The sequence below is a fragment of the Paramormyrops kingsleyae genome, chromosome 25, assembly GCF_048594095.1.
Source record: "Paramormyrops kingsleyae isolate MSU_618 chromosome 25, PKINGS_0.4, whole genome shotgun sequence".
In the NCBI taxonomy this organism is placed as follows: Eukaryota; Metazoa; Chordata; class Actinopteri; order Osteoglossiformes; family Mormyridae; genus Paramormyrops; species Paramormyrops kingsleyae.
In genome coordinates this window covers 25,536,889-25,670,592 of record NC_132821.1, presented here as the reverse complement: position 1 = coordinate 25,670,592, position 133,704 = coordinate 25,536,889, and the positions used below count along the sequence as shown (strand labels likewise).

Sequence of the window (133,704 nt, the reverse complement as noted above, 5' to 3'; positions counted from 1 at the left end):
TTATACGTATTATTTTATTCTCTCTCAGTTGGTTACAAATAGGCACTAACACATATCTGACTGGAACAATGCTACTAAAAGTGTAAAAACAATAATGCCCTTTAAATCAGAGGTCCTCCGGGGAAGTACATTCTAGAAATATCCATTCTGCTGCCTGTCAGACTTCAATGTCACACACACATGGCATTTTTTTTGCATTTGTCAATCATACACGCATGTTTTCGAAAGCGAATGTGTAATTACCTTTTTTCGGTTTTGCAATGACTAGCCAGTTTATGTCTGTTTTTTTTTCTGAATTGGTGCCAGCATGGTAGCAATTTACTCAAAAAAAGATAAAAGGAGTAAAAAAAAAATAAAAAAGAAGCCACAAAGGCTAACGACAAAATGGGAAGACGGTAGATTTCTGTGCATAAGCAAATGTATTCAGAGCGATTTTGTTCACTGAACTGAAAAGGAATCATTCAGAGTACAAAGCAAACAATTAACCTTATTATGTAAAAGAGGCAAAATTGAAGAGGACGCAAATAGTTTAAAGGAGTAGACACGGTGAGTTTAATCAAATACCACATTCAAAACAATGCATAAGTAAGAAAATAATACAGATATATAGAATAATATAGATATATTGTTTTCAGGTGATATACATTAAGCTATTAAAGAGCTAGTCTTTCATGGCTTGATAGTAGCCATCAATGAATTTCAATGATTAAATAACCAAAAAATCCACCAACATCTACAGATAGGAGATTCCATCCTGAGTAACAGACGTGTCTTAATGGACTATTGACATCTATTAAGTGTCTCCTTGATTCTTATCAGCAGTCAGGTCGCTGGGAGGATATTAGGGCAGAAACAGCTGGTCTGTCCTGACAGAAAGGGGGCAGCGGCAGATGGCTGGGGCAGGAGAGGGATTGGGGCCGGGGCGTGGGCCGGGGTGTAGTGAGTGCAGTTCTGCTGGGGCCGGGTTCTGGTTGTGTTCCAGTGCTGGGCCGAGACCAGGACCACACAGCAGATCGAAAGCCAGTGGAGGTAGCTCTAAAGCAGTGTGTCAAAAATGTTTTAGCGGTGTTGCTATGGTGAAATATATTTTCAGCAGGTAACAGAAAATTTGGTAACACTTTACTCACGGCCGTGTTTTTAGTAATTTATAAACACATTCATGATGCATTATAATGCATTCATAAAGCATTATAAGCATGGCGATAAATATTTATAAAAAGACATAACACATTATAGCCACCTTTATAATGCATTATTATTGCCTTATGAAGCTCTGTTCTATAATGCACTATAGATACCTTGATAATGCAGTACAAAGTGGTTATACCAACCATTATAATGCGTTTTTATAAGCTAGAGAGAGAGAGACTATGTCTCTCGGCTGGCCTGGGAACGCCTCGGGATTCCCCCGGAGGAACTGGACGAAGTGGCTGGGGAGAGGGAAGTCTGGGTAGTCTGGGTTTCCCTGCTTAGACTGCTGGCCCTGTGACCTGACCCGGAAAAGCGGTAGGAGATGGATGGATGGATGGATGGATTATAAACTATCAATAGTGCACTATAGATGAGAACTTCATAAAGCATTCATAATGCATAATAAACATGGCAATAATGTGTGATGCCTTTTTGTAAATATTTATAGCCATGTTCATAATGCTTTACGAATGTATTATTTGTTATGAATACATTTATAAATCACTAAAAACAGTTAATGCGGATAAAGCAGTGTGTCATTTAAAGAGGCAGCTTTCAGCTCCACGGGACCGGAGATCCGTCCATCCTGGACACGGAGAAGAACGTTCGACAAGACAAAACATCACATCTGCCAAATGATACAAGTTCAGGGACACGAAAAACAACAGAGCGCTGGTCTGTGTGCGTGGCCCCCGCCCCTTTGATGAAGGGAAGCAGCTGTGACATCAAAGCGGAGCTTCTCCCACCCCCCCCCCCCCCCCCCATCTAGCTCCTGTCTCCTCCCTCCATGTGGTGACAGATGATAGGTCAGTGCCCCACCCAGCCAAGTCCGGCCAACGCCAAGCAGGTGGTACGTTCTGCACGTCTGCATTACAGTGCAAAAATCTTAGATTGCCAAAGAAAATCATGTTTAAATGATCTACATATTGGTGTCAAACTATGATTTCATGTCTGCCAGAATGTGTTAGCTTAACTTTTCATAAAGTCACCCCAGAGTTTGCAGTGACCATCCAATATATCACTGCTTTTGTTGGCTCGACCACCAGCATATCCTGTTTGACTAATCAATACCGGATTAAGCTATTTAAGCAATTAACTCTATGAATTAAGTGAGTAGGTGGTGATTTCGAATACATGGAATGGCTGAGGTGTCCCCAAGCAGAAGTTTGGGAACCAAAGTGTTTATCTAGCTATCTAATAAGATGTGGCTGACTTTTAGGCAAGTGTGCTGACAGAGATTTTGGGCCCCCAACCCTGAACAATCCAATTACGTTACAAATAGGGCCCCTGTTGTTCAGCGCTCCTGCTTTTTAATAAGAAAGTCTTATTATTTTTAACATTGCGTTACTGTTAATAATCATATGTTCTATTGTTAAATTTTTTTTTTTTCCTTCTGAGCAAACAGATACTTGCTACCCATGTAAAACGCTCTAAACATTTACAGTACTATTTATGTGAATAAAATGTCTGTAGCTGTAATTCAAAAAACAAGGACTATGAAATAAAGTTAGCTCTTAAGCTAACTGCACGCCAGTGTTCTGATATGCGTTTGGGGGATGAGCAGTGACAGCTACAGTCATTTCAGTGAAGTTGAAAGCATACAGTAGCCTTTGGGATGAACTTTCAAAGTCAAAGGCGACGAAGATCAGGTCGCCTTTTATCACTGGCATGATTCCAGCTGCCTAGTGCCTGTCGAAGGGTAGCTGGGGAGACAGCAGGAAAGCCGGAACATTTAATGAATATAACGATGACACAAAAGAGACAAAAGGCAACCCTGCAGAAAACAAAACAGCCAACGAATTAAAGGCCCCAAAAGCAAACAATTCAATCCCAAATAAGAGGCTAATTATGACTTCAGCGGTGCTTTAAGATTCCGTTTGAATTGTATCTACTAGTGTGAGTCATTGTTTAAAAAATATGTTTGTGCTTTCAGTTGTTTGTGTACCCTTAATAATCTCATTAGGTGAAGAGAGTTGCCTGATACACATGAAACACAGGGGCAATTCTGGGGGGGGGGGGGATGGGTCACTGCCGCCGTGACAACAAGCATGACCCCCTCCTTGTGGCCCCCTTAAATATGCATGCTACTTGGGTCTGAAATAAATGTATTATTATTATTATTTACATCTATATATGTGGGCTAATATTTTGTGTGCTGGGAACAGGCAAAACAAACATAAGCATGTTTTCCCCACAGTCTCTTAACTGGGGGGGGCACTGGGTGACTGAGACGATTCAGTTGGTGAAAAGCAAAATTAACAGCAGAAAAAAATGATCAAGCTTGGAATCAAGACATTCTAAACAAGAAATCAGAGTGAGTTATTTATTTGCAAAATCTGTAAAATATGACTGCAAAGCATTGTATATATAACATTGGTTTTCAGAATTGTCTCTTGCTTCTTAATGCTGGCAATATAATGTAAATAAATACATAACCGTTAAAATATATAAACACCAGGCCACGTGGCAACAAATGGCTTTGATTTACACACACCCCCCACTCCCCCCCCCCCTCCATTTCTGCCCTTCTCTATTTTTTGCTACTGTAGCTAGTGTTTTTAAATATAACAGCTATCTTCAGCCCTGTAAAAAAAATAAACACGGGAGACGAGACTCAAGACAAGTAGGTGCACTGGGATTTTTGTGCAGCTTTGACGAGTCTGTGTGCCCTTGATCTGCGGCACGCAAAGGTGCCCAAAACATGATATTGAGGACAGTGCCAAAGGCTCCGAGATCCAGCTTCATGCTTGATATCTTTCAGCACAAAGGCAGCTGAAAAACACTAAATAACAGCCTCTCAAGTGTTGAAAAGACTTTAGGAAAGAACAACCGACTCCTATACCTACAGAAGTTATCCATATAGGAGGATTTTTAAGTAGGTTAGGGAGATGCATTAAAAAAATAACATTTAAATCCTTGCAAAACTTTACTGAACTAAAATTTTACTGGAATGTCTGTGCAACTGTATAATGTTTGATCTTAACGATTGGGCTTTTTGGAAAAGGGTGTGGGGACTGAGTGGCTATGAGAAAATTGTCACAGAAAGTGATGTCACCACGGGGAATATTAGGAGAAACATTCTGGCAGCTCGTCAGATGAAGGTCAAGCCGCAGGCCTTTATTGTAGAGAAATTGTGGGGGGGGGGGGGTAAAAACAAAAAATGGGTCAAGGCCTATTTAGAACTAGCAAAGTGAAGCCAAGGAAGGCAGGGAATTTGAATATGCTACATTTATGGAGACCTTGTCAATAGGGAAATATACTAGGGCGGAGCTACAGGGGCACTGGCTCCAGCTGAAAGCTGATTGGCCCCTGGTGCCCCTTCTCCCCTGTCACTCTCTGAGTCGAAAAATACCATTGGCCAATCATATGGTTGGACCCTTTGTATGAATTGTGGCCCGTCTTACAACCCTACTATAATACATCCTAGAATCACTGCTGGTCGTCCATCCATGCTTCCCTGCATTCTCCCCCAGCGCTCCTCTTCCTCAGTCCATCGGGGTGACCCTGTATAACCACCATCACCATAGTAACACGACAACAACCCTTGCCCCATCACTTTACCTCATGTGTGCTCGAAGTTTTTCTGCAAAAGTGGGTAAATGTATGTCTGCAGTGATTTTGGCCATGCATACAGTTAGATGTTTCAGAGAAGTTTATGTTAAACACCTCGCTCGACTGCACCATAGAAGAACCGCCCCCCCCATGACTTAAACCAACAACCTTCAGAGTAGAGTAGTCACTGTCAATACTGCGATACCCACTTCTTAACTACTATAAACTATGACGCCTGGCCACTTACATCGGAAACTCCAGCACAAAACTTCATCGAATCATCATCGCTACAGTCCACAGGGTGATTGCTGCACACAAACCACTGGCATATTTGCAATGTCTGATTCCAACCACCGGGTGTCAAGGAGGACAGGGAATGAATGAGTCATCTTCTACTGCCTTTTTTTATATCTGTAATAAACTTGTACTCTTACCACAATAACAGCAGTCAGCAAACATCTCTGTATCAATGTCGTATACCTATAGAACAGGTTTTACTCTGTGCTGCTCTAGTACCCATATATCTATATCACCCTGACTGCACAGTGCAGCCTAACAGTCACTAGAGTGTAGCTCATCTGTGCTTGTCCACTTCCCACTATGTTTTTCTCACAAAAAAATTACCATCCACCACAGCCAGATCAACGCTGTGAGATACAGCCAGCTCCCCCAGTGGCTTCCTGGAACTGAACACATCAAGGCAACTTGAAGTGCTTCATTATCACAAATCAGCTGTTGTCTTTCATGGGGTGAACATTATGCAAATGAATGGATGCTGCTGATTGGTCTGCGCTATATTTATGTATTTCATTTAAATACACAGCAAAAACATTTGTAGCATTGTTTCATTGCGGAACCAGTGAGTCATTTATTCCCACTGAAGGTCCCAACCGCAGAGCAATCCAGTAGAGAACTGGTTTATGAAACAAATTTAGCAGCATATTTGCATTTTATGTCTCCATATAGAATTCCTTCGGAAGCCTGGATTGGAATTATCGTTTCGTTAACGCTTTGTACCTGAATATCTTACCCAATGATAATTTTATGTTTCCATTTAGAATCACTTTGAAAGCTTATACTGGTGTTGTCATTCGGGCAACATTTCGCATCTGTATATTTTATCCAATGATAATTTTATGTTTCCGTATAAAATCCCTTCGGAAGCCTGGAGTAGTATTTTCATTTGGAGCAACACTTTTTATTTGTTGTTATGCTTACAGGATTCTGGTCTGGCCTTAGCAAAAATACAGTGTTTGTGTCTTTCAGCATAACAGAAATCCACATTGCAAAAACATTGCTGGGTTCTTATTTATTTTTTATGTTTGCTAATTGCTTTTTAATGAACTGTTAATCAAATACAGAGGGTAATACAACGCTAACAAGTATTACTTTTGCACATTTTGCTTTATAATTATCCCATAGTTCACCTACTGTTGTCATTACAGGGTCTATGATTAAGGGTTAATCATAGAGTCCTTCACTCAGGCAGAGTAAGTTCGCACATTCTGATTTTGCTGGGTTTGACTTGTCCCTGGGTCAACAAGGGAGGGGCTTGCGTTTCACTACTTTAACCAATCACAGTCTTTATTGTATGACATCACCACTAATTAATTAAATTAAACCAGTGTTCTTTGTTAAGCGACAAGGTGCACAGATTTCTGAAGTAACTGTTTCATTGTTTTTGCCTTTTGTTAAGATACATGACATGATAATTATAATAATAACAACAAAAAATAATAATAAAATATTAATAATAATAAGGCTTGAACCAGCAATCTCCTGATCATAAGCACAGAGGCCTAGGCAGCTGAGCCACACACCCCCCAGGCCAAAAGCTTGCATGGCTGGGAGTCTCGAGTTTGAAAATGAGAGAAAAATGGACTAATGCAGTGATGTCATACAATGAAGACTGTGATTGGTTAAAGAACTGAAATACAAGCTCCTCCCTTTTCCTTTTCCTTCTCAAGCTTGCCCAAATGGCATTACCGTATTTCACTGTTATTCCTCTGTGGGACAGTGTGTCCCTGGTATACAGTACCGCGGAACCTTCCAGGCACCATAACTGCCCAACTGGGGTGCCGTTTTCTGAGGGGTCGCCAACTTAGCCAGCCAATTTCACTTCATCTCAGCCAGAATACTCTGCAGGGGCTTCAACCGGCGCTGCACGTGTGATATTTTTATATAACATGCATACGCAGCCTTTTACTAATCCACAAGGGAGTTTAGTCTTACTTCATACATAAAGTGACAATACAAATTCCTCTGAGCTGGGCTATAAATGAGGAGAATATGGAATAATTTGTATGCAGCTGGAAGAAGCCGCTGCTTCTTTCCTCGCAAAGGAGTCTTGCAGGTAAACAACAGGGGTTTAATACGCTTCTGTAATTCACCTCACGTCGGGCGAATGACTGGCGGTGCCCCCCGGGGGTCGTGTGGAAATGCGGCAGGTTAATTCCTAGCATCTTACTCCCTGTATTTTTTTTCCCAAAGAAAAAGCATGAGTCACTCCTTTAGAGGTTTGAGGTGACCTACATAGCAGAGAATAGAAAATGTGCACATGTGCAAGTCTAATGCCTGTTTAACAACAGTAACAACTGAATAGCCCGAGGGTTTTATTTCATTTTGTGGTAAAAGGCTGCATGCACCCAGAGGGAATTGCCAACTATGGCAGCATTAAAATACGCTCTTGTTATTTCAAGCAATACACTCCTGGATTCGTCACTGTCTGGTTCGGAGACAAGCAAGACTAAGAAATTTGAAGGTAACTGTATAAAACCCTTAGACCTTTCTACAAGCATTCATGGCCAACAATTAGATGGAGGCCTGCAGACAGAATCCATGTGATGGTGGTCACAATGAAAATATGTATATGTCATCAAATGCAAACACTTCTAACACTAGTAATATGACAAAACTTGATTAAAAGGGCATGAAAGTTCATGTATTCCATTCAGGCACTATACTAGTTAACAGTTAACTGATTAGTTAATAATGGTAAGACTTCATTTTAGGGGGCAAAAATTACTTAACTCATTTACTATTCAAGAACAAATCATGAACTAATTTAGGTTTCCCCATGAAATACATAAACTGTCATGGTTGATTAATGAGTAATGAACATGGGATTAGTACTTAACAAATGCTTAGTTACTGGTTAATTAATGCATTAGTACTTAATGTGTACTACTACATTATTCATGTCCCCTCAAGTAAAATGTCCATTTTGTGCACAACATTACCCATTTACATTTTAAATTGCTGAAAAAAATAATTAAATATAGTCAATTAGCAGAAATGTTTATCCAAAACTTATTTGAGAATGTAGGGTCATTTAATCCCTAGAGCAACTGTGGATCAAAGGCCTTGCTCAAGGACCCAATGGTGAATTCACTTTGCTGATGCTGTGATTTGAACCAGCAACCTTCTGATTACACACAGTATCCTAATCTACTTAGCCACATACAACAGGAGCAAAATGCACTGAATCTAATAGTGAGATTGTCTGTCGTATTAAACCCAGATTCACCAAGATTCGCCCATGTTGATGCTCTGCTTCCTGAAACAATGATGAGAGAAGTCATTGCTGTCTATCCCAAGAGACCCAGTCTTTAAATAAAGCAACCAATTGGATTACCAGTTACAGGAACGTGTGTTACTGTACTTTTCGCTACCCATTTAGACTCCCCAGTCTAAATAGCACATTCATATTTCCCTTTCATTTTCTCAACTGCTCTTGGGGCAACATACTGTACACAATGCTATGCACATCCTACATTGCTCGCAGCCAATCAGTGCCACTGCCATCTGTTACATGACTAATCAGCAGTAACTATAACGTCACACTTCCCTCATTCAGAAAACTAGCCGTATCTGCAGTGATGTCACCCAAACGGACGAAGCGAACACACTCGCCTGCCATTTGTTAATTAGATTCTGGAAGCCTTTGATGACTTGTCACTTTCAATCAAATATACAGTTCATGAATGAAAGGGCCACTTTTCATTTTCCTTTTTGCCCTGTAAATATTACTCAAAACCAACAAACTGAACCAATATTTTAAATTATATATTAATATACTGAAATGATAAATAAAAACATTAAACCTATGTATTTGGATGAAGGTTAAATAACCATATAAATGACCTCAAGGGGACCAGCTGAATCAATAACTATGCATTTCTCTATTTGAAAGAATTGAAGAATGTAATATATCATATTGATTCTTATAGTCAATTCTATTGCTCTTTTCTGATTTGTTTGCATTATTTTTATAAGTAAAGTTCATAATAGTTTAAGCTCATTGTAGATTTCCAGTATATCCCACATTACTCCCTTCTTTGGGTTTAGGGACGTTAAAGTGAATCTCCCACTTTTATTCATTTAAATTGCAGACCAATTTACAAAACACCGGTCAGGCTCTTTTCTTACTAACATGGCTGTGTGTTGGATATGCCGACTTCGAGGTGCCGCTCACTGCGATCTGCCGAGCCGTCGTTTGCTAAACTGGCTCACCCGTGGAGATAGCCGCACTCCCCTCTCCAGGCCAACAGATGAAGGACAAAACAATTTGCTGCCATGTCAGAAGACAAAAGCAGATTTTTTTTTTACATCCTTTCTCATAGGTTGCCAGATCTCTATGAAGCCGGGTTGCCAGATTATGCAATTTTTACCATCTGTCAACCAACCAATAACTATTCTTCCCTGATCTTGACTGGCACACAGCACCTTCCAAACTGGCTGCCATGGTCCTCTGTAGTCATATTTATTAGTGAAAACGAGTAGATTCCTTCTGACTCCATCTGTGTGGCTGATACAACAGGAAGACTGAGATTATCTCCCCCAATCTCATGTAACATACAGGGTTGTTTTTTTTCAATTCTGTCCTCTCCTTTTTCCTAGTTCCTTTCATCCACCTCTGCTCACCTTCCCGTTTCCCTGGCAGCCACCTTCCCACACGTATATCATCGTATTGCCGGGCAAATTTATAAAAAGTGGCACAGAGTTTGTTTTTGCAAAGGAAAAGCGAGTGAGTGTCTGGCCCTCGCACGCCTCCCTAGCATGACGGCGGAGTTCAGCCTCCGCACTGCCGCTGCCAGAGCCGCTGCAGTGGCTTGAGTCGCAGCCAAGCAGGCATCTCAGCAGACGACCTACACAAGCCCCCCATTAGCATCATAATGCTAAAGGCATGCTAATGCCCATGAGTGACAGTGTGTGGCCATTTTCTTTTAAAGCCATGCAGTGGCAGCTCCATATTTATTTTTTTTTTATTTTTGGGGGGGGCATCTGAACAGAAAAGATCAAGGTTGCCACCAGCATCTTTCTACTAAGTGCTCAAAATCTAAAAACACCACATTTTCTTGAATTCTGCAATAATATTTTGTTGTTCATGTGAAATACATTATTCTGCTAATTTCTTCTAATCCTTGCCTTTACACATCAGATATTTATGACCTCTTAGTTTTGCTTTATATCTTTATTTTTTCACTGGCTTAGTGTGGGCTGCTAAACTGTTTTAATGAACTCTTCCAAATACCTGCATACAAGAAATGACAAAGGAAGAATCTTGAACTTTGCACCATGAATCAAATTGAAATTCAGATTGATGTAATTTATTCCACAAAACTAACAAGAGTCACCATCATCGTGCAAAGTTTACTTGACTTTAAGATTTAGTTTAAATATATCTTTCATTAACCAGTTTTAAAATTCTGTTAAATCATCAAAATCACATACATGCATTTATAAACAGTGTTGCACATGCTCTGATTGACATCACTCTGAGCCAATGAAAATGTGGGGATACCCTGTGGGCCAATCCAATTTCAGAAGGGGAGGGGTCGGCTCCCCGATTTGCTCCTCCACTTACCGTACACAACATGTTGCTTCACTGGAAAGTCAGACGTGTCACTACAGAGGCAGGTGTTGTGAATCTCCACAGAGAGGCAGGAACCGTACCCACTGTCTCTGTCTCTAACCAGTCAACTGCTGCCTCACTCCCACGCCTCAGTCACTTTACTTTTCATGTCCTTGAGAGATCAGTTTGAAAAGATGTATCATTTTTTAACTTTAAGCAAACAAAAGTTTGCAGAAGCCATGCATCTCGTTCAGACACAAATCACAAACAAACTAGGTCAGACATGGTCCCTTGTTAAGTACCAGCAAATCCTCTTCTGCAAAAAACGGGAAGTTAGACATCTGTCTAACATGCAGGCCTGGTGTGGTTTAGAACTGAGTTCTGGGGTAGAATTTAAATCTGGGAATGTTGCTCCAGTATCCAGTTTATGTAGGAAGAATTTACCTTTTTGGCCAGAAGAAGAGATATTACACATCAGAGGTGACGGGTGAAGAAATTTCTCATGGGAAAATATTTGTTACATTTTATTTTAACATGTAACAGCTAAAGATAAAGATCACTAAAGATTATTAAAAATGTTAGTGTCAAGGGATCTTTTTATGAACGTTAAAAACATTTATTGAAGAAAATTTGTAATTCCTTTGATTTATGTTTCCTGTTCTGTGAACAATAATCAAGCCAATCAGCCTTTAGTATGACTCGCAGATGATATTTCCAGTGATTCTGAGCATCATAATACCATATGTGCGTATCTTGACATCGCAAAAAACATGGAGACACACCTTCTAAAGTAACATCGTCACAATACAGATGGACTGATCTCCCAAGACTGACTAACAAAGAAAAAACTCAGAACATGGTGATCAGATTTTTTTTATGTGATATAAGTGTAAGATAATCTTTGCTTACGTCAACTTTGTTTATAATTCAGCTTTAATGACAGGTTGCATATATATGTTTTTGCATTAGTCTTGGCTAGCAGTCTCTCCTTTGAACATCTGCTTGAGACTGGGAGTGGCCCAGTTTGGGAGAACTGCTGTCTATCATGCATACTGGACCAGACTTTTAATCTCAGAGAAGCTACAGAGTCACGTGTAAGACCAAATCATCAGCACCCAATGAAAAAGACGTACCTCCAAAAATCCATTATTTCAGAAGTGTGAAAAAACACATTTTACATGTACAAAGTAATCCAGATTAATGACCATCGTCATTACATCGTATAATAATGTTAACTACAGCAAACATAAATACTAGCTAAATAGACACCTTCATAAAACATTGTTTCATTGTTCAATTAGGGGTCATTACACAGGAAAATGGGCATATTCCATCTTTAGTAAAAATTCACAATCGTCAAAAGTTGGACATATGTGGTTTTTACTGACAGAGCACTAAAGAAAATCGGCCCGTTACTTAAGTGTTTCCCAACCCAGTTCTCGAGGAACCCCAGACAATCCACGTTTTTGGTCCCTCCCAGCTCTCAGGCAATGAGGAACACCTAATACCTGGTACAGGTGCACTGGGAGCTGAGAGGAAGCAAAAACGTGGACTGTCCAGGGTTCCCCGTGGACTGGGTTGGGAAACACTGCTTTACTCGATGGGACATTAATAATGTAATAGTACATGCTTAGTTAATGCATGAATTAACTAGTAACTAAGGGTTTGTTAAGGAAGATCTCATGTTCATTCATCATTAATTAATCATGACAGTTCATGTATTTCATGGGGAAACCTAAATTAGTTCATGATTTGTTCTTGAATAGTAAACAGTAATTTTTGCCCCAAAGTGAAGTCTTACCATTATTAACTAATCAGTTAACTAATATAGTACCTGAATGGAGTACATGAACTGTCATGCTTGATTAATGAAATTGAATTAATGCATTATGTAAACATGTACTACTACATTATTCATGTCCTGTCAAGTAAAGGGAATAGAAAATCTACCTCTGCTGAAATGAACATCACATCTTCAATACAAGTGACTCCTTACATCAAAACTGATTCAAATCAAGTCCCATACCAAACAGATAATTGATAATGAGTTCAGATGCAATTCACAAGCGTTAAAAACAATTCACATAATTCAAACAATATTCCTTTAACATGATACCATGAAAAAATGAGGTCCCGGTGATCTAAATACATTCATGGTAATTCTTTTATATGGAGCGATGAAAAAACATAATCTATGACTAAATAATGATTAGAGATTGTCCACTTTATGGACAGGAGGGGTGTAGCCAAAAAAAGCTAATAATCATCATTTACTGATGTAATGACAGTCCCGAATGAGTAATCACTTGTGTAAATAAAAAATAATACTCCCTGAAAAGTTTGTAATTATGAGCATCTCTCATTTTTTGTGTCATGGCTAAATTGTGAAATATACTTTCATGAGTAACATTTGCCCTGAGGCTACTTGGCGTCTATTTGAGTGCTAGAAATTTCTGTGTGCCGTTCTGGACAACGCTTTTCCTCTGGCTATGTAGCACAGATCCAATTACAGCTGTTAGCCTCTCTGCTGTACCATGGAGTTGTATCTTTGATGTTTCTGCTCTGATCTACAAGATCAAAAGCCAGAGTTTATGAAGTAAAGGAGTTACAAAATACATTCAGGTTCAGAGCTTAAGTACCATATCATTCTGCATCTGCATGTCAAGTCTGTGATCATTCCGGATGTTCTTGATGCAGTCTGTGTATGAAGTGAATGCTATGTGTCCCCTGATTGATTTATTGATGGTGGTACTTCACTGTTTTGAAGGCTTTTGTTTGAATGTTGCAGTTTCATATTATTTAGCTATGCAGGGCATAGCTAATGGCATGATACATGGTACCAGTTCCTGACTTTACGAAACTCCCTTTACATTTCAGACAGTTTCATGAAAAAGTTATATTATTGAGATTATCAGTAGAACTTTTAATACAGGGGGGAAAAAAAGTGGATAGCAAAATAAACCCTATAAAATTGCTATATTTTGCTATTATTTTGTATTATAAAAGCAATGGAATGTATTAAAGAGGCAGATAGCAGAGTTGCAAAAACATATCATTTTTAAATAATTCCCAGAGGGTTACTTTGTGAAATCCAGCAAAAAAAAAAAGCCCAACGGTAAACTAATGCATTTATTTCCATGCTCATACAATGTATCCTTTGGGAACCAAATATCTGAATATTTTTGTTCATTTTTTAATTCTTAATCATAGAAACCATTTGTCACCCATATTAAGGCTAATTGTTTGCTCTGCATGTGAAACAATCCACCAAACTGTGTCCCCAGAGAGAGTCTTTTGTGTGCCCACACACTAAGAAGCGTGGCCTGTTATCCAAGGCTTTAGGACAGCATCTGTTTCAGGGATGGGTGGGGCGAGAATCCGTCGGGGTCCACTTGACCCTAGGGCACGTGTCTCCGCCTTGACCCAGACCCGTGGGCGGCTCTCGTGCGCCAGCTCGCCGGCCACATCCTAGCACAATCTGGCAGGGATTCCTCCGCTTTCCATGCCAGATGCTTCTCGCACGGTCTGGACCACCTCTGCTTCTACAGAGAAGTCCATCTGAGGTCACACCAGCCGGCGGGTAATACATCCTTCTACAGCAAGATACATGTAAATGAAAGTCATCAGGAGCACAAGATGTGAAAAGACAAAACCGTACAGAGAATAAATGGCAGAAGGTTGTGTGAAATCCACCCCTTTTCTGTACCTGCCTCTCCTAAACCCCCAGAACCTAAACTAGAGGCTACAGACACAAGGCGCGGAATAACCAGGGATGGGGTACCATCCTATCGCATGGTACTCGAACACACACACACTGCTCAGGACAACTTAGTAACTCCAATTAACCCCAGCATGTTTTTGGACTGTGGGGGGAAACCTGGAGTACCCGGAGGAAACCCCACGATGACACGGGGAGAACATGCAAACTCACAGATTATCAGCATGGGGGCAGAGGTGTGAGGTAACAGTGCTGATGAATGTGCCACCATGCGGCCAAGCCTTGTGGAATTACTGATCATTTATATTTCATATCAAACAATATTTGTGGCGTCAACAGGAAGCCAAATTGTGGAATATTCATTAAACGTTTAGCTAAATGTTATAGTCAGAAAACACAAAACGTCAAGAATGAATATTGTTATGAATGCAGCCCCCTGGTCATTTGAGTGATGGCCTCACTGATATTGATCATTCAAGTGTCTTTGCTTATCGATTGTCGCCTTTCAATTCCGTCAGTCAGTCAGTTCAACTGTGTCATAATCCAGACCCAGCAAGACACAGTGACAGTTAAGTAAACAACCTTGCCTGAACCAAATCCTCCAGAGATATAGTCATTTAAGGATTCAAACCAAGTCACATTCTGCATGAAATTATCGTTAGACCGTGAATGAAGAGCCTGTCTCTAGATTAATATTCTCACTAATAAAGCATGAATATTTTTATTTTATAGCGTTATTTTTAGTGTTTGTAGTAATCAGAGGTCATATTGGCATCTTAAATGTACTATAATACTACACTCCTGACATTTCTTTCAACTTGAAGAATGCCAGGGCTGCCTTATAAACAATTTAACTAAACATACACAGTAGTTTCCTTAGATTTCTTACTCTTCATTAATAAAAAAACTCAGTAATCACCCACAGACCGGACTAATTCCACATATGTTTTAAATCCATACAAATCGTGTGTGGGACAGAATAAAACATATGAAGCCATTTATTTAACATTCCCCAACCAAGTGGAAATACAGAAGGCAAAGAAAGCCGCACATTCCACGTAAATTTATCATCTTAAAGAATCTCCTTAAAATGAGAATGCCCAGACTATGTTGTCAAGAACAGTTAATATATCTCGGCCTTTTTATTTACATGGCGTGAATTGATACAGGGGTTTTATATAGTTACTTTTCATGCATCTATTAAGTTGTAAATATCTCTGAATAGCTACACTGATCATTTCATTACTCAGAATGTATCTTTTTCCATTTACCTTAACACTCATGTCAACATTAAGAAACTGATTTCCGATTTTAAAAAAGCACAGTTGAACACAAGTTGAATTCATATTGCACTTTTAAATTCATTTATCAAACATTACATATCGTTTTTTAATAGAAAACAATAGGAAACACTGCAAGGGTATTGAGAGCCTCAGTGGTAAATTAATTATATTCAAAGCAAATGTGTCTTGACATAAACTGAAGTTAAAAATAAGCTAAATAAATTTCATAAGTACTTATGTTGTAAAGTATACTTTGGATAATATTTAGAATAGAAAATCAAAAAAAGGAACTTCGGTTTGAGAAAATATGGGCCATGTATTTCAATCCCCTGCTTTCCGCACCTTGGTGTCCTTTGCACTACCGGCGAATTTCAGCTGTCTCGGCTTATTATTTTCATGCACACTCCCGAAAAAAAATAAATAATAAGGATCGAGGATAAAAGAAGTGGACGACCGCAAGCCAGTCAGTAAACCTCCCAGCCACGTTTGTTTGAATCACTGTAATTCTGCCTGTTTCTTGTGCACCTTTGATGTTTTGTATTTACAAACCCAGGGGGAAGCAGGAGAGAATAAGACTGAAGCTCATAGAGAAACGCTCTGTAACAGATTAAAGAAACGGGTGTACGTAATCACCGACTCCTGGCATCAGAACCGATATAAAACCTGATCCGAAAGCCACTGCGCTCTTATATAAATATAGCAATGGGCTGTAACTGAAGCTATTTTAAAAATCTATGAGTTGCATTAAATATTTTCCCAAAGTGGAGCAATACTGTAGGTTTTCAACTTAAACTTCCATTACTGCAAAGGAGAGACTTGACATGGCTCTACCAAATGAGCAAAGAACATTACATTCACATTGAGGGATATTTCACCGGTTGTAGTCAGGTAAATGAGCAGTGTTGGGGAAGTTACTCACAAAAGTAATCCATTACAGAGAGAAGTGGAAAGTTCAGGTCCAGAGAGCACAAATCCAGACCAAGGTTTTGTTTCAACCACCCAGTTGAGTATAAAGAGTCACAGGCCAAGAGTACTCAACTGGTTGGTGGAAACAAAACATTGGTCTGGATTTGTTCTTTCTGGACCTGAACTCTCCACCTCTCTTTGTAATGGATTACTTTTGTGAGTAACTTTCCTAACACTGTAAATAAGGTAGCTGGTTCTGAATCTTATTTAGCCAATCAGTGTGCATTGCCCAGGGCTCAGCTCTCGTCATTGCTCTTCGAGCACAAGCTCAGCACTTGATTTGTTTCAGAGACTAGCTACTGGATTTGTGAGTCGAGTTAAGTTTGTGTTATGTTTCTGGGGTTTGGTCGCGGTCACAGAGGTTGTAACCGGCTTTGTGGCTCTGTATCCTGGCATCTTGTTACAGCGTTTGCGGTCTTGGTTTTGCTGGAGCTCTGCGGCTGGTATGCTGTGCAGCTAGTGTCATGTTTTAGAATCGCTGCGGTCTTGCTTTTGTGTCTCCTCCCCTTTTCCTGGTTCCCTCATTCCTTTCGTTGGTTTTCAAATGCTCTGAACTTGAGTCTTGAGTTTTTTTTGTGCATCATGTCCTGGAGCCACCCCTCCAATCAGAAGTCCCACTGGTTTCCAGTTTCCTGAGATGTGCTGTACAATGGTCTCAGGCTGTAGATGAGCAGTGCTCTGTCTTGGACTTTCGGATATGAAAGCCAATAGATGTGTTCAAAGCAAGCACTCAAAGTCCTGGTTGTGGTAGCAACAGTCACAGTAAACTGTAATCAAAGCCCGAACTTCTCACTTCGGCAAGTGTTGATTGTACTGTACATGATGCAGAAAAACAAATGAAACGGCATATCTTGGAGAATCTAAACTGAATAGAATAACACAGAAAGGATGAAAAAAAAGCAAAACAGAATAATAGTCTTCAGTCTTCAGTGTCACTGGAGTTGAACAATTGTGCTTTTATAGGGGAGAGAATTAGCTAATCCAATCTCATGGCTTCTTCTGCAATGCAGATTATTCATGTGACATTTGACAGAAGGTTAGCTAATGTACTTGGTTGCCTGGCCTCCGTTTATAACGCGTTTCGCATTTTGCAAGATAATCAACAGAGTTTCCAGTTTAGATGTCTCAGGATCGCTCTCTTTTTTTTTTAGTAATGTACCTGTAAAGACTGCACTGGTTAGCAGTTGGATCAGGTATCAAGTTCAAGATCTTGGTCCTGAGACACGCATGCCTGCCAAGAGAACAACTATGCCAGATCTACAAGATCAATAAAAATAACATAAAAATAAAAATCTCAATAAAAATCCTACACCTCTTAAAGGTCAATACTTCCTCTTCATCAGATCATTTAACAGATCAGGGTCTAAAGGGGCTGGAATCCAAATGGCACCCATGTCCTTGTGTGGGTGGATTTGGTTCCACCTGAGCCTTAAGGCTTCCACTTTTCAAGAAGGAGCTCAAAGTTCAACTCTTCAGATTGCCTGAATTCACATGCACACATAACTCTATGTTCAACACTACACTATACAATACTACACTACGGTCAACACTACACTATACAATACTACACTACGGTCAACACTACACTATACAATACTACACTATGGTCAACACTACACTATACAATAATACACTATGGTCAAAAATATGCTATACAATACTACACTATAGTCAACACTTTATTTTACAATACTACACTACAGGCAACATGAATGCCAAATAGCAACCTCAATGCATGTCTTTATAATACAATAAATTGCCCTCACAGCTAAACAGGTAACTTTGTAATACAACCAGTGCCAATAAACTAAAGACGCAAATACACCCATACAGGAAATGTTACAGGATCCTCAATAATGTGTCTGTGTTTCCTACTTAAGTACATTGTGTCAAAACAATTCAAATGCTTGAATGGTGTAATTACTGACATAATCCTTCATTGCTATTACTTTGCTATTATACAAACTCCTGTCATTCAAGAAGGGCATTGTTTTGGCAGAGTCAACGTTACACGTATCACAGAGCATAGACATCCATAGCCAGTTGCATGTCAATGTCATTGAAACAGGTATTTGTGTCTCTAGATTTTCAGCTCTGGCTATATTACAAGGTTACCTGTATAGCTGTGAGGAAAATGCAGTTACGTCGCTGTATAGTGTAGTGTTGACCCTAGTTAGTGTGTGTGTGTGTGTGTGTGTGTGCGTGCGTGTGCGTGTGTGAGCAGGTATACCTTACCTTATGGGCACACAATGTCCCCACAACGTGATGCATACCTTATGGGGACCAGCTAAAACTCAATGTAATAAAAATCTGTGGCTGCAATGAAAAAACTAAAAAAGCAAAAACTCTTGCATTTTGCTTGGTTACTTATGATTATGGTTAGGGCTGGGTAGGGGTTAAGGAATCAATATGTAAGTAACACTTTCTTTTTAATTAAAATGTCATCCATTTTCTGATAACTTAAATAGGAAGGCCTTAAATTAGTCATTGCGGGTTTAAATACAGGTATACATTATTGGTAACTCTCACATTTCTATAGGACAACTTCAATAAGAGGTGGAACTATGTGAAGGTCTATACAAAATTCATACTGGTTTCTCAAGGTGGATGGTGAAATGCAGCACCACCAGATGAAGATGATTCCAAAGAGGCACAGGAATGATTCACGAGTGACTGGGGATAGTTGTTGACATCGAAGTAACCGAAAAGGACGAGACTGAAGGAAGGAAGTACGGCAGAGAGCAGATCTATGTTTAGACAACATTCTCGTCCGTCGCTTATCTGGAACATTGTGTTCTCTAAAAAAGGAGATTCAGGTGAGGGAACCGTGGTCGCCAGGGATACATTTAATTTAAGCATCCAAACCCAAAGTGGTTACACACATTTAGCGACTAAATGATGGCCACCTGCTTTAGGCCAAAGTTGACTGGTGTAGCAAGGCAACTGGTCTTAAAAAGTGTTATATTAATTCTAGGGTCATTCATATCTATAATTATTACAATTTTTAGTTCAGGCAATGACCATGATGCAGTTTAAGTTGAATTTATTCTTAATGCATGTATTCAGTCATACATTCATATGTGTATTAATGCACCAGTTATTGACCAATGGAGATGGTGCACTCTTATCATAGAACATTTCATATCAATAATGTAAGAGGAACATTTATGAATGATAACACTTCAAGCTTAAACTACAACTGGAATTTCAACAGGTCACTTACATTAATGACATTCTCACATGTACTTGAGGGCTTCCTGTATTACGTAAGTAACGGATAATTATAGACACTAAACGACCTGATTTTTATATTGTTGGAACTAGAAATGACCGGCGACTAGCACATATATATCATGGCAGCAGAGTGTGGGCATGACATGTGTGTTTGGCACCTGCTTGGTGGCCTCACTTCTACAGGTTTGGGGGACTGATTACCCCCCTACCCCCCCCCGCCCCAGTTTTATGTGTTGGCACTTTCCATGTTTTCTCCATGCATGTGTCTCCCCTGGAGATTGTGTTGGTACGGTCCAAAAACAGGCAGTTATATTGCCCATAGTATGTAGTTATGCATGTGTGTCCTATGATGATCTGGCATCCTGCCCAGACTGCCGCCTGCTCCACACTTCCTGGGATGGACCTTCGGCCCTCACCCATTCTGTACCAGATAATCAGTTATGGAAAATGGATGGATGTATTGCTGATCAACCTTCTTGTAGGACCCCAACTGGCAATGCAGAAACAGCAATGGTGCTTTTGAAAATTTCACGCTTGGATCGGCAGATGGGCAAGAAACCGTCGAAATAAATATACCCCAAAGCCCAAGCAGGCTGAGGCACGGCCGCACACACATGCAACGTCCTGGTAACATCTGCAGATGTTGCGGCCACCCACCTCAACCGCAAGAGGTGAAACCTATGTCGAATCGCAACATACTCAGCTCGTGGATGAAGGAAACCAAGCCGCACCCTGGAGCGGCAGCAGCACGTTACCAGACTCGAATTCCACTGCACTCTCCCAGCCATAATGAGTCCTGACAAGGAGATTCCCAAACAGCCTGGCGGCCGAGTCGTCCTCTCAGTACAGGGCGTGCAGCCATTGTCGATACTCTGCGCTTGTGGCACGATCACAACTTCCCTACGCGGCGGTTCTCAGGAACTGAATCGTGCCGAATCAACTGAGATCTTTCAGTATACAATAAAAAAAAATGTATCAGCTTGCTGGGAAACAGAAAAAAAACACTCCTTTTTTCCCAAATAAATTTTAAATAAATTTTATACGGGTCTGTCCATTTTTGAATGCAAGGGTGCAAGTATTTGCCATAACTGTCAAAATCTATCCATCAAGCTTCCAAATGCTTATCCTGGTCATGAGTATGACTGGGTCAGGGGTCTAGGATGCCAGTCAGCAGTTACACATATACATGCACTCACTCATACTGTATATCATGGGCGATTTAGAGTCACTCATCAGCTGAACTGCTTTTCTTTGACTGTAGGAGGAAATTACGGTATTGTCATGTGACATGGGGAGAACATGGAAGCTCCATGTTTACATTTAAATCACAGTGTCCCTCGCTTTTCCGGATAAGGACTTTCCCCCTTTGATTCGTGACCAAGAGCAGCTTTCCTTCTTAGCCGCCCTGCTTGTGTAACTTCGCGGCTATGCTGCGCACGCTCTCAGGGAACAGAGAGAGCGGTTTCTGAAGCATGCCTTTGAGGGCAGTGAAAGCGCACACCGCCGTTAAGCGACAAACCGACCTGAACGAAGAACGCGGCTGAAAAGGGCTTTTAACGGGAACAGCGGCCAGGGGACGAAAATGTGTCCGTCGTAGCTATTCGCAGAGAATAAAAAGCATGCAATAAAGGCGATTCGAATGATCTGAAAGGACACTTGCTCACCCACGGTCAACACTATGGCGAATTTGGACGGAGATTTCGATCAAAGTGCAATTTTTTTTACCTCAAGCATGGTGTTTAAAATTGTGGTTTTTCTCAGTCAAAACATTTTTGGGATGCTGCCTTTTGGGCTGGTTATTACGTACAGTACATTGCTGGGTCTTGACCTACACCTACAGATAATATTCAAGGCTTGATGTTCTACTTAATTAAGCTGTGGGTTATGTGTGCATTGCGAATTTTTGAGTATAATTTTATAGTGTGTTGTATGTTCTCTACTTTTGGTTGATTTTTATTTATTTTTTTGGGGGGGGGCGGGGGGCTCTCCATGTGACACTATTTGGTCCAGACGGTACCATTGCAGCTCTCATTCTCTTCCCAGTTGTTGAGTATTGGGGGCCCAGATTTGAGTCATTCTTTTGTTTTTTTGTTATGTTCGTTATTGGTCTTTCTTCTCAGAGGAGATATAAGCGCAAATATTTCTTGTATGTAACAAGGAGATAAATGAATATCTCTCCTGCAAACCAGCCTTGACCCTTGTTCACTCGATTGAATAGACTTAGCGGAGAGATATGCGCTCAAGTAATTTAACACCATCCCCCCCCAGATGCACATACCAATAAGAAAAAATACATTATTAAATTATTTTAAAATGCCAGTTCAATTAAGCTGTATTATTATCAGTGGGTTTACACAGTTTAATCTAGTTAGAGAAGTTAACCTGTGAAGCAGATTATGATGTCATAAATTTCATAATCCATTACAGTTGATGGTTGGGTCTGCGGCTAAATGTTGAAAACTGGACCTTGTGTGTGAATATTATTCTGCAGCGATGAAACGCCACGAAAAAAAGGTTCATTCCCAAGCTTCGAGCTGCCTTTGTTAGCTATATTTCATTTGTGGTTTTTTTGAAAGCCCCGTTGATGTTATTTCAGCGGCACGATTGGGCACCGGAGAAGCCAGCTGCGGTCCTTTATGTGGATAGACCGTAGCAGTACCTCCAACTGGAAGAACGGCCCATTTGGAACTCTGTCTCAACCTCTTGTCTGGATGAGAATTTTTCCAGGGATGAAAGAAACGACTTCATACCTCGAACGACAAACAAGGTACCAAAAAAGGTAAGTTAAAATAGCTTTCTTTTGTGAGGCAAATGAACAAAGAGCAAGTCATGTGGAATGATCACCATGTCATTACCCCCGCTTCTTGTCTTTATTTATACCCTGTGTCAAGAAGTAAAATTCACCGAGTGCATTCCTTGCAGAATAAGCCCCTTATAACTCATAAAGCGTCGCGGAATTGCCAGAGTAATGCGAGCCATTTTCCTGAAAGCGGAGGCTTAGTGTGTCAAGCGTCGCGCCGCATGATCCAGTGAGTCACAGGAAACAGACGGAGCCGGTAAACTGTTGCATGCGGTAAGAGGTTTGCGGCACTCTTTGCCGGTTATGAGCCACCGAACGCGGCTTTCCAGCGCCGGAGCTTGTTGTGTCTGGGAGACGGCGTGAGCTGCGTTTTATTCTGTTGGATCACAGCCGTCGGCCTGCAAGGAGATCCAGACCCATGATGCAATATTTCTCCCACTTACCCCCAGAAATAAAAAGCATGCTGGTTAGCTACCAGTACAGCCATTGCTCAGCTACTCTGATGCACACATGCTCTTTTAGTAGCATGAATTATAGCAACTCTGCCAGACCCATAGTACTACTAAACTTTCTCTAGCTAACTTTATCTGAATTGGGCTTGTCCAAGCGTGACAGTCAGTACTGGCCCTCTCTGACCTAACAGTGTTTGACTGGGACAAACAAGTCACTGGAGTGTACCAGATGCAAGATACTAAAACCAAATATATCACACCTAATAATACCCAACAGTATTGAATTGTAACAAAGTGAGACTCGTCTCCACTAATGTCTGACTGGCGTATCTCTGTCTAATCTTTACCAACTGTGTGCCAATAAACTGTGATACTGATCCCTGTAGCCATGTTGGGAATAAATGTTTTGGACCTTGTAATACATTTTCGTTTTGGACGGGCTACAGAATGTAACTGGAATGGAAACTTATAGAGACTGTGTTGTAAATCAGTTGACTTTAGTTCATCATTTACCTCTTAGCAACAAAAATGATCAAATAAACAGGATCACCTGCGTGTTCCCTGCGGGATAAAGACTTAGTATTTTTTATTTTGCTTAAGACTGAAACAGAGGCTAGGCCATTAAATGTTGATTGCACATAATTACCGATCCTAAATGCAGTTTAATTTTTGGAATGCTAATTTTTTTTAATTACTTATTTCCCTCATATATTTTAAGACACACAATCAAACAGATCATTATTTCTTGGGAAACAGCGGTGTTCTAAATTTGATGTCACAAGTTTGGCTCCCTTTATTAAAAACCTGTGAACAATTATAAGTCATTATGGGCCAATTAAGCTCTGATATGTAACACATCATTTTCCTCCCCTAAAAACACGCTCCTCATTCTAGCCAATCAAATGATTACGTGCCAGAAAAGACATGATTGGTGCAGAGGAACGATAAGCTACTTGGCAACAAAACCCATCCTTCCTGTTTAATTCCTAAATATAACATCTACAGGGAGTCATGGATTTGCCATCATATCTCTTACAGGTATTACAATAAAAAATCACTTAAGTTCATAAAGGAAAGCAGGTTTATCTGTTCAGGCCAGTCTTACCAGAGGAAGCTGTTCCTTTTGGTATTAAGGATCTCGCATAGTAACTAAATAAGATATGGTCTACTGTCTTCTGCCTTTGCGTAGCTCTCTCCTGTGATGCATAAATAACTAACCTAGCAGTTGCTATGTTTTAAACGTTAGTTTAGCAATCCACTCCAAAAATATCAACGTGTTTTACCCAACCTGGTCTTCCCCCATTGCCGGCCAGGAGTTTTATTTTTCCTGAAAGCCCACATCTTGTCTAAATGTTTGTTTGTCTGTTTGTTATTTTTAGGGTATGTATGGTTTATGTCACATTTTAAGGGAAAAATTAAGTTACACTAAAGATGTACGGAAATATACTATGGTACTAAAATCAGCATTTGTTTCCACTTTTAAAAGTACAGGGCAGAATAAGTTCTGTCTCTGGCTGCTGAAGTTGGATGAGAAGTCTTTTAAGATGACGGCACATGTGCCGTTGATCAGATATCCTAAATGTCTCTCAATGCTACATTTTCTCAAGAATTTCCTTGATAACATTGATATTTATCTCAGTAAAAAATATTATGCAGTATGGTAATGCGTCAGACCAGTCAAGTCAATCATTCCTCCAAAATTTGCTCATTCATTCATTCATTTATTCATTCACTGCAGTGATGGTTGGTAGCTATCAGTGAAAAAGATCTTCAGTCACATCCATCCATTTAAGCTGCTCTCCAAGTCCACAGGCTCCCTTCCTCAGTCTCTGAGGACAAAGCGGCCGCCTGGCTTTAAACACATGTGCCTGTCAATCAGGTAGCTTTAAAATGCTCCACTCTGGGCTCCAAAAAAGCCGGGAGCCCATTAGCGGGGGGGCAAAGCCACGCTAACGTGACAATGTCTGGCTGAAGCTCTGATTAAAACAGCTTCAAAGTTAAATGCACCTCTCTAAAAATACGTGGAGCACGTAACCTTCGATCACGTCACGGGAACAAGAGGTTCGTTCTGCTGGATCTCACAGAGGATTATTATTGTAGCACCGGTGGGGCACATATCCCAGCATGCCCCGCATGCACTTGTAAATAGCCCTTGTTGTATTGTTGTTGTTAATGGTATTGGATATATTTCCTTATTGTTGCGTGTGTGTTTGCCCGTGTCTTGTGTGTTTACATGGTCCGATCCAAGTGTGTAATTAGCGTACATAAATCTCCCACCGTGTATGTGTCTTACAGTTCGGTGTCTGACAGCCTTGTGTTTCCATTGTGTAACCGGTTCGGTGCTCGTTGGGTGCCTGATGTAGTTCTTTTCAGGATTGCTAATAAAGAGCATGTTCTCCCCGACAAGCGAGTCTCCATGTCTTTCTCTGCTCCCGCGATGCCTCAGTCCGCCTGACGCTACATTATATAAGTGCCATGCTCATTTTAGCAAAATGGATGCTGGTATTAGCAATGCTGTTTAGCCGCAATATGCGATATTTCGACCTACTTGTTTAAAATCCAGGTCTCTGGCCCTGCCTCCGACTTTTACTCTTCCTCAGAAAACGGTGACGCGCTCCATATTACTTTGCACTGTTCTGTGAGAACCATTAATTCTCTTTAAGCTCTGTAACCCAAACCACAAGGGAGGAAATGAGGATTTTAGCGTAAAAACCACAAAAACGCTAAGCTCCTTCTTACTGCTTAGCATCCTACCACTACATCGCACTTGTCTGCCGTGGATACACTTCCCATTTTAGCCCTAACTCGTGGTGAATTATCAGTGCTCTGTGTTTGCACTCACACCTATAATTTTATACAAAGTGCACATATTATACAAGCATATCATTATCTTCATTTATGCGTCTATAGACTTCTTGGGCAATTAAGTTATCCCCGCTTTACAGAGCTGAGATATGACGTCCGTATTCACGCAGTTTGCAGTTTCAATTACCCACGACGACATTCAATGAATTAACGACCACCGCTTATTTTAGCTGTCCTTTTAAAAGGTTGGTTTTATCATTGTTATGTGAGAAAGATCAATCATTAAAATTTCACTGAATATCTTCAGGCTATATATAACTCTTGATGATATGCATGCATGTCTTTGTGTGTATGAATATGTCTGTGACACGGGCACACACACACACAAACACACACATATTTTGGTGCTTTAGAGGCGCCAATTAGCCTAACTGCGTGACTTTGTGCTGTGGGGGGACATCGGAGTACCAGGGCAGAGCGTGAGAGACTGTGAGCTGCAGATACTGTGAGCTGCAGATACTGTGAGCTGCAGATACTGTGAGCGGAGGCGCGAGGCCACAGTGCTACCTGCCGGGCCACTGTGAGCCCACTCCTGAATTTACGCTTCCTGTACATGTGCTGTCATCCTACCGGAGAACCCTCAGGTACCTCGGAGCTTCAGACTCGCGTCCAAAAACTTGCAGATGTATCCCCCTCAGCCATGACCCAAATACATTTAAAAGTAAAATGCAGACCAGAATTCTACAAAAAATCAGGTACTAGGAGATGGTATGTTGACTATAGTCAACCTTGTGTTAATAATATACATTATTTAATAATATATGATCTTTTCCAAATGTACCATTGTAGGCTGCATTTAATGGGGAGGGGGGTTTTTTCCATATAATTTGCATTCTTCCTGGTTAAAAACAGTTGCCTTTCATTGATAAAGCAACCCATTGTCCTTAGGTTTGCGGACAAAGGCGTCTTGAATTTCCACATTTTAACTAGCGGTCGATGTCACATTGCCAAGGGTCAATTTCTGTCCTGTTCAGATCTTTCAAAATTGTACATTTAACACACTGACGTTGAGCACACACATGAACAATGCAGAAAATACCATCGCCTGCTTAATGACCGTTTCTTTTTTCTCCCACAGTGGATTAATCACAATTATTTGCACACTGAAGCGAGACTCAGATATTTAGCATTGTTCCTTGGTGGGTTGAGGCAGGTCGTGGTCAGTGCTGTTAGTCCTGTTGTAGATGTTTAATACAATGAGGCAAGTTCCCTGGCAACCAAACACTGGGCCTTCTCATCCCATGCATTGTTTTGAATACCAAAAGCTGCACTGCAAATCTTCACTTAAACTTGGGCCGTGAACCGATGCACTCAATAGAGAATAACCTTGGGCTTGGATCTCCCAGATAACTAAGGATTTGTTAATCTGTCTTTTCCAGTTCACAAATAAAAGCTGAGAAATGTAAAATTCATTATTTCTGAGAAACTATCAACAACAACAAGTCAACACGAATGAGGAGATTTAGAGCCTTATCTCTGAAATTACTAACTGCAAAATATCTCCAAAAAAACAACAGCAATTTATTTGATCATTTAGCAGCCATTTCTAATTCACTTTTGAGCTGATAGTGAATAGAAAATCTTTGCGAATCATAAATTCCACGATTGCCGAGCTAAGATGGATATTGGCAATATTTTAAATGTCTCTTTGGAATCAGTGTATACTTTTGTCAGCAGACGTAAATAAATACCAAGTCTAAAAATAAGAATTTTAAATGATCAATCTTAACTCCACCACTTCCCATTAATATGTATATTATGTATAATAAAAAATAAACTACAGTACATTCTTAAAGACAGATAATGGTGGTGCTTCCATCCTACAGTAATATGTAACTATGTTATTATTTTTGTGTATATGACCTCAGAACATTTTCTTTAAAAAAAACGTGAAAATAATATTGGAACATTACAATTTCAGGGGAATCGTTTGATTTCCCTGAACGGGTCTGAGACCATTTTGGGTCTCCACTTGCTTTGGCTAGCTGACTTCATTGGGGTTTTTTTTAGCATTCTAAAGGTTGTTTCCTAAGAGACAAGGTCAGTCCAGATAACAGTCTGCCAAGGACATGTTTGTCTGACTCTGTTTTGAACTGCACTTGAGGCCAAAGCCCTGAATGTCTAACCATAGTATCTAGTGAATCTAATGGCTGTGGACGACTGCCAGAGACTTAACCGACAGCACAACTCGTCATGTTAATGAATCAGTTTGGCGCTTTCAAAGTCAAAGAAATCAACGGTCTGGTTGCGCTGCACTAATGAGGAGACCATTTACGAGCGAACTCCTCTTTGACCTGGGCTGTATCGAAGTCGCAGGCGCAGTCCAGCCACACGTAGTCACAGACTTAACCTCTGGAAGGAGATTTACAACAGACCTCCATGAAGCATGCTGAGTTGTGACAGGAACCTTAATCCACGTATTGAGCTTCCATACCAGGCAGATCATGAACTCTTAATATTATTGTAATGAACATTTCTGCTCGATTAGAGGATCGTTTTAGTTGGTGCATGTTTCTCCTCTATGGTTGCAAAAGCTTGCAGAACTTTTATGTCATTTTATTATTGGAATTTTTTATTCATAAGCAGAAGAATAAGGTGTTATCCCACTTTTTTTGTAATAAATCCAACTGTGACCCATGTCAGGTTCTGAAGTTCTTAAATTAACATTCACCTTTCCATTATTATTTTAGGTGCAGGGGGCATAACATGATTAACGAAAATAAAAACAATAAAACAACAAAAATAATAAAAATCCATTAATGGCTTAATAAACTGGCGCTGCATTCAGGCCGATGGGTATGACCATGAAGCAGGACATACCGTTGTTGGGGATAAGGGTCCCACGACAGGTTAATCAGGGAGAAATGAAAAGCTTCTCACTGCTGGGTAACTTCTGCTGGTTCAGCTGAAAGGGCACCCCAGCACTGACAGCGAGGATAATTAACAGAATGAGCTGTTTCCATGGGGGGGGGGGTCACCAGAAGTGGTCAATTATCCAATTACATCATCGCATATTCCCAACCTTTTCCTTACACAGAGTATGGTCAAGGGCGTGACCCATGGATGGCTGGTCCAACGAAAGGTCAATGGGATATACAGGGAATCGATACGTACATGGTCAGAATTTAAGCCCCAATCCAGCGCATGGGTCAGGACATGCATGCATACCTTGCAGCTTACTGAGGAAGCAAATTAAATCCTTGATGTATTGGCTGAAATGTAATCTGGAAGGTGAGCTATTAAAACATGCTGATAGCAGCAAGAAAAGCGAGGAATTCCACTGGAAATTTCTCCTTTGTGTCGCAAGAAACTTGTTATGATGGACAATTGTATTGCATTATATTGCATTGCAATTGCATTGCATTGTATACCTAAAGGGATGCCTTGGCTTTCACATTGTCACATTTCACATTTAGTGTTTCCCAACCCAGTCTTTGGGGACCCACAGACAGCCCATGTTTTTGCTCCCCCCCAGTAAGAATGTGGAGTGACTGTCTTGCAGGGAGCCGGGAGGGAGCAAAAACGTGGACCGGCTGTGGGTCCCTGAGGACCGGGTTGGGAAACACCGACCAATTCTTTCTAGTTAGGCCAGAGTCATTTCTCCTCTGAGTCTGTGTGAGAGTCAAAGCATCTTAGAGTGTCACCAAATGCACCACCACCAAAAATACTTGAGGGCTAAGGTCACTTTTCATGCATTTGTGGCCAACCTGAAAACGCAAACTTTTATATCTCTGGTCATTTTGTCAGGTGAAGGGTAAAAGCTGCATATGTAATTCGTTCGACAGTAAACTACCAAGGACTCCTTTGTACAGTCTTGACCTGGGAGCCATGATTTACATTAATTATCCTTCCTGGTTATTGCATTTATATGATCATAGGCGTGTGAGATAATTGCTTTTAAATGCTCAAGGACCCTCCGTGTAAATGTTACCACCTCCCTGGCACTCATTATAAGTCCTTGTAAAGTCTCTGCCCACTTTCATTGTTACACTAAACAACAGCGTTGCTCTGGGTAACTCCCTTACATAATGCTAGCAAAAAAAAAAAACGACAACACAATTATACAAAAAGCCGAAATTATCGACGTGAATGTTGCTGTGATGTAATGACAGTTTACTCGGCTGCGCTCTAAGATCCTACTTGTCAGATTTTGAAGGTAATAGCTGGCTTTGAAATCATTCAAGTGTAAAAGTCAGCGTTTTTTTTTTTTATATATATATATGCCCTGAAGAGCTCTGCTTTTTGCTAGCTAAGTCGCGTGGGTAGGACCTGCTTGTGCTTCCCCTCCTGGGACGTGATTGGCCCATTCTGGCCTGATGGGGGAGGTGCCAGAACTTGTGGGGGAAATGAGGGCTGTGATTTTTGCGGCATGGGGGGTAAGAGCTGGCATAGAAGGGGCCCTTAACGTCTTCTTCTTGGCTTTGAAATAACAGTTGCCTGAGGGCATGTTACAGACCTAAATCAGATGGATTTCAAAGATCCTGACGAAGTGTCCGCGTCCATGTCATCACAAACAGGCAACAGCAGACTTCCAAGCAGCTAAGTAACTGGGAAACGTCCTTTCAAAACACAACCATCCCAGTCATATGTGATATTACCTCACCGGTCGCCAGGGAGGCGGTCAGAGGTCCGAAAGGCTTGTGCCGTCTCGTCAGAACTTCTCCTGAGAAACATATAACTTCAGATAGTCTTCACTGGAGCCAAATGAAACATCATTTCATAACGAGCTGAGGGACCGGGATGTGTGAACATACGTGTGTGATGTTTCGTATTATTCTTAGACAGAGCTAAGTGGTTCTGACTGCTAAAGGGTGAAAACTGTGAAATAGATACAAATAAGAGAAGTTTTGGTGTCCTATATGAATGCTCTACATCCCTAAATAACCATGCATTAAATAAATGCCCCTATTCAGAGCCTATAGAAGACAGCGCTCAGAGGCGTAGCACTTATCCAGGGTCAGTCTACGACAAAGACGGTTCAAGGTCTTTGTCCGTATAGATGTTGATTGCAAATGTGATCATCAAAGGGAACAGAAACAGATAGGAACACAAAAAAAGTTAGGAGAGGTCAAAGGGCAACTTTTTAATGTTAGAAAGGACTTTTCTGTTCCCTTGTTTTGATATTTCTAGCTGGGAATTCATCATCTCTAGTTGGAAAACGACCTTTCTCAGTGTATTTTTTTTTCTTCAAAAATCATCTGTAAGAACAACTACATTTTTAAATGGTACGTCATGTACTGTATATTTTAATTTCAATTGCAAAGACTTTTTGGGAATAAGGAGACAATTGTTTCATAGTATATCTAGGCTGGTACAAACAAAGGTTTTCTTTGCAGAAATATAAATGGGCTCTGGTACTCTATGACTTCTGCTGGCTGTCTTTATGTAGTGTAAGTGTTTTATCAGGATTTTCTGCTTTTTACTCCTTGTTTAAACCTGCTGTGTTCGTCCAAAATAAATTAACTTGAGAGTTTGGCGTATAGGGATAAATAATTGCAGAATGGACCGTGTCCATTTGGAGCTGTGTGCCGCATAGTGATTCTTTCAGGGCTTTGTTGTACAGAGAAATCAGGATGTCTGTGCCGCGCCTTCAGCTCAACTCATCCCATTTGTGGATAGAGAGGGCAGTTTTCATTATTATGCATTATCTTGGCTGAAGATGTGTTGATGTTACACAACAGACAGTCCATCTTCTACTCAGTTAGCCAATACCAGTGGTGGATAGCTCAGGTCCAGAAAGTTTAAATCCAGTCCAAGATTTTGTTTCAACCAACCAGCTGAGTACTCTGTGACTGTGACTCTTTATGCTCAACTGGTTGGTTGAAATAAAATCTTGGTCTGGATTTTTACTTTCTGGACCTGAATCTTCTACCTCTGGCCAATAGAGACTGAGAGGGGGCCTGAAATCTACATCAGGAAGGCTGGGGACACTGGGACAGGGTTTCAGTCCAACACAGCACACATGCAATACATACAATTTAAAGGTACCAGTTCACTTAACTGCCATTCTTTTAAATTGCGGGATGAAACACACCTATCCGGAGGAAACTTGCGCATAATAAGGGTTAAATGCAAACTCCACAAACACCAAGCAGGGTTAGGATTCAAACTCCCAACCCTGGAGGAGTGAGGCCAGCATTGTTATATCAAAAGGTGTAAGACCTCCAAACCTTAGTGGTGCATGGCATGCCTATTGAGTTTATATCACTGGTGAGTCAACTTGACCAAATGGCCCAAAGCACCAGGAAGCTGCACCTACCACATCATCTTGTCACAGTGACAGGCCTCCAAAGGACCTTTCCTTAGATGTCCGTATCGGCCCATCAGTTCAGCTTTTGCGGGTTCCCACAGGTATTTGATGAAAGATTACATTTTCTCCACATGGGTCCAAGATAATGGCCTGTCAGTGAAATGAAAACATTCTCCTGCAGTATCAACTTCAAAAGCTTCAGTCATCCCTAGTTGTGTGCATGCAGCCTCGTTGTTCCAGCCTAAAAACTGATATGAACAGAAATTCCTTCCCGCCCCATGACAGATTGACAGATGCTTATCAACTAAGTTTGTCACCTCAGTCATGTGAAATCCTGGACACCCAATCATTGACACAAATATTGCACAATCCAAAAGGTTTGTTTTGGTCTGTTTGATGGGAAAATATATAGGGACATTGAGTGTCACAGAATGAAATTCTATTTTTCCAGGACAGACGACCAAAATCCTACTATCACCACTTAATGATAATGGTGTCTAATGTGGAAGTTTGACAAAGTGTAAGGACAGGAGTGCTTGTAATGCTTGAGTTGTCGAGAAGTGTTGTTTTGTTTGTTAAACGCTTCTTGAGTGCCTGAGGATGCGTTCAGAAGATGAGACGCCACCACACACAAGGTGAGGCCTTCTCCTATATCCACGATCGCCTCAAGGAATACAGCAATTTTAACTTGACCTGCATGCTCTGTAGATGGTGTCACCGCAAGGCTACACGAATACTTACATCAAATCTAATGCTGCCCAGGCTCTCTGCCCAGGATTCTCCATGCTGTTTATTGATCTCCAGGCTCTGCAGATCTTTCCCCGTTCTCCTCCGACTTCACTTTTAATAATATTTGGCGATGAAGCAATGAAGTCAGCAAATGCATGAGACTAATCTCTGAATCTGTCATACTTCAGAGGCCATGTTTGGGATAGTTAGACATATAAATGACAGAAGAAAAGACACCGTCTGGAAAAACTGGCACATGAGATCACAGGTGGACAACACTGCCACCTAGAGGTAAAACCTGATTTTTTTTTTTTTATTGTAATACCAGCCATTTTGCAGCAGTATTTTTTCAACAAACATTTTTCATAGATCTTCTTTTTAAACATTATTATCAGACATTACTCACATTGTAACAAATGCAAACCAGATATATCTTTCAATTAAGTCAATTACCATTTGAATAATTCCATCATATTTGAATATGATGTTATTAATTGGCTTATTTCTTTGCCTTGTTTGTAATTGGCATTGTATTAAGCCAATGAATTTCCATAATCTGGGTGTCTGCAAATAAAATAGTGCAGGATCTGACAGGATCTTCATAATCTCCCCTTCATTGCTACCTAAATTCTGTGTTCAGACTGCTGTGATAGTGCTGATCTGGGGTCACGCCTCGGCGCAGAATCCGCTGTTAGACAGTGACACGTCAGTGTCGCTCCGTGCCGTTCTGCTCCTGCGAATTCCTGATGCAGGGGGAATTACCAGAACCGTCACAAACGCGAGGAAGGCCTCCTATATGTGGATTTGTCAAGTCAGGTCAAGTGGCCATTATTGTCTGACCATCCATACAGCATATAGGTATACGATGGCATGAAATAACACCCCCCCCCCCCCCCCCCAGGACCAGTGCAGCATGGGACAGTGTGAAAAAGACACAGGGGTTCATGTACACTGTACAATGTGTATGGAAACAGTAATTAATATATCAGCATAAAGTGTGGTTTAAATCAAAAATAATAAGTTAGTCTTGTGATACAGCCATGTCATATAATATAATATGCTTTTACGTTTTTACATCTAAATGACCTTTAAAACATGGTAAATGGGTAACTGGAGTAGGCTGGGGGGGTATTTTGCAAATTGTTATTTAAATTTGTTGGAATATCAGGGAACTTCAAGGAAGCTCTGTTCGCCCCCGGTCCCCCCATTACCGACCCCCCCCCCCCCCCGCCTTTATAAACTGTGTCACCAAGTCCCTAAAAGGTGCACCGTGCATCTAGTGAAGATGGCTTTGTTGTAAGTCGTCAGGGGAAGGCCTGCGTGCTGGGCTGGTTTCCTCGGACGAAAACAAAGAATTCCCCGTCCCCTTTCCTCCGGGAAAAGTGGGAACAAGGAGACTCTCTCAAGGTGACTGAAGGGGGCCGACCTCATGTTTCACTTGGCCTGGGCTGAGAATCCATTTATTTGTCCACAGCGGTGCCAAAACGGACTAAAGAATATCAACTGGGATTTGACACCCCCAGTGCTAAAGAGTTCATTTTTAGGGCTCTCGATAAACTGTGTGAATAACGACGGTAGAATTTCAAGCTGCCATAGCAACCTGCAGATTGTTATAATAAGCCGTCTGCTTAAACGGACACCGGTCCATCACGGGCCCCTTGCAGTCTCCCAATCACACACAAGGGGCAATTTAGAGACACTGATTAGCTTAAGTGCATGACTCTGGACTGCAGGAGGAAACTGGAGTACCCTGTAGAGACTGAGTAGAACGTGCAAATTCTGCACGCAGACAAAAACGCCGAGCAGGGCAGAGGTGGGATTTATATCTGAGACACCTGTGATACCTACTGAGTCACTCTCCTGCCCCATCAGAGGAATAATGATTGAATAAATTATTTATCAAATCCAATATTGTTTCTCAAATATCATTTTTTTTTGGTAAATGTCCTGTGTGCATCAGAATTTAAGAATAAAACATTCATAAATCATAAAGATCAAATGTTTGTTTAATGAAAAGTGTTTTATATTTCATAAAATCTTGTCTGATGAATCTCTGTTTAAAAAACAGATCTTAAGTACCGCCTAAATACTGCAAAATGCATATTTAATCCCTTACCATCATATCCAGGCCTTAAAATAACCACGCCCCCACTCCCTGACCTCCTACGAACCTCACACATCCACACAATCCGGAATGGACCAATAAGGCGGCAGTCTGCAGAAATTCCATTCCAGAACATTCTTCGGCCGCTCATTAGCGGTGTGCATTTGAAGGCCAACACAGGTGTGCACACACTCTGGATATGTGGTGCGTCGGTGGCTGGGGGAGGGGGTGTTGTGTGAGGTTTAGGCCTACTCTGCAATAGGAAGCCTCGTTTACCGCGCATTTGGGTCATCACAGGACACGGTACCCGCTGAGCTGCCAAAACAGGCTGTCAGAATTGAGCCCGAACGTGATCAGGGTGTCTTGGGCTTCCAGTACAATGGCAAGAGGGTAAATCAAAACTGGAAGGTTGGAAGGGGTAATTGTGCAGGCCGGGGCTCTGGAGAATATCTCAGATATCAAGTTGGTGGTAGATCTTCTGCCCTCGTTTGGCCTGCCAAGCGCCCCGGGATTGGCAGAGGGGGGCGTTGGATGCGTCAGGCCTGCCTGTCGGCGGAGAAAGACCTGGAGCTTCTGAGCACTCGTGGGCACGTGTGGGAGGAAGGCGCACGGACTCTCAGAGCTACTCACATGCCATGAAAGTATCCCCCCGCAAAGTTCTGGATCTTCTATGCTCCCATATTAAAAACCAGTTATTTTTATTCAACCAGCCCCATAATTTTTGCTTTACGATTCAGCTTCAAACCGCAATTAAAACCAAAACACTAATAAAGAGGTCAGCTGTTGTAATTTATTCCTAGCTAAGAGACGTGTAATTTGGAGGGTTTTTTTTTTTTAACATCAGACTTTTTTTTGTTCTCTATTCAAAACATGAACCTCTTTGTTCAAATTGTGACATTTCCAGCCCTAGATGCCAGCAACATTATTACTACATTATTTTGGGTCTACTGCCAAAATCTACCAATTTTTAATAAACATTTATACCCAAAATGATTATCTCCTTTATTTTTTTTTTAATGTTTCAATGGAATTAAAACGTTTTGTAATATTGTTGCATTAATTATAGATTAAGGCTGTTTAATAATGTCACTGTAACCTGTAATGGCTTGTTTGTGTGGAACAGTGACTGATAATGAGCAGAAGGTGGGCGTCGGCTAAGAATGCACATGCCGATCGACAAGGGAGCTGTCAGATGTTTCTGATCTGCTGCGTGTTTCCACATGTGGCGTATGACGACATTTCTGTATCTTCATGCACAAGCCATCAGCTATCAAACCATTTTTAATTGTTATATTAGTTCGGTGGGGAAAGGGGGACATGGATCATGGTGACACACTGACTGGGAATACCAGGAACAATGTGGGAATACTGGTCGTCCTGAAGCATGGAAACACTCAACTTATTTCTTATGAAACCAAAACGAGGGTTATTTAGTCTTTATCGCTAACACAGTAAACATCGAGAACACATGAAGTCATCGCCTTACTGCTGCTGCCGCCATAGTAACTGTGGCAAAGCATTGTGGGAAAATAAGGCTGTGGAGAGTTGATGTAAGAAGCCTCCTCTTCATCAATGGTCGGCGAAGGGGGGGCCACAGGGGATTCCTGAACATTTCAGCCGTGTCACTGAGCAGCGGTGCCCCAGTCGCCTCAGGACACAGCTCCCCCCCCCCCCAGAAACACGTCCATCATGTCCTCACAATAAACAACAAGGTGTTAATAACTCCCCCAGCTGGCGAACCGGTTGGGGCGGCCATTGCTGTTTACATTTCTAGGGCACATGCTTTTTTGCTTCCTCCTGCTTTCATTTTTTTTCCTGCGTTTGAGTCCAAGTCTCGAGCGTGAGCTTTGGCTGGACCTCATCTCTGGTGACGTAACTTTTGAATAGAGAAAGAACTGGGTTATAGCTCTCGCTATATCTGACCTTATGGATATATGAAGGTTTTTTTTTTCTGGGGTGGCTTATTGTGCCGTGCTATAGACTCACACCTCTGCGGCTGGGAGTCTGAGACTCACTCCAGCTTTGTTGGGCCGGATTAAGCATATGGGCATTTGGGCACATGCCCAGGGGCACCACGTCCTCAGGGAGGCACTAGGCAGGGCAACCCCTCATAAGCCTGCCCGCTCAGTCCCACTTACAAATGTCTTTTGGCAAATTAAAGCAGTTTAATATCTAATGTATTTAATATGATTGTATATTGTTCTTTTAATATGGCACTCAATAAAAAGCCGATATAACGTTCTCCCTACGCCAGATCTGTGTTTCCAAATCCAGTCCTTGGGGACCCACAGACTGTCCACGTTTTGGACTGTATGGCAGGGGGCCGGGAGGGAGCAAAAATGTGCACTGTCTGGCATGGTGATCGGAGGGAGCAAAAACATGAACCGGCTGTGGGTCCCCGAGGATCGGACTGGGAAACACTGTATTACATACATTTCTGAATTCCGTGAGCCACCAATCAGCTCCGATTCTGTCTGACGTGGCGTCATGTGTGCTGCTGCCCAGGGGCACTTAATACTCTTAAGCCGGCCCTGGGGCTCTGTGCCTGAGGAGTTTGCATGTTCGCCTCGTGTTCATGTGGATTTTTGCCTAGCAGCCGAAAACGTGGCATCTCAGAATTACCCACAATGCACGAGTGTTAAGCATCTCTAAGTGACCTTTAACAAAAATGACAGGCATGTAAAAAGGTGACCCCATGTACTGTCTTTACCAGAATGCATGCCTGTGTGTCATTTTGTAAGTCATCTGAGTCATTTGGGATTAACTGGGAAAAAAACATCAGTTTGTTTAACCTTGAGGTTCTCCAGTTACAGTTAAAGTGGGACAGTGAGTCAGGGTGTGACGCGCAGAAACACTGCCCCCTTCAAGGGAGAACGACGTGTTACAGACACAGTAGCCTCCATCCATCCTCCATACCCTTCTCCTTCCCTGCCCCTGTAGGAAAGAAAGTATATATGGAATCCTGCAAGGACATGTACAGCGTAGTAGTGCACCTCCCCGTGCAAAAAAAAGTAAGCGAAAAAAGAGCTTAGCGTGAATATTTCTGCATCCTTAGCTGAAGAAATTGCAAGAGTCCCATGCAAAGGAAAACCAAAGAGTTTCTGATTTAGCAGCAAAGGGATTATGAGTTAATCCACCATATGCATGATTTACAGTACAGTGCCATGCCAAGCAGTGCTTAAGATGCACCAGTTTTCCTGCCGACTGTCTCTGTGTAATGCGTGGACATACTAATGTCCTCCTGAGATTACATTTTTGCTCATATCTTTCATTCCACACATGCTACTCTTTTAAGTCCTGTTGTTCCTTACAGAGGACAGTTAGGGCTTTGAGATGACATCACATATGTGTTGGGTGTGATTTTTACTGTGTCTGGTTACTGAAAAACAAAATTAAAAAACCTGTTTTCCCCTGGATCTCAGGAAGATACCACACTGCTCTTGACAGCATGTGTGTAAGTTGCTACCTGAAGTTTTAGAGGATTTAGCTGTTACACCCTTGAGCCCAGTGCCTAACTAAATCAGTAAAATTGTAACGTCGCTCTGTACAAAAGCGACTGTGAATGCAATACTGGAATCAGGTTTGGACGAATAAGACACTGGGACCTAAAATGAGTCTGTTTCCCTCCACCAATTACACTGGTCACTTTGTTATTGTTCATTTATTGCACTTTGTTCCTGCTTTTTATACTAGTTTACCGCTAGTTTATCTAATCCTTAAGTTGTTCTTGCCACTTAATATAACCTGCATGCATTGTGTGTTGTTGCTCTTAGTCCTGTCCTTACCTGCATTATGTGGAGACTTTTATAGTTTAATGTTTGACCCGTTGTCTGTGACCTGCGTATGAGTCAGTGTTTATATATCCTATTTGTCTGTATGTTGCACTGTGGACCTTGAAAAAATGTTATCTAGTGGCACTGTACACCGTGGTACGGACGTCATAACAGTAAAGTGTCCCCTGGTTTGACATTACGTGATAAGACCAATACCAAAAATACAAGTTGCCATCTGGACGCGGATAGACTACTCGCTAGTGATGTCAGACTTGAAGTACTATTCTAAAACTGCTTCAGTTTATTTGAAGCATACTGTTTCAAAATAGTCTGTACCAAACTATGTCATGTGACCACCCTGATTGGTGCTCCATTACATCATACTGTTTTGAAAGGTCTCAATTTCTTTCCCTATTGAAATAAATGAAGCATAAGCTGATGATCTGGGATCAGAATGTGTTGGCCCCCAAAAAACCTGAATGACAGGTACAAAATTGTATCTCAGATGTTCCATTCTTTGATAGGGTGCTACATGAATTCAGCTAACCACACCTTTGGAAATTTAAGTTGTATAAGCCTATCTAAGTCTCCGCTGCTCTTTACTAAGTCTTACCTTGATCTCTCAGTGTCTTGTACTGAGCCATGTTATTACTGTAGTTTGTTGAACGCGACTTTGATTTTGGATAAGCACATCCGAATTGCCCCACCTCGTGCCCATAGCTTCCGGGATAAGCTTCGGACTCCCCACGACCCAGCACGATAAGCGGTTTGGAAAATGGATGGATGGATGGATTTCTGAATTGTAAAATAAACTGTGCTCTTAGGTCCACACCCTCTGTCCCGTGTTGTTACAACATTTATAACATTCAATTTATATTATGGAAGGAGTTTATTGGTGCTTATGTGACATAACTTTAAAATGTCACATTCATGCTTATTTGTTTCTTCCTCAAAGACCTCGGATGACAACAGTGTCCTAATGAAGTTATTCAGATCTAGTCTGCCAGCGGTAATGAGCACGATTTGGCCACCAGATGTCAGTGTGCCGAGATAGCGTATTTCATTTCTATTTCTAACAAGCGACATCTCTACTTTCATTAAGGGCCAGACCGCCTCATTTTACTTGCATAGAACAGGCGTGGGCATGAGGTAGGGAGATATCTGTACTATAACCGTTATGTTTAAATTTACATTTGGCAGGAACAGCTCCTATGGTGTTTCTCAGTATGACCCTCCCCTTAAGCTTTCCAGGTGTAGGTAAAAAGTATGAGTTCAATTTCCATTGGAATTACCGTAAACAAATTGTCCGCTCCTCACCCAGCTTAACAACTGTCAGTTTAAAACACATTTTAGTGCTGAACGCACGGTTTTCAGAGTCAAGAGATGGGTGCTCATTCGGCTAAAGAAAATGTATCGGTAGATAAAGGCTAACGTGGAAAGGCAAATAAATCGCTCCAATTAAGCTAAGCCATGCAGAAAATTGTTCGGGAATTTTCTGCGGATTCTTCAAAGGGACACTTCAGAAAAATATGGAAGAAAATGTTAGCAGAAATACTCCATCTTAGGCCTACCCACCTGGATCATGCAGCCATGACACTATAAAACGTCTATCTGTATGGCGGGTCAAACCACGATTGTGGTCCCATTGTTTTTCTGTTAAAATTGGTTAGAAAATCCCTCAAAATGAAACCTGACTTTTTTGATCCCTTAATAGGGACGTTAGGGCTTTAATCATGTGACGTTCTTTTATTTCCCTTCCATTTGAATTTTAAAATTTTAGTTGCTATCCTGGAACGACGTTTCCCTGAAATTATTACAAAACATAATCTTTAATTGAACTTCAGCGTTTCAAAAATTACGATAACTGTAATCAGAATTCTGGGATTTTTTTTTCTGAAGAGTTCTACTACCATCTAGTGGACACGTGTATGAACAGCGCAATTTTGTGTAAACCATGAATCAGCTTCTGAGAATAACGTACGGGAAATACGGAAGGGAACCGGAGAAATGGCAGCAATTTTACTTACACGTGTATAGTATTCAGGTTTGGGCACATAGCTACAGTACTATGATGTGTGAAGCAGTATTTTAGTAGTCATGCCGTTCATGCTGCACATTTACTAACTCGACATTACATTTGTTCACCTTCAAGTGCCATGCAAACGTTTATTTCACTTTTAGGTTCCAGCTGATCACTTTGGTGTGAGTCAAAAGGTTATCATGGAAACAAATATTAAGCAACAACAGAAATATGCTTCTTTATCTACCCAAACATTGTATCAAAGTATGTTTTAGATGTACCATAAAACACTGCGGTTGCAGTGAGAGGACAGTAAGTGATTTGTCTTTGATGTTGTTATTGCTGCTGCTGTTGCATCGTGCTCAATTTTCTGTTGAATGTGGAAATAAATGAGGGCATAAAACCATAAGAAAAATGGCTATAAATCCCCATAGCCCTCATATTGACCAAGGTTCCTTGTGGTTTACATTAAATGTAATATTAAATGTACATTTACATATATTTGCATTTATTTGATTGTCAGATTCTTTTGTCCAAAGTGTCTCACAGTGTTGCTTTTCTCTTACTTAAAACTAGAAAGTTACATTTAGATTGTGTATTAATATTATTTCAATATTAAGGCCCAAAATTTTCTTGCATGACAAAGGGTTTAGGATGAATATACCACTACATAAATCTTCACTGATAATGTTGATCAGGAATTCTGACAAAGCCAAGCAAACAGTAAGCTATTCAGTTTTAAGAGATCAATGTCACTCTGGTAAAGTTCAGAATTTCAGAGGTCAGTGTCATTCAAAACAGACAACCCGGTTATCGGTTTAATAATGATTAACAAGAGCATCATAACAGCAGGGATGATTAAGGAGGTGAATCCTTTAGCATGGTGGTCATGGTGGAGTAAAATACACCATTGTTATTATTAGCAAGAAAATCTGGCTAAGAATCAACCCTTTAAACAGTTAAACCCCATGTTATTTAATACATGCAAAGCCAGATCTGTAAGTATAGTGGAAACAAACATTAATCACTGCATCTACATATTTAAAAACATGCTATTAAATATTTTCAGTATGTTAAATATTGATATATATCATAAAGAAGGTATAGATACTACTGTACAAAGGAATATACTATATCTATTTTACACATTTTTTCAGGGCTGGTCTTTAGGTATCTTGGTTGTATCACTAACAAGATGCATTAAGTTATAAGTCACACAACTAACAACGGTTGGGGAGCTATCACATGTGGACTTTGACCATTTCTTGGGTAGGTCCACGGCTATTTTGGCTGATTCGAGCTTCTCTGGTCGTGTCAGTTTAACCCTGAGCATCAGGCACGTGTCTCGTGATCAAGCTTTAGAAGTCCACCCTGAGCTAACAGATCTCCACTAATGGGTTCTCCCTGCCATCTGACACTTGTGTTTTTCCCTCTTTGGCCACGCGGTCACTACTCTCAGCTGCATTATGCAGCATTCTAGAACCTGACAGAAATAATCAGAGCCCTGCCAGCCAGACCCGCTCCAGCTGTCCTAATCAGAGTCCTCGCTGCTACAGTAGGAGCTATCGTAACATTCCGCAGTGAAGAGGATCTTGTGGATACCGGGGTCCAGCTTGGGCACCCAGGTCCGAGGCACCAGGAACGTGACGAGACTGAAGAAATCCACAAAGACCATGTAGCGATCACTGCAAGAGACACAGAGGCTTACTGGAGCTGGCAAACAACACACTTGGCTATCTTTGCTACCAGTGGGGACATGACTGAACTCAAAAACAATCTCATCATTCTTTGAATCTGTTGAACTCCATTAAAATTTATGGCCACTGCACAAATAATCAAATATCCAAAGAACACTGCTTGACAGACCTTTGATGCTGTAATAACAAGGGGTCCATACACTGCATATCGTTCCAGAGAAGACTGCTTACCTGACTGTAGACCGCAGGTAGTGGTAGCCAGATGACCCCCCAGTGCCAGCCTTATTACCAATCATGCGCTGGGCCATGCACACATGGTTGTCTACAGTGGAATATGGGATTATTTTTGTTATGAATTATCCCTGACCAGAATAAGGAGTTTGAAGATGGATGAACTATTAGCTATGGAACTTCCATGGTGACTTTTCAGCAAGAGCAGCTCAGCAAGGAATACCTCAATATCTTTACCAGATGTTTACTAGAGAAATGTGTAGGGATATATCTAATATGTCTATGAGACCCAAGTGGAAGATTGGCACTCACATCTCCACTTTGACATGAGGGCGTCGATGTCCATCAAGGAGGTGAGGACCTGGAAGGGAACCTGGAAACGAGGCTCCTCTCTGAACAGGGACCACAGCTGGATATGAAATGGACTCCCAGATAGAAGAAGATACAGAAGCCCCGCTAAGGTGAAAAGCTTTACCTGTAGTGGTAGATCATCAGAGCTCCTTGGAGGGCTTTGTAAGACAGTCGCCTCTCACCTGGATGGCATGAGTGAGAGATCCTGTCATTTATTTGACCAGCTCAAGTTTTCCAGCTAATTAAACCTGAGAGTACAATTCATGTAGTTACTTTGCAAGTCTACAGGGAATCCAGTCTACAGGGAATCCAGTCTACAGGGAATCCAGTCTACAAGGAATCCAGTCTACAGTCTACTGGGAATCCAGTCTACTGGGAATCCAATCTACAGTCTCCAGGGAATCCAGACTCCTAGGGCATTTGAATACAGAAAACAAAAATAAAATACTTACCTACGCACAAAAGTCGCTCGTGATTCTTTTCGTCAAACAAAGAAGTAAAGACCTCCCTCTGTTTGACGAGTTCTTCTATCATTTCCACCTTTTTCTCTGACTCTGGTTGTTGCTGTCAAGAAGTCAAAATACCTCATGTGTTGTTATTGCTGCAGTGCATCTGTTAAGAATAACCATGACTTATCTTAGAACATGGGTTAAGAGAATTTGGGTATAGAGAATGACATTTACCTCAAGTTTCTTCAGTTCATGGTTGAAACCCTCTTCGACGTTTATTTGTAGTTTCCCCCAAAAGTTGAATCCATCTTTTTCAAGTCCAGGAGTTCTCTCCAGCCATTTCTAGCAATTTATAACATGGCAAGTTTCAGAAATAAATTAATCCATCAAAAATAAAAAGTGGAACCGAAGTTTAATATGGAGGCCCTCCTATTATTAAGGCTATTTAGGTCATTTTAAGGCCTTAATAATTTTCTTTTTCACTACTAAAAATATGATGATATTCACTTTAAGGTTAATTAGTATAATAATTGTATTGTGCTGTTTGGATAGGGTTTCAGCAGAGGACATGATTCTTGTTCAAATATGTTATTCAATAATCTCAACAGCAGGTGGTGTGGTGGCTCGGGTGTAATTCTCCCGATGTTTATCCAGATACTCTGGTTTCTTTTCACAGTCCAAGACATGTGGTTTGGCTAACTGACATTTCTAAATGACCTGTAGTGTGACCTGCCATGGATGGGTGTCCCATCCAGGGTGTACTCTACCCCTGAGACCCTGATTAGGACAGGAGATGGATGGGTGATCTTTACAGCCAATGAGGGATCTAGTTGCTGGTTGGCACCTCAACTAGCCGCAGAAGACTTAGTTCCTGCTCAGATCTCAGCAATTCTTCAACGTCCTGTCCGTGGAAGTGCTCTCTGTAGTGGCGACGATTGTAAGGGACCCTCTGGTTGTCTGAAACCCCGAGCTTGTTCTCCAGCAGCCTGAACTGAAGACTCTGGAATCCAGAGGCTGGAGTCAAATATTCCCTGCAAACAGTGATTCACAGAAAAGGAGTGTGTAACAAAAACCCGAAGAACTAATGGGTGGAACCAAAATATGTGTCTGACATGGTGAAGATGATGGACATACGCAGTGAATACACACATAAGTGATCTGTGTGGCATGTATCCACGACATAAGCAGGTTTGCTCACCGGAAATCGTAAAAATCCAAGGCAGTCATGGTTTCCAGGACAGCAAACTGGTCAACCAGAAGTCTGAAGATCATTGTAATTCTCTGCAATCGACTTACAACTTTCAGCATATTCCGCTCATCTCGTACCTGTAGAAATGTAATTTAGTTCAATGCAAGGTTTCAAATTTACAGTCCAATAAGGCAATGAAACATTGGGCTTTTTACAGAAAGTACACTTTTCTACATGATAATACAGTATATATTTATGAAAATTAGAATTACACTTACACAGTGTTTGCTTTTAAATTATTTAATATTTGTATGTTACGTCATCTGAAAACACTGAGTAATTTGTTAAAATAATTTAGCTTGCTGCTATATAAATAGATAAAAGCTTGAAACACTCACATGATCTTTGAGGAAAATATTTCTCACTGAATCTAGTTCCCAGAGTATCTGCTTAAACCAGAGTTCATAAGCTGAAATGCAGAATTTTACAACGCAGGTCATTTATTTTTCATAAGCCACACCTTTACCACTAGTTTGACCCAAATGCATAAGTCCTGATAATCAACTCCTATTACGGTGAGTTTTGCCATTAAACGCTGTCATTTTAATTTACCTTGGTGGGTGACAATGAAGAGATGCTCATCATGGATCTTCTGCCCCTTTCGTTCACTCTGAAGTACTTGTGCTGTCACGATTTTATCCAGCTACAAATAAAGGGACCGTCTGTGTTCACAACCCTCATCACATCGCATTTGCACAGCAACTGCACATTCAACACATTGTTTCATCGCATAAGTTTAATTAGTCCTACTGTGTTTGACTAACACTGTCATTGCCTTTTGCGTCTGTGTTCTTCCTAGGTATCGCTACTCAGAAGGTGTTTACCTGCAGATATTCTTTGTAGATGATGCCTCCGTTGGCAGCTTTGTTAGTTCCAATTTGTGAGTCATCCACTTGGTCAGTCTGGACATGCTTGTTTGGAAACAACCTATTATTATCAGAGAGCACATTGGTCATGCTGTGAAAACACTATATTTCTATATATTATTTATTTTTCATAATCCTAATTTTGAAGAAGACAATTCTATGCAAATAGCATATATATATATATATATATATATATATATATATATATATCTTTGTTTTCTTTTTTCCTTTTGCTCAGTAACATTGGACGTTATAGTATTCAATATATTCAATTTTCCTAAATTTTTCCCTGTCTGACGTCCAGATACATACTGGTGCCTTTTTTCAAAATAGGGACATCCACTCATGGTTCATTAAGACGTTCCTCGCCACAAATGACTAGCATTCAATTTGCAGACTACGACGTCGCCTGTCTTCCAGGGATGTGGCACATAAACTATTTAATGTTTTTTAATCAACCAATCAGATGCAAGTGTTTAAACCCTGCCCTTCCCGTATTAGCTCTGTCCAAGGACATTTGTGAGTGGGTTTTTTTTTTGTGTGTGTGTGTAGTTGGATGACCTGCATGTTATTATTTGAGGGAAGTTCACTGGAGGTCAGTCGAAATTTTATTCAATTCCATTAATTCCAGAACAAGTAATTTAATAAATTGACCGATACTATTTTAAGAACAAATTAGAAGTCTGATGGCTGATACATGAATCGAGAAGATGTTCAGTTCAATGCAGTGTCATGGGATGTTAGTGCATGCGCATGTGGCAAAGCTGGGTAAATACGTAAAACAACAAATAATAAAATCACCCAGTCTGAGAGGGGCTGTGGACATCTCTGACGTAAACTTCGAGAAACATGGCCAGGGTGAAAGAAAACACGGTACACGTGTATTTGAATATTTTGTCTGTGTGTGTGTGTATGCGTGCGTGTGTACATATATGCATATAAGTCTGAAGTGTTGTTAATCAGTAATCTTATCTAGATGAAACTGAAAACATACTGTGATCTTTCCAGAATGAAGATATTCACTATTTTGTGAGCTACCCAGTCGGTGGCTGTTACTGTGAGTGTGGTATACAGTATTTTGCAAGGGAAATGGTATATTTTGAATATAAAATACAATTTAAAATGTCATTTAAAACATTTGAGTTAATCAGTCACATAATAAAGCGTTTATATAAGGAAAAAATTCATAAGAAATTAAATGTTTTAAAATTAATATGTTAGTAATTTAGTTTACTTTTGGGCAAACTATCAAAATTATTGAATTTTTTTTTAAATATATTTGCACATAAATGGGAAATGCTGTAGGTGGATTAAATACTTGGGTAACAACTTGAAGCTATAATGTATTAAAGATGTCTTCATAATGCATTATAATGGTCAGTATAACAATTAATAAAGTGTTACAGCATTTTCTATTGACAGTCATAAGGCATTATAGTGTTGATTATGATGCTTCATAAGCTCCAATGAAGCTCTCATCTATAATACACAACAGATACCTTCATAATGCATTATAATGGTTGGTATAAGAATTAAGGATGCTTTGTACTGCATTATAAAGGTATCTATAAGAGAGAGCTTCATAAAGCATTCATAGAGCATTCACACATTCATGCATAAACATGGCTATATTGTGTTGTGCCTTTTTATAAATATTTTTAGCCATTTTTATAATGCTTTATGAATGCACCGTAATGGGTTATGAATGACCCATGACATTCATACAAAGTGTTACAAATGTTTGTATGTTGATTTAAAATAATCAGTATTAACTATGGTACAGTGACTTCCGAAGTCTTACACACAGCATCTAATGCACTCAAGCACCGACTGATAGTGGTTTGACAGAATTTATGCATGAAATATCAGAGAATGACCACAAGAGGGAGATGTAATGCAATCTTGACAGTCAAAGAGCCTTTCTGGTTATCAGTGTTTGCCCATTATCGTTTGCCGCCTCTTCCCTGATCTGGCCTGGAGATGCAGCAGAAAGACCAACGAACCCTAGGCTATAATATGGATTAAATCGGCACTCCAAATCAATACTCCAGCCAGAGGCGAATTTCCGTGATGTCAGGTAGAGCCGAAGCACAGTGATTAGTGGTAAGTCGTACACTTCAAACAGCACTAACAGCCGACGAATCAGCTGATGCTGTCACACCCCACCGACCAATCAGGTTACACATCATTACCCAGCACAGCTGTCCGTGTATCTGGGAAATAACAGCAGGGGAGGCAATGGGAAAGGGGCCTCACTGCCTAGCAACTGTAGGACCACTGGTTGCCCCAATGTCCCTTTTATTTTAGCATCCTTCAGCATTAAATCCTGCTGTGTAAATATCCAAGCTCAACAAATTCTTCTTTTCCAGCTTGTACATGTGAGACAAAATATGAGTTGTATGTGCTACACAGCGCAAAGTAAATGTTACTGTAGGATCTCAATTACATGCTTGTGTGTGTTTTACAAGTTGAGTGCTTAATCTTGGGCATGCAAATTCCTTTTTAAAGATTCAAAAAACGGATCAAAGTCGAAGTAAACAAGAATGACGCAGATGTAATATTTTGGCCATATGCCTATTGATTAAAATAAAAGTTCATTACAGTTAGAAGTAAAGCTTGAGCCGCTGTCTCTGGCCTGAACGCCTCGTTTTAGCTGTAATTAATATCTGAGGGATTAAACTGTGTGCTCTTCAGGAACCAGTGTGAATTTTCAAAACTGAAACACACTGTCACTTGTTTTACTTTAAATCACATACATATGTCCTAACATTTATTTTCAGCGCTCGCCATTGTGGATAATATATTTATCCCGTATGGCCATTCTCGAGCAGAACGGGCAAAATAGTTTAGTTCGGCAAAGTAAATTACAGCTGATGTTGCAATCAGAGGCAAGCTTCTCATTGCGAAGTGCGATCGTATCCTGTCGTGATTACATTTGTCTATTATATCACACCTGTAAATACAGAAAAGAGACGCTGCGCTTATTTTGTCATGGGTTATTACAAATTAAGGGGGAGGGGTTTAATGGGGGATAATTGGGGGTACAGCTAGATATCTACAGTTTGGTGTTGGGTTTATGTACGTAAATAGCCGGCCGATGTTATTTCCACAGGTCCGCTGGGGTGTATTTCACTCCCCTGACATTCACATGTAGACAGACTTAGACCTGAAGGTGTGTTGCATATTTGTAAAGTGCATTAATTAATGTTAATAAGCACATCTGCTGCATATACATTGACCCAGCATTCTCCTATAACACAACAGGCCAGTACAGGGTACCTACCATGCGTGATAAATCCTTTAGGTATTGATGAAAAACGCAGAACACGGTATTAATAGGTAATCATTTTAATAACAGAATGGGCTATAACAGGTCAGAGCAATATAAAGACAGTACCATTTTAAATTACCTTAATAATTAAGCAAACATGGATGAGTCCTTCAAACTGATAGTGGCTCATCCTCACACCCCACCTCTAGCTGTTTTGTGTCCTACGTCCTGCTTCCTCACACTAAGTATGGGCCTCTTTTAAACCCTCTCAACCGTTACCTTGAATCCTGAAGCCAGCCGGCTCTCCTCTCTGAGACTTCCTTTAGCGCGCTGGCTATTGAAGCTGACGAGAATGAATGAAGCGGTTAATGCAGAAAACGCCCCCGTCGCATTTCCCGATTTAGTATATTGACTTTGGGGGGGGGGGGGAATGCGACAACAGAAATTTCCCTTACGATAGGTGTACTGACTACTTTTCGACCTGAAACACTTTGGGGAATAAAAAAAAACGTATGTGCTTCAGTGTAATTGTCAGCAAAAAAAACAGAAAAAGATGATCCCCTCAAATCTGCAGCGAAGGACACTATTTTGTGAGGCAGTTAGTGCATCGATGATTCTTCTGGGCATGAGAAATCCCACAGAGTAAAGACTTTCCTCAAATTCAGGTACCTTACTCATGTATAATTCAGAGGAAACTAATCTAACACTAAATCTTACCGTAAGAACCTTTTTGCATGGGAAATTTTCACAGCGCTTCGTAATCTATGGTTATATTTTAAAGCAGCTAACTTAAATACTCAAATATTTATAGTGCACATACAGCAAGCAAGATAAAGAATGAGGACAAATCAAAATGTGGTACAATAAGATACACTATACATGAGTTTGATGTATTACAATGACAGGTGTTTATTTCTGTATATTACCAAAACAACAATTTCTAATATTCTTGGCACAATACAGGAAATGGGAATATGATGATTCATCTAGGATTCTGGACTAATGTCATACCAGTTTGTAATTTCCATAACTGCAATCAGTTAATAACATTATTCAATACTCACAGTTTATCGGTAGTTATGGAGACAGGGAAACAACAGTAAATTAATATAGAAAATAATTCAAGGCAATAACTAATGGTTTGCAAAAAAAACATAGCAGACACAGAAAGAAATGGATTTGTTTCTGGAAATTTTAAAACATATCCATATATATATATATATATATATATATATATATATATATTAAATTTAAAGTATCTGTTCTTCTGCCTTAGATGATCAACAAAAAATAATAGCTAGGAAGAAAGTGAGAATGTCCCCTAAAAAGATCCTACACACATAAATATATATATATGTAAAATAGCGCAACTCATGTAACATGGTGTTTGCCTGGAAGTGAATTCAGCTTTTAGTTTCTTTTAGTTGATTGCTGTTTGCTTAACAGCTTCTGGGCTCATCCTGGATAGAAACCAGACCTTCATGGGTTCTTTTTTCCCCTTCATGTTGACGGGTCCCCGGTACTCCAGGTGAAACTGGGAATCTGCATTCTCTGCTGACTGTAAACACCTACGGGACAGATTGCCTGCATCAGGAATGGGTTACACGCCCCCTATGGGCGGCACCACCATGCCATGTCCGCTGTTTTCATTGGTTGCTTCATTGCCTTTGTTTGTACCTCACAGTGATTGACAGCACATGAGTGCCACGTTTCAACAGCAATATTCTGATTGCTATGCAAACTTCCTCATCAGTGACTCAGGATGTAAGTCTGTAACATCTATCTGTCTCTTCTACTGCTGTTTTAAGCAACTATAAACCCAAGTCAGTTTTGTTTTGCGAAGTTTTTAATGATCGAATAACATCTAATGGCAATTTTTAAAAATTTTCCTCACAGCTATCCATCATTGTGAATTATGTTTAATTTCGACAAATTTATAAGCATGCTCGTCTTCGGGGACTCTCAGTACTCACCTGTACGTGTACTCGGAAACATTAATCTTCCCTTTTTCGCCCGTGGTTTCGGTACGACTCGTCAGGTTCACCGTGTTCCCAAACAGGCAGTATCGAGGCATCCTCTGCCCTATGACCCCAGTCACCACCTCTCCTGTATGGATCCCGATGGTTATCTGGACGTGGAGCAGCCAAAAAACAAGTTAGCGCGTTTGAACATCGTCTGTCCAGCTGAGTGGGCTTGAAAATGGCGCGATAGTAACTCCATAGACGTAGACTCCATAGACGTAGACTCCAAGAGATGTACTCACGGGCCACCCGTGAGCTCAGGACTAAAGGTAAATCAAACCCAAAGTCTGCTCAGAGATTTAGCCTCTCGCATGTCATAAACACATGCCTTCGTAAAATAAAGGTGTCTGTTAGGTCTGGTCCCTTTTTGTTTACTAAGCAAAGCCTTATTTATGCTCAGAATAAATGTCATATCTGTTTTGACACCATTTGAATTTTGCTTTGGATATCAGTCAGACGAGTACGTGGGTGGTACGACCGGCAGATTGTAATGAGTAAACACTGGAGGGAGAGCCGAGAGCAGATTGGAACGTAATGAGATTAAACAAAATAAAATATATCTCAGATCAGTCCCTGCCTTCCGACAGGAGGGCTAAGCAACCTCGAGCAGATAACGGCACGACAGCTTGACTGTACAGTTTGAGATGCTCGTGTGGCACCTATTTCTGGGCTTTAGTTTGTGCTCAGCAAGAAACGTTGTGACATCAGCTCCTCGGGGGCACCTCCCCCCCCCCCCCCCGAGGTGAAACGGTACCACTACTGCGCTCAGCGCTTGCAGGGTTACGCAAATCCATCTCCTTTGATGGAACTGGGTCACGCTATTCTCCGTCTGTCCCCATTGGCTTCAAAGTAGCCAGAGTGATTCGGTGCTGGCAAAGGTCAGGCAAATAACGCATTTCCAGCGTTACTGGGGCGGTCTGAAAACCAGGCCGTAGTGAAGTGTTTTGTTTTGTTTCAGGTTTTTCCCCGCTGGTTTTTGTTTTGGTGCTCATTTTTGTTCTGCTTCGTCTGAACCACCCCCCCAACAAAAAAAAACAAAACAAAAATCAAACACAGGTACAGGTTTTTTTTTTCGTTTACTCAGACATACCCCTGACTTCCTGTGGGATGTGACACAGCATAACATGGTCGAGAAAAACAACTGGGAAGAAAGGAGGATCAACGGATTGGAGCTGTAGGCAAATGCACTGACATGGGCTGGGATGTCGATGTGATTTGAGGCTCTGTCCGGTACCATCCTCCATTTCTCTGCCTGCGGTACCATCTGCCCAATAAACAAGCCACGGCCCGCTGGAACGTCAGCACTCGTCGTCACGGATACAATAACAAACGTCGTTCCTTGGTTTAAACAAAAGTACGCTGTCTAAGATCAAGTCTGCCACAGCCAACTTTGGCCAATTAGATCCATGTAGCTATTTTAGGTACATGGAAAAGGAGGTTGGCATTATAACTAAGGAAAATATATACGGCTAAAGTCAAACCGTCCTCCTCTGCTGCAAAGGCAACAGAATCTGAATTTATGTAACTGGAACTAGGTAATTTGTGATTCCTGCAGTGGGGGAAATTTGTTTTAGCAGAACATTGTTTGGATTTTTTTTTAAGTGATTACTTAATATAATCATGCTTTATGCGAGAAGTAAAAAATTTCCATTCAACAAAAAAAAAAAAAATTATGCAACCTATGAGGAAATGACTTTGGACTCTCCGAGTTTAGATTAAACATGGCCGCTGCTGTTTATGCAAGTAATAAAATGGCTTTTTCAGGGCATTTTAATTAATTATATATTGTTTATCGCTGAAGTCGGCCCTGGGGGTGCATTATGTGTCACTGCAGTTCCCCGGAGATGAGGAATCCTGATATCATGTCCATTACTAATGCATCTTACTGCCTGTAAACATACTACTTCAATGGTCTGTTAAATAAAAAAAAAAGAAATTCTCCAGTTCCCAGGTTAGCACCAATGATGGAATAAGGCAGCAAAATGAATACTCCTGACAGTATCAAGAACAGCACTCCGACAGAGATGAATAAAAATGGCAGACTGTTATCACAGCTGGCTCTCGTAGCAAAAGGTTGTGTGCAGACACTGATGTTGACACAGCCTCCAGACTGCAACGCTGAAGAACTGAGCTACCAAAATGTCAGATGGTCTCATGGTTTGCTAGGAGCCAGTGGCATTTGTACATGAAATTTTTGAATATGATTAATATTTAGGAGCTGCGGTTTTTGGAACCTTAAAATACGACCCCCCCCCCCCAATACTCATCATCCATCCATCCATCCATCCCTCTGTCCATCTTCAAACTGCTTATGCAGTGAAGGGATGTAGTAAATAATAAAGTTAGTACAGTGGTGCCCGCGGTTCACGAACACAATCCGGTCCAGGAAAGTGGTCGTGAACCAATTTGTACGCGGACCAAGGCAATTTTTCCCATACGAAAGCACTGAAATTCGATTAATTTGTTCACAAGCCTACCAAATAAAAATATTTGTTAATTAATTTTCTGGTTTTTATAGTAAAAACTTTAAAGAAAAACACAATATAGTGTGGCAACGGGCAGACCGAGGCATCGCGGGAGCAGAGAGAGACATAGAGACTTGCTTGCCAGGGAAATCACGCTCTTTATTAACGGTCCTTAACCCTTGTTGTTGTTGTTAATGTTAATGGTTGCATTTCCCTATTGTCGCGCGTGTATTTGCCCGTGTCTTGTGTGTATCCGGTCTGATCCTCACGTGAATTTAGCGTATGTTAATCTTCCACTGTGTTTGCATCTTGAAGTTCGGCGTCTGACAGCCTTGTGTTTCGTCTGTGTATTTGGGTTCGGTGCTCATTGGTTGCCTGTTGTGGTCCTTCTATTTACAGTTGCAAGTGGGGCATGCTGGGACATGTGCCCCGCCAGTGCTACACTGGTATAAAAATGGAATCTGGTCGAGGAATCTGTTCCTCAACCAAATTTTTTACGCAAACCAATGCATTTTTTTCCACTACATTTTTGGTCGCGAAACAAATTGTTCGTAGACCACAGCGTTCATGAACCGCAGGCACCACTGTAGATGGCTAAGAATGTGCCCCCTATGGGTAGGTACAGGAAAAACACCTTCCTAACCTGAACGGGCTCCTCGTCCACCTTCACCTGGCCGGCGATCTCCATCATGTCCAGAGCCAGGTGGCAGATGGACTGAGCGTGGTGAGTACACGGCTCTGGAAGCCCACTCACCGTCATGTATTTGTCCCCGACCGTCTCCACCTGCAAGATAAGAGACACTCCTCCATCGTCTGCCCTGTCCACCGAGGCCCAGGGGTGAATCTTTAGTCCCTGGGTTCATAGTGGAAACAGCCGGCTGCATTCAGCTGTCCCTAAAAATGTCCTGTGACAATCTTGTCCTTATGTGTCAGAGGTGAATTAGACATGAAAAATCTACCAATACCGTGAGATCAGCCTAGTCGAAAGTGTCTCCCAGGTTCTTCAGCAGTGGTCACCCACCAGTAGACTGCATATGGACCAAAATACAGTTGAATCCAGGTCATGTGATCATTTGTTCCCCCTGGCCAAGTAATTTGATTGTCAGGGGACAAGGTCGGCGAATTTTATCATCGAGGATCACCCCCCACCCCCCACCCAAGGTCAGCACTGAACATTGGCTGTGTGCTTCTGATGGAATTTGGCCCTCATGGAAACATAGGTTCCCCCCCCTATAAGGGTTCTGGTGCCAGCAGATAGGATGGAGCGTTATTTGACAACGCTTTGCAGCCATCGCACCAGTTATGGAGGGAAGGGTGGAGCCGAACCTACCCTAGGCAAGCTGTATAAGGGACAAGGTGGTAAAGACTTGGCCTCATCTTACCTTGTAAACATAAGGGTTCTTCCGGGAGTCTGTCAGGATGTCGAAGCGGGTATAGACGTCGTTGAGCAGATTGACGATCTTAATGGCACCTTCCGCTGAGGCGTGTTTGCTGCAGAAGGCGTTGAAACCCACGATGCCGCTGAAGAGGATGGTGACGTTGTCGTATCGCTTCGCTGGGACGGGCCGCTTGTGTCGCAGCTCATTTGCCACAGACGGCGGCAAAACAGAGTACAGAAGTCTACGGGAAAAACAGAGAGGTTCTCCAAGATTTTAGTCATTTTCTAGTCAATAAGTCATCGATCGTGATTCATAGCGACACATTTTCATGCCATTACTAAGCGACTTTTTATTTTTTATATATATGTTTATATATATGTTATATATATCTACTGCATTGGGTTGCTGCTCCATCCTGGGTAATTCCCAAGGCTCCAGACCTCCTGCAACCTTGAATTCGGAAAATGGATGGATGGATGGATGGATGGACATTTTCATCTAGTTGCTGATTTTTAAGTGTCAAGTGTTCTTTAAGTTTAAACCAGTCGTTCCATTTTTATACTGAAATAATATATAGCTATTAAAATTTTACTGTCATCTGTTTTATGTATGTAATATATAGCATACTGTGTATATAAACTGTCTGTAAAAGTCTGTATTAAGACAGAGGATGAGAAACTTTGGCTTTCCACGACCAAGCTTCAAACATAAAGCAGATGGGGATGTTGCCATGGTAACTAACTTAAGTCGTACTTTCTGCCAAACGCAAAATGTTTTAAATGATGGCTTGGTGTAAGGAGGCACAAAATGTGCCGAAATCTCGTCAGCCCCACTCACCGGTCGAAAATATGGAACATGGAAGCGGTTCGAAAAGAAAAAGTAATGGCGCATCCGTTTTTAGTCCCCCAAGATAATATCGTGATTTAGCATTTCGCAGCGAAGACGCCCCGAACGGAGCAGGCTGTGGTGCTGCTGCTTGTGTTTCTGACGCGGCAGTCGATGTTATTCGTGGGAAAGGACGGCCCCAAGTCAGGGACAACCATACTAAAAAGGGCTTCTGAATATACAAACACCTGGATAATAGACAACTGACACAAATACTACAGAGTTATTATCAAATTAGCTGCTAAAAAAGAAATGTGCATATAAATTAGGCCCAGGACCATAAATAAATCAAACTAATGATAACTGACTCTACGTGACCCTGTTTTTCATTCAAATTAACAACAATTGCTATACATACTGTCATACGACTATACGTTTTACTGGGGTAGTATAGTTTATCCAGAGAAGTGGGTTGTAATCACAGAGAGGTCAATGGCGGGGCATTGAATAACCACAGTTAATGAAGTGTAGCGTGAAACCAACTGCAAACCGCGGCGGACTCAGAGAGGCATGGGAAGTAACGGAAAAAGCAAGGCAAAGTCCGACAGGAGGTGAGCAAAGTCGATCAGCCCACGCACGGCCGCTCCGAAATGTATCTGGGCGTGTCGTGAGCTGGAAGCGAGCGGCAGACCACATCGTACTCAGCTGGGGGCTGAAATCACAGCAGCGAGCGTCCAAAGCAGAAGCAACGGGAGTGAAACAATGACTGTGTATATGACAGAGGGGAAGGCCTGTATGTATCTGCCGGAAAATCCTACGTTGTGAAGAAACTGAAGATCATTTTAGGGATGTTTTCAACAGTACCGAAAACAAAGCTACTTATGTAGAATCCGATGGCTGGAATTTGTATATTAAAATTCTTACTAATATGATTCATATATAATATAATACAACCCCCCTCCCCCCAAAAAAACTGTCGCCATCCATGCATCCATCTTCCAGCTGTTGGGGAGGGTAGCACAGCCAACACCCGTATCTGGTCAAAAAAGACCTTTCTAGCTACTTATAGAAGATCTCCGGACAATCCCAAGCCCAGCTGGGAGGTACAATCGCTCCAGCATGTCCTGGATCTGCTCGGAGGCCTCTATCCATGTACCAGTTTATATACTTAAAATCAGTGTTTACTGCTTAAAAGCAGGTTACAGAGAATAATAAATGAATTATTTATCAGATTCAAACATCAGAATATGGTTTAAGTAGGAAAGTCTAATATGGGAAATACTGTAAATGACCAGTGCCTTAAATGTCCACATGGGTAAGTGAATGTGTGACAGGCGGGAATTTGACGTTCATCTTGGAATAAAATGCTGTCAACGCTGTGGAAATATTTCCAGGGTGGCTGAAAATCGAGTGTGAAGTATGCAAAGATTTAGACAGGCTATCGTTCAGAGTCCTGTTTCTGCTGCGAATATATTTTTGGCATAAAAATACGCTGACTACCCGGAGAACCAGTCCTGTTACACTTTACTGCCTTCACGATCCATGCTCATTTGAAAAGATGGACGCTTGCGGGACGCCCACAATAAAGCAAGACTTGCGAAACAGGCAAACTTATTAAGCTACAGGGTACGGCCTGTATTTCACTTCTGAATCTTTTCGAGACGGCAATCCCTAACATCTCTGATTTGTTGCTACAACCTTACGCTTTTAGATGAGAGGCTGAGAGGATCATATCTGAGATTTCCAAATTGATACATTCAAGGATGTAAAAATCAAGGGGATGAGGATTTAAGATCAGTCACTATGGGTTAGGTATGACGAGGGGATACCTGTCAGTCTTCTTCTTCTCGTCTTCCAGAGCACGGAGAGTGTGCTGCAGGCGGTCCGTTAGGATCTCCAGCTCCTGCGTCAGCTTGTACTCCTCGCGGAACTGCTCCCCGAGGAGCACCAGGTCCCGTGTGGCGTCGTGGAGCGGGATGTCACTCAGGTAGAGTCCTCTCCTGGTCAGGTCATCCAGGTTCATCACGCTGGCAAGACAGGAGCCAGGTGTCGGGGTGGATCAGTCAAGTAGGAAACAACAAGAGCTTGACAAAAACTGGCATTTCTTCTCGCTAAAGCAGTATGTGTTAGAAACTGTTCTAACCCCAATCATCATGACCAAACCGGTTATATTTAAAGAACGAGACAAAAGGTGAGGCCGTTGGCAGGTGGCTCTCCATGGTGGCTTAGAAACCTCAAGGTCATACCTCGGGGAGCAGAGGAAGAGGATGTTTTCTGCTTCAGGCAGGTAGATCATCTGTCCCTTAAGCCTGAGGCAGCTAATCTCCGTGCCCGTCAGCTCGTCCTCGCACTCTGACGCCTCCACGTTCAGCAGGCCCTCCTTCCCACAGGAAACAAGAGGTCCGGAGCTAACTCATCCGGCGCAAGTGGTTGAAGGGCGGGATGGGGCAACGGGAGCTACTCCACTGTGCTCACCTTACTTCTCAGCACGAAGACGGTGTTGATGTGAGACAGGATGCCGTGGAAACTGAAGTCGATGTGCGGACGCACGAGGGAAAAGACCGAGGGCAGGCTGCAGCTCCCCGGCTGAAGCTGGGGGAGAAGGAGCGGCCAAGGTTATTGCAAGCACATGTGGGCATATCACTGTCCTTATACTATCTTCTCAAGGTGGTCTCACAGAAGACTAATGGCTTCAGGTTGAGATAACCTACAGCATGACAGTAATTGTTGCAACGTGAAAGGTGTTTAGCATTTATTTGAGGGCACTGAACCTGCAGTTTCACCCCTGAATGACACTCCGGACTACATGATAAGAAGGCACATGGTGCACCATGGTAGACAATAACTGCTCGTACCTGTGGTAGGACACGGAAGATGGCGTTCCCACACTGGGTGAGCACCAGCTCCCTGTCAAACATGAGATGGAAAGGAAAGGCTTTGCAGAAGGTGTACGGACTAATCCGCGTCTCCTGAGTGCCATTCTCCTCGAACCCATCCAAATCCTCATAGAAGGCCTCCTCCTCTGAGTCTTTCTCCTCGATCAGGAACTTAATGTGGTCGCACTCCTCACTCTTTGGCTGGATGACCTGATGTGGGCAGCAGAAAAAAACACATTAGCCAAGACTAAACATACTGTAGAAGGTCCTGAGCAGGTCAACATCTGCTGGTTTTCACATCCTCAACTCTCAGCTGCTTTACTCGATTGGCTGTTTTAACAAAAGATGGATAAACATGGAAACTCCACAAACAGGCAGGAATTGAGGCCCCAAATCTACTACTGCAAAGCAACAGGGACAAAACTTTAATCATTGATAATTGCATTGCTTCATTATAATCATGACAATGGTTCAATGAGTTGCATTTGCTTCTATACGAATCTCTACACTCCATGTTGGCAAGGACCAAAATGTCAGTCAGTATTGTGATGGCAACAAAGTAGCAACCCTTCGCAGATTAGTCACCGCTTTATAAATCGGCATGCAATCAGTTGTGCGACACTGTAGTGCACTGGAATTCATCGGGGTGAGAATCTGGCAAGGGCTATGTAAGCTATAGCAGGGCAAACCATGAGGCTGATGGAGAAACCAACGTTGTCCAGTGGGTTACCAAGCATAGACCTTTAACTGCTGACGTCAGTCTGCTGTCTCTTCACATTAAGTCTCCATGGCAACCCTGGCCAGCATTTAGATAAATCGCATGCCACGTTAGTAGGGATGTCAATCCTGTGCTTTCGTCTCACTCAGCCTGTTCGCGGTAACACGCTGCAGCTCGGAGATAAAACGGCAGATCGGCTGGGAGCAGAAAGCAAAGGAAAGATGTTCATTTTAGATTATTCATATTTCCATGACAATAGGAAAGCAGCTTACATATTTTTAAAAGGTGCCTTTTAAACAGAAGCCATTTTAGTTTATTGTTGTGCAACCCTTGATATTGTAAAGGTGATGAATATTATTTCTGACATAGCGCACATTATTTAAAAATATCATGGCGCGATGTGAAGCTGCAGGGAACGCCACAGGGAGGCAAAGGAGTAAAAAAGAAAAACCGTTCAAAATCCCTGCTTTGCTTTGGATCTAGTGGCAATCAAGGTGGTTAGAACCTATGTCTCTACGCAGAACCGCCAGGCGCACGGTTGATTAAAAAAAAATAAAAAGAGTCCAAAAATACCCCTGGTGAGTCACAGTCTGTGGGTTCTGCACATTTTAAAATTACTTCCAAGCAGACTATGAGTTTCACAGCGGGGTTGAGAATGTGCTAGAGACCTGGGGAAATCAGCATTGTCGTGTAAATAAACCCAACGCTACTGACCTTCATCTCTATTTCGGTTCCGTGGATCTGCTGGGCCACGGTCTTGATGATCCCGATGACGATGTCCTGTAGGCCCTCTCTCTCCGAGTAGTAATGCAGGATGAGGTTGTTTCCTTTCTCGGCGTCTGTGCACCTGAAGGACGGGGCCCTCATTCCTGGGTAGATGGTGCCCAGATGGTCATGCAGCGCATCGAGATTCTGAAGAGGCGACCAAATAGAACGTGCATGTTCAGCTCTCGGAAGCCTTGCGACATTCCACGCCCTAGTCCACTACCAATTAAAAGTATCAGATGCCATGTTTTTGCAAACTGATTTTCCTTTTGTATGATTCGGCCAACATTTAAAATATCCCCTGATGTCATCATTGTTCTTAAAAAATGTATATATTTCATTGACGAATCTTCAGATACAATGTAACATCAACTGAGAACTGTTTATGGCTTTATACTGTATACACCCCCGCCCCCGATTTATATTCAGAATCATTTAATAGCTGGGACTGTTTCATTTCATTTAGCAGCAACGAGACAAGTGAAGTTAACACTTTCAAAACACCTACAGTTTACAATAGCCGGAAAAACAGGCTTAAGTGAGGATTAATGAGGAAAAAAAAAAAGATTCTGCATGGGCCCGTACTTGCAGGAACTCTCTAACGTTGGATCCCAGCACTCGGAGGATAGTGTCGTATCCGGATTCCTGACAGAACTCAAAGAACATCTTCCCGAACATCTGCAGAATGTCACCGGCATCGATCTCTGTGCGGGGAACAGCAGAGGACCCAATTAAATGGATTAGAAGTCGTTTCGCTTGTGACGAATTAACTACGCCACGGTCACTCACTAAGAACTTTGCTAGCCGCAGCCACCAGGTCGTAGGTTTTAGCATCTTCGTAGATGAGTCTGACCAGGAACTGGCCCTCCACGTCCAGCTGTGCTTCCTTCCTGGGAAGCCATTCAAGAAAACGTAAAACAAATGACAAATCATGTTCGACCTATTTTTGGACAAGGTGCACGTGTCATCTTATTGCGGCCTCGTTTGTTTGAAGTGGAAGCAGATAGAGCCTTAATATTAAGAACACTTCACTGCCGGAAAACATTATTCTGTATCTATTAGGTATGAGTAATTAAGGTAAACGTATGAACTCTACACACAGACCCTTAGGGGGGATTTGAACCCCAAACTCTGGAGGTGTGATATTAGCCACAGAGCCAGCCTCCCAGTTTGGCCACGAAAGACGAGCGCAAATTGTCTTAGACAGAACTACAAATTGCGTTACTGCAGAAATAAACGAAATGTCACCCAGTCACACTGAAAATTTTATCCCTTATTTGGAAACCTGCACAGCAGCAATTGAATTTGTTAAAGTAATAACACTCTGAGTAGAATCTCCATGACCAGGTCACTGCGTTGAGTTCACTACTACTAAGAAAAACAACACTTTTTATTTGGCTAGAAGCAAATTTCTGGCGGCACTTGGTCCAGTGTCAGTAGAAAGCCTGAGGAAGGTAAACATGTATGTTTTCAGATCCATAACTTGACCACAAAACGCTAAAAGCAATCGAGAAAAAAATAACGGGGTCATTAATCAGGGCTATTACATCAGCTGAGATAGCATTAAGCCAAAGTATTTCTCATGAGGTGACACTGTACAGACTATTCAAAACATGTTTATTTAAGAACAGCTGTGCCTTGGTTCTTGAAAGCATGAGATAAAGTCAAGTCCGGGACATGAGAAAAAGACAAAAAAGTTAAACAAACTTAGCTTTTATGTTTGTGCACTTAGAGAGAGGACATGTTTATACAATTCTGACACTCAACGGCCTACCCTTGACTTTTGTGGACACACCGTATACTCTCAAGATCGCTAATAATATCTTTTTTTAGCATCAGCATTATCTTATTTGGCCAGACTAAAAAAACCTACAAAGTTCAAACAATATAGCGGGAGATTAAGGTAAGACTACATACAGTATACTTACTGTATATTATAATCAGAAACTGAAGAATTGTGAACCATGCGCTTGGATTATGGTGTTTTCGATTTTCACTGTGACAACAACACATCTTAAGTGGTTAGGGTCCGTGAAATTAACTTGTATTTTAAATGTAAAGTGAAGATATTTATGAAAGAACCATCTAAACTGACCGCTTTTTAAATCAACTGTTATAACTTTTGGAATTTAAATAGCATGGTTTGTTCAATACAAAATTAAAAATACATATTCATATGCTCAAAATATTTATGGTGGATCTCTAAATAAAAACTAAATTAACGAAGTAATGTTTATATCAATGATATATAGGTGTAATGTTCGACATATGCGTAAAGATAAATGAATTTTGATTCACTGCTCCATATCGCGAACAAGGTGCCAAGGTTTCATGTGCTCCTTATGACTGACAGGCGAGATCAGCATGTTGTGAAACTCACTTGATGTCTTCCCAGACCTCCGGCCCGTAATTTCTCAGAACCAGCAGTTCCAATGCGTGATTGACAAAGCCATACTGCGAAATTAAACGACAGCCGTATGTAATAGATATATACACAGAACAAAAATAAAAATAAAATAGGGAGAGATTAAATTATCTTGATAGTTTGCGTGCGATTCGAGTGATGATTTGTGACCCCCCCAGAAGCAAATGAAACTGCATCACGTCTCTCACACCTATTTCATATTAAGGTACGCTGCTTTATTGCAGCTAAAGATCTCACACATCTAAACGATACCAATATTTGCTTAGATGCAACATAATATGTTACATAACAAAACTCCATATGCATAGCGTTAAAACATTTTTAGAACAGCGGCGGTTTTATTAAAAACGTTTTCAGCTAATAAAACGCCCGTCTGGTCGTATATAAACTATGCACTGCGTGAGAATATATGATGTGGCGATCTTACGTACCATGCTTTTAAACCGAAATAATCTTCTTGATTTTCTTAAGCGGCAAGGCAAGGTGTCTCTACAGCCCTAACAGCGTTACAGCCCGAGTCTGTAGCGTAAGGTACCACCATCCCTGTACCGTTATCTGCTTAGATTGGCGTCTGCTGCCTCCAATCGCTGGTCAAGTTCACATGAAGCGCTGAGAGGAGGCGGGCAGGAGAATGCGGCTCGGATGTGGCGCTACGGGTCTTTGCGAAGATCCTCCAACCATTTCACGCTGTTTCCCTGTCTTTTCATTTTCACTTTAACGCAGATTTTTGCCAGATGTTAATACGTTGTCGAAAAGTTTTTTTTTCTTGTATATCTGCACCTTCTTCATTTCGCTAGCCTATAGTTTCAGCATGGAGTCTTTGTTTATGTTATGCCTTCATTCACAGAGGCTTTCCTTTTGGCCACGGTAATTCACAAGTTAAATTTTTGATATAACTTGGAATTATTCCTACATCCACATGCATCTTTGTATGAGTTTGTTTTTCATACTTCTTACGACGCAAATGTATCAGGTATTAGTTAATATTTGAAACATTACACCTGAATTAGAACATAACACATCTTTAAGTATCTTGGTGGTCCGAGAGAATTGCAGGTTAGTCGTAGCACTGAAACCAGCTGGATAGATATGGGAGGTCGTTGTACTTCCTGACATCCCTCCTGAGATATTCGCTTATTTTCTTGTGTATTACTTATTCATTTATTAACATGACAGGCAAGTTAAGTGCATGAAGTAAAGCATGAATTTGCAGTATGTCAGAAGAGCAGTAACTCTTATGTCTAGATGTAACGACAAGCTCAATGTACAAGGGGCGTGACCAGTGACCTCACGTGACCTTTGTCTTATAAACCGACTTGGGTGGTCGATTCTGACGCTTCTCCTATATTACGGTGAGTAGCAGAGAATGGGCACTAATGCCCCACACGGAAAAAGCACAGTTTAACAAGGGCACTATGAAGGAGTCTAAATTCTGTAAATGATGGAGACTGTAGTGTTGGAGGGCTTTCACGTGCTGTAGTGTGTATATAAGTATGAGATAATGTGTTATCCCGCACTCCAGCTGAACAAAGCATTTTATAAACAGGAAGATCGCACACATTACCGTTGTCTTTCTGCAACCAGATATTGAGGGCTAATTATGTATTTTCCATTACAAATGTAAATACTGTAGCTAGTGAATTCTATTTGTCAAGGGAATCTTCTAACACTTTGTAATGGATCTCTTTTATTTCCTTCAAGAAGCAATTACTGTAAAACAAAAAAAAAAATGCCCACATACTGTATATACAGTACCATCTTTCCTAGAACAGATTTATAATTTGCTCCCCAAACAAACTCTCTCCAGTGCTGTGGGACGCCAAAACAGGTAGTATTTTTAGATAGTACCCAGGGCACTGTACAGTGACAATTATAGAGCTCACCATCTCATCTCATCGTCATTGTGAGAATTCATAAACGCTGAAAAGGGCTCGATTACAGAACTTCAACATGGCTTAAAATGGATTCCCATTCTGCAGTAAAAACAGAATAACCATTCAGTTCTTTGTCCCTATCTCTCTTTCACATGCACACAAACACACATTCAAATTGCATTCTGTGGTGTTCACTGCTTCGTATAGACTATGTAATACTTCCGCTCACTCTTTTGTGGCCCTTGTAGTTCAATATAGTTCTAGGTGGTAAAACTTTAAATTTCTTTTTTCTTGTATTTTTACCATGCAAATGCTCAGCTATGTCGGTAGAAAAGCAGAAAGCAGAAATGACACAATTTCAAGATATGCTTGACAAGTTTGAATGGGGTCATAATGTTTATTGTAGTTCTGTAACAATATGAAAATAATGACAATAGTAAATGTTTATTATTGAAATAATAAATCATTCATCGTGGTCTAACTATGTGTCTATAATACAGATACAGAGCGACGCACAACCTGCATTTTGCAAAATTACATAATACACAGAAATTCCATAATTTTGCAAATGTTGTATTGTATCATAAGTGAATCCCACAGTGCACAATGAACACGTAAAAGAGGTGACCTCTACAGAATCCTGGTTTCACCTCCACGAATATATAACAACGTTGTAACGTAATTCACAACACGCTCACGGTCCACATTAAATTTGCTCCCCCAAGAAGTTTGTATTGCTATAATCACACGCCTCCGGTGTGGAGTCGTTCCCACGGAAACCACCCTGTTGATCACATGCCTCCAAGAAGTAGCAAATGCCCGGAATATCGGGGGGGAAGTTCGGCGGAAGATCCTGTCGGGTTCTGGGTATAAAGACGAATTCTGGCCGACCTTTCAGCAGCCTACGAAAAACACACCAGAGATGTTTGCCACCTTTTCATTTAAAAACTAAAAATGCACAAAGAATCCTTATAATACCAAAAAGCTAAACTGCAAATCAACCTCTTTGAGCACACTGACAAATAACTATTCAATAAACGACTTATCAACAAAAAACTGAGTACTGATATATCAGAAAGAACCTTCCAAAACAGCATCAGTATGTACTATAATTCTCAAAAACAATAATTATATACAAGGTAAAGAAAGGCTTTAGGCTTGACCCATAACACAGTCCTCATTAAAATACCCACAAAGATGCCTATGTGTTAAGTGAATAGAGATCGTAACCGGGGTGTTCCTTTGGAATGCTGGGTATTTCTTAATATTCAATGTCCTGTGAAAACTCAGTAGGTTATTTGAGTGGAGCACAGATCATCAGACTAGGAAACGGTTGCATGGATAAAAAGAATGGTCTGCTTTCATTGTACAGCCTCTAAGTAGCTTGTTGTTGATACAATGAATCACGTTAGTATGTCACAGCATAGTATTCTTCATTTTCGGAACTGGGCATGTAGCCTGCAACCGTTTGGCACGACCTTTCGTTAAACTCCTCCGAAATCTGGATTTCTGTAATATTTCCGTCATCTTCCTGGAATGATTAGATAATTTCACTAGTTTACTGTATAACAGAATTTCAGCTAAACTTTGCGATAAGATTTTTAAATATCAGTGTTATCAAAGATTAACCAGTTAACATAACAGGGGACAAGGGCATAGATTTCGGTATGGATGGTAAAGACGTGGATTTAGTGGAATCTGTACAGTTATCAGTGCATTTTTTTAGTCTCTTATTCATCCCCTTATGAACCACAAAGATAGCTGTGATTATTAAAAATGTTTATTTACATCCCTGGTATTTGGAAAATACCCATCGTTGTTTGCCTAGAAAACTACAAAGATTCCCAGAGACAAAAATTGACAAAACTTCACCTGTAAGTCGTCGGGCTGATGTTGATTCTCCTTGGCATGCTGCACGACTCGAACTTATTGGCCAGGGTGACATTGTTGCCGAAAAGGCAATATCTCGGCATCTTTACGCCAACGACGCCGGCGAGAATGGAGCCGGAATGGAGACCGATTCGCATCTAAGAACAAAAGGAAGCCACTGAACGTACAACATCGTTCGACAAAAAACCACAAATAATTTACATATACGCATACATTGTGTATGCAGAATATGACATGTTCCTTCTGTATTAATTTCGTATTAAACTGACAGAAGTTTAATGAGAAAAAATAAACCGTGGAAAATTATGAAACAATACATCTTGAAAGCTTTGACTTTGGAGCTGTTTATAATTAAATACAAGTCCTGCTCTTTTTTTAGATGACTTCTACCACCCCCAGTTCTGTTGTTAAGTTAAATTAGCTAAATGTATGGATGCTCTGCAAGCCATCGCAGATGGAAAACCTGTGGTCCATTGGACCTCTCTCCTCCCACCATTTTTAACACATTAAGGAGCCAATTTGTTTCACTTCTCTACATGACAGAAACTGAGCACAACAGTCTACAGTAATAAGACTCTTTTTTGTTTGGTTGTGGCCAAAAAGAGACTCCTATTTATAGTCATATGTCGCAGTTCATTACTGTCTCTGTAGAAAACCATTATGAAGACGTCTCAAGCCTGCCTGTTAATTCCTGATAATTTTAATTCTCTCAGTATTCACGCCACCAACGAGCAGAGCGGTGGGATCAGCTGTCACAGCACGGGCCCCCCTTTGAAGTTCCCCGTCGCTGCCCAGGAAGCCCACAACCGCACCACACTGTTCATCAGAAACGGCTGATTATTCTCCAGATGGAGGTTTTCGAGTTCAAATGATAGAGTTAGTTTAATTAATTAAACCTACAGCACGATATTCATTTCTTTGACGTGGCCAGATTCAGGTACAGACTATACAGCAAGAGTGCTTATAGGCGACAAGAAAAGGAGTTAATGGTTTAAGGGCATCATATTGAATGGAAGGTAGATATTTCCTCCAATGCTTCTTACATGCTTTCAGGTTCTTAAGCTGGAATTATATGGAAATGCTAAAACCTTCACAGCTGCGGCTCATGATCGGCCCCATTTTGGACGACTACAAAACTGAAGATTAAAAAAAAAATCAAGAAAAAAATCAGAGGGTGAATTTTCACTTTGAAAACAAAAGGCCAGATTTTTTTTAATGATGCTTATAAAACAATTTACTCTGTTTATTATCTGACAGAGTTAACCTTTAAAGTCAATACTTTCAGTTCCAATAAAATATATCACAGAGGCACCATCACTCTGATAATATATGGTAAAGTATTTTAAAATGGACTCCATTACTGACCTTAATGACTTCTCCGGTGGGGGTCATGACCTCATCTGATAGTTCCATCATCTTCAGGGCCATCATCGCAATCTGAACAGCATGAGTCTGGCTCTCCTTGTGCAAACCCCCAGCCACACAGTATGCATCGCCGATAGTCTCTACCTAGATTGTAGGGGAGATGCTGCTGCTGTATCAAAGTCCACATTCTGTAGCCATACAAACAAGTACAAATGCATAGGTTCCATGGATTTATCTTCCGAATGCAATGTTTCTCAAAACAGTCCTCGGAGAGCCCCACACGATTCACATTTCTGCTCTACCCCAGCTCCCAGTAGGCAGCAAAAATGTGAACTGTCTGGGGGAGAGCTGGGAGGGAGCAAAAACATGGGAGTCCATCTCAGGGCACTCACTTACACACACGCTTGTACACTACGGGAGGTCCAGCTGTATAAGTGTAATATGGCATTTGCAAATTTGTGATTGACATTAGTGCAATATATTCTCAACTCTGCATCTGATATCGACCAACAGGCATACTTTCACTAACTGGCACCGAGATTTACATATCCGTCTTTGAAGAAGTCATCGCGCGCCGAATCCTCAGTCTGTAATCCCGCTCTTCGATTGTTCCTCTGTCATGTTACACAAACGTTACCCGGGAGAAGACTTTGCATCTCTTACTTTTATGCAGCAATTAGATACATAAATAAACAGTCTATGAATGTCATATATCCAAGTAATGTTTCTACTAAAGCACTTAGGAACTTTCTGGTTAAGGTTATGTCCAAACTATTTTTAGAGATGTCACAAAACATTAAAAACACTTCCCCATCTTCTGCTATAGACTGTATGGCCATACATTACATCTCACGCTGCTGTTTAGCTTGAGGCTAAGAGTTCAGTTTGTGTTCGTTTTTTCCCCAGAATTATGTTCATTTCTAATTGGGATTTATTTTCCAAACATTTACTTTATAGGCAAGTAGTCAAATTGATTGATTGAACTGGATATAAATATATTAAGTATTAACAATTTAAATAAAACTGCTTATTGTACATTTCTAATATATAAGAAGAGAAACATATCAAGTGAGGAACATTATTTTACAGGAAGAGGTTTTTGACATGTGGTGATTACCCTTTCTTGGAAACAGTTTCAGTTTTTAATTGGATTGATAAGGAAGGCATTATCTGAAATTAGATTAAAATAATATAATTCTCTCATAGTATAAAAACAGAAGTTACCACTGGAACACTATGAATTCTGCTAGCATAGAAATTGATGGAAAATATTATGGGACTATCACAAATTTGTGTAATAAAATAAAATATAATAAATGCTGGTAAGGTACATGGCAGAGAAAACAAAAACAGGGGAAACTGAAAATGTTAGTCTGGCTAATGATGTGCGGCTGCCATGTTTATTTTTTGCATAGACATGTAAATATTTAAAGGACGATTTCACGCAGCCAGATTTCTTGCTTAGCCAGATAACTTGTCAGATTTAAGGTCGTCTGAGCTAAATGTGAGTGAATGAATTAGTCCATTAAAACTGGGGTACCTTAAATCCAACAAGTTATCTGGCTAAGCAAGAACCCAGGCTTTGTGATACAGGCCCCAGGACTGAGTGTTGGGTGCATTATACCTTGTAAACATCCAGGTCTCCGCACTGGTGGTCGAACCTGGTGTAGAGCTCGTTCAGCATGGTGACCACCTGCATAGGGCTACACATGGAGCAGATGGCGGTGAAGCCCACGATGTCGGAGAACAGCATGGTGATGTTGTCAAACTTCTTAGCCGGCACCTGCTGGCCCTGCCACAACTTCTGGGCCACCACGCCCGGGAATATGGTGAAGAGGAGGTCCACGGTTTTCTTTTTCTCCTCCTCCAAGGCCCGGTGGGCATGTTCCAGAGCAGTCTTGGCCTTCCCCAACCTCTTCTTCAGCCCATCCTGCGCCTTGGCTTGTTCCCCCACCAGGACCACGTCCCTCAGGGCATTGTGAATCGGGATGTCGGAGAGGTACAGACCCCTCCCCGTCAGCTGCTCCAGCTTGTCCACGCAAGGGGAGCCCAGAAACAAGATACTGTTGGACTCTGAAATGAAGATCATTTGTCCTTTGAGGTCCATGAGCTTAAAAAAAATGGAAAGAAGTTCATAAACAGTCATAAGTTTATCAACAAAATTAGCCTCAGGTATGGAGGCCAAGCAGAGGTTAATCATTTATTTGTAGTCTGCAGGACACATTGTCAACTTAGATTGTATCAGAAGTTATCGAATACATGCATACACCAAGACATTTCATTAGATACTGGACGCTGCAGTATATCCCTGAGTATTACACGTCATAAACTCATGAAGTAATTTAAAGCGCACTTAATGTGAGGCGTTAAAATGATCGCTGATCAATGAGTGTTACGGATGGGTCAACACTTCGTTTGGCTTGATGTTTGAGGCTATCATCCAAGACAACAGTGACTCTCCCAGAATACAGATCCTGCGTTTTATCATTCGTTTATCTTTTTCTTCTTCTTTTCAAGAGTAATTTCAGACATCGCAATTCAGCATTGCTCAAAATAGAACAATAAAAACACTAACGTCCATTACCTTAGTTGTGCCATCCGCAGTAGTACAAGTGCCGCCGTGCTTTATTCTTAGAACAAATTGTGTATTTAGCATGGACAAAATACTCTGGAAAGTGCTCCTGGTCTGAGGGGACAGGATCAGAAAATGTTCCTCGAAAACCGGTTTCCTTTGGACGTCTTTGCGGCTAAGTCTTTTCCTCAGCCCGTCACCGATCTGCAATAAGTTCATATCCCGGTCGAACAGGACATGAAAAGGAAACGTGGAGTTAAAAAACGAAATGGGTATATCCACTGGAAACTGTGCCTTCAGCGGACTGGGGGTCAGGTGCTTGGTGTTTTTCACCAGCACGGAGTAGAGCAGGTGGGGCTGGTGGTGGGACTGGAGAGCACTCTCTTTGCAGCACGGCGGCTCCATGGCCACCTCCACGTCCGTCTGGTACAGCAAACTGGCAGCCGCCTGGATGATGCCAGGGAAGAACAGCTCCGTGGCTTTGTCAGGGTTGAAGTAGTACACAGTCAGCAGACCTGGATCCTTATCCAGACAGAGCACGGAGGCTTCGTTTACACAATCCTCACGGTCTGGATCGTGTGGCGTGCTCTGTTTTAAAAGCACGTTAAAGCTGTTCAGGAAGTCGTGAAGGGCTCCCCCCACTGCAGCCAAAATGTGTCCATCCTCCTCATAACACGTCTTAAACACTTCGATCCCAAGTGAAACTTTAACGCTGCTCAAAGGAATACCTGTAATATTCAGAACGAACAAGGTGTCGGTCACAAGGCAATTGTATTTCCACAGTTTGGGTTTCGTTTTAAAACTAACCTTACGTTACCTGCTTTGATTGAGTATGTCTCCATGTGCTCCTTCAGGCTCTCTACATTTCCAAAATTCACATCTTGCCTAGAAAAATAAAATAAAATGAGTATTTCGTTGTTTAAAACTGTTGTCAGTAAAAGTGGAATGCGCGCACACGCGTGGACGCGCACAAATGCTTAATACGCAGGTGCATGTTAAAATATTCTGTATTCTCCCATCGTTGTCTAAAGCATTTCTAACTCGTTGTCTTTGATGCTCCGTTGTAATTCGTTTGTTATGCATTTTTCCACATTTAGCCTACGTGTATTATCACGTCTGGGTACTGAGTAGGACATTGCGGGTCATATTTGGTGACGATTCACATATGTTTTCACGAACACGGGTAGCCTACTTAATATAAATACCATTCAACATGGAATGGAAATGGAATAATTTGAGTTTTGATAATCGTTTTACAAATAATGTGCACAATTGTACATGTCAATTAGCCTACATGACATTTTCATAATACATGATTATTACCACAATTAAAACAATTAAACTATAGATATTAATGTCAATACAAAAAAAATGTAAATCTTACCATATCATGTCTAAGGTATGTTGTTTCACCATTCTAAGAAAAGCGGCATGCAGCCTCTGAAACTGCAAATACGGTAATAAGTAATATTACATATAATACCGCATAATGTATTTACTCGGATATACTTTACAAACAAACTAAAGGAGACACGAAGACCCATTCGATTTAAGTTTTCCAGAAATGTGACATGTAAAAAATATTCGTTCGAGAGTTGACATAATACGCAGAGCTCTCAGACATACTCAAATTAACATTCAGACAGTGTTTTGCCGTGTTTAACTGGAAAGCCAATGACTGGAACAAGCCAGGTTATTACACGTAATTGTTTTGTGTCATCCAACACAGATGACATTCATTTACCTCTGGGAATACTAATTTTCGGACGCTTTCTCCTAATGTATGTAGATTAACTTTGCTTCTGCTGATTTTGCGCTGCTGTAGTATCTCCGGAGCACTTCCGTGCACCTCTTTTAATACTGGCAAGGTACATCCTACAAGGCTACTCGGACGCTGCTCACAGTCACTTCGCTCCGTGTTTTGCCCAGTCTTGGAGAAGGTGCATTCTCCAGTAATTTTTAGCTCCTTTAATTTCGTGCAGAACATTGTCTCCGTTTTCAATACAAACGTCTAAACTGTCCACTAGACATATCTGTCCCAGTTATGCCAAACTGTATTCCACCGTGCAGGCATCCCCACAGACGGATAGATCATTCCGATGCGCGCTATACCTGCACCGTCCACCAAATAAGCATCACCTACAGATGACAACTAAACATAACATTCGTAGTAAACTGCCAGACGAAATGATGAGGGGAAAAAAGCTATAAAACCGGCCAATAACAACCGGCAGGAGATACCGTGGAAGACCAATGAATGCGCAAGTAGGCTGGGCTTCTGTTAAAAACATAAAAGGCACGGAGCCCCGGAGCGCCGCGCACCGAAAAGGGTAAAAGCCGGGTTGTGGTATGTGCTGAGCGGCTACGTATGGAGCCTTTCCCCGGAGAAACGATATGGATTCCATGAATACCACATATCGATGCACAAAAAATCCATTCCACTAACAATTTAATATTATTGTCACATATGCCTGATGCGGTTATCTGAACACAATTGCATATAATTGTTCATTGTCTAGTTCTTCCAACATCGTTTTACATAACACCACTAAATACCAGTATGTTTGCTATGGTCCCGCTAGACATTAGCGGTGAAACACTATGATAATGATATTTTAACTAACATCATGAAACAGCTGGAGTTCCCGTTAATTAACTTACTGGGGTGTTTTAATTCCTCTGGCGCTTGTTTGCGCATCGGCGTGGTGAAACAATAGTTCTCTGTATCTTTTCCTTTGAAATCGTCCTTTAAATATTAAGTAATCTACTTAGTATCCCTTGTGTGTGTTAGAAACGAAAAAAAACCAAGACAGGCCTTCACGTTTCAAAAGACGCTTATTGATTTTTTTTTTTTTTTACAGGGCCAAGGGCAGGCAATGTTAGCAAATTGAGAGTCACTGACTAACATAACAGGACATTCGCTCAATTCACTGATTTGTGCTGTTTGGAATTTAGTTTGAGTGATTCTCTTGCATTTCTTTATTAGTAAAGGAAGGCAACTGAGATAGAATCAAGGATAAGTATTTAAGGCTGACAAGTTCCATGAATATGCCAACCTAAGATGCGGGTAACCAAAGAACGGTAAACGAAGTAAAACCCATTTCGGCAACTAATCCAGGATTGTGGACTAAACAAACCACAGAACACTTCCTTGATTTATGCATGCAGCTTTTTCTTTGACATCCTAATCCTGAAGTTATACACTGAGCGGAAAGGATCTGAAGAAGACAACAAAGGAACCAAAATTTTCTGTTCAGAGGTTTAACCGTGAGAGAGTGAGAGAGAGAGAGAGAGGGAGGGAGAGAGAGAGATGTGAATGTTAGGAGTGGAATGGTGAGTTTTTGATTGGTTCACACTCACTCATTGTTTACCGCAGGTGCACTGCCCCCTCCAGGCATGGGGGGAGGGGAGTTGGTACCGATGGCGAGCCGACAGAGGAGTGCAGGGACGTGCGGAGCAGCACATCGGCAGGGCCGGGGGCCTGCTTTCTGCAGTGCTGTATGCTCAAGCACTCAATCTTCAATCCAGATCTGAATCCTGAGACCAAAAGAGGCCATTTATTTCATGGACTGTTAGATTACGACTCCTGCTACCCTGAAGGTATTTCGGCAACTGTTTCTAAATTATAATTATAAATGAGTCGCATCCTGCGATCAAGATTTTACACCTTAATCTACAAAGTTATATAATGTGGCACACCTTTTGGTGGTATATAAGTGAGGATTTTTAATTCTTTTCTGAATGATCCAGGAACATTGAAATGGGTAGATCTCATTTTTCAGATGTACAGCATTAGTTTATTTCAGCAGACATATAGGCCTATGATTAGAGATGCAATTATGAGATACATCTTCTGGAATTTCTAAATGGTGTCCATATTTTAATGGATAAGCAGCCGGATGCATTTTTATAGTAAGGTCATGTCAACAAGTGTTACAGAGTAATATTCGTAATAGGTAATTATAGTCAAGTGACTGAATCACAATTTAGTGGACGATGGTTCAGCATCATACTGAGATCATTCAATGGTTTTATTTTTGGAATTTTGACAGTAATTTTATGAACAGAATTGTAATCTACAGTTAAGATGACATTAAGCGCACACTAAAATAGCATCATATGGTACTATTGGCTGCATACTTGTGCTTTTAAATGAAAGAACTGTATCTTGAGGAGGCAACAAAAATACTAGCCGAGAAAGCGTCACAAATATAAATGCGGCCGACTGATGTCATTCTCTCCCAACCCTAATAGTCTGCTCTTCCTTTCATTGCAGGTCTCCTTCAAAGCGCACCTCAGCACCAAAAACGCAGAGGCATGAAAAAAAAACAAAAAAACTGTTACAATTGCATACTTACCAGGTCTAGGCAGTGACATGGAAGCCGCGGTCCAAAATAAACATGGATATTTTTGTGACACATGAGCGTGCTGAAAATGGAGTTTAGCTGAGATGCACCATGAACGCCGATCATATATTTAAGTTTCCTTTAGTATTTATTATGCTGAATTTGTATTATAGACGTTATATATTAGAGGGATATTTCAATAATTAGATGTCATGGGGGAGTGGTTGCAATAACGTCCGTACTGATTATGTATGGATTAAACATCTAGCTTGATATTTGATCTTTGGAGTATTTAATTTAATGATCAGTGGTCATTGTTGACACACCACAACAAAATGCGTCCTCTGCATTTAACCCATATGTGATGTCGTGACATAGCAGGGGGCAGCTAATTCAGCGCCCGGGGAGCAGTGCTTGGGGGCGGTACCTTGCTCAGGGTACCTCAGTGGTGCCTTGCTGGTCGGGGATTTGAACCAACAATCTTTCAATTTCAAGTGTGCTTCCCTAATCATTAAGACACCACTGCCCATTGCTCACTGTGTGTAGGGTACATCTACACACACAACGATTGGATGGAGTAGAGTATAAATACACGGACATGGCTGGGTAACGTGTTAATGAGAGGCTTCACTAATTAATGGGGGTGGAGTTAAAACCAGCAGCGTCCGCAGCTCTTGATAATCCATGGCTTCTCACCATTGGTCTACAAGCCCACAGCAGGTTGGAGAACAGCCATTGTTTCCCCTTCATCTTCAACTTCAGTTTTTATTGGGTAGTACGGTCATTAAAAAAAACTCTATACTATAAAAAACTGCAAAATATATGGAATTATAACAGTGCTTCATCCATAAATGAGAAAGTGTCAGATAGAAAGGTATTGATTCCCAAGCAAAATCACTGGCAAATACTAGGTCCAGTTCTGATGGTTTTTGAATCAACGCATGATCATTTAGGTCATCGGTCCGTCACTGGACTTAATTCTTCACAGGCATTGAGCAGAAGTATAAGCAAACTTGTTTGTATTCTCCAAAGATCTGTTTGTGTCCTCCCCATTTCCGCTATAATCTTTACGGAAGCGGGTGGAAACAGTACCTGAAGAACCCTGTGGGTGTTGTCTTCACACAATCCTGGAGCTCCTCAAAAGGAAGGGAGAATCTGCTTCAAATGAGAGAGAAGAATCTGTTCCCCATTGAGTCATTTTAAAATCTCGACTCATCCTCCTTATCCGCTGCACACCAAGCTCGTGTGATGGGTGTCTGTTTTTGGCAGGAATTAAAAACATCCAGGACGATGCTGATCTCTTAAACGCTGAACCTTCTCAGTGTCATTTTATCAGTGATTAAACATAATAATCCCCAGCTCCATAAATAGATGCTTCAGTGGTTTGATGTAACTCACTTTGCAAATCAATCACAAGCCATTAATCTGTGTGCTATTTGTATACGCCTTTGTTAACGGACCGTGTTTGTTTTGTTAGGAAGGTCCACATGGTCTTTAGGTTTGTGCCAGACCATTAAAAGTGTTTTTTTTTTTCGTTTGTCTGCACAACAGTTGACCAGTTAAAATGCTGGCGTCAAAAGAAGAGTTTGAAGTAATGGCAGAAATAGTCATTAGAGGGGACACTTTTCACAGGAGTCAGTCAAAGGGAAAGGCATCATTTTTTTTTTACCATGGTACTGAGGTGAAGAAATTATCTAACCCAAATGTCACTTTCTTTCTGCTTAATCATCTGCAGCACTGACGGCCGTTCGGAACTTGAAATGTTTGTAAGTCGTTATTCAACATCATTTTAAGGGTATACGCAAGTGCAAAGAACTAGGATGCTGGGAGTTCGCACGCTACGCTGCTGTGCGGCGGGAGTAGCGGCCAGAAGTCATACTAGACGAAATTGGCGTGCAGAAAAAAAAATTGATGTTGTGGACAGCAGACGGAAGCCCAGCGAACACAGTTTGGACTTACAGTCCTCTTTGTTCGTATGTCTGAAAGTTCGTAAGTGGAAAGTTCGTAAGTAGAGGAGCTCCGTATTACTTAGTTAGAAGATCTTTCCTTTCATGTTCAGCATGGATTGACATCTGGTACCGTGTGGGTCCCAGCCTCAGATAGGCTGCTGGCCCAGTGAGCCCTTTTCGGATAAAAGGGTAGAGCCCTGGTGCAGTTCTGCTCCCCAAGGTACAAACAACATTAATCTACCCAAATGTTCTTCAGAGCCATTTCTGTACCTTAAAAGGTAGATTTACCTACAGCTAAGGATATCATTGGAAGACCCTAATTGTGATTGTACCCTTAAAGGTACAAAGTGTTACCTCTTTTTCTAATATTGTATTATTATTATTATTATTATTATTATTATTATTATTATTGCTATCATGTCCAAACAAAAGGACCCCCTCGCTTTGCTCCTGGTGGAGAATCAAGGTGATACATGTTCATTCATTTTTCTGTTACAAAAAAATATTAAACACTGCAGATGATGAGCAGGAATTAAAATTAATCAGATAGGCTAATAGATGGGACTTTTTGTGACAAAAGCCTGTGTTACATAAATTTAGCTAAACTACTATTCACTCACACACGCACACACACACACACACACACACACAAGCTGCCATTTCATAGGCAGTGTATTCGGGATGAAGGAGAGTGTCTCTGAAACTCAGTCCAATGCTGATTAGATTCCACTGGTGACTCATGATGCCAAACTAGCTGAGCAAAAACCTGAGCATGTGTAGTATATAGCACCAAATTAAATGGCCAAGTTTGTCATGCAAAAGCTTTTTCCGCACAGGACAAACCTGTGTGTGAGACACATCAGCTTTTTACACATACTCGGACAATACTGTAGGCATGCAAATAAACATTTTATGTTATACCACCACTGAACATGCATGCGACGAGCGATTTCACGACGCCGTGAGCAGGAGGTCACTCAAGTCACGATCTCCAAAACAAGCGAATCATCTTCAGCGGCTGCGGCTTCATTAAAATAAGAGGCTGTATTGCATTTGTTAAACAACGTGATACGCAGATGGAGCCCCCTACAGCCAGCGTTTGTTGTCTGACCTTAATGGTTTATTTAAGTTTAGCCTTTGAGGTCAGGCGGATGGGCAGGCCTCTTCGCAGCAGGCCGGTGTTCACCAGAGTGCAGATGTTTCGCTGGCATGAGGTTGGTGACCTAACAACAGCGGTAACCTCACCTTGCTACTCTTGAGCTCCGCCTTTCCATCCCGAGCTTTCATACTCTGTTTCGGCGGCCAGAATATGCCCCCCCCCCCCCCCCCCCACTGTGTTCAGACACAGGCTCGACGACTTTCACGCCTCAGGAAACGGGGTTGAAGTCGATCGACGGCGCACCCCGTGAGTCGTGACAACATTCGTGTCACATTCCCGACAGAAGGGGACGAAGCCTGAGGATGAGATTGCAATCTCTGTCGGTGGTTTTCCACCCAGAAAAAAAAAAAACATGCCATCCGCCATTTGTCCAGCCAGAAGGCTGCTCTGGTATCGAGCTTTCATAAAAAGGTCACAGTTGCATAATAGATACATTCTGTGAGTGTTTTCCTCAAAGGAACAAATCATGCACTTCCTGCATGCAGTTCCGCCTTCGACACATATTTCCCCTTCCCGCCTTTTCTGCTCCACAGCCTTAGCATTGAACGATGTGCTCCCTCCGCTGCTGCCTGCTGCTTGTTCGCCAGCCCCACGGCGTGTAGGTTCTCTCTAAGCACCCCGGCACCCTAAAAGCATCACACAGTTCAAAGACATACGATTGGCTGAATTGCCATCTCTAAATAGCCCACAGCAGGTGTGCCCCGTGATGGATAGACATCCTGTTCATGGTGTACACCTGTCTTGTGTCCTTTGCAGCCTTACTTCCCACTATCTTCTGCAGGATAATCACTTAGAAGATGTATCGATGGATAATACATCCAAATCAAGTAACCCTTACTGATACCATCTAGTTTTACAATTGCATTATATTGTCAGCGTTATAGAATGCCTAGCAACTGTCCCAAAAACAAAACATTCTTTTTGTGACACATAGCATGCATCCCAGAATGCTCATGGTTATTGATTAAAATAGTTTGTTTTTTTTAAGTGTATTCTTGTAAATACAGCTGCTTCCTGCTCCGTGGGGATTTCTTTCTCTTCGTCTTAAGCTGTTTCCTCATGCGTGGCAGCCAACGCCGCGCCGACCTCTTTTTAGAGCCGCTGCTCCGTCTTGCAGTGCAGAAACCGTGTCGGAACGGGATTCGTCTTGCGACGCACCGTGTGACTCATGCAGGTTTGGATTTTAGAAGGCTTACCGCAGGAGCGCTTGAGCAAAACGTGGCAGTCAAAAGATATATTTGAGAAACAGAAAATTCCTTGTGATTTATAATTCATTGCGATTTTAAGAAGCCCGTCATTTTTAAATCACTGGAGTTACTCAGGAGTTTCTGGCCTGAATTTAAGTTTGAGATAGCTAGCTTTGTGTGAATAGTGACATTTACGTTACGATGTATTTCCAAGTCCCAAAGATAACTATGATGCTGACATACACAATTCACCAGCACTTGTGTAATCTTCACACAAACAGTTCCAAAGATTTGCACTATTTTTCCCTATGGTAGGTCCCTGCTACAGTACATGAAAAAACATTGATACCATATATACCAAGGCAGGGGTCTCTAACTCCGGTCCTATAGAGCTACTATCCAGTAGGTTTTCTGTCCTACCTGGCTTCTGATGAGCCACACCTGATCTTGGGCCGGCCAGGATACCAGGATACCCTACTGGATAGTAACTCTCCAGGACCAGAGATGGAATCGCCTGTCGTGAGGTAAACAAAATCCGTGTATCATTCGTTCATCCGTTTTTCAACATGAAACCAAAACAAAAAAAAACGGAAAACCACTCGTATTTTCAGTTTTTGTTTCCAAAACCAAAACGACAAAACGGATAATGGCTCGTTTTCCGATTTCCCATTTTGTGCTCAAATCAAAAATGGAACAAACGGATAACGAGCGCTCATGTCCGATTTTGTTTTTTTCATTTGAGACAAACGCCGTGACCCGGAAATGACGTCTGTACTTATAGTAAAACAAGCGCGAACAATACAGCTGCGAGAAATAAAATTAGCTAGTTTTACCATCATGGCCGGATTGGAGGATTGTGCAGATGTAGTGAAAGAACTTTTTGATAATGGAAAAACGCATGCTGAGATTTCCATCGCGCTGCAGCACTTAGGTGTTCAAACATGCTCAGAAATGTCAGTTCGACGGTTCTGTATTCAGCACCAACTACAGAGAAAAAGGCATGTGTCTGACACAGACTTGGAAACAGCCATTGTATCATCAATACATAAGGTATGTTTTCACATTTCAACATTAACAGGCACTATTTTTCATGCTAATGGTTTAATGAAATCTTAATTTTGTTCTTTTGAGTGTTGTTCACTTGCGTACCCTTGCAACCCGACTGCCTATTGAAAACAAGTTTATATTAGGGATCATACAGCTGTGTGGCACTCTGGAGTCTTTGGTGTAGATTGTATTTAATTTCATAAAAGTTTGAGGTTGAAGCAGAAGCCTGACTATATTAAACTTATAGATACTTTACTGCATTGTGTCTCATTATACCATATTATGTTACTTGTAGTTTTATAAATAGCATATGTTATCATGAGTAACATTGTTTCATTATCCAAGAAGCTCTCTTTTATATATGGTGCTATTACTTTACTGCTAAATTTATGTTTTGACAGACGGGCTCGTCTTATGGACGAAAGTTCATGACAGGATACCTGTCATCAGTGGGAGTTAGAGCAGGAGAATGTCGAGTGGGAAGAATTCTCAAAGATGTGCACCAACCATATAACGAGGAGCGTCGCAAGGTAAGTTCACCAACGTTAATAATAATTATTAACATTTCAATGATCCTTAAAATCCCAGGCCTATCTGTGTTCAACTATTAGCAGTCCATGTGTGTATGGATTTTATAGATTCGGTGAACATTTTTAATTAGAGTACTGCCTTTACATTGATTTAATTATACTTGTTTTAGGGAGCACGTAACTTAAACCCTGTTCCTTACAATGCGGAGTATATGGGCCATAAACTCCACATGGACCAGAATGAGAAGATGGTAATGTTCGGGGTCACACACGTCCTGGCTGTGGATGGCTTCAGCAGCAAAATTGTTGCTGAAGCAACAATGCCAGTGAAGAACAACCTTGTTATTTATGAGGACATTTACAGGTAAGTCCATTCAAGGTTAAAACACTGAAATTAATTTGCATTATATTGGGATTATTAAACATTATTTTATTATGTTAGTATTGGCCACAATGGTAAATGTCAAAAAAGTCTGTATTTCCTTTGTCATTACTGTGGGCAGTTCAATGTGGCATATCTGTCCATATAAAGTATAAGAATTTAAACTTAGCACTCTTGTTTTATTACAGAGTAGCAGTTGCCAACAATGGCATGTGGGACCAAGTCAGAGTAGATCATGGCAGAGAGTTTTACCTGGCTCTGTATATGCAAGAGAAGCTTGCTCAACACCGACACAACATTGACAGGCAGCCTTATGTGCAGACAGCTTCTTCAAGGGTGAATTTTGTCTTACTGAGCACATATCTAGATTTTTTTTTTTTTTTTTTTAAGTTTGGCTAAAGCATTTCCAGTGGTTATTTACCAAAAATAGTATCCGGAGACTTGTGTTTTATTGGTCTTGCATCTTTATTTTCCAAACAGAATCTTCGTGTGGAAAGAATTTGGCCAGAAGTTAATAATCGGGTAAACTATCCCATTAAACAGGCCCTCGTTCACTTGCTGGACCAAGAGTTGCTCAATATGGAGGATAATGTGACCAAATTTTGTGTCTCCAACCTGGCATGCCAAGTAAGCCAAATTGGACTTGCAAGAGTTGTGCAGTCCTGGAATTGTCATAGGATACCAGGTATGGTAGTATTTGTAGGTATAAAGCCGTATAACAACTGGTAAGGTTGTGTCATAAACTAAAAAAGCTTTTTACCCACACAACATTTTAGGCAGAGGGATACCAAACCAGCTTGCCTCTGCTGGTTGTCCAGCAAGAATCTCACAGGAACTGCTGCCCACTGCTGCAGAGGCAGCAAACATGTACGAGCAGGAGTTGAGGTCCTCCCTGACTTGGGTGTCTGCCTTTGCAGTTGACCCATTTTCATCTGAGGAAGATAGATGCCGTGCAGAACAGCTGTTTGGAGAGAGCTTTCCAGACATATCTCTTCTCTTTGACACAGTGGTCAACAATGACCGTAGAGTTTTTCAGGAGGCACTGTTTTATCTCATCAACATTACAGAGAGGTATATGTAAGATAAATATACACAGGGGAGTGTATATTTGTTATATGTATATATTTGTATATGTATGTTAATCTGATGTAGGTATGTTAATGATGCTTTTCATGCAATTTTGGGTAACTACTTGATTATTTTTGTGTGTACTTACCTTTGCATAGGAAATTTTTTAATCATTACATATAACAAAGGATTCTGAACTTACATTTTTGTAAAATTACAATATTTTGAGGTATTGTAACCTCAATTTTAGTTGAAATAAATACCAGTTCTCTTGAGACCTCATATGTCTTTTAATGTCCAAAAGGTCAGTGTAACAAGTATAAAATACATAACTCTAACAAATATAATAATTTAACATTGTAACATGTAACAAGTTCACAGTACTACATGGCAAAAGTGCATTTTTTACATTTACGTCTGTGCACATGGCCAGAGTAAGACTGGAAAAAACAAACGTTACAGTTGAAACGTTCTAGAACATATTCTGTAAGAGTATATTTGAAGCGCAACAAATATTACAACATTTTTAATCACAAGAGTACTGGCAGCCTCTCCACTGAATGTGCCATGTTATGCAACCTTGAAAAAGGGGGTTGCTTAAATAATACCTCAAAAGTGCACATACCGGTAATTAAACATTTTACAAACATTTGTGGCTGCTGTAGTGAATACAACATACTAAATGAATATCTTCTCCAGTGGTGCCAATGCTTCAGAGAGTCCAGCCACTTCGTGATTATTGTTCTCCAAGTCTTCAGCCCGACACTTTGGGCAGTAAGAATGGGTGCTGCTCCACTCCTCAATACATCCCTTACATCCAATTAAGCTTCTGCAGCAGGTTGAGAAAATTGGTTTATCAATAGGACCTGTTAAGTAAAAACATAGTTAAGCAGTGCTTTATAGGTGTTATTTTAATTGTGCAACATTAATGGCCTATCTAGTTGCAAATAATTGTTCTTTTTTTGTAGAATAATCTGACATTGAACCCAAGCTAAAAGATTTAAGCGTACTTATAGAACAATTTAAAAAATTACTGATGGTAAATGGGATATACATCAGCACAACATGATCTAAATGTTAGAAACATATAAAATGATTGTGTGAATGATGGTTAGAGGACTGGGGGCAGTCATGGTCTAATGGTTAGGAAAGCGGGCTTGTGACCAAATGGTTGCCAGTTCAAATTCTAGACACAGCAGGCCTGGAAAGTGCAATTAGGAAAGGACCCAACCCCAAAACCCCCAGGCACATCCCTGCGTGCTGCCCACTGCTCCTGCACTCTGCACCACAATGCTGGCAAAAAGTCCCAAAGTTACAAGTCATCTTGTAAGAAAAATCTTGGAGAAAAAAATGATTTAATCTTTGTACTAAACATTGTTCTGTGGCAAAAATTTGATGCTTGTAATATTGATACAAGTCTGCAATAATGCAGTTTTCTCTGTTGACCTCTGTTAACCTTTAAATTGGAAGTATGCCAACTCTAAAACCTGTACTAATGAGCAAATAAAGAAATTCCACCCAGTTTCTGAGGTCTACCAGAACACACATGAACATACAGAGTAGTGTGTAATAATGTAGTGCATGGTGTGATCCCTTATAATGTCTTTACATTGAAGCATTTAAAACATTACAAACCTGTGCAGACAAGACAGCCAAAGACAGCTTTTAAAGAAGTCACTTCAGCCTCCGAAAGCGACAGTGTTGTTGTCAGTCTGGAATGTGCAAATCCGCTCAACTCCTTGATCGCCTTTGACACATCTTTAAGTCCCTGGGCTGCCTCGACGACTTCTTGAATGTCACCTACAACCTCTTGAAGGCCAGTATCTTCTCTTCGGCTGGAAAATGTAATTTAATAATTAAACATAAAAAGTGATTTTAACAATTAGTTAAGACACAGTAGTAAAAACCAGTGCAGCCTTACTGGTGTTATGTAGTCTAAAAGGAAAGCCAATTTAATTTTTTGAAACAGGAATAAGTACTACAGCACTCTGAATGTCCCCTAATTTAATGAATGAAAATCGAGAAGTTTGTCTGTTATCTACAGTTTCATCTGTTACTGGAGTGTGATTAAAATATATTAATTTGGAGATTCCATTTATTATAATGTCAGATCAACCCAAAATAGAGGATGCATTATGGCGAAACAGTTTTAAATTAAGAAGTTTCTAAAACTAAAAAACTTTTCTTATTGTAAGCTTGCATTATACTGTATCTCTAATAGTATTTATTTAAAAAGGTTATTCAATGTGTACTTTAACAAACTATAGTCCGAAATGTCACCCGTCATGCAATAAAAAAAAAACTTCCCATTTTTGTTGAACAAAAGACTAATAGCACAACGCACACCAGAATGTAGTTCCATAGTCAGCTTTTCATGCGCTTACTTGACTGAGCTTACTAACCTACCATATTAATGCTGTGCCGCAAAATAAAAATGAGTAAAAATAATATAACAGCAGTCTATTTACCTCAGTCTCCGCCTTTTATTGCTTTGTAGGAGTCCTATCTGTTCTTCTGGTACTGCAAAGACTTTTCTGGAATTTTGCTTCCAGTATGTTAATCCTGGAATAACAGTAAGTGGTTTTATCATTTAACCAAACGGTTGTTGGATTGTTGACAATTTTCATCATATCAGCAAGTTTTAAAAAAATGTACTTGAGGCACTAAGTAGGTAATTTAAAGAACCTAAGACAGTTATAAGTACAAAACGTACTTCTGTGTGAGAATAAAATGCTCTTAAGTAGGTGTATGTCATGCAGCTGTTGTAAGTGAGCTTAACTCTGTATGCAGATAAGCTGTTGTAACACTATTGTGACAGCCAAGCAATTACCCCTAGTTCCTTCAGAATCCATTATTTCATTTCCCTGGCTATCTGTCAAAATGATGGACTCCTCCTGTCCAAGGGCCTCTTTCACTTTACTGACGATTGATGGCACACAAGCCTCAAACTCTGAGAGGCGGACTGTAACCATCTTGCTGGTCTCCAGCTTTCCATTCAGTACATCAGCAATGAAGACATTCCTGAGATTTGCATGAACACAGACTTTCTTTATATAAAGTCAAAACGTTATGCTCCTGTACAGTTCTAGATAGACCCTAGACATATAGGCCTGAGCATTTCACTAAAAAGCAACTCAACAGAATAGCATAAACACACATTTTAGCAAGAAGGAGAATTTTTCTCAGATTAGATTACATTGACTTTATTAATCCCACAATGGGGAAATTCCTTAGAAAATTTCAACTTCCTTAGAAATTACCTCTGGAAAGCTTTGGTCATGGTAGCCCGTGGAATTGGAGACCAGGAGCTGGCGGCTGTGCTAGGGGTCCGGTGGAAGGAGAAGCGGACAGGATGGTCCGAGGGCAGTGCCCCTGCTGATCTTTCCACAGTAATACTGTCACCGTGAACCTCGTAATGGCCTCTGTCGTTGAGGTCAAAGCAATTGAAGCTGCCGTGAGGTTGGGGGAAAATGGCTACGTTGGCATCGTCGGTCAAATAAACACTTTGCCTTTGTACCTGTGACAGATTTTGAGAGTACAGAAGGTTCAATATGTATACACGCACCCACAGATTTCGGTCTAGCTTGAATATGTTTTACCTGATCGCGGTACTAAAAAATATGAGGCGCCGTTTAGAAAATATTTAAAACTTTGGTCAAACAAAACACATACTGTATATTATTAAACACACACGCAGTCATATGAGAAACATTTAAGCACACATCCATACTACTGAAAACTCACACTTACACAGTTGAAGTTAACTTACACTCGCTCGCGCTCATACAGAAGCTTTTCACACATGTATGTGCATGCGTTAATTTCAATGTATGTGCGCGAGCGTTTCATGTGCATGTGTGTGTGTTTTCATTAGCATGGATGTGTGCTTAAAAGTTTCACATATGACTGTACCATACGTATATATATATATATATATATATATATATATATATATATATATATATATATATATATATATATATATATATATATATAACATTGAATTAGAGTGGATTGACAAAAAATACATACCTGAAATATAACCGAGATCTTCTCTGTGGTCATATCCTCCTCCTTCAGAGTGACTCGTTTGCTGCCCAGGAACAACACAAAATTCTCCATTTTGATTAAAACTTCTTTGCAAGTTTGCCAGTTTTCAGCTCAGTACAGTCATTTCCGGGTCACGGCGTTTGTCTCAAATGAAAAAAACAAAATCGGACATGAGCGCTCGTTATCTGTTTGTTCCATTTTTGATTTGAGCACAAAATGGGAAATCGGAAAACGAGCCATTATCCGTTTTGTCGTTTTGGTTTTGGAAACAAAAACTGAAAATACGAGTGGTTTTCCGTTTTTTTTTGTTTTGGTTTCATGTTGAAAAACGGATGAACGAATGATACACGGATTAAACAAGTACCTTAATCTGGTTATTTTTAGTGCCGATTTAATAAGTTAATAAACGAAGCTGATTTTTCAAAAAATGTTTCCAATTAATGCATATTTCAAAAAGGACTTTCATGTCAGGTCTGGTTGGGCCACACAGGGAAACTCCTCGCGATCCCAGCCAGCGACCCCCCAGGCAGATACACGGTCCAGTCCCACCCTCCGGAAGTGCCCATCCATCTGCCGCATCCAGATGTTACACCCTCAGTGAAATGCGCCACATGGCCATAGTGCCGTAACTGAGGCTCCCTCACAATGCAGGTAATGTGCCTCATTCGGGACTCCTCTAGTATTGCGTGGAATGTTGTGTCAAATGAGCATTTCATGTGCTCAAATATAATTGATAAGGGCTGTAAAACTGATTTAAAATATAATCATCACCAATTAACTGCGTGATTTTTAAAGGAACGAAAAGATTATGTTTTTTACAAACTGGATAGAATTCACCATCGACACATCATTTAATCATAATCAGGCACAGAAAAACAAGCATCTGAACGCATGCATAATGCATAAGCAGTCGGTGAGGTGGAATTAAACTACTCCCCTACTCGCAGATCGTGTCCTTCAGTGCAGCACTGTCAGCCCTCGGGGGGGGGGGGGGGGGGTGTCTGCGTTATATCCAACTTCTTTACAGACGCGTGCAATGATTCTCTGCAGGACTTTCGGCTTCTGAGAGATAAAGACGGGAACATCTTGGTAGTTTGTTAAATACAGCTTTCTTCTGACAGGATGATGACTCGGTTTGAACCGAGGTCGCTGGCATTTTTACCGTTCGGCAGTTCGCCGGGCAAGTGTCCCTTTTTCGGTCGCCTAAAAGGGGAGCAGAGTACGGAGTGGGGAATCACTATGTCAGGAGTGACTTAAGGATCGCTCTCCCACGCTTGGCTCTTGTGATAAGCTGTCATAAGTCTTCTAAAAGTCCTCGTCTTCACTCCATTAATTAGAGAAGTATGACATAAAAAGGTCTGCTTTAGGTCTCTGTCCAGCGTATAAATAAACACATAAACCCAAAATTAGTATTTTCCCATATTTGTTGATGTCTTATCTCTTCCTTTCCAGTTCATTTTTTAAAACTTTTATAACATGTTAAAAGCTGGTTTAAAAGCATCCAGTGAGCGATGAAGTTCAAATGTGGGGGAGTTTAATTTAGACGCCAGTATAATTTTGGTTTGAGAGATGATGGGGGTTTGGGGGGGATGAAGACAGATTTAAATGCTAATGTATAATGAAATGGCATTGTTTAATGAGCTTTTTACAAAGTAATTTCCTAAATCATTGGCTGTGTGATTAATAATCGCTGCTGCCAACACAACATTAAGGTGTAATTATGCTAGATAAACGATTTTTGTCCTATGACCTGTGACTCTTCACATCTTAGCGGTTCATATTGTTCATGTCATGATGTCGCAAATGCAATGATTAAGTATCTTTGCCTGTAAAAATGTCACCCTAAAAACGCAGAAACACAATACAAGATGTCTCCCAGATGATTACATTGTAGGATTATCAAGATTATGCTGACAATCAGTTTGTGTACTTTGGAAGTGAGTTGTGTACTGAAGAATTTGTCCAAGACTGTGTGTTACTTTGTTATTACAAAAAAAGAGGCAGTATTACAGAAGGGGAAGACTAATGTAAGACCAAAATAAGACAATACATCATAGCGCAAAAAAGAAAAAATAACGAAGTAATGAAATTTTTCAATTAATTACTAATTTTGAAGATAAAGTCAAACTAAAACAAGACAGAGATAAGACGAAGGTGTGGAAAAAGCGGTGCTCAGTGAGGTGTAACTATCCTTTAGGGTGCAATATCAAGATATTCATAAAATCCGTGTAGCTAAAAATAGCTGAAGGCTGAAAAATGCAAAATAGTTGACACATGACCTGTTGATGTGCAGAAGTAATTCTTACAAAGTACCGCAGTCATCCTTGTTGTCTTTTTGCCGAACCACTCTGAAGTTAAGTGTTATTTTAGCAGCGGGCAAAGGGTTGACATTAAACATGGAGGATGAGCTGCAACGATCACTCTGCTTAACTAAAGCGACCAGTGAATGAAGTGCCGGATTCTGAAACCAAAATCGCAGAAGCATCTGCCATGGATGTGTCTGAAGCTCAAGGCAGGGCACACCAGACCTGCCAGCTAGATCATGCAGAGGAGTGAAAGCATTTCCAGATTTCCAAGACTTCTTCCATTCTTTTTTCTCTCACCTCCCATCTTATTCAAGGTCATGGAGGGTCTGGAGCCTATTGGCACAAGGCAGGGAACAACCCAGGACAGGACACGCTCCCCAGGACAGGACACGCTCCCCAGGACAGGACACGCCCCCCAGGACAGGACACGCCCCCCATTCACTCAAACATGCACACCTATGGGCAATTTGGTAACTCCAATTAACCTCAGCATGTTTTTGGACCATGGAGGGAAATCTAGAGTGGAACCCCCAGAATGACACAGGGAGAACATTCTAACTCCACACACAGAGCTAAGGCGGAGACACAAGCCCTGGTCCCTGAGGTGTGAGGCAACAGTGCTAACCAGTCCACCACGGTACTACCCACATGTGGGCTTTCAGCTCAGAATTTCCAAACAGCAGAAGTCCAACCAAGAGACCAGGAAGTCCTTGTGGCTGCTCTGAAGGTGAGTGTTTGGGGGAGGACGCAGTCTGAAGGTCAGGGTACACGAGAGGAATCCCAGTGATGCTGTTTTGACTAAACTGCAATTGGCTTTTCTTTTTAAACACGAGAACTTTAAATCTTAGGCAGACTGTTTACACCCTGTCGTCTGTCAGCTATGGGCGCAGCGCAGGGACCGGTGTTTACATTGTGTTTAAAGTGATTTTCCCTTTTATTTGGAATCTGCCTTAAACAAAGCGATTCTGACATTCACAGCTATTGTAGCCCGGAACGCTGCTGTCAGAGTCAGTGGGTTTAGAAACCTATTCCTGTGCATATATTGTGTTTTCCACAGTAAGCATCCAAGAAATAACATAAAAAATAAGTTTGATTTACTTGCATTACTTTTAGGTTCCTCTCAGTATGCATCAACATGTGCATAATTTTAAATATTAATAAATTAAGCATTTTAGCAACTCCTTTTAGGAACCAAGACAAATAAGTTGAACATTACCTTTCATTTCTGTCCTCATCTGATGCTGCTATTATGTATCTACTGTTTATAGACATATTGTTTATAACACATACTGTTTTTTGAATATTAATGAAAATTATGTTATTCAGTATCTAGGAATAGTTTTGGAAAGTGTCTGATTCAGGTACATATTTAATCTGCATAAACTACAGAGTGGATGTCTTCTGAAATACAATAGAATATTTAAAGGAGGTGTACAGTGAAGAATACTTCTAACTTACATCAGTGTGTTAGATTACATCATGTGTTAGTTAGCACACTTACTTTCATTTTGACAGCAATTTTGACAAAAATAACAATTGTGTTATGTCCCTGCATTCAGGAAACGTACTGAGCCCATCACAGCTTGCTATAAATAAGGCAAACAGTAACATTTCCACAGTTTGTCTCACCCAGGCCTTTATATTAAACAGTGACCAGAGTTTTATTTGTTTACAAAAAAATGTGACAAGAAGAACCTGGAACGAAACGCATATCGAGTGTCCGAACAGCAGCCTGAATCACTGACTGTACGAAAAGAGAAAGAGAAGAAGTGTATTTATACTGAGTCTATGTACACAGCTGTCCGAAAGCACAAACATATGGATTTTTCAAAAATGTCCCATACATTGATAGATAAAAAAGTTATAGAAGCCTGACAAGAATGATTCTGAAAAATTCAATTTATTGTAAAATGACATATTAAGTAACCACAAAGAGTAATATTTGGATCATTGTACTGATATCATATACTAAATTATATCTGGCATATATATATATATATATATATATACACACACACATACACACACGCACACACAAATTCTTGCTAAAAGCAGAATTATCATTTTCTGGGACAAAGTTGAAGTTTGTGATCTATGAATTACTTTTTATATAATAGCTTTTATTTATAGACAGTGTCCTATTTTTTGTCTTGATCCTTTGAAAACAACATTAATTATTATTGCTACTATCATTACTAGTGACAATAATATTTATGATACCTATAATAACATTAATCACGGATTACTTTCTCACATACAAACAGGGTTATTTCGGTATTCTGTCTCTGAATGTGTCAAGTAATTGCTGAAAATAACAGGGGATGATCACTCATTTGCACAAATATTGTCCAATGCAAATGATTATAAGGCAGGAATTAAAATAAGCTTATCACATCTGATTCAGTTTGACAACTTGGCAGTGGCCTCAGGCCAAGGCTGTACGTGCACTGAAATTTTGAGTGTGTCGGGAAGAAAAACAGGAGGACGGAGAAGAAGAAAGATGAACAGAGATACTTAAATGGGGCATTTTTTAGGGCTTTGTGATTCATTCAAGAAATGGCTTTTTTAAGGTGAAGTCTGGGGAAATTATATAGCATCTGCCACTCCTATATCTGTCTGTGAGAACTGCCGTTCTGCCCACTCATGATGTTTTACTTTTGTTTAACTAATGCTGGTTATTGTTTAGACAGCTTGTTTAGTGTTTACAACACTGCAATCAGCCTGTTCTTGAGACAAGAACCAACTGCTCCTAAAATGATGGCCATTAGCATTAGCATGTGGCTAGCGAGTTACTTTAGGAAATGTATTACTTCAACATATAAAATTTTGCCAGTAACTGTGTTTGTTAAGGGCACGCATTTAGTAGATTTACTTGGATCACAGCTGAATGAGTGTGTTAAATGGTAGGACTCTGCAAACAAGCTGTCACAAAACAGAGTACTTTGATTTCCAGAGAAGATTTCCCATAATGCCCAAACAATTGTGTTTTATTCAGTGTGGCATTATGGGAACTGAAAACTGATCCTAGTGTGAGTGGAAAATTAATGTAACTCTCTGAAAACAGCAACACAGAACTACAAAAAAAAAAGTGAATTTACATTGAATTTGAGGATTTTAGAAATTGCCCATATGGTGGATTGGCACTTGCACAATCCACCATATGCAGAAATTGTTGGACACACACCATTCTGAGTACAATGGCAGCCATTACCCAAGTTTAGGCAGAGCATGAGGGACTGTGGAGAGCCACTACTTTTGGGAACTTTAAAACATTACTGCCCCGGGTTAGGTACTTACAGTATGGGGCATTGTCAGTCCGGGATTGATGTGAAAGGCAAATCACCAGGACTGTTCTGTGTTATTAATAGTTATTAATAGTGACATCTGGCAAAGTGAAGAGGATATTCATATTCTGGTAAATCTTCTCCAATCCTCTCCCATCTGCTGTGTACTGAAAAGCATCCAGACCGAGTGCTTTACAGTTATCCTGCAAAACATCTAAATCCCTTATAAAAATGTGGGGGGATTCCATGGGATTCCATGAGAGAGAGAGAGAGAGAGAGACAACTTTACTCATATTTTTTCAAAAGTTATTTATGGCTCCAGTCAAACTAATCCATCATTCTAATTAATATTAAAACAACCAGTTCAATTTCATGTCATTTGGTGACAACATAAATAAATATATAAATGTTATATGTTCTGACTTCATAGCATAACTTTGTATCAAAATAAGCTATTTATTTTGATAAAAGGTTTTTATAAACAAACATACATATAAACCAAACAAATAAAATGCACAGTTGGCTTTACTGTGACGGAATCATTAATTGTACCACTAATCTATGGAGCCACACGTGACGTTTTATTCATTCATTCCTTTGTTTTAGTAAAATTGTGGCCACATTTTATTAATTCATTCCCACAATATATTACAACGTCGCCACAATATATATAATTTTTATCGTTATGTCATGAGCGGGCCCCATACTAATCAGTTCCAGAAATATACAAAATAGTTATGATTATAAGATCATATTTCAGTGACAGCCATTGTTACTCTATGTCAGTATGAGGATGAGAATGTCTCCCAGCTGAGTAAAGACAGACACCATGCGGCAGAGCCAGACAATTTATTAAACTCAGAGCAGAATATGTTTAAGGAAAAGGGGTACATTCTTGCCCAAAGCAAATCTCTGTCTGTTCTTCAACTGGCACTTTGAAAGTCACACTTTGAAATTCACTAATTCCAGAGTTTACGCCAAAACCGAAACACAGGGAAGTCCGTAAAATAAATACTTACGATGAAATCTGTAGGGTCGCGAGCTCTCTTTCTGAAAAATTGCCAGGGGATTTCACCGAACTTTCTGTGGAGTGCCAACAAATAACGTCATTTTGGTAAATCACAGGGCACTGGCAGACTGTCCAGGTCACATATAATAAGCCAGCATTCCCCAGGTCAGAATGATATAAAAGGCCCCACCCCACCTTAAATGTTAGTTAAATCGGCAACACCTGAGTGTCCATAATGATGTCAGCCTTGGGCCCCCATTTAAGGTAATCTGCCCCTGGTGAAACCTCATTCAGATACATATAACTTTAGCTGATGATTTTTAAAGACACATAATACTATTAATGCAGAAAAAAATATTACACTGGCATAGATAAAATGGTGAGTCAAAAATATGACATAGTAATAGTACTGGACAGATGTTAAAGATGAAAGCTAATGGATATGTACTATTTTTCAACAGCTAATAGTTTTTCAAAAGTTAATAATACACATGACATCAGACTTCAAGGAAATATGCAATGTGAGCAACTTTCCACCTACTAATGATGTCAGAATGTCACGTGACACATGCAGAGTACTGAGAGTACATTAGTAAGTGTGTCTCAAGCCATTAATATTACACTTACGGCTCAGAGCCCTTAACACACCACAAGATACCAACCATAAGGTTATTCAAAAGTACTAATTATGTCATTATCTTTCTCTCAGGAATCCCCAGAAATCCCAGTGAGTTAATTGTGCTGTTCCTTTGAGTGCCCATTTATTGATTATGCTATTCCCAAGAATTCATATAGGTATTGATTATATTATCCCCATGCAATCTAGGGACATCATTGAGCTATTTATTTTTCCAGACATTGATTATAAATCAAATACATGATCTCACCACTAGACCATGACATAAATCTTCTTTGATTTACGTACATTTCATTAAGAGTGTGGGTCTTACTTAGGAGCATACAATGAGTCAGAATAAATGAAGGCAATAAATATACAATGAATACGAAAGAAACGGAAAGATCATTATGTTTGCGTTGCACCTGCGCAGATATGCTGACTCACCGCCGGGACGCAACGGTGTTTTTGCCCCTAGCAGCCCCTCTTATGTAGCCTAAGGTAGTGGTTCCCAAACTGGGGGGCGCAGAGGTATTGCGGAGGGGCGCAGCAATGGGATAGCCTCAGGGGCATGTGCCACCCTAAAATAATCTCTTCACAGACTGGACGATTAAACAAATAAAGCAGCGCAACATTACAGTAACTAACAATAAATAAACCACTAACTTACGTGTACTATTAGAGCATTTATGTTATTTATTTAAACTTTACTTTACCATGTAAATTAACTGAAAACCAGTTCTCACTGCTTTACGCGATATTCGGGAGAAATAGCAGATAACGCATGGGAACTTCCTGAGATACAAACGTCACGTTCTTCAGCCAATAAGGGCAAAGTTGTGTCGTCACGGAGGCTGTTCCAGTTTGTTCAGCCGGCTGAGAGGTGCTGTACGATCTGTCTTAAGTCGTCTTGCTCTTGCAAGGTTTTTGTACCATGTGACATGGTGACGCGTGACGACGTTTTGCAGCGCCGGGCAAAAAATCTAACCATATCATGAAAAACGAGGTTTAAAATTTTCTACATGAAGTGCCGGGAGACTATCAGTTAATGGGTATGATTTAGTGTTGTTATGTGCTATAGTATAGGCTGAAACGTGCGGTTATCATTAAAAACAAAATGCGGTAATCGTAAGACAAACTTTAATTTGTGTACGCCAATGAATATTGACAGGAATGTTAAATATGCATTTGCATAATTTCAAACTTATGCTGGACTTTTATTTTTAATTGATTGCTCTTTTTTCTCCCACAGTGGTGAAATTGCACCATTTGTATTTTGTAATTGCATTTGTTTCGCTCAATTAGAAAAGAGAGTTGTATTTCAAATAAAGTTTGAATCTGAACCTGTGTAGTTTGAATGGCGGGGGCTCAATAATGTTCCTATCTAGAAAAGGGGGCTCTGCAGAGAAAGTTTGGGAATCACTGGCCTAAACGGACATAAAAAGCGCGTGTGCTCGCGTTTGCGGCGCAACTGTAAAAACGTGCGTGTGCGCGCATCTACGCGAACGTCAATGCGTGCTATTGTGTTCGCGTCTACGTGTGCCTATTTCCTCCAATTCCCAGAAACAAACGGGAACACTTCCGCCGCAGTCCGTTACCTAGAAACAGCCAAGCAAAAAGCTCATATCACTCTGTAGTCTCTTATAATGTGGTTGTGTCATGGCAACAAATTTCAGCAAGTATATAAGAAATTTCTATTAAAATTAAGCTACCTAGCTGGTCACTAAATGTACCATAATTTATGGATTTGTCCCGTGGTTTTTAGCCGAGTCTTCCATTGAAATAACGGTAAGCGCAGCAAATGTAGTATGCACCCAAGGCATTAGCCTGCTTCTTATAGTAAACAAGCCTGTAGTTTACCTAATTAAAAAGAAGTACTTACCATGTGTTAAACAGCCGTATATAGCTTACAAAATTACTGTCTTACAATACGATAAATAATACGTGCCCTGGGGAGGTCGCTGGCTGTCGTATTGATGTTATTGGAAGATTAGCGACGTAAAGCAATAAACTGCAGCACTCATTAGCAAGAAGATGGAAGACATGTCTTTGGGGACCATGCTGGCGTACACAAGGAGCCGCAAAACCTCCAGGAGAACCACGTTTCAGGTGCAAAAGACACATGATGCTGATACGACGATTTTTAAAGATGTAATGCTAGAAGTGTGGCGTCGTAATCGTGGCTATGCCTTTGAATAGCCCATCGTTATATATGCATTTAACAGTCCTACGCTATATGAAAATAAGCTTGAATACTCCTGTATAGCCAGTTTGAACTGTTTTTCATTGAAACAGATAGCTGACTCTGTCTGCGTTAACAGGACGAATTGCAGGCTGCAATCTCAGCCAGGGCTCAGAGAAGTACGTACCAGGAAAGGTATTCTTACTCAGATGACTTTGACGATGAAGATGGTGAGAGTTTCTATTACTCTGCTTCAAATTATGTGTTGTTTATTGTTTGATGTTATTTGCTGTGTGTTGTTGTTCATGATTCTCATTATTGGTGCTACGTCATTGGTAGTTGCTAATATATTGTCAATTAACTAGTTTGTAGCAGGAATGAAAGTAAGTGTCTTATTATAGCATTTGAAAATGGCAAAAAAATATCTTTAAATTGTGTTTTATGTATGTTTGGTGTTGTGCAGTTTTATCATCCTTTATCAGTTTTGGTGGCAGTGTTGCTCAGTGGCTAGGACAGTCATGTCGCTCCGCCTGGAGTGGGGGTTCGAATCCCACCGGTGCTCTAACATTTCTGGATTTTAAATGTTCCCCATTCCTGCTGCAATCCAAAGACACAGTTAGGATTTTTGATGTTTTCCCATCCAGGCTGGAATTTGCCCCAGTGAGCCCTATCTACAATAGATAGGGTTGGATGATGGATGGATAGATGGACCTATAAATTAATAAGCAGTGTAGATCATTGCAGTTTATAATTTTCTTTATGTATCAAAGAGGGTAAAGATTTTGGTGTGTTTTTCAGTACGAATGAACACTTTTGATTCAGTTGAAACCATTATAACACATTGTCTATCCGTCTGAACTCTGTCTCCCCCAGATATATTTAAGGAACTGCTACATTTTTCCAAACAGAAGAAGAGTGGGGCATTGAAATTGGAAAAGAAGAAATCCAAAATCAATGACTTCAGGCTTTCTGATGATGAGGATGAAAATGTGAAACCCAAGCGAGTATCATTTCTGAAAACAAAGAAAAAGACGTCTTCCCCACCCCCAGAAATCTCGGAACAGAGGGAGAGCCCAGAGCCACCGGTAGACAGTGGTCCAGATGGTAGCCATAGTGATTCCATACAGTCGTTTCACTCTAGAAGCAGTGTCCTGGATTCCAAGGAGTCTCCAACCTTGGAGAGGGGTCAGTGGAAATCCCCTTCACCTTCACCCCGTGACACTGGCGAGGTCAGACCAGAGACAAGAATTGTAGATGAAGAAGATTCCAGCCTCCAGCCCAAGGAACCAAACACATTTAAGACCAGCTCCACAGGTTCTGGTAGCCTAATAAAGTTTTTGCCTCGTGAACATTTTAGAGTCCTCTGGTGATGTACACAATTGTTTTTAATTGCTTTAACTGGTTTTAAACACAAACAGTAATTTAATTTGCTTGTAAAAACATGTCCTTAAAGTGGTTTATATTGCCATCTGGTGGACAGTTCTCTAACAACAAAGGAACAGGTTGTCAGGGTAGCTGTGGAAAAAAACAAAGACTGAATATAGAGGGAAAACATTATCTTTCTGTCAACATTATCATTTTCATTAAGGTTACCATTGTTATTGATGGACAAATGCCAGCCTTATTTTATATACCTGGATCCTGAATGTATATCTTTTGTAGGTAGTATTTTGGAAGATGAGTTGCCCAAACCAAAGCCTCGTCAGAGGACCCTGAAGTTCCCCACTAACACGGAGAGCGAGTCGCTGCCAGAGAGGCCTCTCACGTCGTCTGTGTCCATCCCCCTGTCCCCCACGGAGATGGACAGCACCAGAAATGGGGCCTTCCACAACTCTAGTCCTCAGGCAAGACCCTTCATGCCTAGTAAATCGAGCCGTGAGAGCAGTGGAGGTTTCTCTGGGGTTTTGTGAACATGGTGCTCCACTGGGCCTGAAATCTATGCCACTGCACTATGTAGCTAAAGACCAGGGGCCTATTTCACAAAGCAGGATTTCTTCCAGATAGCTTGTTGGATTTAATGTAGTCTGGTCTAAATGTAAGTGAACAAAGATAAAGTTTGTTTAGCCCAGACTAATAGTGATGGCCAAACAAAGCTTCATGAACCATGTGCTCTTTTTTCGGACCCCACTAGATGGTGGTCTCTGTTCAAAAAAGGGCTCCAAGCATGCACCAAAGCAAACCAAAATCACCATCTACAACAGGGTTATTCAACTCACGGTCCTCGAGGTCCGAGCACTGCTGGTTTTCCAGCCTTCCTTTACCTGTCAGTCAGGTGTGAATCCTCTGACCAATCAGAATCAGTAATTATTAAACAACTACCTGGGAGAACTGAAAACAAGGCCTAGATTTGGAATCGAGGTCCAGAGTTGAAGAACCCTGATCTACAACAACAGCAACAAGTTATCCGGCTAAGCAAGAAATCTTGCTTTGTAAAACAGGCCCCAGGACCTAGTTTACCATAAACAAAATAATAAAAATCACCCACTTGCTTAAATGGGTTAGTGGGGGAATTTTATCTATGTAACGTCGTTGGAACCAATGCATTTTTTCTGTGACTATATCATTTAATGGTCTGGAGTGATTGGCTACAAGGAAAATATGAATACGGTCAGTCTTCCAAGAGTAGTTCTTTCTGGGATGACCTGTTGTGTCCATACTTATCAGAGGGCTCCCAGAGAGGACGTCTCTGTTTCACCAAAGTTCAGCGCACAGACATTTTCTACTGAAGATCAGCTTGACAGTTCTGTCCACCAATCCACGCCTGGCTCAGTGAGTAAAGGTGAGGAGTCCATTTTCAGGAGCCACATTAAACGTCGTGACCCTTTGCAAGCTTGTCTGCTAGTGTTCGCGTTAACTGTGAAATTAATTTGTGCTTATGTGTTTCAAGCTGGCGTTTATTTGTGGCAATCCTTTTAGAGTCGTGCGCTTTGGAAGACGGAGAAGAAGAAAATTCTCAAAAAAACGGCAGGTCCTTTGAAGAGAAGCAGGTGAGTGAAATAAAATGCCAGTTGGTGAGTTTGGTCCGAAGACTGGTAAATTTATAGAGGGCAACGCTGGGTTACGGGCAGCACCTGGAAAACTGGTTCTCCATTCTCCATTAGTCCTGTGGCTCAGCAATAGGAGCATGACAGCTTGCACCGTAAGGATAACATGGCTGTGTGTGGTCGTTCATCCAGGAGGACACTGCAGATGGATCGCAGCTTAGCGCAAGTATGGAGAGCAGTGTGGCAGAAAAGGCCAGGGAGAGGTGAGCATTTGCGTGTGTGGGCGTCTCCTCGCTGGTCTTCGGAACAGGATGGGCATCATTCGATCAGAGGCAGCTGGTCCATAGAGACAGAGGTGGTAGGATATCTTCTGTTTTTGGGATTAAACTATGAAACAAGTAATTTTAAAATAACTAATTACCAAAATACTATTGTCATTTGAAAACACATTTTCTCTCTCCTTCAGAAAAATTCACTATTGTAAGATTGTACAATGTATCATCTTCCAACTTCCTTTTTTTTTAGCCTCTAGTTGCCATTGCATTTGACCAAGTTTACCATGTGTTGTTTTTAAGGGAAAATGCTGCAATTTTTAGAATCTTTTTCTCGGAACTGGATATCCAGAGCCAGTCTCAAAGACAGCAGTACTTCTTATTCGGCACTTGCCTTAAGGGTTGCATGCAGTGTCATCAGTCTGTTTTATTGTGTGTGTGTGTATATATGAGTGGATGTTTGTGTGAATTTAAGGCCGACAAGTTCCTGCACAGCCAGATCTCAGAGGACCCAAATCTGCCGGCCGCACACAGCACAATCTCGATACCTGGGGACGCTGAAAGTTCTGGATCACAAAGCGTACACTAAAGAATCGCAGGCTGAAAATGCTGACTCTTTGAGGGCCACAGTGTACCAGGTAGGAACATATATGATCAGCGGACAAGTCACCCCTCCCCCCCCCAGACACTTCAAACCTTTCCTAGAACAACATTAAATCACGATTGAATTATATAAATCACATGGGGAGAGTAAGTTATTGCCATCATGTTCCTGCTGTTTGGTATCGGTTGTGTTTACAGGAGTGGCTAAAAGGTAAAGATCAGAAGATGAAGGAAACATTGAGGGTCAAAAAACAAGAAGAGAAAACACTAGCAGAGAAAAAGATTCAGGTAATGAATGATTTCACTTGTTTTATTATCGTTCCACCGTTTGGACGTTAGCTTTATCCAAAGGGTCAATTTTATTTGTTTAAACAGCTGGTTGTCATGGGCACCTCTAGAGATTTTGGGTAGTGTGAAAGTGCATCATATTAAACCCCCAACCCTGACCAAGCCAAATTTTTTTAGGTCCATGAAATTGAAATTCCTCCCCTTTGCGGCATCTCTGCTGGTTACTAGTTCAAGGGCAGAACCCCTCCACCTGGGATTTGAACTGGTGGCTCTCAAATTATCTTCTGCTCTTAACCACCACGCCCTCTGCTGTATGTTTTAATTAATGTTCTGACTCATTCATCTATGTGTGACTTTGCTCCTTGTTAGAACGTTCTTCCTTCTAATTTGTCGATAAGGCCTTTGTAAAAATTGTTTTATGTTTTTATTGAATGCAAAGGGGGGTCCCTAATAGAGCCAATAGCTTTTTGTGTGTTTCTAAAAGCTTTTTGGTGTTTTGATGTATGAAAATTGTAGCTAAATTGTCTGTCATGCTCTGATAAAAGTCCTAGTCGCTCTGGATTCCATCAATCTAGAAAAATAACCTTTATTAACGCTAGATCACAGGGGACAGGCTGGGTGAAGAAAACTCAACCGATTCGGAAACAGAGGAAAAGACTGTAATGGGAGGAAAAAATGCACTTTTGCCTCAATCTCACTCAGCACTTCTGTGCTCATTCTGCCTCACAGGAAGCCCTGGATAAAACGGGCGAAGCCAAAGCGTCATTTGAAGCCTGGAAGGAGAAGAAAGCAGAAGTCACGAAAACAAAAATGAGAGCAGAGCGAGAAAAGATCAGGAGGCAGCAGATGGAAACAGATGAGAAGGAGGAGAAGAGAGAAGAGGCCAAGAAGGCGTGTGGCTCATCCATCAGTCAGGCTGATCCCTGTGACTCGCTTGTGACTCTCTTTAACGTCTGACTTCAACTTTCTTTCGCATAAGGTCTTCGAGAAGTGGAAACAGGACCAGGACAAATGTCTGAAGGAGAAGCAGCAGATGGAGAAGGTGAGCGGGAGCAGGCTGAAGCAGAAGCAGGAGGAGCAGACGGAGACGAGGAGGAGAGAGTGTACGTCAGCCTTCAGCAAGTGGTAAGGCGGAGAAGTCTGGGAGCGCGTGACTCGCCGGAACAATGTGTGTGCTGTTTGCTGAATGCCTTTGAAGGAGATCAGAAGATAATGGAACAGAGTAAGTCATGACAGAGGGCAAATTATAGTAAATTAGGACCAGGTACAGTTTACATTTGTTTGGTATTATGGGATGTAGATGAGAGTGACATTGATGTAGCATGCTGTATATTCTGTCTACAAGTGTTATCAGGGCATGTACTGATATTCACAGGATGGTAAATACATCAGTCCATCTTTGATCCAAATATCCAAAGGGGTCGAGATGAACCCAAAACCTTTCCCTGGAAGTACAAGGCAAGAGGCAGGGGACTGACACACAAACACATAGGCTATCCTAGGAAGGTATCAGGGCCCCCTTGGGAACAAATGGAGTAGCTAAACTTATAAAATAGGTCAATCTGCCAGCACCTCCCCGTCCTTCACTCGGCAAGTTTTACCACTTTCGGCTCAAAAAGATCACACAAGTTGCCCGCTTGAGAGACGACCTTCTAGTGTCCATGCCGATGTTTGCCTAGGACCGCCAGACAAGTTAATCAGCACCCTGACACGCACAGCTTCACCACAGATGGGAGACGGGCCTCAGGGAAAAAGAAAATACAGGAGAAGGCTTGTGGGTCCGGATATGTCCCACCGCATCTCTGTAACGTCTATCTCATTCTCGATTTGGTTATTGGGCGGATTTTTTTGTCGCTGAAATATTTAGGAGTGAAAAAAAGGAGGAGATTATTCAAGAAAAAGTGAAGTTGGAGCATCGGCAGAAGAGGATAAAGGAAGAGGAGGAGAAATATGAGAAAGAGGAGAAGAGCAGAATGGCCCTGGAGATGTACGAGACGTGGATGGTGCGTTTGCGGGGCACGGAGTCTGAGTAGCCAGGAACTACATTCTCAGAATCACTCTAACGTTCCCGACTCTTCGATAATAATTGCAGTAATTTTGGCAACGATGACTAACTGTTTACTCACAAGCAAAGTGTTTAATTGCTAGTTTGGCTATTTGGGTTTATGCATGATGGCACACATTGCTAAACAAACAGTAATTCCACTATTAATGAATTTTTACATTTATATACATGGTTTGGGAGTAGGGATTTTTTGCATACTTGACAAATTCCACCTTGGCATTTTCAATATATAAATGCAGATTCTGTTGGAGAGGACAGAATGCCAGTGCATCACTGATTTTTATTAATCTGTCACTAATAATTACAACTAACTCTTGTTTAGCGGCTATCTCGGTTAGGGACCAGTCGCAGAAAAAACCCCATTTCCATTAGTAGTGCACATATACGACCAAATTTCGTGCACCTGACAACAATGCATACCGGAGTCCTTTGAGGCAGAATGTACAGAATGTTGTGAAATATGTCCACATCGTGAAGGATAAAAGAAATCCGTATGAAAGTCGTAAGCATGGTCACGGTTACGCTCGGGCTACCGTGATTTTCACATAGCGATTCTTTCACTTAGTGACCTGGTGGTTGGAATGGAACTCGCTCAACGTGAAGTGAAAATATTAGCGACATACTTATATAAGTGTTAATAATGAGTATTCTGTCACTCTTGCATCATTTTTTATAGCGACGGAAGGAGCGTCAGAGGCGACGAGAGAGGAGACAAAAGAGAATCGACTCCATTCTGCTGGAGGCCCCCCCCCCATGGAGCCCACCCAGTAAGACAGTGCCCTATGGGAAATAGACTCATAGTTTAATTAATTTATGCATTACAATGCAGCCAGACCAGGATCTCTGTGTTGTGGCTAAAACACGACTGTACATATTTTAACAAACGTTTAATCATATCTCTGGAATCCTTTATTATATATTGTAGCTTAGCTGGGATGTTGTTGGTAACACCAAGGACATGACATTCACATGAATGGGTGACTCTGAGTTGGGTGTCTTTACTCCTGTGTGTGTGTGAGCGGGTTTACCTATCCTTATGGGGACATAATGTCCCCATAATGTGATAAATATCCGTTTTTTTCCCTTATGGGGACCGGTTTCCTGGTCCCCATAAGGGAAAACTCTATTTTATACAGTAAAAATTGGTGACTGCTATGAAGAAACTAAAAATGCAAAAACTCTTATATTTTGTTAGGTTACTTATGGTTATGGTTAGGGCTGGGTGGGGGTTAAGGTTGTCATAGTTAGCGTTAGCATTTTTCCCAAATGAATGAGCAGTCCCCATAAGGATATGTTTACCCTACATGTGTGTGTGTGTGTGTGTGTGAGACAGAGAGAGAGCCCTGTACTTCCCAGGATAGACACTAGGTCCCTCTGATCTTGACTTCATAAATGGTTACTGGAAATCCCTTCATGAATAAACCGCATCCACGTTTTCATGTAATGAAAACCATGTTTAGCCTATTTAAGGTATGTCATGTTAGTAAAACCAGTGAACCAGTGATCCTTTGGCGTCATATGTTTAAATATTGCACAACACACCCCTGTACAATTAGCTAATTTATTGTGAGTTTTTCCCTAACCCTCGTGTGTCATTCACCCATACTGTGCTCCATGATGTAGACTTTGGTCAGTGTTTGCTGACTTAAGCATGTAAGACGATTCTTCTCCTTGGTGCATGTACGACTTTGTGCTTACTTCCATATATAATGGTAAGCATATGCAAGGTAGATCGGTGTGCTGAATATCTAGTGGCTGATTTTTCATTATTATTCGCAAGTGCTGCATTTATTCACAACATTTATTCCAGTGATTTAACACTTTTACCATCTCTGCAGCCAGGTATTAATAACAGCTGGTCGCCTCATATCTCTGCCGTATATTCATGAAGCAAATTCTGACAAAGGGCTCCCCTAGCTGATACATCTGTAAAAAAAAAAATAGCTTCCTGTCTTTTTCTTTTGACTAAGGCTTTAATCAATTTTTAGCTCATCTGCATGTAAAAGAACAGAAAACACATTCGGGCAGCGTCTGAATTGTTAAACAGAGACACTGCTTTTCTGGTACTATTTATTTCCTTGATTCTGTGTGGAATGTGTGAAAGCACGATCCCACCACAGCCTCGACATTCAGCAAAGGGTCTTTATTCCGTTCATGCGCCCATTTTCAAAAACTTTATGCCGCTGGTTCCTCGTTACCTGAAGCATATCATAGTAGGCATAAGGCAAGGGCACCTGTCCTCAGCGAAGTGCTGTAATGTGAATCCCACAAGTAATTCATGTTCTAATGTCACATTTCAGTAGCGTACCATAGGCCTACACATGCCCTGCATCGCTAATTTCATATTTCAGCAGCATACCGTACAGACCTGGATGGCGTCCTGTCAAATGTTGCATGTTCTCTAAAGAAGGTGAGTGGACTTGCTAGAACGGCGCTGATTCTCCAGATCATTCCAACAACGGCAAAGCACAGACATTTTGTGGACGATATAATTCTATCTGTCCCGCGCAGTAACATTCAACGAACCATGGAGACATTCATGCTGAGACCCTGAGCAAACATCCATACAAAGGGTACACATCAATGTGAAGGGCAGGCAGAAGGTGTTACGCAGCAAATCAGCCACCGGGAGGTTTGCAATTAAGAGGTTTGTCACCGTGCGTAACAATTTGTAGACCATGTAAATTACGAGGGAGTGACCAATCAGGTCAGAGAAGGTCAATGTGTTATACGTAAGGATGAGAATCACTTGCATTAGGGTGAATACGGGGAAAGTGGGACACTTTTGCCATTTTGATTTTTAGCGCTCATTGCAATAGTAACCAAATGTAAAATCCCATATCTGATTTCTGCAATTTTTTACATGTTCATCAAAAGAAAAAAATAATGCATTACACAAGATATCGTGCACACGAACATCATAGCAAGACGTCCACACATATCGGTGGGACAGTACTATGTGTATGACTGATTTAATGAAACACAAGTAAGACACAAGTGCTAATAAACAGTATAAAACTACAGCTTTCATTTCTGTTCATGAAGGGTGTAGCCACCTTGAATCCTGAGGTCAGGGTTGCAGAGCTTCCTCTGACTGTTTTCCGACTTCAGGGGGCGTTTCAGTTGAAATTTCCGACTTGTAACTTATAAATTCCAATTTCAAATGGAACACAGCATTAGCCCTGAACCCTCAAAGACTTGACTGACGTCACTTGGTAAGTGATTGAGTACAAGAAGCTGCAAGGGCTGAAAATGGTATGAATAAATAGGACAGCACGTTGTGACATCACATTACCTTGACAACACCAAAACATGTTCTTTATTATTGTGAATTTGGGACTTTATACATTAAGATTAGGACTTTCTTCACAACCAAGATGCTTAAGCAACCAATTGCCTCATTTGAAAGTGTTGCAGGCATTTTCCTTACAGAGTGGGTGAGAGGTAATTGTCAAATAATCAATTTACTCTTTTTTTGTCAAAATAGCATAATTACACAAAAACTTTTTTTTTAATGGTTTGTTTACCGTTTATGCTTCTGCGCTTATATCACAGCACTATGAATTGTGGGTAATTCCCTCAGGCAAAGGTCACAGAAATTATGGCAAGTGTGCATAAATGGCTCAAAATGTCTATGAGAGAGTCCTCGTGCAGGTCACAATCTGACAGCGGGACAGCCCTAAGCCCTCAAGGACTTAGCGGGACTGCGCCTCAAAGTTTGAGAGTCCGTGAGTATGGGCATCGGGTTTGGGCCATGGTGGTAAAGTCTGCAAAGATGGTTCCTGCAGTTTCCATATCAGCTTCACAACTGGGTGATGGGGAAGTAGGTATCATCTACATTCTGTTGGGTGAAGCGGTGCATGGTGGTGGTCCGTGCTGAAGAGCACTTGGCGGAGGGCAGTGAGATGAGAGCTGGGTAGTGTTACGCGAATGATCCATTACCCATTCTGTGGTTATGCTTGGGCGAAAGTGATTGGTGGCATTTATGTTGACCGGGTAAACGCCACTTCCTCTAAACCCAGTTTGAGCGCTCTGTGCCACTGCCGCCTTTTCCCATGCCCTGGTGAAAACGGCAAAAAAGTCTGTCCTTTGGAGCTTCTTTCTTCCAGTCTGCCTGGCCAAATTTTGGCCTTCCAGGTTCCAGTTATGTTTTAGGCTTTTGAAGAGGGACCATTCTGCTGGCCGTAGAATGCGTGCGGCGTGAGATGGAAAGCACACTACGTGCACATTGGAGTTCTTCATTAGTGTGAGGAAGTCCAGATTGAAAGCATGGCCGCTTTGTCCATCAAGCAGAAGCACGTGTGGTCGGAGGTCATCCTTCGGGAGCGTGGCAACAAACTGTCTGCCCCACTCCAAGAACAGCTCAGAGTTCATCCAACCGTTCTCTGACATTCTCACCATACAGTTGTCTGGAGACCCTAACAGCCACTCTGCCCTGAGTCGTTTCCCCTTAAAGATTATGAAGAGGGGACCATACTGTCCTGCAGCATTTAGGCTGGCCAGAACAGTCGTTGTCTCGCCCCTCAGACAGGGGGCACCGAGTTCTAAAGCCACCTTAGACGAGGTACAGTGATCCTGCAGTCGAGTTTCATCGCAGTTCCAGATGTGCGACGGCATATCCTGAATCTCCAGTTCACGCAACAGTTCCTCATAGTTTGCAAACCACTGCTGAACCACGGTGGAGGTGAAACACGCAGAACGAGCTTCAGGCTTCCTCATGCTGAGGCTTGGATTTCTTGCCACGAAGCCTTCAAACCAGTAATGTCCAGCCTTTCCTTTTCCTTCGGAGAAACCCCGGATGCCATTTGCTGCCGCATATTGGAAAGCCAGCCTCTGTACATCTGGCTTTCTCATTGGAAACCCCCTTTTCGATAAGGTTTTGATTAAGTTTGCCAGCATCTCTTCTTCCTCCTTTGTGAGTACAGGGTTTCTCCCCATTGAGTGCTCGTGGCCCTGCACCTTGCCCCTCACTCTGCGCTGGAGTGTAGATTTTGGCACATTCCAGGCCCGTGCCAAGAGTCTCAGGTTCGGCATCTGCCCTTCCTGCTCCAGTTGCTTGTACTCACTGATTGCTGCTGCCATCAGTTCCTCACTCCACGTGTTCAGCCGGCGCTCTCCCTTCTCCTTTCCAACTCCCTTTGCAGTCCCTCTCTGCCTTGGTGCCATTGTGCTCTAAAATTAATTTAAAGAAGTTGATCGCTATTCTTTCCTGTGTCAAAATATAAAAAGTCTGACATTTATTAGTTTGTAACTATGAGTTATTCTACATTATGCAGCACATGTGAGAAAGGTGGAAAAATGTGTGGCAGTATCACAGAACCTACCTTATGTATATATGTATATATTTATAAGCCCAGGCAGTCATTCCGTCCTGCCTAAAATCAGCCGCAATCATACCAGTGCCGAACAAGTCTCCCATCACCAGCCTAAATGATTATCGCCCTGGGGCCCTCACTCCAGTAATCAGGAAGTGCTTTGAGACTGGTTCTCCAGCACATCAAGGACTATCTCCCCCAAGACTTCGATCCCTACCAGTTCGCATATCGTGCAAACAGATCCACAGAAGATGCCATCGCCGTAGCTCTCCACTCTGCGCTCAGCCATCTGGAGCGGCAGCGAAGCTACGTCCGGATGCTCTTTGTGGATTACAGCTCGGCATTTAACACAATCATCCCTGACGTTCTCATCACCAAACTGGTCACTCTCAGCCTCCCCCCTCTCACACGTGTCTGGATAAAGGACTTTCTTACCAACCGGCTCCAGACTGTGAGACTCGCCCCCCCCCCCCCCATTCGCACACTGAACACCGATGCTGAGCCCCCTCCTATACTGTCTCTATACCCACGACTGTAGTCCAGCCCACAGCAACAACCTCATGGTCAAGTTTGCTGACAACACCACAGTGGTCGGACTCATCTCAAAGGGAGACGAGGCAGCTTACAGAGAGGAGGTCCCATCTCAAAGGGAGACGAGGCAGCTTACAGAGAGGAGGTCCCATCTCAAAGGGAGACGAGGCAGCTTACAGAGAGGAGGTCCCATCTCAAAGGGAGACGAGGCAGCTTACAGAGAGGAGGTCCCATCTCAAAGGGAGACGAGGCAGCTTACAGAGAGGAGGTCCCATCTCAAAGGGAGACGAGGCAGCTTACAGAGAGGAGGTCCCATCTCAAAGGGAGACGAGGCAGCTTACAGAGAGGAGGTCCCATCTCAAAGGGAGACGAGGCAGCTTACAAAGAGGAGGTCCTGAAGTTGGCAGCCTGGTGCTCAAAGAACAATCTGGCTCTGAACACCAGGAAAACCAAGGAGATCATAGTCGACTTCAGGAGGCACAGCATCGACTTAGCCCCCCTCTACGTCCACGGCGAGTGTGTGGAGAGGGTCCATACCTTCCGGTTTCTCGGCATCCTTATCTCCGCTGACATCTCCTGGACAGACAACATCACAGCAATTACCAAGAAGGCTCAGAAGCAGTTACACTTCCTGAGGATCCTCAGGAAGCACAACCTGGACTCCAACCTGCTACTGACCTTCTACCGCTCGTCCATGAAAGCCTGCTGACGTACTGTATCACAGTACGGTATCACACTATGGTATCACAGTACAGTATCACAGTATGGTATCACAGTACTGTATCACAGTGTGGTACGGCAGCTGCACCACGGCAGACAGGGAGAGGCTTCAGAGAGTCGTAAAGGCAGCACAGAAGATCATCGGCTGCCCTCTCCCCTCCCTGATGGATATTTACCTCCCGCTGCCTCAGCAGAGCAAAAAACATCATCATGGACAGCTCCCACCCTGGCTCTGATCTGTTTGACCAGCAAGGACAAATATACTCAAGAACAGTTTTTTCCCAAAAGCCATAACCACTCTAAACTTACACATGCACTGACTGGACAGTAGACTACACAGTCTAACCCCCCAACCCCTGGACTTCCTTCTGTCCATCAACTGTGCAATATCCAATATCTAAATGTTATTGATAATAACTGTGCAATATCTGTATACTGTACAATATAATTGCACTGTGTCCAACATCCACTACTCACTGCACATGATCATCATTACTTGTGTAATACTTAAATAATGTGCAGTAACCCACACTGCATATCACACTGTATATTTATATATTTAAAAAAAACCCTATTTCGTTATTTATTCTTCCATATTTATATAGTGCTGCAGAACGTTTTGCACTATTTGTGTATTGTTTGTTGTGTGTTCTACATACATGTTTGCACTGGAGGAGCTGCGTTTCATCTCATTGTACATGTGTATAGTGACAATAAAAGGCATTCTATTCTATATGTGTATATATAATCTAATATGAAGAAAGTTATATATATATCGATTGTTTTTTATATATTATTATATATTACAATATACTTCTTGTGTATATGTAGGAGTTGAGACTCTATAATGTAAAATATGTAATTTCTCTCTTTTTGGGAGACCTACAAAACTGTCCCGCATTACCTGAAACATGTTGTCCTACTTTCTCTAACTATTCTGGCAAAGTGGGGCAGATAAAAAAAAATAACACTGTTTAAAAAAATAAATATAACTTTGCCGATTTAAATTATGTTGCTGCACTAGTATATCACAGACACAATTAAATAACAATTAAATACAATTTATTATGACAGATTTAATTACAACCTTAGTATCAATACGAGCAGCAGAGCATAACCTTACCGTATGATTTACGAGCGATGTACCTGTGACTTCAGTCCAATAAAATCTTGTTTTTTGATCACGTGCTTTCTATACCAGCTCTCAGTAACAACTATTCTGATTGGCTCTACTTTAGCCGGGAAAAGCTTAACTGTCCCACATTATCTGAACTCACTACGAGCTGATTTTCAGAGATGGGCTGTTGGAATTTAAAGGGGAAAGACGCTTCAGACTTATCTGGCCCATTTTCACTGCTGGCCCAGTTTATCTGACTTCACCCCGCTGTCTTCTAAACCCCAGAGAGTCTCCTCATTCAGGTCAGATAGCGTAGAGCAGCCGTTCCAGGTTCATCTGGTCACGTGACGAAGTATTGCCGTATCTGCTGCTTATTTAGTGCCAAAAACATGGGAAACGTACTAAATCACGTCACCTTTTAAAGAAACGCCTGTTCAGTGAATAAACTTATCGCGTTTATTATAACATTATATTACAATGCATATTGTAATTATAATTAGAGCCAGTGAGTGATATAGCGACAAGGCATTTGCAATAATATGTATAATGCTTAATCCTCGGATGTGTATACGCTATACCATCCTAGTAATTTCATTATGCATGATGTGCACAAAAGAACACCGGCGATGGAAAGGCATCATAAATAAAACAGGATGATTTTGCATCTTTTAATCGTGATTACGACACGTACCGATATCGAACATCTCACACCCATTCGTTATTTGTGTTTTTACCAAAACAAACTGTACGTGTGAAATGCATGACAAATGTGAATTTCTAACAATTTCTACCCGAATAATGTATTTGAGATAGATTCTACATGGAATATTCATGCGTTTATTCCTTTATCTTATTTAGTTTACATGCCTAGTATTCACCGATACAAATCCAAAACACATGAATAACTAGACTGCACTTACCTAGTCCAGTCGCGGAGCGTTTAATTGGAAACACCTGGTTTTATCGTCATTGACACGTTAGCCTGTTTCCGACAAACCTTGTCCCGTTAACCGTTTTGTATTTGTATGTAATTTAAAGAATACAATACTAATTAATAAAACTGTAGAATTTAATAATATAATATAAAACGTGCATTCATTTTTTTTCATGCGATTTTCCCCCATATGTATCAGCTGTGATGTGATGAATTTCCTTGATACTGTTGCTCTGTCTTGTGTTATAGTACTGGTTACTAGACCCCAGGACTTTGAGTATTACGTAAGAGCTCGTACTTGTTAAAGGAAATAAGGACACCTACGGAGTTTGATGACAGAAACATCAGTCGTCCGAAAAGTAAGTTAATGTGTTGCGTTAAAATGTAGGTCGTCGCCGTTTGCGTTGCAGGCGTATTTTTAGGGGAAATCGGGTCTGTGGTTGGCTAAACCTAAAACCTCTTTATTGGAATAATGTATACTGCAGACATACAATTTTTCTTTGGGGTTAAGTGAATAATGTGGGATGCTATCATGTGATTGCAAACCTTTCCTTTAAGGTAATTTAAATATATATTTAATCGAAATATCAACTTGGGATAGATAAAGTACAGTAATTGGTTTGTAATTTTTCAATCCTTTAATATAAATACTTTAGACCACTCTGAGGTGTTGGTATATTGGTTTCTTGCCCTTGTAGAATGTTGTTTTGGTGGATATTTTAAAATTAAAAATATCTTAAAAATGTACTTCACTTCTGTATATGCAGCTGTTTACATAACAATGTATGAATCACCAAGTCCTTGTTAAAAGATCCTGTCAGTTCATGACCGGCACTCCAACTGCGGGACTCTCCCAGTCGTATGAAAAACTGTTTCTGTCATATGTTCCTATGATTACGAAGCTTGTATTAGTGTGAAATCTAGGCAGCGCCGACACAGGACACTTGGCTGCTAACTATCTAGCTTGCGTCTCTTTGACAGGAAAAGTACTGAAATATTAAAACTAGTGTAAATACCTGTAATCTCTCGGAATGCAATCAGAGGTATTTCCTCAAATTTTTTCACTTCGCCTGTGGAACTAGTAATGTTTAAAATTTGTTGCTCATGTAACGTATGTCAAGCCATGACAAACCTGTTCACAGAAGTCATCTAGGTGTGTTTTCATTAAGAGTGAGAAACAGCTCCACTAACATGTAGTCATAAAACCTAATTGAACTGCTCTCTAACCAGGATGGGTGATTTCTATCATAAGCCACACCCACAGGAACCCAATAAGAGCCATTTGTGTCTGTGTATGATTCTGTGTGCGCCCTGCGATGGGGGTTCCTGGACTGCCTGGATTAGGCTTTCAGCCCACTGTGACCCTGACCAGGAGAGGCGGATGGATGGATGGATGGAAGGAAGGAATCATACTGATGACCTGTTCAATTGGGTGCCAAGATGGCTGACAAAATATAAGCCGTCTGCTTTTCTTGTTGGTGTTGGATTTGGATCTGTGCTTTTCCATGATAATGTACTGATGTCCTCCTCTGCCTGTCCTGCATTTTGTGCATAGCAGTGGGTTGGCACAGGGCATTATACTCTGGGTAATATGGTAGATTGAGGTTGATTCCTGATTCCATTAAGCGTGAAGTTTAATTACTCCAGTGAACAATGCACGGGGTATAACCATAGCCAGGCTCAGTACTGATGCTGAAAACTTTGAAATATACTGTATAACGGCACAGCAGCAACAAACAAATTAAATTAAACAAACGAAACAAACAAATGCTAAGCGAGCGCTACGAATGGTACAGTGTGCAAGAGGTAGTGGGGTCGATACCTGCATTCTCCATTGTTTGTTTATGGGGTCAGTGTGTGGCTCTGAGGGCTAAGCCTCTGTGCCTGTGATCAGAAGGTTATTGGTTTGAGCCCTGGCCTCGGCACAATAATCACGTCTGTGGGCCCCCAGCTCCATGGGTGCTGCTACAGGTGGCTGCCCTTCACTGCCAAGCTCGCTCTCACCTACTGTGTGTCATGGAGAGCAGGATGGGAAACGTGATAAGAGAATTTCCCCATGGGGACCAAATAAAGTATTATACCTTTAAGAGGCATAATGTGCTATTATTGTTATTAGTATATTGTGTTATTTACCTGCATGTTGTCATAGTACTCGGCTGAGCAACTGAATCTGCTTCCTAAACCACAGGATTCACGAACGTCGAAAAAATGGTTTTTCTTCACTCCCAAACATATTTGCATTAAAAACCGAATACCCATTGGGTGGAAATAAACTCAGAAGAAATGAGGACCCTATGAAAAAGCAGTATAGAAGATGACCTCACTTTTTGCACCCTTCTTATGTTTGTTTGCTTGCTGCATACAGTGAGAGGTTTCCATAGCGATGGAACAATGATTATTACATAAAGCCATGCCCCCAATTCCAGTCTGCGGCACATAAATAATGACAAAGAACACATACTTTATAAGGTCCACCAGCTCTGTCCTGAAAAGCAGGAGTCCCAGCCTGCTGACTTTCATGGGAAATAGGAACATCAGGAATTAAGCATCTTTTTTCATGGGTTTTTTGGGTGAAAACTTGGATCCAGCCACCTAACCCTAAAAACAAAAAATACCAGAACACCAAAAAAATCATTCTATCTGTTTTTTTTTTTTTTAATCAGCATTTTAGGTGAAATGAATGAAGCCACCATTTGTAAGATGCATTAATGCTTAATTATAACTCCTAATAAGGTATGGGCTGCATGTCTATCAAGGAAGTGGGATTGTATCTTAAACTAATCCAGTTTCTGAAACCTTAATGTCTGTGTTGATTAAAGGAATAATTATCACATTGAATTCAAATGGAAGTTTTTGAACATAGAGCTTTTAATAATAATCATAATAATAATGGAATCAGGTTATTAGGAATTTTTGTAAAAAGCATGATTTTATTAACAAACAGCTTTTGTTGTGTAGTTAACATTTTACATTTCATATTTCGTATTTTCTTTCTGACACTATAGTAACCATGATCTATGTTAATATCTTTCCACTGAATCATATGGGTTTTAGATACAGGTATTAATTTAGCTAACCATACTAGAAATATATGTTGGACAATATGAATTTGAATTGACAGGCTGTAGGCCTAAATGCTATGGAAACTCATCCGGTTCATATTATACATTACCCATGAGAATCATGGATGGGAATAGTCATAAAATGAATTGCTATCCACGCAATATTTTGTACACTGACCTATACAAATCAGAATTCCACACACACCAAAGGTCATCTTACAAAACTCCAATTCCTTTAAACATCAAAAAATGTTTATTGGGTTAAAATATGAATTGGCGTTTGGCATAATAAAAATGATTTTATAAAATCACATAGTCCAAAAACGAATTCCAAGCATCTTGTGATGGCAATAAAAGGAAAAATATTAAAATCTCAGCTCACCGACACGTCACGCATAATGCTTTGAGCTGCAACGCTTAAGGTTGTTAGTTTTCTTCTTCTTCAAATTGAGTGAACTTGTTGAAATACCACCCACCTTTGGTGTGGATTTCTCACTAAAAGTATTAGTGCTTCAAGTATTTGAAATGTATTTAAGGTCCATTTCAAAATTGCATGTAATGTCCTGGCATAAGGATGGATGGATGGATGCCTCTGCTTTTTAGTGCTGCTGTGAGAGGCAGGGCTACGACGCCATCCAGATGGTGAACGAGATGAACACTGTAGGAAGCGTTGTGTACGCTGAAACGGATCCCAGATACAGCATCACACAGACCCCTAACAGGGCGCTGACGAACGCCGTCTTTTTGCTGCAGACAATCCTCCTCACCTTTTTGCAAAACTGTAAAGACAGGAAAAGATCATTTTAGCAACTACTGTAGTATAAACTTCTCGTTGTTTTTGTTCAGTTTCCACGATTGCACCAGCAGATGGCGCTGTATACCAAAAAAAAATAGCGCCAACAAGCGACGTGATGGACAAGATCGATGTTTAGATTTCAATGTCTAAACCTCTTGTGTTGCTCAGGGTCCCGCAGTAAACATGAATACACAAAGGAAATTAGACCGATTTTTAAAATAAATTTGAAAATGCGTGCATTGCATATACAAGAATGCTATTGCAGAATCTACTCAATATACCATTATTGAACCATATTGGATACTGGACCATTCCTTCAGGTCTCGGAGGCATGGAGATAGTCTGTTTGCACCACAGGATCTACCTGGTCATGTAAAATGGCCTCATGTTTCCTGGCTACTATACAATCGTGCAGACTAAAAATGGGACCCAGTGACCGCCCCCCCCCCCACTGAGATGGTTGTCCTTAGCAGCAATCATTGATTACACGCAAAGAATTGCAGCTTTTTGAATTAACCTTTGATATAAGTGGTGACATAATGTCCCTTAATTTTGTCCCCTCCCCTTTCAGGGCTGCCAGAGCCTATCCCAGGCCACGTAGTTCACGGGGATGGGATGGACCTCACACAGAATGCCAGTCCGGGATGCCAGTCCATCACCTGGCGCACTCACACATTCACACATAATGGTGCAACCTAGAGGCACCAGTTAAACTAACCATACGTCTCCGGACTCCATGAAGATACCTTCATGATGCCAGTAGGAGAACTTCACACAGAGCACATTATGGATTCGAACCCTCAGTCCTGGAGGAGGGGGGGCAACTGTGCAAGCCACTATATTATCTGTATATATGCTTTATATCAGATCTCTATTAACATATTTTAAAAAGGGTACAAAGACTGAATGAAATTCTTTTTAAACTCTTACAATGTAGAGCAGAGGATAAAAGTAGCCCATGTATGTATGCCCATTGTTAAGTCTTAATAATAGTAGTAAATTAGTAATAAATTAAAAATTTTCAGTCTGTGCACTGTGACTATTAAATGAACTGTTCACTCTAACAGTGATTCTTTACCCAAGGATTTAAATCCAAGTATTTAAAGGACAACAATGGACAATGGGGGGATTTGTGGAATTACCAAAACGAAGATTTGAATTTTGCATCGTAAACAAAGTAACTACATTTTATCTTTTGTTTCATGTAATGAAAATGTTTAATTTTTATTCTTCAATTGCTGCAATTTCTGGATAGTTAAAGCCCAAACCCCAATGTCACACATTTTACCCAGCATGTGCTTTTTCTCTTTATGGGTACCATCAAAGATGCCCTTAAAAATTCCAGAACATTCCCAGCTGTCACACCACAGGTCTGCACACATCTTGGACAAACGACGAGGTGTGTCGTTTCAATGCACTCACTCATACCTGGTAAGTCTGAAAGCTCACCGCGATGCCAAATCTGCAGTACATGACGTAATGTTCACAGTTGTACCAGAGAAGGCTGTAGGAGATGGTACCCAACAGCTTCTCGGCCCTCCTGGCCACCTCATCGCCGCTGAACGGGCGCCGGCCACACAGCTTGTCCGTGTGGTTGACCAGGATCTCGGCCCCGTAGGCGAAGTCCTTCACGGAATCCACTCTGACGCTGGCCACCTTGGCAATAACCCCTAGGATCAGCCTGTTGTTGGTCACCATCCTCTTAATGGCCGCCTTGTTGCTAGAAATTACCGGCAAAATGTCAGGTATCAGGTGAGCAACTTTGTTGTCCCCCAAGTATATGCCGAAATGTGTGAAGAGAGTGCGGGGAACCTCCAGCAGATCCCCCCTCCTGTACACCGAGATGTCATATTTGGGCTCCTTGTCGTCTTCAACTTTGCTCGCAATGAAAAACAGACTCAGGAGCTCAAAAGGGGACATTGTGCCTAATGTGGGAAACTGTTTCACACCTGCCTGTTTTATTCCACGAGTGGTGGGAGGGGCCAGGGATTTATAGGGTTACATACTTTGCAACAAGAGCCTTCTTACAATCACATGTTTATAGAGAACTCTTGGATTCCTCAAAGACTAATTCCAGGCTTTGTTCTCTGCTTAATGCGTGTCGACTTGCCAATAAACCGGTTTAAAAGTATGAATGAAAACAGCACGGACTTCTCATGTCGTTAATCGCCCCCTTGGTTAATACGGCAGTGAGTAGAGCATTCAGTTTACTCAATGTGTCAGAATGAGATGCAGCTATTTTCAGAATGTGCTCCAGTATGCAGCATATTGAGTAAAAATGTGATTAAATTAACACTTGTACTGTTACAGAGGCAGTTTAAGCCGTCTTACTGCCAGGTTCAAAACCCAAGAAGAATTGATCTGGTGTTTTCATAAGCAGGTCCAGAATAACTGTCCCCAATTTGTTTGAATCATGCTTGGTGTCAGCAGTCTATTAGCGTAACAAGTACAGTAGCTCTTTGAAAGGTCACTGATGCTGGAATCTTGGCAAGGTTTAAGAATCATATGTTGCTTTTGTTACCTAGAAAACAAGCAGACCGGAGAAACCTATTCTGGAACACGTTTAAGTGACAGATATAACTAATGGTGACTAACTTTGATTTAAATAAAAATCAGGTGTAAGTGAACTATTTATACAATCAACTAAAATAATCACAATTTAAAAGCTGTGAATACTGAAAAAGTTAATTGAAGCTTATTTTCTAATATTAAAATATATATAAAGTAAAACAAAAAATGTTAAATTGTTCATACAAAACGTACTAGATCATTGGTATGTATTGAAATTATTCTAATTTTTAGATGGTTTGACACCCTCAGTTTTAGCCTTAATTTCACCATTACAGTTGGAATAATCTCTAGTTTATGCCACATTCTTTATACCAAAAAGAATGTTTTTACCAAAGGACTATTTTTTAGATCATAATCCCCTTTTCCCAAAATGGATTTAAAGATTGAACGAAATCTCCTTCGTGTGGATTCACAAGCAACGGTGTGTGTTGCAGTTTCTTTGAGACGAAATTAGCCAATTTAAGTACATGCTTGCATAATACGCAGCATTCTTTTTACTGTGAGACATGACAACCAACACTTTTTTTCTTAATTTCTTTATTACTATGTAAAATTACCTGGCATGAGTGTATTAAAATTTAAGTATAAATGTGTTACATATTTAAACAAACACAGATACTGTACATAAACCAACAAGATATGCAAGTATTTATTCCTTCAAGGCTACTAAGAGGTAACGTGGACTTACACAGTAAGTTAAAACAAACCGCGGAGATCTATATCCATCACTGAAGCGGGCGTCTCCAAAGCCATTCATGGTTAAACACATGTGGCTCCCGTTTTAGCGGGACGCTCCGAGTGTTTGGACTCCGCACATCAGCCAGCCATCCAGAGGGCAAAGGGAACGAGGATACTGGGCAGAGTCGTGGAAGGAGCCAGTCCCAGGCACGCAATGGACATCATCCCCAGCAGGGTGGCGAGTAGGACGCTCCTCTGGTCGCGGACAATCGATTTCAGGCCCTCGCAGAACTGCAGGGTGCAGAAGCGATATATCCAATACCAGCATTTTCCCGTGAAGCATAAAAATACAATGAAATTATGCACAAAAACAACACCGCCCCCAACACACAATGCGGATGACAATTAAGTCATTATTTGTTTTAATAATGTTGGTTGATGCATGCGTAATTATGGGATATAAGGCATAAAATGTGAGTTTTCAATTTTCTTAATTTTAACCTATTTGACCCATTCACAAGTGCAGCATAGCTTCTACGTCTTTCATAAGTTATTTGCACTGAAGGTTGAAAACTTTGTATGTGTGTGACACGACGGATTTGGCTTATTATTCCAGTCGTCATCTGTATTTTGTTAGAATATAGACTAGTATAGGTTATTGTATGACAGATTGCGCCGTTACCTTATCCGTTTGTAGGCTGATAGGAGAGCTGTATCTGCAATACGTGACAAAATGTTCACAGTTATTCCAAAGCAGACTGTACGGTATGACTCCGATCAGTTTTTCAGCTCTCCTCGCAACCTCTTCGTTGGGTAAAGGCGACCTCTTCATTGTATTATCCATGTCATTGACTAAGATGTTTGATCCGTAAGCAAAATCTTCAACTGTGTCAACGCGAATGGTGGCATTCTTGGAAATCACACCCCAGAGCAGCCTCTTGTTCGTGACAACTTTTTTAATCTGGCATTTGTCACTCGTAAACACGGGCAGGATGTCAGGCATGAGATGCGCGACTTTGTTGTCACCCAAGTAAATTCCGAAGTGAATGAACAGGGTCCGAGGGACCTCAAGCAGATCTCCCCTCTGGAGGGAGAGTGTCTGGCAGTTATTGGTGCGGGCTTCTTCCTTTTGCGTAATGAACTTAAAAATGTTCAGATTTGAGAGTACCAAAACCTTACCAATAATAAACGTCAGCGAGTCAAACATTTTGCTATGTTTCCAAGTAAATGCGGCTACTTCATTCAAGGCTTTTATCCGCTGGAATATAAGGAGGGTCGGGATTACATCATGCTTCTCCCAGAGATACGATTGGTTTACAAGAGTCTGTATTTTCAAAGAAAGTGTAGCTGTGAGCTTGTTAATAGTGACGTTTATGTGTACAAACCCTGTAGCATGGGAATTGGAGATGAATTTCAACTGAAAAAATGCATTGACACATTTCAGCTAAATATAGGTGATATTGGTCGATCGCATTTCAGATTGTTTCATGGGATTTGGATGCATTCAGTAGGGCTACAAACACAAGTTTAATGGTACACATGTTCGTAGCCTACTTGAAAATTCCAAACTAACGGTGATATTATGATGTTGTGCTGTCATATTCAACTGTATTTGTTTTTTTTTTTATCCTGTCCCTCCTTTATATGGTGAACGGGTTAACAATGCAGCCTAAAAGCTTTGTTAAATAATTAGCCTATTTAATTAATTTTTAAATTTGAGGTATTTATGAAAACTTCGTGACTGATTTTTTTTTCAGGATCCACAAATTAATTAATAGATTGCCCTCGTAGAAGGCCTTTGTAAAACAATACATTACATTTAGGATAATGGCAAAACTTTCCGTAGGTAGGGGTTCTCCAATCTGAAAACAAAAAAATGTATGTCAGCCCATAATGCACGTTTCTTAATTTTTACTGATGCATTTAAGGCGAGAATGAGTAGCATGCTTCATTTCAAGAGGGTTGTGTGTCTGTACGGTTTTTACCGTACCCAAATTGGATTAGGAGATGGAAATCTTGACAGCAAGCTGTTGGGGAGAAAAGACTAGTATCAAACATGGACATTTCGAACGTGTCGGAAGTAAAGGTAGGGTACTAATTGAATATTCCAGTATGGCAGCATTAGTAGACTCAGGGAGATTGTGAAGGTGAAGGTTTTTTTTGTCTTGGGCTGAAGAAATAGCTGCCGGAAAGCCTATATGACTGACTGGAATTAATTCTCTACATTGGACACTAGACATCGTGCTCGGACTGACTAACCGCATCCTGCCGGACGCACGCGGCGCAGCGCCTCGGATGTCTATGGTATTTCGCAGTGGCAGCACCTACATGCCAGAGACGCTCAGGGAGATGATGAATGGCCCTCAGCCCCGTGGTGCCGATCCCCGTCGTCCGTCGTAGGGACTTTGGGGGGGGGGGGGTTGCATTGCTGTCTCCATGACAACGGCCCCTGATTAATCGGGATGCGGGGTGCGCATGGATAATGGCGCGGGGCTTCGCTCCCAGTGAATCTGCCCTACTGACAGACCGCTGACAGCAGAGACTGATGACCGTGGATGATTCCCCCTTCAGTGGATGCCAATTCGTTTTAAGCACCAGTAGACACAGTGCCCCCAAAACAATGCGCTAAAGACGTCGGTGTCGCGTATGGGAATTAATCATCTGTCTGCAACCAAATTTGCGTTCTTGTTTAAAAACAGATTCAGGCCCCCTATTTTTTTTGCCTAAAACTATTATTAAACCATTCTGAATCTATTTTGCGATTTGTCCCTTATTTTCGGGTACACTCCAGCTCAGGCAAATTTCATCGCATGGCGTCCTGCATTTCTTCAAGGAGCTGGACCCTCTTAAGGGTCAAATCCTACAAACGCCCCTGGCATACGCTATTATAATGACGCATAAGTTTATGCTTTTCTGTTGTTTTCCAGGCTTTTTGTCCTCACACTTTCAATACATTAACTTTTGTCATTAAATTAAATTAGGGTGACCAGATAATCCATGTCAGGGAGGACACTTTGAGCTACTTTGGGTTTTACAAACTACTTTCAAATTGAAAGGCTCCTGTGCTCGCCCAAATAGTTCAGCTTTTCTTGTGCTTTGACTAGTTTGTTTCCTTGACTGAAAGACTCATCTAGCTGTTTCACATTAGCATTAGTGACACATGCATGATTATAAGAGACTGACCAATCAGCACACAGCAAGAACTCAAGTGCTCAAGTGAAATCCAGGTCCGTTTAATTGAAATGGTAATTTACAATTCCTGTCCTACCTCAGAGTGTCCTCCCTGACATGGATTATCTGGTCACCCTAAATTAAATAGGTACGCCATTGCTGAATCTTTGCTGCGCACTTTCGGCTTGCATTGTTTGTAGGGAAATATAGAAATATACCAAGCTGAACCAAACCGAGTATGGAGTCCAAGTTTTAGCAATGGAAACATTTGTCATAGCCTTACTAACACACTACTTAAATGGGTAAATGAGAAGTTAGCGTCTCGAGAGATGGCTGTATCGCTTCACTTCGTTGTGCTGTGTTCATGATGAATGGATGGTGTGCCCCGGTACTGGCGCTGACTCGGACTCCTAAAAGCAGCCACGATTATCTGCCAGCAAACAGCTTTGATCCTCATTTGGTTTTACTAGCTTGTAAATCTTGAACTTTACTAATACGGCAACCATCGCTTCCTTCTTCCCCGAGATCAAAGGGCATGACCTGCTGGCGGTGACCTTTCTTTCAGATACAAGCCGCTTTCCTTTGCGAGACTGGAAGTTTATAGATGAATTAATATGTATTTTATGCCTGAATTAATATCGCTCTGAATAAGCAGTCAGGAAGCGCGCGTGGCTGAAAGCAGACGGAATCCCAACGCCAAGACAAACGATGCTAGCAATAAATTAACGAGTTATTAATATTTATACAATGTGCATTGTAATATAGAATATTTTCTGTTTTCCCAGCCGTCTGGTCTATAGTCTACAAACATTTCCATGACATTCGGTGAAAAAACGGTATTTTCACATAGGCTATTAATTTCCATATTTGTTTTATGAATTTTAACACAAGATGACATATATTCAGTATATAGCTCTCAACAATAGCAGGTACTATCAGTCCGTTATCCATGGTTAAAGAAGATAACCTAAGTCTTGAATAGAAATCTTGTTTTCACTGACTTAATTGTCTAAGGATGTCTGCACAGAATTTGACATGATCTCAGGAGAATAAATGACTTGATAATCTCAAAGTTTTTAGATCCACTCATTTGAAAATAAAAAGCTCCATTCTCAGGGTGATAAATATATTTTGGAAGTACTCACTGGAAATAAAGCCACAAAAACTGTACTAAAAGTTTTGTGTAAAATATTACTTGCTGTCTTTGCAGTTTTTTTAAAAATGAGATAGGATGTTCCTGTTAACTTGCTTTGCTGGGCACTATGGTCATTGCATTATACAGATTACTTTGATCTGGTAGTTTAAAAGTTTAGAACTGCCGTTTAAGAGTTAAGCTACAGGCAATGTTTATTTGGTATCTGTTTTGAGGGTATCTGAAAGCCTTCTAATTTAAGTTTGGACTTTTTCAAGCTTATGATGAAAACAACTAAACCAGATAACCTTTCTGTCTTTTGGGAACACATCATTTGTTTAGAAATAAGGGCTTTCCATGAAGATAAGTTGTCTTCTATAATTTAAAATGTATTACTTGCTAAAAAAGCATTAGTGTCAATATCAGATTTTAATGAAGGAGTTAAATACTTTTCTTAAATGATTGATACATAGTAAAGAAGGATTAATAAGGAAAGTCCTTACTCTGAAGTGTGATGTTTACAGACACATTAATTGCAGATCAGTGTTTGCCTGCTGTGAGGTTGGAGTCAAACTTGGGTCAGCTTCCAGTCATGTCCAGGTCAACACACAAGTGTCCTGCTCATAACCCATCTAGCCGGAATTCCTGATGCTCCTCTGCATCTGTGGTATGTATAACAGGGGTCAGTTTGGGAACAGTAACCATTTGACTTTAGAAGGCATCGTTATAAGCCACTAACCCAAATTTCACTTGACACAGCCCTTTAATGCAGTCATTTATGTGTTTTATTGATCCTGACCGAAACAAAAATATGAATATATTTCGAAATGGACGATAGCTGACTCAGTCACAAAAACAAAGAATGCAGTTATTTTATAAGAAGTCCTTGGTATAGAATGAATCACTTTAAATCCAATGCAAAGATTTTAAAGTCTGTAAAGTTTTTATAATAAAACCATTATATAATGCTCTGTTTTTGTACTAAAATTCCAAAGTGGCATTGCATTAAAAAATTCCTCAGTGCTATAGGTTGGAGTATACCATAGACGGTACCCAGGAGGTTGGCGTGGGGGGGGCAGGATTGCCGAACCATGTTTTTTTGTGTTTGTCAGTTTGGATACGAAGCTTTGCAAAAGCGAGAGGCTGTTGTAACCTAAGTAAGTGTAACTGTTCATTTACAATCCCACACTGCATGTCTATGCTTTCACATTGCTGTGGTGTTGAAGGGCCGGGGCCTTAAGCAAACTCTCCTGTGTCTCGTTTGCAGATGAAATGCAAAAGCAGGACAAAGCGTGGCCCCGTATTAGCATTGACCCATTTGGCAGAAGCTATATTTGTCTTAATTCTGCATTATCGGGCTTCTCCTCAGTTTCAAAACAGTGTCTGGAAAGAAGACTGTCTCCGGGGAGTCTGTTGTTAAGCTTTATCATTGAGTGTTTATCAAAGGCTGGAATGTGGGATCCTCTCTGTGAGCTTGTAAATCTGCGTGTTGATCACGGGGATGGTGTTAGTGTGTTTGTGCCAGGCCAAAAAAAAAAATTAAAAAGCACGTTAGTGAAAAACCAAGAGCTGCTTGCTGAAGATGGCAGGATGTAGATCCTTGATTGTTGATCTGAATGAAATCGGTTAAGAAATATGTAGAGAAAATGTGAGCGCAAATCAGTTGCATGTGTAGCAATAGCTGTGTGTCTAAATTTGCAACAAATGGCAACATCTTGGGCTTGTTTTTTGTTAAAACATTTCCAGTTTATTGTAACATTACAATGTGCAATATATCATGTTCCTTTGATACAGTCTAACCATCTCCACATTACCACTTTGTAGAATTCTGGTTATACCAGGAGAAGCTTAAGACTGAAGTCTTTCTTAAGGCTCTACTGGCGTAACCAGAATTCTATAAAGTGGCAATGTGGACGGACGGAAGACTGTAGTCGCTCTTGGCTTTTTTTTTAAGACCTTTTTAATTGCCTCTCTGCAGAGTAAATAAATGTTATCAATAGGGCTGCGAGTTTGTTGGACGCCATATGGAATTTTACGCGTGTGGTGGGATCTGGTCCCGTTCTCCTGCGGGGGCGGTTCACCAGGAGTTCATCTCTGTTCAGGTTCATTAACGAGGCACAGTTCAGCTCCAGGTCACCCCCTAGCTATCTGCCGCGTGTCATGTCTTACATGAAGGCCGTGGCCGGGAGGCAGGGCTGAATTTATCTGTGCTACGAGATGGTCACGGAAATTATACATTATTAGCCTAATATAAATGTTTACGTCCACGTCAAAGCCAAAGAGATATTGCATAATAAATGGGGGCAGCTTTCGGTATTACTCCGACAACCCGGTCTTGCTGGGCAGTAAATATTTACAGTTATTGAAGGGGATGGACACGTGGATTGAGAAATCGCGAGAAGTACAGTACTGTGCAAAACGCTTAGGCAACAAAAGAAAATGATTGCATGTTCTTCATGTCGGTGTAAAACGATGCTATTATGCCTGTCACAGTGTGTTAGCTTAGCCGTTCCAAAACCTCTACTAAAGAGGTTTCCAGCAGCCGTACGATACACCCGTGTATTATTTGACTCGACCACTAGCACACCTAGTGTAACTAATCAAAATCTCATTGCCTTTTTAACTAATTAAGTTAATTAATCAAGTGAGCTGGTGTTGAAATGTAACAAACATATAGAATGGCCTGAGATGAGGTTTGGGAACTGAAGCAGCACTCTATCTATCTAGATCTATGTATCTAGATCATTTATCTATCTTTCAGTCTATCTATCATCGACTTATAACTTCTTAATGAGACAATATCATGCTTGAAAACTTTATTTGTTCAGTTTCCTTAAAAAAGCCACCATTGATGTGATTTTATTATGACTGCGTATGCTAAAGTGACCGTATTTTGGAGGACGCAAAGAGAGATGTCAAAGCAACGCAATTATGCACACGAAAGTATTCTGAACGTAGGAAGCAAAAGTCAACATGAAACCAAGCGAAAACCTGGAAATTTTGGCCATTTTTAGGTCCCAAAATTAGAGGACAAGTCCATGGTCACCCTACTGCATACCTATAGGCTTTGTGTTCAGCAACACAAACCAGCTGAGACTGCAGATCTTATCGTCAATATCTTAAAAACAAGTTCAGAATAAAAATACCTGAACGAATCTAGTGATTTATTTTTGTTGCATTGCCTCAGTCTAAAGAGCCTGTATTGGAATTTCATGGCTGCTAAATCCTTCATCTATATCGGCCTTCATCTTAACTGCGTTAATTCGATGCACCAGCCTCATGCAAAGCCACAGTCCAGTCCCACTGCAGGGCTTGTTGTGCCGCCGCGTTTCATGGCCCCGTCCGTCCCGTTTTGTCTCAAAAGAGTTCTCAGACGGCTACCCGCCTAGTGAGGCTTTTATGGGAACCTCAATGAGCACAGATTTCCCTGTCCAGTCCTCTGCCGGCCTCCTTGTTCCTTGTTACCGGGTCTAGGCAAAGACCTCAACCCGTGTAACAATCTGGCTCACATTAGCATTGCTGGGCTTCAGACGCTGCTCAGAGGGCCTGAAAAGCTGCTGAAAGGCCGGTTGCTGCTTTGTCCCTCTTCTCCCTTTGACAAATCACCCTGGAACCAAAGCAGAAATACTACTTCCCCCATAAATAATAACTATCCGCACATTCAGCCTACCTGTGGATTAAAAATTCCACAGCTCGTTTGTGTGCGTGAAATACGAGTATTAAACCAAACTGAAGAAAACGGGGTCTAGATCAAACTTTAATCAACACGCTTTGTTTGGTAGTCGGTGTTTCATAAGGCCGTCATCCTTATGAAAAAGAAGTTTGCTACTGGAGCTGGAGTTTACAAAACATTCTATTACTTCTCCTTAAACACATTCATCTTGTGAAAGGTCTGTAGAAGTGTTTTTTTTTTCCCAGCCAGTAAGTCTGAGCTTTTCTGCTGGATTTATCAAGAAGAAATAGCTGAAACCAAATTAGACTGTCAGTAAGCAAGTAAAAGTACAAAAAAATGACACACATGCTGGGTTCTGTGATCCTTGATTCCTCCTGCCTTATTCCTCCAGTTGGTTACTGCTGAGATGTAAGGGCTCCCACTAGTGGTTGTGTCCTGAAACAGCAGTGAAAGTGTTCTGGGTGTCGTTGATATTTCTGCTTTACTGTCAGTGAGTGAAACACACAGCGAGAAAGTTCATACTCATGTGTTATGCTCCTTCTGTTGCTTTAGCAATAAATGAATTTCACAAGTGCATCAGGCACCAGCTAATCAATCTATCAATCTACCTATCTATCTGTCATAGGGCATGCACGCACACACACAAATACAATATGCAAGTTAGAGACACCAGCCTACCCCTAAATTGTAAGAAGGAACCAATACAGGTGCAGGCTGAATGTGCAGGTTCTACAAGCTGAGCTGAGATGGGATTTGAACCCGCAGCTCCATACCACCCACTGACGGGCTCCGCCACTCCAAGCTGAGATGGGATTTGAACCCGCAGCTCCATACCACCCACTGACGGGCTCCGCCACTCCAAGCTGAGATGGGATTTGAACCCGCAGCTCCATACAACTCACTGATGGGCTCCACCACTCCTAGCTGAGATGGGATTTGAACCCACAGCTCCATACAACTCACTGATGGGCTCCACCACTCCTAGCTGAGATGGGATTTGAACCCTCAGCTCCATACTACCCACTGATGGGCTCTGCCACTCCTAGCTGAGATGGGATTTGAACCCTCAGCTCCATACAACTCACTGATGGGTTCCACCACTCCTAGCTGAGATGGGATTTGAACCCACAGCTCCATACCACTCACTGATAGACTCCGCCTCTCCAAGCTAAAGTTGCCAAGCCAAACTGATAGATGTGTTGGTTGCAAGATTTGCTACATATGCAAGGGAAACAAGATGCATACAGGAAACTATGTAACTATGTAAATAGCTGGACGGTAACTGGATGTATTTACCATGAGTCAGGCTTACCGTAATTAAGAGTACAGTGTCACCACTGTCGACATTTGTTGGACGTTGTATCTACACGGCAGATATCTGTGTCAGCATGATTTAAATCTTCTGAAGGACAGTCAGAATCACCCCCCCCCCCCCCCCCCCGGTGTAAAATTTATACCGCTGGAGTGAAAATCAGCAATGGGGGTGGGGGGCACTGGCAGTGAAGTCTGCCAATGGCACCCCCTCAGGCTTTGACCGGTCCCGCGTGTGAAGGCTTACTTAAGTCCCGCGGCTGCACTGGATGTACTACCTAAACAAACAAAACGTCCAATAAACCAAAACATTCACGGTAATATTGCTGAAATACCAGTAGCTCAGTAACAGATTAGTCTTCTTGTCTCAATGAACTCTGGCTTTCAAATGATTCTTAACCACAGTATTGACTCAGAAATGATCCGCGAAATGTTGAGGAATTAAATGCGACTTATCAAACCGCCACCAGTTTGTTACGTTTGTCGTTGGCTCTTGACCCTGTTTTGTCTCACTGCACAAAGAACAGGGTGGCTAATCAGTGTTCCTCAAACAGTGAGTAAGAGGGGCACAGAGTCAAAGTGATGCGGAGGTTGGATCGCTTCATGTTTACACATCAGCCATTATCTGTGTCTGAACTCGGACCTTGGTTAGATAAATGGCCTGACTCCTCCAGAGGTCCTCACTCTCATTCGAGCAATCCAGTGGAGGCTTCCTGCAGAAAATGGCTCACCTACTCATACACAGCGCCCTGTTCTTACTTCTCATATTTTCCATGTCATCTGCCGTAAGTAATCTGTATCAGCATCCAGTGGACAATCCTGGCTTGTCCTTCACCCGACCTCTGACCATCTCTTGAAATATTTTTTTGTATCTTGTGCTTTTTGTATGTCAGGAAATAAGGGGAGATTTTGATTCATGCAGCCCAATGGACGGCTTTGTGAGTATCTCAAAGTAACACTTTTAAATGACGCATCTCTAAATGCACACACTCTATTTTTCCATTTCCCCGAGTCACAATCTCTCATTTGGACTTGAAACTATATCAATTTAAGCATAAAAAAAAAATTGTAGCATGCAATTAATATATTTCATCAGATTTGCTTGTTGTTCATTTTGTTCCTAACAGGGTAAATACTGTCCCACCACATGTGGTGTCGCCGATTATCTGAACAGGTACAAGCCTGTGGTTGACAGGGACCTTAATGATCTTGAGTATTTACTGGAGGAAATATCCAACCAAACAAAGGGGGCACAAGACAAAGTGACTTACATGAGAGACTCAGCCACCGCAGCAAAGAAATCCAACGATCCAGGTAGGAAAGAGTTTTGTTTCTGCTTATTTACATTCAATGATATCTATTGAATTCATATATAGAGAGAAATTGATTTTAGTACGATTTGTTTACAGATGTTTACATTAAAAAGTCAACAAACATGTTGGATGATATTCTGAGATTCGAAAAAAGTATAATTTCCCAGGAATCCCAGATATAGTAAGTAATATCTTTAGTTGATAATACGGCATGGATTTTTTATTATGCTAAAAGCACCTTGTTATATTAAAAGCCTAGAATTTTTGAAGTTCATTTTTCCTGAAATCCAAAAAAAGGCAATGAACCAAAAGCATAAAAGTCCGTTTTCCTCTTTCCCTTTCTCTCCTTAGTAAGCTTCAGGAATCGATTGACTCCAATGAGAAAAGGATGCTTCAGCTGAAGCAGATGATCCTCAACCTGGAACAGATGTGCAAGCTTCCCTGTGAGGACACTGTCAAGATTCAGACCGTCACAGGCAAAGGTGAGCCGCAACGCCAAGACACATTAAAAGTCCCTCAGATAAGTGTTTGTCAGCCCAGTCCTTGGGGGCCACTAGACAGTCCACATTTTTTGCTCCCTCCCAGCTCCCAGCACACCTGTACCACGTATTCCTGACTCTTGATTGGCTGAGAGTTGGGAGGAAGCAAAGATTATGAAGACTGGGAGTCCCAGAGAACTGGCTTAACAAACACTGGCTTAGATTGGTCTTCAAAAAAGCCTGTTATACCTTATTTTTCGAGCTGGGAAGGAAAGTTGGGTACGCTGACTGAAAAAAAAATACCACAGAGGGGGGTGGCGAAAATTGTGCCCATGTTCTTGGTTTTGTGTCATCAGATTGTCAAGACGTTGCTAATAAAGGTGGTAGGACTAGTGGTCTGTATTTCATCAAGCCCCTGAAAGCCAAAGAACAGTTCCTGGTTTACTGTGAGATGGACAACAATGGGAATGGCTGGACGGTGCTCCAGAGGGTAAGCACCTCTTCCTGCAGACTTCCTTCCTGCGGGACGCAGTGCCGTATGAATCCCAGGAGGCTTCAAGCTCCTGTGTTGTCTTTTCAGAGGCGCGATGGCAGCGTTGACTTCTCCCGGCCCTGGATCCCGTACAAGGAGGGCTTTGGCTACCTATCCCCGGATGACACCACCGAGTTCTGGCTGGGCAATGAGAAGATGCACCTAGTCACTTCACAGTCTACTGTTCCATATGTGCTCAGGATAGAGATGACAGACTGGGAGGGAAACAAAAAGTAAATACACTTTAAATTGTTAAATGTTTTACTAACCAAAAAAAGTAACCACTTATAATGTATTTTATGTGACTATTATATAACAGAAGTTCATAGTTTACTAACCGATCACAACAAAAATATTTACTTTTTATATCATGGTGAGTCATACTAGATGCGTTGTTGTGCAACAGTGACACCTCTGGCCAATTATGTAACAGCACCTTTGGGCTAAGGGAATAGATCAGCGAATGTGTCTTGTCCACAGAGACACATTAACATGGTCAGAGGCCCCAGGGCTATTTGCGAAGTCAGAAGCCCCCATACTATTTTCTGTGATGCTGTAGTTCTCAGCCACAGTGGTGACGATATTAAATCTTATCAATTTTATTAAACATTAGTTAGGTTAGTTGAAGTTCCGTCTTACTGGAGGCCTCTGGACATCAGCCTCTGCTGCTCCATACCTTTCCAGCAGTGATTAATAAAATGACACTTCATGAACCATTTGCTGTATTTTTTGACCCCACTAGATGGTGCTCTTGGGTTGCTTTGGGGCATGCTCTGTGTCATTTTTTTGACCATAGAGCACCATCAAGTAACGTCAAGTAATACAGCAAATAGTTCATGAAGCTTAATTTTGTCCATCACTACTTTCCAGGTATGCAGATTACGCCAGCTTCAAAGTGGGCCCAGAGGCAGACAGTTACCGGCTGATCTACGCCTACCACCTTGGAGGAGATGCGGGCGACGCGTTCGACGGCTTTGACTTCGGTGACGACCCCAGCGACAAAATCTTCACCTCTCACAACGGGATGCAGTTCAGTACCAGCGACCGGGACAACGACAAGTATGATGGGAACTGTGCAACACAGGACGGCTCGGGCTGGTGGATGAACCGCTGCCATGCCGCACACCTCAATGGCAAATACTACCAAGGTAAAGACCTCACAGTTACTGAGCTCCATGTTCCTCACAGTCAAATCTGTGCTGGTAGCCTGGGCGATGGAGCCTGTTGCCATGGCAACATTTCATTCCCTCATTTTGCCATCATTAATTTTATCTCAAACTTCTTTTTTTTCAAACCAAAAGGTGGAAAGTATACTGCAGAACAAGCTGGACCACATGGTTTCGACAACGGCATCATCTGGGCGACATGGCACAGCCGGTGGTATTCCATGAAAGAGACCACCATGAAGATCATCCCCATCAACAGGATGGGCACACTTGGCCAGCAGACCACCGGGGTCAAACAAATGGGTGGTATTGGGGACATTTGAAGGACACTTTCCAAACATCTAGCTGCGTTTGTGATGCCATACTCCGCCATTGGTCACTGAGGGAAGATATATGCCAGGGATTTAATCAGTTCGATTGACTGGAGGCCGCTTGACCACTTGACAAATAAATTTTTTTTGTGCACCATGTGTTAAGTCATTCGTCAGTCAAGTGTTTGAGTCATGGATCGTGGAACACATATGAACAACGGGGGCCCATGAGGGTATCTAAATTCATGTCCATTTTTCTGCTGGGTTTTGATATAACCTTTTGTTTTAAAAATCAAGGAAATAATGCAGGCTTCTAATAATGAAGTTTTACAGTATCTGTTTCCATTAAATTATTTGTAGGTAATTTTTCGCAATTGTACGTCATTGAATGATTTGTACATATTTTTTTCTTTATCATTCAGTGCTGCGTTCTTAATGACGCTCCACCCAGGTTAAGCAGTCTATGGTTTGAGTCTGATGTTGTTAATGAAGCCTTCAGAGGCTTGGAAGGCTAACAGACCAGGAGATCAGGAGTGTAGAAGAGGATGCCAGTTTACTAGAAGGCTAACCAGCTGTGGAAGAACCAGCAATTAGAGGTTGGAAGTTCAGGCCAATAAAGTACAAATCCAGATCAAGATTTTGTTTCAACCAACCAGCTGAGTACTCTGTGAATGTGACTCTTTATGCTCAACTGGTTGGTTGAAGCAAAATCTTGGTCTGGATTTGTACTTTCTGGACCTCTGCTAGCAATTTTGGTGCAAGAATCATCAATTAAGTCTTGGGGAAAATTCAAAATTGTTTCCCCTCCATTAAAAAAGTCTAAGAGAAAAGCTACAAAAACAGTGACCTTTAGACCAGGATTGGGCAATCTTATCCACTATCCGCAAAGGGCCGGTGTGTATGCAGGTTTTTGGGATAACCTTTAGTTCAGCTGTCCAAACACAGGTGTGAGGACTCTTCAGCCAATCAGTCCTCTAATTAGTAATCTAATTAGGGAGTTGCAGCGAAAACCCACATGCACAATGGCCCTTTTTGGGTATGATTGGCCACCCCTAATTTAGACACAAATTCAGGATTGTTTGATACTTCGGAGAAGGAAATTTTGTCCCATCGGTTCAAGGTTACATCAGTTTAGTGACTTCAGTCTGAATCTTATTGAACCAAACTAATTTTATAAAGGCATTTCACACCGCATTGACACAAAATCTAACAGGTACAGCATGTAATTTTGCAGTTTTGATAAATAACCAATAATAAAATACCAGTATCGATATCAATATTCTATATAATATTTAGCTTAAAATCACCCACTGTCCACTCCACCCCACAAAGCCTTCATTGATAATCAATGGTGCAAGTTATGTAACTGGTTATGTAGCAAAGTCAATATTGACCAGCTTTGCTTTGGTACACTGCTGGGTCAGCCAGAAGAGAAGGCCATTGCATTGCACTATTTCTTAACACACCAATGACTGTTTGAGTACACAGTGGAGAAGTCTGGCTGATTCAGTGCAAAAAAAAAAAAGAATTCATTGCAAAAAAATATCGAAAAAATCAAACCCCGCCCCCGCTCTGATCGAACCCTGACGTTGGCATGTTCTTCCCGTCTCGTGAGGGTTGCGATCTTGCACATCACGTGTGCGTGCATGTGCCTCGTGATGGGCAGGAATCCCATTTGGGATTTACCGCTGCTCTGTGCTGCTTGATAGGCTCCGGGCCAGTTCCTGTCATTGAGAAAACTGATAATCATATTTACTTTATTGTATTCTAGCAAACGATCAATAGGAACCCAGTTAGCTCAATAACGCTATGAAGCTGCATAGTGGTGTCGACAGTATGCAATAGAAATGGAGGGAACAGAGGGACAACATGCAAACTCACACATAAATCATGCAGGATTAGAACCCCCCCCTAACCCTGGAAGTGTGGGAGCAGTACTGCAATCTACTAAACCACCATATATCTATATTTTGTTTGCGATTATTGTCATCTAACAATGATGGATGGCCAGTGATGGGTTAAAATATTAATGGACCCTCTCCTCATTTAGGAACTACCTCAGTTAGTGAAAAATACAAAGATAATTTGAAAAAGAAATCATTTCTGACCAATGTGCAAATTTAAGGGTCATTTTTTTGAACATCTAACAACGATGCACGCCGGAGTGAGAGTAACGCTGGCGTAACTGTACGAGAAATTTATCGGAATGAGATGCCAGCAAGGAGTGATCTTGGCAGCGTGAAGCACGGTCGCCGTCACTCGGAGGCAACAGTGACTTCTTTTTACTTAGTCACCTTCTCAGTTAACGACCTGGATGTTGTAATGGAATGCGGTAGCTAAATGAGGAGAGGCTGATAATATATGCATATAATAATATATGCGTTTATCAGACCACAAAGGAAACAAAGCTGGTCAGATGCTGGGCTAAGGCACTGCTCTCTTTTATTTTGGCCTGAAATACCATAAGTCAGTCTCTCTGCTCATCAGATAATTGCGGTATACTAGTAAATACCACTAACAATGCATTTTAGAATTATGGTACAGCCATTTGAAAAAGGGGCCTGAAGCTGAAATAAATAAAGCTGAATAATCTACCCAACAATTTGAAATGTTGCCTAACACTGATTGAAAAGCCTAGTGCAGTGCAGATTCACTGGGATTTAATTCACTGGGATGTCATGGGAGTGCATAGAGGATGCAGTGTCCTTATATGGATACTGACAAGTCCTAAAATGTGTGTGTGGGGGGGAGGGGGCAGGCTGCTGGGCAAAATGACTTAACCTCCAATCCGTTTCTGGCTTAGTAAATGAGCAATAGCATGGATTTTTCTGTAGAGGTAACATTCTGTGACTGCTTGTGCGTATGTGTGTGTGTGGGGGGGGGTGTCAGGCACCTGGAATCTATTGACAGGGAACAACCCAGGAGGGGGTGTCAATCATCACAGGGCACACTCACACACACACACCTACAGGCAATTTGGTAACTCTAATTAACCTCAGCACATTTTTGGACTGTGGGAGAAACCAGAGTTCCCAGAAGGGACCCCACAATTACAGAGGGAGAACATGCACAGAACCCTGCCGGAGATTCAGACTCAGGTCCCAGAGGTGTAAGGCAACAGTGCACCCTGTTTATGTCTTTAATCGGTTAAAATCAAATACATTTTAGCATTCAATTGCATAATTCAATTAAGATGTAACTGCAGTGCGATCATTTTCCTGCAAGCAGTGAGTGATATTCACTTAAATTAAAAGGTTTCACAGGATAAAGCTGCAGTTATGAAAATACAAAAGATTATTACAATGACAATACTTGTGACTAAAACAATTGTTCTGTACTGTCTGTACTGTAGAATAGAGATATGTTTCTTTTTATAGACATATTTCACAAACCATATTCCAGCTCTTAACTTTCGTCTTAACATCGTCGTGATCATCATCATCAACAGTAAATTCAGACCAAATGAACTTGCCATATGGCATCCT

At 41.2% G+C, this 133,704-nt stretch overlaps 10 protein-coding genes and 1 long non-coding RNA gene across 28 annotated transcripts; 4 read left to right on the top strand and 7 right to left on the bottom strand.

Annotated features, from left to right (window-relative positions):
* The first annotated feature begins 22,254 nt into the window (after positions 1-22,254).
* Positions 22,255-74,699, top strand: LOC140582824 (uncharacterized). Its single transcript, XR_011985601.1, has 3 exons — positions 22,255-22,577; positions 73,457-73,680; positions 74,357-74,699. It is a non-coding gene; the product is annotated as an uncharacterized lncRNA (long non-coding RNA).
* On the bottom strand, positions 41,710-45,551 carry LOC111837381 (tryptophan 2,3-dioxygenase B-like). The gene is made up of 10 exons (XM_023799400.2): positions 45,321-45,551; positions 45,107-45,177; positions 44,718-44,845; positions 44,364-44,550; positions 43,754-43,861; positions 43,523-43,634; positions 43,195-43,252; positions 43,032-43,111; positions 42,720-42,810; positions 41,710-42,476 (listed from the first exon to the last, which is right to left on the bottom strand). The coding sequence occupies exons 3-10, from the start codon at positions 44,825-44,827 to the stop codon at positions 42,323-42,325; spliced, it is 900 nt and encodes a 299-aa protein (XP_023655168.2). The 5' UTR covers positions 44,828-44,845; positions 45,107-45,177; positions 45,321-45,551; the 3' UTR covers positions 41,710-42,322.
* On the bottom strand, positions 49,790-63,046 carry gucy1b1 (guanylate cyclase 1 soluble subunit beta 1). The gene is made up of 13 exons (XM_023799349.2): positions 62,811-63,046; positions 62,335-62,408; positions 60,744-60,844; positions 60,540-60,658; positions 59,904-60,101; positions 58,451-58,681; positions 58,071-58,187; positions 57,842-57,975; positions 57,425-57,622; positions 54,774-55,011; positions 54,035-54,175; positions 50,879-51,033; positions 49,790-50,473 (listed from the first exon to the last, which is right to left on the bottom strand). Exons 1-13 carry the CDS (start codon positions 62,811-62,813, stop codon positions 50,326-50,328), a joined length of 1,857 nt encoding a protein of 618 aa, XP_023655117.1. The 5' UTR covers positions 62,814-63,046; the 3' UTR covers positions 49,790-50,325.
* On the bottom strand, positions 64,644-72,275 carry gucy1a1 (guanylate cyclase 1 soluble subunit alpha 1). The gene is made up of 8 exons (XM_023799348.2): positions 71,825-72,275; positions 71,465-71,526; positions 70,898-70,965; positions 70,093-70,808; positions 69,133-69,618; positions 67,509-67,652; positions 66,126-66,280; positions 64,644-65,155 (listed from the first exon to the last, which is right to left on the bottom strand). The coding sequence occupies exons 1-8, from the start codon at positions 72,065-72,067 to the stop codon at positions 64,960-64,962; spliced, it is 2,070 nt and encodes a 689-aa protein (XP_023655116.1). The 5' UTR covers positions 72,068-72,275; the 3' UTR covers positions 64,644-64,959.
* A 4,594-nt stretch (positions 74,700-79,293) lies between the features above and the next one.
* On the top strand, positions 79,294-82,025 carry LOC140582905 (uncharacterized). 2 transcript variants are annotated; one of them, XM_072707380.1, is made up of 6 exons: positions 79,294-79,771; positions 80,170-80,298; positions 80,469-80,662; positions 80,869-81,016; positions 81,224-81,365; positions 81,457-82,025. In XM_072707380.1, exons 1-6 carry the CDS (start codon positions 79,484-79,486, stop codon positions 81,759-81,761), a joined length of 1,206 nt encoding a protein of 401 aa, XP_072563481.1. In that variant the 5' UTR covers positions 79,294-79,483; the 3' UTR covers positions 81,762-82,025. The 2 variants fall into 2 exon arrangements, with proteins under 2 accessions (XP_072563481.1, XP_072563480.1); XM_072707379.1 differs by having other exon boundaries at positions 79,295-79,771; positions 81,161-81,365.
* Positions 82,015-86,144, bottom strand: LOC140582906 (uncharacterized). Of its 2 annotated transcripts, none has more exons than XM_072707381.1 (6): positions 85,781-85,964; positions 85,009-85,265; positions 84,579-84,769; positions 84,217-84,310; positions 83,384-83,583; positions 82,015-82,614 (listed from the first exon to the last, which is right to left on the bottom strand). In XM_072707381.1, the coding sequence occupies exons 1-6, from the start codon at positions 85,868-85,870 to the stop codon at positions 82,427-82,429; spliced, it is 1,020 nt and encodes a 339-aa protein (XP_072563482.1). In that variant the 5' UTR covers positions 85,871-85,964; the 3' UTR covers positions 82,015-82,426. The 2 variants fall into 2 exon arrangements, with proteins under 2 accessions (XP_072563482.1, XP_072563483.1); XM_072707382.1 differs by having other exon boundaries at positions 82,442-82,577; positions 85,781-86,144.
* A 3,820-nt stretch (positions 86,145-89,964) lies between these two features.
* Positions 89,965-102,911, top strand: map9 (microtubule-associated protein 9). Of its 3 annotated transcripts, none has more exons than XM_072706998.1 (14): positions 89,965-94,065; positions 94,266-95,122; positions 95,335-95,425; positions 96,069-96,515; positions 96,858-97,039; positions 97,860-97,974; positions 98,112-98,182; positions 98,372-98,442; positions 98,927-99,089; positions 99,253-99,342; positions 100,072-100,233; positions 100,322-100,467; positions 101,210-101,345; positions 102,084-102,911. In XM_072706998.1, exons 2-14 carry the CDS (start codon positions 95,048-95,050, stop codon positions 102,198-102,200), a joined length of 1,866 nt encoding a protein of 621 aa, XP_072563099.1. In that variant the 5' UTR covers positions 89,965-94,065; positions 94,266-95,047; the 3' UTR covers positions 102,201-102,911. The 3 variants fall into 3 exon arrangements, with proteins under 3 accessions (XP_072563099.1, XP_023654941.1, XP_023654942.1); XM_023799173.2 differs by having other exon boundaries at positions 89,965-94,801; positions 95,041-95,122; XM_023799174.2 differs by having other exon boundaries at positions 89,967-95,122; positions 96,069-96,509.
* A 1,787-nt stretch (positions 102,912-104,698) lies between these two features.
* Positions 104,699-110,420, bottom strand: LOC111837431 (uncharacterized). 8 transcript variants are annotated; one of them, XM_072707001.1, is made up of 4 exons: positions 109,097-109,239; positions 107,932-108,210; positions 107,791-107,829; positions 104,699-106,579 (listed from the first exon to the last, which is right to left on the bottom strand). In XM_072707001.1, the coding sequence occupies exons 3-4, from the start codon at positions 107,824-107,826 to the stop codon at positions 105,242-105,244; spliced, it is 1,374 nt and encodes a 457-aa protein (XP_072563102.1). In that variant the 5' UTR covers positions 107,827-107,829; positions 107,932-108,210; positions 109,097-109,239; the 3' UTR covers positions 104,699-105,241. The 8 variants fall into 8 exon arrangements, with proteins under 8 accessions (XP_072563102.1, XP_023655252.1, XP_023655255.1 ...); XM_023799484.2 differs by lacking the exons at positions 107,932-108,210; positions 109,097-109,239 and adding an exon at positions 110,011-110,420; XM_023799487.2 differs by lacking the exons at positions 107,932-108,210; positions 109,097-109,239 and adding an exon at positions 110,011-110,419 and having other exon boundaries at positions 104,699-106,616.
* fgg (fibrinogen gamma chain) lies at positions 109,280-130,373 on the top strand. 7 transcript variants are annotated; one of them, XM_023799489.2, is made up of 13 exons: positions 109,280-109,392; positions 110,274-110,383; positions 114,454-114,842; positions 114,966-115,059; positions 115,209-115,313; positions 127,312-127,356; positions 127,546-127,732; positions 127,828-127,912; positions 128,083-128,213; positions 128,567-128,700; positions 128,791-128,975; positions 129,613-129,890; positions 130,044-130,373. In XM_023799489.2, the coding sequence occupies exons 4-13, from the start codon at positions 115,003-115,005 to the stop codon at positions 130,229-130,231; spliced, it is 1,395 nt and encodes a 464-aa protein (XP_023655257.1). In that variant the 5' UTR covers positions 109,280-109,392; positions 110,274-110,383; positions 114,454-114,842; positions 114,966-115,002; the 3' UTR covers positions 130,232-130,373. The 7 variants fall into 7 exon arrangements, with proteins under 7 accessions (XP_023655257.1, XP_023655259.1, XP_023655262.1 ...); XM_023799491.2 differs by lacking the exons at positions 114,454-114,842; positions 114,966-115,059; positions 115,209-115,313 and adding an exon at positions 121,974-122,101; XM_023799494.2 differs by lacking the exons at positions 109,280-109,392; positions 110,274-110,383; positions 114,454-114,842; positions 114,966-115,059 and adding an exon at positions 121,974-122,101 and having other exon boundaries at positions 115,243-115,313.
* LOC111837434 (lecithin retinol acyltransferase) lies at positions 113,710-115,802 on the bottom strand. The gene is made up of 2 exons (XM_023799498.1): positions 115,311-115,802; positions 113,710-113,865 (listed from the first exon to the last, which is right to left on the bottom strand). The coding sequence occupies exons 1-2, from the start codon at positions 115,800-115,802 to the stop codon at positions 113,710-113,712; spliced, it is 648 nt and encodes a 215-aa protein (XP_023655266.1).
* On the bottom strand, positions 117,115-118,346 carry lrata (lecithin retinol acyltransferase a). Its single transcript, XM_023799497.1, has 2 exons — positions 117,814-118,346; positions 117,115-117,422 (listed from the first exon to the last, which is right to left on the bottom strand). The coding sequence occupies exons 1-2, from the start codon at positions 118,336-118,338 to the stop codon at positions 117,270-117,272; spliced, it is 678 nt and encodes a 225-aa protein (XP_023655265.1). The 5' UTR covers positions 118,339-118,346; the 3' UTR covers positions 117,115-117,269.
* Positions 130,374-133,704: the final 3,331 nt, after the last annotated feature.

Coding starts and splice junctions, on each gene's coding strand:
- LOC111837431 (XM_072706999.1), bottom strand. CDS start 107,844: ATGTTGTCTGTCCAGGAGATGTCAGCGGAGATAAGGATGCCGAGAAAC. Junction 106,580..107,790: donor GGATGCCGAGAAACCGGAAG/GTATGGACCCTC, acceptor AATTAATTTTAG/AGCACAATGGCACCAAGGCA.
- gucy1a1 (XM_023799348.2), bottom strand. CDS start 72,067: ATGTTCTGCACGAAATTAAAGGAGCTAAAAATTACTGGAGAATGCACC. Junction 69,619..70,092: donor CTGCGGATGGCACAACTAAG/GTAATGGACGTT, acceptor ATTTTTTTTAAG/CTCATGGACCTCAAAGGACA. Junction 65,156..66,125: donor ATCAGCCCGACGACTTACAG/GTGAAGTTTTGT, acceptor TGTTTTTCGTAG/GCTGCTGAAAGGTCGGCCAG.
- map9 (XM_072706998.1), top strand. CDS start 95,048: ATGGAAGACATGTCTTTGGGGACCATGCTGGCGTACACAAGGAGCCGC. Junction 95,123..95,334: donor CCAGGAGAACCACGTTTCAG/GTGCAAAAGACA, acceptor CTGCGTTAACAG/GACGAATTGCAGGCTGCAAT. Junction 101,346..102,083: donor AGATGTACGAGACGTGGATG/GTGCGTTTGCGG, acceptor CATTTTTTATAG/CGACGGAAGGAGCGTCAGAG.
- LOC140582906 (XM_072707381.1), bottom strand. CDS start 85,870: ATGGAGAATTTTGTGTTGTTCCTGGGCAGCAAACGAGTCACTCTGAAG. Junction 84,770..85,008: donor ATGACCAAAGCTTTCCAGAG/GTAATTTCTAAG, acceptor TGCAAATCTCAG/GAATGTCTTCATTGCTGATG. Junction 82,615..83,383: donor TGGCTGTCTTGTCTGCACAG/GTTTGTAATGTT, acceptor TTTACTTAACAG/GTCCTATTGATAAACCAATT.
- LOC140582905 (XM_072707379.1), top strand. CDS start 79,484: ATGACGTCTGTACTTATAGTAAAACAAGCGCGAACAATACAGCTGCGA. Junction 80,663..80,868: donor ATTTATGAGGACATTTACAG/GTAAGTCCATTC, acceptor GTTTTATTACAG/AGTAGCAGTTGCCAACAATG. Junction 81,366..81,456: donor GAATTGTCATAGGATACCAG/GTATGGTAGTAT, acceptor ACAACATTTTAG/GCAGAGGGATACCAAACCAG.
- LOC111837434 (XM_023799498.1), bottom strand. CDS start 115,802: ATGTCCCCTTTTGAGCTCCTGAGTCTGTTTTTCATTGCGAGCAAAGTT. Junction 113,866..115,310: donor TGAGCTTTCAGACTTACCAG/GTATGAGTGAGT, acceptor CTGTCTTTACAG/TTTTGCAAAAAGGTGAGGAG.
- lrata (XM_023799497.1), bottom strand. CDS start 118,338: ATGTTTGACTCGCTGACGTTTATTATTGGTAAGGTTTTGGTACTCTCA. Junction 117,423..117,813: donor TCAGCCTACAAACGGATAAG/GTAACGGCGCAA, acceptor TGCACCCTGCAG/TTCTGCGAGGGCCTGAAATC.
- LOC111837381 (XM_023799400.2), bottom strand. CDS start 44,827: ATGCTGAAAGTTGTAAGTCGATTGCAGAGAATTACAATGATCTTCAGA. Junction 43,635..43,753: donor ATGAACTGAAGAAACTTGAG/GTAAATGTCATT, acceptor ACTTCTTGACAG/CAACAACCAGAGTCAGAGAA. Junction 42,811..43,031: donor CCTCATGTCAAAGTGGAGAT/GTGAGTGCCAAT, acceptor ATTCCACTGTAG/ACAACCATGTGTGCATGGCC.
- fgg (XM_023799489.2), top strand. CDS start 115,003: ATGGGGGGATTTGTGGAATTACCAAAACGAAGATTTGAATTTTGCATC. Junction 128,701..128,790: donor GCTGGACGGTGCTCCAGAGG/GTAAGCACCTCT, acceptor TTGTCTTTTCAG/AGGCGCGATGGCAGCGTTGA. Junction 128,976..129,612: donor GACTGGGAGGGAAACAAAAA/GTAAATACACTT, acceptor ACTACTTTCCAG/GTATGCAGATTACGCCAGCT.
- gucy1b1 (XM_023799349.2), bottom strand. Junction 60,845..62,334: donor GAGGTCTGGGAAGACATCAA/GTGAGTTTCACA, acceptor ATGGCTTCCCAG/GAAGGAAGCACAGCTGGACG. Junction 58,188..58,450: donor TCTTCCGTGTCCTACCACAG/GTACGAGCAGTT, acceptor CTTCTCCCCCAG/CTTCAGCCGGGGAGCTGCAG.